This window comes from Neolamprologus multifasciatus, chromosome 23, assembly GCF_963576455.1.
Source record: "Neolamprologus multifasciatus chromosome 23, fNeoMul1.2, whole genome shotgun sequence".
In the NCBI taxonomy this organism is placed as follows: domain Eukaryota; kingdom Metazoa; phylum Chordata; class Actinopteri; order Cichliformes; family Cichlidae; genus Neolamprologus; species Neolamprologus multifasciatus.
In genome coordinates, this window is record NC_140460.1 from 40,420,497 (window position 1) to 40,563,099 (window position 142,603).

The 142,603-nt window shown below is 42.3% G+C and overlaps 7 protein-coding genes and 2 pseudogenes across 24 annotated transcripts in view; 1 reads left to right on the forward strand and 8 right to left on the reverse strand.

The window, feature by feature from the left end:
* LOC146492337 (NACHT, LRR and PYD domains-containing protein 3-like) overlaps positions 1–9,508 on the reverse strand; it is a 71,324-nt gene extending 61,816 nt beyond the window's left edge. For 3 of the 4 annotated variants that reach the window (XM_085150996.1, XM_085150997.1, XM_085150995.1), the window contains exons 1-2: positions 9,406–9,508; positions 4,976–5,060 (exon numbers count right to left, since the gene is read on the reverse strand). The gene's annotated coding sequence lies outside the window, so the exon portion shown is untranslated. Of the gene's footprint in view, positions 1–4,975; positions 5,061–8,260; positions 8,367–9,405 lie in introns of those variants that run through there. The other variant, XM_085150994.1, reaches the window with a different exon arrangement.
* An 11,946-nt stretch (positions 9,509–21,454) lies between these two features.
* Positions 21,455–28,622, reverse strand: LOC146492339 (dynein axonemal heavy chain 5-like). The gene is made up of 4 exons (XM_085151098.1): positions 28,438–28,622; positions 28,057–28,222; positions 27,234–27,339; positions 21,455–26,986 (listed from the first exon to the last, which is right to left on the reverse strand). The coding sequence occupies exons 1-4, from the start codon at positions 28,520–28,522 to the stop codon at positions 26,858–26,860; spliced, it is 486 nt and encodes a 161-aa protein (XP_085007224.1). The 5' UTR covers positions 28,523–28,622; the 3' UTR covers positions 21,455–26,857.
* Positions 28,623–29,053: 431 nt separating this feature from the next.
* Positions 29,054–34,945, reverse strand: LOC146492340 (dynein axonemal heavy chain 5-like). Of its 2 annotated transcripts, XM_085151100.1 has the most exons (5): positions 32,828–34,945; positions 32,686–32,760; positions 32,480–32,569; positions 29,558–29,629; positions 29,054–29,432 (listed from the first exon to the last, which is right to left on the reverse strand). In XM_085151100.1, exons 1-5 carry the CDS (start codon positions 32,897–32,899, stop codon positions 29,271–29,273), a joined length of 471 nt encoding a protein of 156 aa, XP_085007226.1. In that variant the 5' UTR covers positions 32,900–34,945; the 3' UTR covers positions 29,054–29,270. The 2 variants fall into 2 exon arrangements, with proteins under 2 accessions (XP_085007226.1, XP_085007227.1); XM_085151101.1 differs by lacking the exons at positions 29,054–29,432; positions 29,558–29,629 and adding an exon at positions 29,636–32,072.
* On the reverse strand, positions 32,907–36,028 carry LOC146492341 (uncharacterized). Its single transcript, XM_085151319.1, has 3 exons — positions 35,435–36,028; positions 34,968–35,068; positions 32,907–33,011 (listed from the first exon to the last, which is right to left on the reverse strand). Exons 1-3 carry the CDS (start codon positions 35,658–35,660, stop codon positions 32,907–32,909), a joined length of 432 nt encoding a protein of 143 aa, XP_085007445.1. The 5' UTR covers positions 35,661–36,028.
* Positions 36,029–38,472: 2,444 nt separating this feature from the next.
* Positions 38,473–96,779, reverse strand: LOC146492342 (ribonuclease inhibitor-like). Of its 5 annotated transcripts, none has more exons than XM_085150978.1 (13): positions 87,562–87,728; positions 83,756–83,929; positions 81,481–81,657; positions 77,313–77,492; positions 74,529–74,702; positions 65,486–65,662; positions 63,202–63,378; positions 60,899–61,096; positions 53,122–53,295; positions 50,838–51,014; positions 42,177–42,371; positions 39,621–39,801; positions 38,473–38,943 (listed from the first exon to the last, which is right to left on the reverse strand). In XM_085150978.1, exons 1-13 carry the CDS (start codon positions 87,699–87,701, stop codon positions 38,788–38,790), a joined length of 2,280 nt encoding a protein of 759 aa, XP_085007104.1. In that variant the 5' UTR covers positions 87,702–87,728; the 3' UTR covers positions 38,473–38,787. The 5 variants fall into 5 exon arrangements, with proteins under 5 accessions (XP_085007104.1, XP_085007105.1, XP_085007106.1 ...); XM_085150979.1 differs by having other exon boundaries at positions 38,776–38,949; positions 39,625–39,801; positions 87,562–87,731; XM_085150980.1 differs by lacking the exons at positions 38,473–38,943; positions 39,621–39,801; positions 42,177–42,371; ... (3 more) ...; positions 63,202–63,378; positions 74,529–74,702 and adding exons at positions 89,455–89,696; positions 92,742–92,843; positions 96,548–96,779 and having other exon boundaries at positions 64,527–65,662; positions 87,562–89,350.
* Positions 44,355–48,068, forward strand: LOC146492343 (zinc finger BED domain-containing protein 4-like; annotated as a pseudogene).
* A 1,001-nt stretch (positions 96,780–97,780) lies between the features above and the next one.
* Positions 97,781–101,817, reverse strand: LOC146492344 (dynein axonemal heavy chain 8-like; annotated as a pseudogene). Its single transcript, XR_014872357.1, has 4 exons — positions 101,687–101,817; positions 101,208–101,522; positions 100,918–101,132; positions 97,781–100,648 (listed from the first exon to the last, which is right to left on the reverse strand). The product of XR_014872357.1 is annotated as a dynein axonemal heavy chain 8-like (transcript).
* A 5,412-nt stretch (positions 101,818–107,229) lies between these two features.
* On the reverse strand, positions 107,230–112,414 carry LOC146492345 (dynein axonemal heavy chain 5-like). 2 transcript variants are annotated; one of them, XR_014872320.1, is made up of 5 exons: positions 112,344–112,414; positions 112,117–112,215; positions 111,234–111,420; positions 110,028–111,018; positions 107,230–109,780 (listed from the first exon to the last, which is right to left on the reverse strand). XR_014872320.1 is itself a non-coding variant. In XM_085151104.1 (4 exons), the coding sequence occupies exons 2-4, from the start codon at positions 112,141–112,143 to the stop codon at positions 110,849–110,851; spliced, it is 384 nt and encodes a 127-aa protein (XP_085007230.1). In that variant the 5' UTR covers positions 112,144–112,215; positions 112,344–112,414; the 3' UTR covers positions 107,230–110,848. The 2 variants fall into 2 exon arrangements, 1 of the variants encoding a protein (XP_085007230.1); XM_085151104.1 differs by having other exon boundaries at positions 107,230–111,018.
* A 6,457-nt stretch (positions 112,415–118,871) lies between these two features.
* Positions 118,872–142,603, reverse strand: part of LOC146492346 (NACHT, LRR and PYD domains-containing protein 12-like) — a 137,642-nt gene continuing 113,910 nt past the window's right edge. For 6 of the 8 annotated variants that reach the window (XM_085151034.1, XM_085151035.1, XM_085151039.1 and 3 more), the window contains one exon: positions 118,872–119,351. In XM_085151034.1, coding sequence (XP_085007160.1) covers positions 119,333–119,351 — 19 coding nt within the window. In that variant the 3' untranslated portion in view covers positions 118,872–119,332. Of the gene's footprint in view, positions 119,352–121,338; positions 121,344–122,547; positions 122,722–124,828; positions 125,006–131,440; positions 131,618–138,567; positions 141,762–142,603 lie in introns of those variants that run through there. The other 2 variants (XM_085151044.1, XM_085151045.1) reach the window with 2 other exon arrangements.

Consider the following 142,603-nt stretch of genomic DNA (forward strand, 5'->3'; position numbering starts at 1 on the left):
AGGACGACTGATCCGTGTTAAGGACAGAATGAATGGGGCCAAGTATCGTGAGATTTTGAGCCAAAACCTCCTTCCATCAGTGAGAACTTTGAAGATGAAACGAGGCTGGGTCTTCCAACATGACAATGATCCAAAACACACCGCCCGGGCAACAAAGCAGTGGCTCCGTAAGAAGCATTTGAAAGTCCTGGAGTGGCCTAGCCAGTCTCCAGACCTCAACCCCATAGAAAATCTGTGGCGGGAGTTGAAAGTCCGCGTTGCTCGGCGACAGCCCCAAAACATCACTGCTCTTGAGAAGATCTGCATGGAGGAATGGGCCAAAATACCAGCTACTGTGTGTGCAAACCTGGTAAAGACCTATAGTAAACGTTTGACCTCTGTTATTGCCAACAAAGGTTATGTTACAAAGTATTGAGTTGTATTTTTGTTATTGACCAAATACTTATTTTCCACCCTGATTTACGAATAAATTCTTTACAAATCCTACCATGTGAATTCATGGATTTTTTTTTTCACATTCTGTCTCTCACAGTTGAAGTGTACCTCTGGTGCAAATTACTGACCTCTGTCATGATTTTAAGTGGGGGAACTTGCACAATCGGTGGCTGACTAAATACTTTTTTGCCCCACTGTATATATATATATATAATACATCTATATATACACTGTCACAGATACTTGTCTTTGAGTGAAGATTTAAGGTGACAGGAAATATAAATAATGTGACGTATGACCCTGAAGGTAAGCGCGTCATGGACAAAAGTAAAACAGTATGTCGGATGTGCCACGCAATGTTCAATTACGTTGGTGGGAACTAGTGCGTTAGCGCAGTTTGCTCGTTAACGTGTTGCCGTCCAGCCCCACGCACGGAGGGATCCGCGGTAGCTCGTTAACGGAGATTTGCCGTGTAGTGGCGTTAACGTCATTTCAGATTAACGCTGACAGCACTAGTGGGAACACAATGAATATGACTGCACATTTACTCCGACATCATCCTAGTGCAAAGACAAGTGGAAGCAGACAAAAACAACAAGCACGCATGCTACAAACTTTACCCGAGTCATTTAGACAGCCGTTAGCACATGATTCTCCTTATGGGGACCTGATATGTTTAATATGCTGCTGAGAATATAGCCCAGAAGAAGCGTATAGTATAGCTTTTATTTTGGAAAGAGACATTTCTCTGTAATAAACTCTCTTTTCCAAAGAGGAGTGATTTCTCGATCAGATAGATTTATTTTTTTATTACTTTGTTGTTTCAGCAACATTAAATTTAAAAACTGTACTTTTGAGTTAAAATATATATTTATAATTTTAATAAATGACAAATTAAAAAAGCATGAACATTTTTTTCAACATTTTTTTTGTATCGAAAAAGTATAGAACCAAACCGAACTGTGAATTTTGTGTATCGTTGCACCCCGATATATATATATATATATACACACACACACACACACATATATTTCCAGTCCTGTGGTCTCAGCCTCAGATACTCAACTAATCAAAGTGATGTCATGACAAAAATGAATGGCCAACAAAACATTTTTTCTCCTTCATTTCTGTCACACAAAGCTGTATGTAATGTTTCTCGCGGTTAGTATCATGGTTGCTAGGCAACCTGAACAGCGCAACGCAGGCTAGACTGTCCCATTTCACAAGCCTCTCACTTCCGCACTTCTCGTACTTATAGTACGCACCGTACGTAGTACGCGTAGTGCGCGTACTTCAAGCGTGCAGACCCTGAATTGGGACACAGCCGTAGACTCCTCTGAATGCAGCCGACAAATGCGTCCTCCTTTCCCCCGAATTTGAAGGATGGGTCCGGTGTGTCCTTCGTGGCCTACCATATCCCAGAATTCATCGCGCGGCCCAGCCAAACTCCAGTTTCCAACAATGGTGGCCGCTACTAAGTTTTTTTTTGTTTGTTTGTTTTTAAAACTTTATTTACAAACAACAGTATAAAATACAAGGCACCATCATTAATCCGAATATGTAACATCCTCGGTTGAGCATTATAGCAAAAAAAAAACCAAAACAATAAACACAAAGCTAAAAGAGTTAGTACAAAAAGAAAGAACAGTCATTGAAGGATTTGAACCAAAGGCAAAAATAACGAGCAAAAAAGGGCAGTCATGATTATAAAATAGGGAGGTTTCTTTTTTTAAACATAGATTAAACTCGTTAAATAAAACAACAAGTTTATGAGCTTTCTTGTTATTCACAAGTTTCAGCGATTTAGCCCAGAGTTTAAAGTCATTCAGCCATCTGTTTATACATGGTTTAGCTTTAAAGTATCTGCATTTGTGAAGAATAAATTTTCCCATTAACAAAAACGTCATCAACAGGTCAAAATCTGCATTCTCAGCAAGTATTCCAAATTTTATTACTGTCAAATGTGGTAACTGAATTCTCCTGGACTGTAGCCAGCTCCACATGTCAGTCCAGAAGGAGTGCGCTGATTCACAGTAGAAAAACAAGTGATCCAGACTTTCAATATCATTTTCACAAAATGTGCAGGCGTTCACATCTAAGTTAAATTTCTGTCTTAAGAATTCATTGGTTGGATAAACCTCATTAATGATTTTAAAGTGAACCGCTTTTACTTTAGGGGAAAGAGGAAGTGAAATATACTTTTTTCTTATTGCCTTAACCTCCATGGTCTCAAATTCTTTAAGGATATCATTTCTTTTAACCGGATTAGGGCAAATTTCATTTATCAAAATATTCCTGATCACCTTGTTTGTAAACCTGCTGTCACCAAATTCAACTCCAGCTATGCAGAGCTGCCTCAGTCCAGGAGAAATTTTAGAGTGCACAATATCTTCTTTTATCATTGATCTCAAAGGGACTGGGATGGCTTTCACTAGGGATTTATATCTCTTAGCAGTACATCTTACATCAAATCTCTCACAACACGTCTGATGTTTTAATAAGACCCCATTATCATCATCAGCTACAGCCCAAATCCCTTTAGATCTCCATTCATCCATGTACACAGATTTCCTACACAAACGGATATACCTGTTGTTCCATATAGGGGTATTGTGAGGAGTAAAGTTATGTTTATAGATTAATTTCCAGTAGAGAAGGACCTGCTGATGGAAAGCTGAGAGTTTAACAGGTAATGAACTGCAATCAAAGTCACAACGTAACAAAAAGTCTATTCCACCCATTTTGCCAAAAATCCCTTTGGGAATAATCTTCCCAAAGGAATTTTTGTTACTAATGAAAGATCTTAACCATTTCAATTTTAGTACACCATTCATAACATCAAAGTCAATGGCATTAGCCCCACCCTCTTCATAATTCTTAATCATATCATTTTTCTTTATATAATGACATTTGTTCCTCCATATGAACCTAAAATTAAGATTATTTATAGATTGAATTAGTTTTGGAGATATGGGCAGAGAAAAGGCTGGATAGATTAGTCTGGACAGACTGTCCATTTTGGTTAGCAAGATTCTCCCAAACAGAGTTTTGTCCCTTTGCAGCCACCTGTTTAAAATTGACTTACACTTTTCTATATTGGCACAGATACTCTTATTTTCTGTTGATGTCTTATCCTTGCAAATTACAAAGCCCAGATACTTCACCTCTTTTTTCTATCTGTATATTATTTATTGCTTGCAGGGGACACTCATGCAGAGCTAGAATTTCGCATTTATTAATATTCAGCTGTAGGCCAGAAGCTTTGGAGAAGTGGTTGATCACCTGTAAGGCTAAAGGAATCTGGTCCTCATTTTTTAAAAACAGGGTGGTATCATCTGCGAGCTGACTGATTATTATCTGTTCACCCATCACAGTTAACCCCTCAGTGTGACTGTTTTTAATCAAAATAGACAACTCAGCAACCATGATGAACAGAAGTGGTGAGCTGCTACATCCCTGCCTTATCCCTCTATTAACCTCAAACCTTGAACATGTACCATGTTCTAGCAAAACAGAGCTGTTAATGTCATTATATAGCATCTCTATAACATTGATAAATTCCTGTCCAAAACCAAAAGACTGCAGAGTTTTTAATATGAACGTATGTTCAACTGAGTCAAATGCTTTGTAAAAATCCAAGAACAGGATGTATCCTCTCTCTTGGATTATTTCACTGTACTCAAGGAGGTCCAAAACCAGCCTAATATTGTTATGAATTAGTCTTCTTTTCATAAAACCTGATTGTGTTTCACTGATAATGTTTGAGATGCTTTTCTTTAGCCTCTCAGCTACAGCTCCAGACAGGATCTTATAGTCAGTGTTTAGTAAGGTGATGGGTCTTAAATTGTCTAAAATTCTTTTATCCTTACCCGATTTAGGGATCAGGGTTATCAGCCCTTGTTTCATGCTTGGCATCAGTTCTTTTTTCTCTATCGATTCCTTTAATGCATCAAACAATAAAGTTCTTAGGTCCTTCCAGAAGAATTGATAAAAACTAGTAGTGAGTCCATCTGTCCCTGGGGACTTGTTTAATGCCATTTTCATGACCACCAAATCCAGTTCCTCAATTTGGCGGCCGCTACTAAGTTTTAAAATTACTCTTACTAATCTTTCTGGGTCACAAAATAAACTTTTTTCAGGCGAGAAAGTAGCTGTGTAAACATCAAATATCTGCTCGGTTTATCAAGATACCGCATATTTGCAAAAGTGCTTCGACGTTTTCGGAGACGTCTGCTACCCACCAGCTCGATAGCCAGCCGGGAGCTCGAGGGTCACTGAAGCCGTCGAGAACGGCACAACTCCCGGCACATCATTTTCAGATCACCGCGGACTTTCGCTACTCAGGTTAAACTTGATATATAAGTCCAGGGCCGTGCAGAGACGTTTAAAGGGGCGGGTGCTCAAAGTTAAAAAGGGGCACATTGAACCAGGCTGAATAACAACAACACACATTCATCAAGAATCTAATATGGGATCGCATCATACTATATCACTATTGTGAGGTGGCGACAAGGCAAAGCAAACGTAGCCTATGTTTTACCTGATGGGTACAATGTTGCTGTTGAGGTGTGTCTGCTGCTCATGCTGCTGATGGTGCTGGAGGGCAGGGCTGTGCTGATCTGAGACTGTAGACATTAAAAAGTCCATAGGAGAGATGGTAGCTGATTAAACAAGTGTCATGAGATAATAACAAAATGCAAAGATTGGTGACAGCGCTTGGAACCATAAGACAACAAAAAACTGTGAGAAATAAACTCGGCTCTGCCTGTGAATCACTCTTTGCTTCTCTTCTTCTTTCCATCCCATCATTTCATATATCACTCTCCACTTGCTGTCTATCTGAGAACAAGGCACAACTTGCTATTGCAATAAACTATAATCTAATTATCAGCACCTAACAACTCTTGCACTTAATCTATAATAAAATGATGACAGAAAAATGTTATAGCCCTGCCTTTAGTAGCCTCACACAGCTCCTACTGTTTCCTCCTCATGTCCTTACCAGCCATGTCTGGACAATGTTATATCATGAGTAATAATTTAAAAAAATCCATATACATAAAACAAACACATGCACGCACACACAGTGACATTTTAGACCTTCTTCAGAATACTGTGTATACTATGGGCATCATGGTGCTGATCCAGAATCCTTACATTATTATTTATTACTAGAGCTACAATAATAAAGCAATGAGGAGGGGGAAGTAATAAATATGAAATAATGTATTTATGATGATTCCATTTGTTTCACTGTCCACTCTGTGCAGGAGCAAAGCTTATTACATTTTTAAACTGTAGAGATACAATAATTTTACTGCTGTAAAATCCAAATTTTGTCTTATTTAAAATATAAATCTAATATAATCTGCTTCTTAATGTATGTCCTTTAAAATACAGCGTGTGTTTTAAAATATTATAATAATGCATAATTATGTGGACATGCATATTAGATTGTTTTTTAGTGAAATATAATCCCCCCAGAAAGGCAGGAAATGCTCTGTAACTTACTTTAAAACTAAATATGTTCACTAAAACGGTGGACAGAGCTACAGACCCATTACAGCCTTACCCAGTAAGCTAGCAGCTATGACCAGCACTACATGTGCAGTTAATAAAAGGACAGGTAATGTTTGTCGCGCTGTTGCACACACAGCACGCTCATTTGTTTCAGTTCGTCAAATTGCCACAAGACAGCTTACCAACGTGTACGTAATAAGCCAATACTCCTGTGTGCTATACACTACAGTGTACGCTGTACACCGACTTACTGGTTTTGTCGCATCAGTCTGTATGGAAGGAATATAGTAAGTCTGTGTCTCTGAGTTAATTTGTGTTTCTCCTACAGCTCCGGACTGCAAAAAATGCGCTCTTTGTGAGCTCGTTCCCGGCTCGTAACCAGCGCGTTCTGCCGTGAAGGGCGATCATTGGTTAAATGTGATCATGTGACTGATGCAAGCCAGATCCTTTTATTTAGCAAAACTGTGATTAATAGTATAAATTATTGTTGAGGGGCACAGACAGGACTCCGCACGCCCACACACATAAAAATAAATAAATAAAAAAAATTTAAAAGTTGCCTCAACAAAAGGGCACTTTGGGCACCCATCAGGAAAGGGGCGGGTGCTCAAGCCCCCCCCCCCCCCCCCCCCCCGCACGTGCCTGTATAAGTCACTTCGACAACCTAAAAATTTTGTTTTTTGGCTTTTTTCAGTGTTTTGTTTGTTCGTGAGTAAATCGGTTTGGCTGAGATTAAAGTTATTAGATTAGATTAGATAAAATAAAACTTTATTAATCCCCTGGGTGGGTTCCTCCTTGGTTTTTACACAGCTGAATAAACATCAAACAGAAAACTGATTAAACAGAAGTATGAGACGGTCGAGAATTTACTCCAGTGTCCTGTTATATTGCAGATAGCAAGGAGCAGACGGCCGAGTTTATTAAACTCCACCGAGACAGCGGTGACGCTAATCAGAAGGCTAGACCGTTCAATTTCCCCAGCCGTTTACTTCCGGCATACCCGACCTTCTGAGGACCCTGCCCACGTAGACCGCGAAGGCCGGGTCCTCAGGAGAGGCAGCCGATGAATTTGGACACGACCAGAGTTTCTGTCGCCATTTTAGTTTTTCAAAATGTCGTCATAAGGGCGGGTCTTACAGTGAACCTGCGCGCTCATTGGCTAATAACTTGAGATTGACAAGCCGTTATCCAATGAGTGCACGGCTTCTCCCAACATAAAGTAGTTTCCTTTGAAAAACCAAAGTCTGATTATTTTTGCCTCCACTGACGGTAGTGATGGGATTTCCGGCTCTTTTTAGAGATCCGGCTCTTTCGGCTCTGAACCAGCTCTTCAGGTTGTTTTGTTGCTTTAATTATTTAATCATTAACAATAATATAAAATTATTCAGAAAAGGAATTACTAATGTAAAAAAAGTGGTTTTATTTATATATGTTTATATATGGCCCCTAGAGACAAAGCACGTACAAACTCTAAAGCATATACAAACTCCAAAAAGCACGTACAAACTCCAAAACACATTTCTAGCGTTTACTGAACTTCCAAAACAGAGCTACCCAGATCACTTAAATTACACAATTGAAAACATGTGTGTATTGTTTGTGTATTTATAGACAAGCACTCATATTTATTCAAATAATTTAAAAAAAAAAAAAGTTCATTTACCTGTTACTACCACACACCAAATCCGGTTGTTGATACTTCCTGGCTTGTGTAGCCACTAGGTAACAAAAGCTCAACACTGCGCCCTAGAAACCTGGAGCACTTCTGTTGTCATTTGTACGTGTTTTGGACTTTGTACGTGCTTCTGAGTTTTTACGTGTTTTGGACTTTGTACGTGCTTCTGAGTTTTTACTTGTTTTGGACTTTGTACGTGCTTCTGAGTTTTTACGTGTTTTGGAGTTTGTACACGCTTCTGAGTTTTTACGTGTTTTGGAGTTTTTACGCGTTTTGGAGTTTGTACATGCTTAGGAGTTTGTACGTGTTTTGGAGTTTGTACGTGCTTTGTCTCTAAGGTCCACCATAAATATACTTTATTTATTCACTCCACATAAAATGTAATAAATAAATCATATAATACAAAAAACAACTATTTACATTTTAAACTTTTAACTATTTAAATTTTCAGCTTTTTCCTTTTAGACAAATTTAACGTGAAACAACACAAAACACTGCAAACCACAACACAATTAAATATAAATTAAAATATTAAAACAAAAAGAAGATGCACATTCTCTGTCATATGGGCCTGCATGATTTCTGAATCCTTTATCATCTGCAACTGAAAATAGCGGATGATTACTGTACCTTTCTAATGTGACGTTGTTGTCCCTCGCTCTCTTTCTCTCTGGCTCTGTTCCTGTGCTACTGCTAGTGTAACTAACGCCCCTCCCCCCTCTGCCCAGCGCAAAGTACAGGCCGCGCATGCGGTGATAGGTTTGTAGCTTAAACCTATTCGCTGGAACGTTGAAGACAATATAATTACACAGCAAAGCAAGACCCAAAGTAGGCAAAGATCTTCATGTTACTCATGCATGAGGGAGACCTGCCTGGAGCCAAGTGTCGTTCCACCACTTGACCCCCGTCAGACTCTCAGCCAGGTTCCCCATAGCACTCCTTTTATTGTGGTTACATGAATATGCATAGGGTCATTAACATATAACATCTTACATAGGTATACATGTGAGCAAAGAATACTGTGTGTGTGTGTGTGTGTGTGTGTGTGTGTGTGTGTGTGTGTGTGGGGTCAGAGTGTGACCCCATAAACGACTTCCCTAAACCTACTGGTCTGGAAAGTCCAGCAGTTCATCTAAACAAAAGGCACTCAGACTAAAACAGATATAGCTACGTTTATCCTACCATAAAACAATAAAACAAGGTACAACCTTTTCCCATGCTCCCAGGATGTAGGTGTGGATTCCAGAACACTCTGGAATGCGCACCAAGCCTTTGCAGCCTGCTAAAGATCACACATCCTATCACTACACAATTAATTATACACCTCTAAGCATATATGGTTAAATATTTCTAAGCATAAATGACAATCAACATTACAAAACCTAACATGCGGAGTTTAGCGGAAAAAAGGGCGAGAGAGAGGGTGAGAGAAAGAAAAAAAAAAAAAAAAAACCTCAGGGCTCCCAATAAGGAGCCGGCTCGCGTCGTTCACTTCAAAGAGCTGGCTCTAAGAGCCATTTCGTTCGCGAACGACCCATCACTAACTGACGGAGCCTGTTGTTCCCGCCACAGAGACACAGTAATGTCAGAGCGGTGTTAACACTCACCTGCCTCAGCACAGCTCTCACTCTCCTCCTGCTCTCTCAGCTAAACTCACTTCCTCTCTACTTACAGGAAACCAGAGGAGCCGACCGGCCTCACGTTTCACCCACAGACACGAACAGCGTGGAATTATTTTATGTCATAAGAAGAAACATATTCATGTTAACACTCACCTGCCTCAGCTCCACCTTCCTCCTGCTGCTGCTCTGAACGGAGGATCAACACTTTCACTTTCACTGCTCCTCCCTAAACACAGAGGATGCTGGGACTTGTAGTTTTTACCTTGTGTGATATTTATGGCTGTGACACTAAATCACAGCATGAAAACTTCCTGCAAACACATCACAGGCGATAAAAGTTTCACATTAAAGGTGAAGTTATTTTTCTGTCTCATGTTCAATAAACAGTGAGCTGGGAAAACTGAAGAACAGACTTCAGACGTTCCCTGCAGAGTTTCTGCTGCTCGGTCGTCTGCATGTTGCTGAGACTGAGCTGATGATGAAGCTGTGATGGGTTTATGGCACGTTTGGTTCTGGAGAAGAGTTTTACTGTCGGTGCAGGTGAAATGATCAGAGGTTACAGCCTCTGGCACTGGTTAAAGTGGAGGCAGCGATCAGGACGGCTGAGCAGCAGAGGTCTCGAGGGTCCTAAAGTGTAAAAGCATCAGTGTTAGTAACACAAAGATCACAGAATGGGATCATCCACACAACACTAACATCTAAATCCACGGCAGGAACTCTTCCAGTGTCCTGAAAAATCTGTGTGCACGATGCTGAGATTAAAATCTGTCTGCTCATCTTAATGCAATATTTACTAAAGTCTGGTAGAAGTTTTACTGATTTCCAGTCCACTTAGAAGACGTGTGGATAGGTGGTGGGTTGTAGAGCAGACTGAAAGCTTTAAGTTCATCCTCTGATTAAAAACTCAGACCCACAGATACAGGAAGTATAACCCTGGTGTAAGACAGGAAACAGCAACACGGCAGCCATCTTTTTCCTCCCACGATGACCAGTGTCCCAGCAGAAGCTGGGGTTTGTTAGATCCTGTTCGATCCAGAGGAAACAGGCTAAAAGAGTCGATCAGGGTGGATCATGGTTTTATTATGTGCTCGTTATGATTGAAGCTCTGGTTGTGTGTTAGAGACAGAACCTGCAGATTCCTCCACTCTGCCTCCTCCTCTGCAGGAATCAGCCTCTTGGCTGGTTTTATTCACCAACGTGAATAAAATCATCAAACTAATCCAAGTTCATTGTGAAATGCCTGAAAATGGAGGAATAAATCTGTCAGTTACCGTATAAAGTTTGAGTTTGTCAGTGTTTTACACGGAGACGGTCGTCAGATGTTGAATGTTTAGCATGAATGTTCCACATCTGGAGAAACCTTCAAGATTAAAGCCAGTGAAAAGTGAAGAGTTTCTGCAGCAGCCGCACTTCCTGCAAATGTGTTCTTTCAAAATAAAGTGAAAAGTCTAAAATTATATTCACGACAGGTTTAAAGGTGAAGGTGGTCACATGGTTTTAGTGGAATGCCTACGTGGGCGCGTCTGAGTGATTTTGATTCAGATTCGTGCAGCGTGGAGCAGTAAACACTTGTTTTTGTTCATCTGGACTCATGAATGATTCCAGTTAGCACATTTCCAGCCAATGAAACGTAACTACAGATGAAGACAAACACATTTAAGCTGCCTGACTCTCGAGTGTGGGTGCATGTTCCCATTTTCAGTCTGTTTTAGTTTTCAGTTTAGAGGAACGCTGCAAACTCACAAAAACTTCTTTCTTGTGAGGTTTTGTTGGCAGACTGATAAAAGCAGCAGTCTTTGTTGTCTTTTAATGAGCGATGTCAGTGATGTGCAGGGCATATACTAACTGGCCACTTTCTTAGATTTTCCTTCAAAACGGTCTTAATTCTTCCTGGAATAGATTCAACACGGTCCTGAAACATTCAGAGTTAAGTTCATGCTTTAATAGTCACTGAAGGTTGATCCCTGACAGTGTAAGTGGTGACTGACAACAATAGAAGTCTAGTTCACTGAAGTACACAGATTTACAATACGAGGGTCAGTGAAGGCAAAGCCAGAAGTGAGAAAACTGTTCCTCTCTATGAAACCTTTAAGTTTTGATGTCTGGGTTTCAAAATGCTTTCTTAAGTTTTAAAACCCATTTTGTTAGCCATTCTTTCTACTTTGTTTTTAAGCACTCGGACCACTAGAGGACACTTTATTAGAAACATGCTGCTTTGAGATGTTAGTTGAGAGATTGGAGGTATTCTTACGGTATTGTTTTCCTTTACTTGAAAAAACTCAATATTTATTTGCATCTTTGCAGGCAAACATGACATTCACCAACACTTTAATCCATCCATCTAATTTCTTCTACTTATCGGCTGAGCAGAGAGGCCCAGACCTCCAGCCTTTTCCTCCAGTGCATTCAGAGTAATACTGAGGTGTTCCCAGGCCAGCTGAGAAACCAAAGAAATCTACATTCCAGTTTGTAATAAACTAAACACCAAAGAAGAAAATCAAAACCACTAAACTCAAATATTTTGTTAAATACAAAAGCTCTTTTAATTAAAGAAAATACACATTCTCCCCCTTCAGCAGGAAGTGGTGTGGTCCAGTCATCCCCTCTATGTATATAAGTGCTTTAGACCCTGACTAGTACCTACCATTGGTACGTAAGATACAGGCAGAACAAACAAAGATTAGTCAAAATCAAACCAAAAATAAAGAATTGGTATAAATACATAAGTACACTAAATGTGCAGCCTTACAAATAGAACAAATGTACTTAAACCAATCAAGAATCTGACTGCAAACTAAAGTGTGTTATTGTGTTCAAATGAAGAAATAAAAATACATAAGAGTGTGTGATATTCGCTCCCTGTTTACTGCCGTTTTTTCCGAAACAAGTCAACCAAATGGACGAATCAAGTGGCGATTTACATTTCTCGAGGTGTCCTGGGCATTTACGGAATATATCTGTAGATGCTGTTCATAGACCTGTCGATATTTCCCCCGCGCCTCAGAGCAAAACAGAGAAAGGATTCAAATTCTATGTTTCTCAGTATTTAAAGCCAGTATTATCTGACACTTTATTCCAGATGATCAGCATCCATCTTTTAAGAAGCGGGTGGATCTGCAGGACAGACAGATGAAGGATGGAGACGTGTCTTTGATTCTGAAGGATGTCACCAGTGCTGTGTCCCGATTCGCGATGTTGAGAACCAAAACAAAATACCAGAGGCCCAGGAGGATGCAATCAAACAGATGAGTTTATTGAACACACACGTGGGAAGATGCACACTGCAAAACATCAGATGTAGATCTTCGCCCAAAAATACACTTGATTGGTTTTAGAACGTCAGGGTTGGGTAACGCCCCTTCACGCGTTGTACAAGAATATAAATTGTATTTTAAGAACATCATTTGCACGTTTTATAGACAATGAGCAGTTTTAAGAGATAAATGCAGACACTGAAGTTCCCCTCTCTAGCATCTTCTCCAAATATGGCGATGGATTCAGGCTCTGACGTTTCCCATGGACTGGTCCTCCTTTTTGGCCCATCTTCTGTCACCTGTTACTAAGCAAACTCAGATGCAACAATAAGCCGGATACATTCAGGCCTTCACTCAAGCCTGTTTCTAGATTATATGGATTATATGTGTTTTGTAGGCGTGTATGCAGTTTTAACCTTCTATAGCTCCAAGTCACTTACACAATAGATCGCCCGGACATCGCGCTGAACAAAGCTTACAACCTCCAATTAATTGACCGAGCTCCAACTCTTTAATAAGCACAAAATGCAATGTGTATAAAATGGTCTTAGCTGTACCTGTAATAAAAAGGTTCATGTAATACCAACAGCTTCAATAAATGTATTAATGAAATGATAATTACTTTGATTAATGCAATGGTAATAATGATGAATATGAGTAGCAGTAAAATATTTCCTTATTCCACAGCTGACAGTGGAACATGTGAGTGTCGCGTCTTCAGAAGAATAAACCGCAGGAAGAGAGCTCATCTGGACACTAACCCCATCAGCATCATCAGCCTGAGAGTTGTTGAGCCTCCAGGTGAGTGAGTAGAGTTGAGTGTGTGTGAGATCAGAGGTGAAGCTGCTTCCTGGTTGTTGATGTTTGTTTCTAAAGATGTTGTTGATGAGACTTTGTAGAAAGCAGCTGGTCTGAGTGATGTGATCAGAGTGCAGTAGATAATGTCTGACAGCAGTTTGAAGAGGAAATGGATTCTGTTCTTCACTCATCACCTAGCTGACAGCTGACACCTCACACCTGTTTCTCAGCTGCAGGTCAGACAGGAGGACACACAGAGGATGGAGGGACGGAGGATGGAGTTGGCAGAAAACATCATGGTGGACTGGTAGCTTCTGTTTTGTTACTTGTTGTGGTCGCTGTTGTGTTCTTTAAAAAACAGAAGGATCCTCCTGATAAAGAAGCAAAAAATGAGATTATCTGAAATAAAGCACCATGACAGGAGAGAGAGAGCACATTAAAACCAGTATTCCTTTTGTACCAGTCTATATTACTTACAGACAGACAGGAGATTTAAGGGCTCCTCTGGATCCAAATTTGTTCCAGGAAAAACCTGGTTTTACAAAACTGGTTCAACACAAAGTCCACCTGAGGGATAATGCTCCACCCCGTAGAAAGTTCTATAGGATTCCTGAACGCCTGGTGCCACAGCTGAAGAAAGAAATCGACCTAATGTTGTCGCTTGGGATAATTGAAACATCAGCGAGTGAATGGTGCAGCCCAATTGTTCTGGTCCTGAAAAAGGATGGAACATTGAGGTTTTGCATTGACTTGAGATATCTCAACTCTGTCTCAAAGTTTGACCCCTATCCAATGCCTCGCATTGATGAGCTCTTGGAAAGGGTGGGGAGAAGTAAGTTCATTACCACTCTTGACCTAAGCGAGGGCTACTGGCAGGTGGCCCTAGCTCCAGAGGCAAAGGAACTGACGGCCTTCAAAACCCCATTTGGGCTGTTTCAGTTCAGGGTGATGCCATTTGGTCTCCAAGGGGCGCCAGCAACGCTTCAGCGGCTGATGGACCAGGTCTTGATGGATGTGTCAGACTTTGCTGCAGCATACCTAGATGATGTTGTGATATTTAGTCAGACCTGGGAGCAGCATGTGGCTCACCTGCGACACGTTCTGAAGCTGATCAAATCTGCTGGTCTTACTATCAATCCTCACAAGTGTAAGATCGCACAGACGCAGGTGGGGTACCTTGGGTATGTGGTTGGACATGGACAGGTGAAGCCTCAGGTGGGGAAAATGGAGGCAATCCATGCATATCCAGTTCCTACAACCAAGAAGAAGGTGCGGGCATTTATAGGCTTAGTGGGCTGGTACAGTAAATTCATCCCCCACTTTGCAGAGAGGGCAGCACCTCTCACGGATTTGACAAAAGCGTCGGCACCGAATAAGGTCAAGTGGACAAAAGACTGTGACAGAGCTTTCATTGACCTTAAGTCAGCCATCACGAGTGATTCTGTTCCACACAGCCCGGATTTCACTCAGCCTTTCACACTGCAGACAGATGCTTCTGGAGTAGCATAGGAGCCGTGCTGCTGCAGGAGGTGGAGGGAGTGAGGTATGAGGTGCCGTAAGGGACATTATTACTGAAACGCTCTCACACACACTACTGAAACGCTCTCACACACACTACTGAAACGCTCTCACACACACAACTGAAACGCTCTCACACACACTACTGAAATTTTAGCTCTCACACACACAACTGAAACGCTCTCACACACACTACTGAAACGCTCTCACACACACTACTGAAATTTTAGCTCTCACACACACTACTGAAACGCTCTCACACACACTACTGAAACGCTCTCACACACACAACTGAAACGCTCTCACACACACTACTGAAACGCTCTCACACACACTACTGAAATTTTAGCTCTCACACACACTACTGAAACGCTCTCACACACACTACTGAAACGCTCTCACACACACAACTGAAACGCTCTCACACACACTACTGAAATTTTAGCTCTCACACACACAACTGAAACGCTCTCACACACACTACTGAAACGCTCTCACACACACAACTGAAAAACCAAGGCATTTCAGTTGAACAGGAAGGCGTTTCAGTTGAACAGGAAGGCATTTCAGTTAAACAGGAAGGCGTTTCAGTTGAACAGGAAGGCATTTCAGTTAAACAGGAAGGCGTTTCAGTTGAACAGGAAGGCATTTCAGTTAAACAGGAAGGCGTTTCAGTTGAACAGGAAGGCATTTCAGTTAAACAGGAAGGCGTTTCAGTTGAACAGGAAGGCATTTCAGTTAAACAGGAAGGCATTTCAGTTAAACAGGAAGGCATTTCAGTTGAACAGGAAGGCATTTCAGTTAAACAGGAAGGCATTTCAGTTGAACAGGAAGTTAATTCTTGACAAAGAAACTGAAGGAAAAAGTGGTAGATTTCAAACAAACCACTACACAGATGTCTACTCAGCAACCTGCTAGTTAGGGGTGGGTTTTTATAATCGATTTATCAATTAAAATCGATTCTGGCTTGGATAACGTGAAATCGATTCATTAAAATCCTGAATCGATTTTTTAATATAAATTAATTTTGCCCGAAATGCCAGAATCTCAGGTGAAACCTCACAAAATTTCAAAAACCACCAAACAGCTAAAACAGTAAATGAGAGCAGGAACAAGGATTCTGCACAAAGACGTAAACACACAGCGCGGACCGCGGATCAGAATCATTGGGATGTCGCCTTTCTCACCCGATGGCAAGGACACCGTCGGGGCTGAAAGCCAACAGCTGGCTGATTCTGATCTGTCGGCGGTCCGCGCTTTGTTTTCACGCCGTTTTTGCCTGATTCTAAAGCTGTTAGTTTGATCTCTCTCCAAACAATATTGACTGAACCAGCAGCAAAAGAAGATCCAAACTGCGCTTCACATAAACATCGTCATGAATTCCCTCTGACGTTTAATGTTTTGCTTCCACCACGATAAAATCACACGTCATGCACAGCTCTCTCTCTCTCTTTCTCTCTCTCTCTGTACTTCAAGAACAGTTTCCCGTCTAAAAATCTGTTTTCTGCATTATTCACTTGCTTGTTACGCACAAGTCTACTGTTGTTTACAGCGCTGTCGGCCGCTGTTTTTTTTTTTCGTTTTACATACTTCCTAAAAGAAAATCTTATTTCTGCCGTTCAATACTGAACAAATTTAAACATTTAAAAATTATGCAAAATGCAAAACGCTTAGCCGTGTCTCTAATAAAACCGCTGGAACGTGAGAGGTAACGTTCATATGTTGATTAATGGTTTTCTTTCGTTTTTGATGTACTGCAGAATATTTTTTTATAAAATCCCAGGCCAGGAAAAATCACCTTCATGTTTTTCTGTGTTTTATCTTCAGCTACTTTTACACAAAGGTATCTGCTGTGACGCTTACACCTTTGATAAAGTCTTGCGTGTGTCAGCTTCCTTTTTTTAGATACAAAAATATGTAAATGTACTGATCTGAATTATAATATTGCTGACTGTCAAAATTTCCCAGAATCAAATTGAATTGAATTGAATCGAATCGAATTGAATCGAATCATGGAACGATAAGTTAGACAGCTTAGTCTTAGTGAGACAGCTGTATTACTTAAAAATATATTAGCCTCAGCATAAGTCAAAATTTAGAATAGCAGGAGACGGGCATTATCCTGGTTATTTTTTTTTTTTGGCATATGTGCTTTTTGTCTTTTTTAGCAAAGAAAAAAATATCTTAAAATCATCAATAAAACCAGGGAGAGAAGGCTTAGCGTTCCCCCATTTAACACAATGGATATGATATTTACTCAAACGTATGATGATGTTAATAATGTCTGAGACACCCAATGCTAGATGATCCATATAAAAAAACATTATGATGTAATTCAAATAGTGGCACATCATTAATATTTAGGGAAATCCAATTTTTTAAGTTGCACCAAATACATTGTGTGATAGGGCATAGAAAAAAAAAAGATGTTCTAGGGTTTCATTTTCATCAGTACAAAAAGAACACTGATCCACCTCAAAGCCAAATCTCTTTTTTTAGAAATTCTGCCACAGGATTAATTTTTTTTAAAGTGTGTTTCTTTAACTTTAGGTAGAATAGGCTATTTCATAAATTTTTAGTATGCTTTATCCAGTGTATATGAAATAACTAAATTAGAACCATGCAATGTAACCATTCTGTTGTAACTATGAAATATTTTTGTCTTTGAAGAAACTACTAACAAATTTCTTATTGCATTTTTATCAAACAGCTGACATTGCCCTAGCAATACATTTGGGAGCACTGATGAGAAATTATTGTATATCATAAAAATTTTAATCAAATGAAGCAGAGGCAGTGGGACCAGTTCACAAAATTTGTTATATTCTCTTTGAGAACAGTTTAGACAATATTTTTCTGAAAAGTCTGGGTAACTTAGAATTACACCGTTATCATCCAACAAATCTGTTATGAATATAATCTTTTTGTTCAAATCAGTCACTCTTGAAAATTGATTTTTGATTAAGTGTTATTACCCTATTATTCCATAAGGTTGAATTATGGGGAGAAGTTGTGGGTAAATCTCATTTTCCCAAAAATGCACAGTCTGTTTTGGAAAGTTTGATATCTTTATGGGGATTTTATTTACCGCAAAATCACATTTCAAAATAAAGTCTAATCCTGTATACTATTTTATTAAACAAGGATCATAGGATGTGGAGCTAAGTAGAGTCTGGCTGTGACAGACAAGATTTTAACCATTTAATTCTAAGGGTGCTATCCATAAATTCTAATTCTGGAGTTTTGATACCACCTTTATTGTATTCCTTCACAAGCTGATATCTTTATATGTAATGGGTTTTATTCGTCCACAAAAATTCGAAAATAACTGTGTTAGCCTTATTAATGCTTTTAGAGGAGATATATAGAGAGTGACAAGGATAAATCAATTTGGAGATGCCTTCAGCTTTAGATAGGATGTTTCTGCCAAAAAAAGCGAGGTCTCTGCTTAACCAGTGGCTAAGTGATTTCTTCATCTCGATGATACAGTTAGAAATATTGGTGTCTTTTCTGCTAATTGGGTTTTTTAGATATTATCAGCCCTATATATTTAACTTTAGATTCAACTCTAACCAAAGCTATTGAGGAGTCAGAGCTTGTATGAATCGGGAGAAGTTCACATTTTTTGATACTGAGAGATAAACGAGAAGCTTTAGTTTTCTCTACCATGTATTTATCTTTAAAAAACATAGATGTATCATCTGTGAATTGACTTATTTTGAAGTCTTTATTAAAAATTGATATTCCTTGTATGTCGTTAGAATTTTTGATTAATAGTGTTAACAACTGAGTTGCCAATATAAAAAGCTTAGGGGAAACAGGACATAATTGCCAAATTCCCTGTTGCACCTTGAATCCATTCCTTGATTCAAGGAAGCTAAAATATTGTTAAGTAATGCGGCTGCTTCACTTAGGCTACAAGCACAGCCGTCCCCAACCCCAAGGTCCTGGACCAGTACCGGTCTGTGAGTCGTTTGGTACCGGGTCGCAAGAGTTGAGGCTTGAGTTTGAAATTCATGGTTTTCATGGTATTTATCTTTTTTTTTTATTTTTATATTGTTTACGTGGCACAAAAAAGGTTGTGAACTGCTGTACTAGCAGGTTGCTGAGTAGACATCCTTGTAGTGTTTTGAAATATACCACTTTTTCCATCAGTTTCCTTGTCAGGAAACAACTTCCTGTTCAGCGGAAATGCCTCTGGTTTCAGTGGAGTGCGTGAGTGCATTTCAGTAGTGTGTGTGAGAGCGTTTCAGTAGTGTGTGTGAGAGCTAAAATTTCAGTAGTGTGTGTGAGAGCTAAAATTTCAGTAGTGTGTGTGAGAGCGTTTCAGTAGTGTGTGTGAGAGCGTTTCAGTTGTGTGTGTGAGAGCGTTTCAGTAGTGTGTGTGAGAGCATTTCAGTAGTGTGTGTGAGAGCGTTTCAGTTGTGTGTGTGAGAGCGTTTCAGTAGTGTGTGTGAGAGCGTTTCAGTAGTGTGTGTGAGAGCTAAAATTTCAGTAGTGTGTGTGAGAGCTAAAATTTCAGTAGTGTGTGTGAGAGCTAAAATTTCAGTAGTGTGTGTGAGAGCGTTTCAGTAGTGTGTGTGAGAGCGTTTCAGTAGTGTGTGTGAGAGCTAAAATTTCAGTAGTGTGTGTGAGAGCGTTTCAGTAGTGTGTGTGAGAGCGTTTCAGTAGTGTGTGTGAGAGCGTTTCAGTAGTGTGTGTGAGAGCTAAAATTTCAGTTGTGTGTGTGAGAGCGTTTCAGTAGTGTGTGTGAGAGCATTTCAGTAGTGTGTGTGAGAGCGTTTCAGTAGTGTGTGTGAGAGCTAAAATTTCAGTAGTGTGTGTGAGAGCTAAAATTTCAGTAGTGTGTGTGAGAGCGTTTCAGTAGTGTGTGTGAGAGCGTTTCAGTAGTGTGTGTGAGAGCTAAAATTTCAGTAGTGTGTGTGAGAGCGTTTCAGTAGTGTGTGTGAGAGCGTTTCAGTAGTGTGTGTGAGAGCGTTTCAGTAGTGTGTGTGAGAGCGTTTCAGTAGTGTGTGTGAGAGCTAAAATTTCAGTTGTGTGTGTGAGAGCGTTTCAGTAGTGTGTGTGAGAGCATTTCAGTAGTGTGTGTGAGAGCGTTTCAGTAGTGTGTGTGAGAGCTAAAATTTCAGTAGTGTGTGTGAGAGTGTTTCAGTAGTGTGTGTGAGAGCTAAAATTTCAGTTGTGTGTGTGAGAGCGTTTCAGTAGTGTGTGTGAGAGCTAAAATTTCAGTAGTGTGTGTGAGAGCTAAAATTTCAGTAGTGTGTGTGAGAGCGTTTCAGTAGTGTGTGTGAGAGCGTTTCAGTAGTGTGTGTGAGAGCGTTTCAGTAGTGTGTGTGAGAGCGTTTCAGTAGTGTGTGTGAGAGCTAAAATTTCAGTTGTGTGTGTGAGAGCGTTTCAGTAGTGTGTGTGAGAGCATTTCAGTAGTGTGTGTGAGAGCGTTTCAGTAGTGTGTGTGAGAGCTAAAATTTCAGTAGTGTGTGTGAGAGTGTTTCAGTAGTGTGTGTGAGAGCTAAAATTTCAGTTGTGTGTGTGAGAGCGTTTCAGTAGTGTGTGTGAGAGCGTTTCAGTAGTGTGTGTGAAAGCGTTTCAGTAATAATGTCCCTTACGGCACCTCATAGTGAGGCGCCCAGTTGTTCTCCTCAGCAGAAAGCTTCAGGACAGAGAGTCTAGATACTCCACCGTGGAAAAGGAGTGTCTGGCTATGAAGTGGGCAGTGGAGTCACTGTCACTTATTTTGTCATTTGTTGTGGAAGTTTTCCATTTAAATAAACACATTTAAACAAATAAAAGTAAACTGCAATAAATGACAGGTTGCAATAAAATAAACTACTACCTCTTTTAAATAACAGGAAAACAAACCATCTCTATGCTGTAATTATTTTACATGTAGTTATTTTGTTGTATTTTTTTACTCTGTAAGATTATTAAACACTACTATCAATAATAGGGCTGTGCGATATGACCAAAATCTCATATCATAAGACATCTATCGTCCGATAACGATATAAATCACAAAAATGCAGGGGTGATTTTAGCCTATTTTTGGGTGCTTCAGCAAAATGAATCAAAGCACCTCCTACACACACTACTAAAAATATAAAAAGCATACAGTACTTGGTTGAGACGTAACACTTTAACAACAAAAGTATAGATAACCTCCCCCCTCCCAAAATGGTTTGTTCCAGCTCTCCCCTGCTCTGGCTCTAGCGCGCTTTCTGCCAGAGCGATGGTGGCTGAGACGCAGCGGAGCGGAGGTGGAAGTGCCTGGCTTAAAACAGGAAGTGTTGGCTGCATTTAACCTTCAGTTACTCTTTATATAGTTAGGTAGGAGTCAGACCATGTTTCTTTTTAGCTGAAAAGCATTACACCAGGTAACCTGCAGTGTTGGAAACATGTTTTCCGACGATGTTTGCTACCCTACAATCCGTCCTGCTCTGTAGTAAAATCAGACATTTGACCGTCCTGTTGCTCCCATTGAAATGTATACAGCCTGTTTAAAATCTAAAACTTATAATTGTCCGTAGCCTGCTGTTGTTACCACTGTCCTGTTTGAAATGGATACTAACTAGCTAACTGACTGAATGCCCATTAACCTTATAACTCATGTTGTGTGTGTGTGTGTGTGTGTGTGTGTGTGTGTGTGTGTGTGTGTGTACAGAGAGACAGCCAGGTTCATAATGGATATGAGGAAGTTTTTTCAAAAAAAGGAGCCACATTCAGGTAAAAGTGTAAAATCAAATGATCCGTGAATCAAGAATAATGTTGGATCAGTGTTTCAATGTTTATCTTTTATTAGATGTTCGTGTGGTTTGGTTATTTGCCTTTTGGTTGAAAGTACACTGAGAGAGGACTTTTTGTTAGTGATCTTAATATTATTTTTTATATTAATTTAATTTTTCATCTAATTGAATCTATTTGTGTATGATTGTCAGTCCAAAGAGGGAGAGAGGAAAGAGGGAACGTGAGGAGAAAGTACAAGGTCAGGAAGAAGCAGGTAAGAAAACAGACAGGGAACAGTGACAGGCACAACAGAAACTGTTAAACTGACAAAGAGAAAAAACCTGATTTTACTCACAATCTGGAAGTTGTGTCCTCCCTATATTAAAGCTGCTAAACAGAATCTGCAAAACAAACTGGGTTGAAACATTTTGAGCCTCTTTAACAACATTCCAACATAACATTATCATTGATCGGGGAGATTAAAATTAATGAGATATTTTTATGTGGTTCAGCCACAACTCTACTAAAACCTCAGCCAGTAATAGGTCGGCCAACTTTTGGACCGTCCAGTTGTCTGTATGACTGCCGCAGTACGTACATCACATTTGCACACTATCAGAAAGAGCCAAACAGCCCTGGTGGAGTGAGGAGCTGTAAAGAGAAGCAGATGCTCTGTTTATATTCTAAACATGTTTTAAGCTTGTTTCAAAGATTCTGTACTGCAGCTTTAAATGTTTTCCAAAAGCACACATACACTTATCAGTGTTTCTCAAACTTTTTACAGTGTGGACCACCTGATAAAAATGTCAAGCTCTCCCAAGGACCACTATGAAAGCATGAAACTCATAAATCTAACAACACAAAATTAGTATCTGCAGTAAAGATGTTTTCATGCATTGTATACATTCTGCCACAGGCAAAGTTGCCTCCATTTTTATATTCTTTTTTTAATATTTTGTAATAATTTATTCTGTTTCAGGAGTGTTTTTTATGTATCTGTATTATATTATACAAACACATTAAAAGTGAATCTCTGTCCAAAAAATGCACTCAGTTTACTTCTTACTCACTATGAGCATCATTCATTATTCTCCTCCAGTAATTAAGGTTAGGATATGTATTTTTTTATTCCAATCCATTCTTCTTTTGCAGCATTTAAATAAACTTTATCAGATTTGATGGTTTTGTTACAGACTTTTCAAAAAAGTGTTTTGCTTTTCTTTCACAAATGTGGGATTAAATTGTTAAAATGTACAAAACAGTGATGTCATGTTTTGTGACGAGGACCCAGGCACAGAGAGACTTGATGAATTTAAGAATCTTATGATTTAATAAAGAAATTTGCAGACTTGCACAGAGATGGTAAAATTATGATGACTGATAAAGGAGACGAAGACGACAGACGATGAGGACAGGGAGGATGCAGGGACCGACAGAGACGGGGAAGAAGTCTCATTGTGACGAGTAAAGTGTATCTTGGCTGGCTGGGCAGCTCTCTGGGTGCTCAGCCCCCCCAAAGCTCTGATCCTAGAATCGCTCCTGCAAAAATGTAACATTTTCTGTAAATTCTGTGAATCTTGGGCAGCTCGACTTGCGTGAAGTGTTTCCAGCTGGGCGTCGTGTAGCTGGAGTCGAGTGTTTTAATTGAAACGATACATTTTTAGACATAAGTTGTAACGGCGCCGTTTTCTTTGTGAGTATTTATTCCACGGCGTGCTGCGGGGAAAAGCCTGTTCTAACGTTTGAGTCTAAGCTTTATTTTTTGCTTCTCATCCGTAAACACTCTGCATCTTTCATGTGATTCAGTTTATTTTGAAAAGTCTCAACAGGATCTTGAGCTTTATTGTGAAAGGTTTATGTGGAAAATAAACAAGCGGACACGCAAAGGTTTTACCGTCGTTGTTGCTAACGACAACGCATAAAAACAGGCGCTTGTCCGTCCGTAGTGTGGTTATATTAAATATAAGAGAAAGAGAACTTTAAGAAATGAATATAGCCGCTACAGTGACATCAAAACATGAACAAATGTTGCTGTAAACAGTTTATTCTGCGACACCACGAAACAAACGATAGCGTAAAATGAAACGATAGATGTTTTTATATCGTCATCCGATACATATCGTTATATCGAACAGTCCTAATCAATACAGTTTTCAAAAAATGCTTCTCTGTGCAGAATCGGTTTAAAAACATAAACAGCTGTTGATGCTGCTTGTCCGTGATTTGGACATCATATTTTCTTCTTTGGCTTGGAAGGAAGTTGGTTTGGAAACATATTTGGCGATGCTTCATCTTCTGCTTTGCAACTGTGTGGGATTTAAAAACCTGTCCATGATGCTGGCAGTGTCCAAGCATGTTGTTGTTTTTAAGTTCATATCCCCCCTGCAACGGCTCTGAAAACATGTGTTCTAACAGCAGCAGTACTGAGCTCAGTCTCAGAGAGATGCAGATGCAGTTTGCATGTAACTACACGCAGCCTTCCTCTTTCTCTCGCACCTCTCTCCCTCCTTCTTGTGGAGCAGCTCTCTCTCTCTCTCTCTGGTACACAACTGCACGCACACACGCGCACACACACAACAGAAGAAAGGAGAACTGGAAAGCCGAAGACTTGTTCGGACCGGACTGACTAGATTCCCAAGCGGTGACGTGGTGGATATTCATCATCATTTGCCCTCCTGTCCACCTTTGATAGTTTACACTCATTCTCTTGTGCCCTTATTTGCCTTTACACCACATAAAGGGGGGGGGGGGGGGGGATTAATTTGATGCTACAAGTGCCTAAAGCAGGTGCCCGAGAGGATCACATATGGAGAATGATGTATGGCCACATCTGCGCATCTCGTTTAGTAGCAGCCTTGGATGAATAGACTGTTGTGTTGCTTTAAGAGGCCCCATAGGCAGATTAGCTCTTCTAGTCCAAGACAAAGCTCAGATTATAGAGGCAGTGCCATTTCACCTCCTCTGAACACCCACAGTCCCGCACAACTCCTACAGATTAAGCTGTGATGAAGCTCCACGGTGATGATGATGATGCTCCTGTGCGCACACTCTCCAAAAGGTTTATCGACCCAAAGTGACCCACAGGAACATTTTATTACTAACAGTCATGGAGGTCATGCTGAGCAGGGAGGGGATGATACGGATCAATAGCACTGTAGTGTAACATGGGTAAAAAAAAGCCATGAGGGGAGATCAGGTAGAGAACATGAAGGTCCAGTCACACTAAATGGATTCATTTTTACCAACAAGTGCTTTAAAGAGAGCTCCTGCTCGGCACAAACACCTGTGTGCCTTCAGAGACTCAACTTCCATCAAATATTTGTTTTTTAATGAAGGCACAAGTGCATAGGCAGCAGTCTGTGTTCAGAAAAACCCAAAACATTTGATTCAAATTTAGAACAAAAACACCACAGTGGGAGGGAAACAGAGAAACTGGCTTCTTTTTTCCACTATAACTGTGTTTACAGGCCGTTCCAGTCTTTATCTGTCTCACACACTCGACCAAATAACAAACACAAAATAAAAAAAGAACATCTCACAGAAATAAATACAGAAATAATCCAAAAGTAGCTATATTAGTAGTGAAACAAACAAGAAAAGCATTTAAAAACCAAACGTGTAAAATCAGTCAGTGCGTGATTACATTGCTCCGCCCATCAAAAAGTGACCTGTGTGAATATCAGCATCTCATTTATAGGACTGATGAATGTTGGTTGGAACATTTGTAGTCCAATCATACTTCACAGACATCTTTAATCCTTCACTGAGTCAGGCTGTTGTTCTCACAAGCCTCAAACTCTCCACCATCATTCCTGTGCTGAAGTAGTCGTGTCCCTCCTGCATGAAGGACGACTGTCCGGTCCCACTCACCTCCATCATTATGAAGAGCTTTGAACAGTTCGTCATGCATCAAATCAAAACTTCCCTCCAACCTGGATCCATGTCAGTCACATACCGCTCAAACCGCTCGACCGATGATGCCATTTCAACTGCCCTCTTATTCAGCCCTCACACATCTGGACACTCATACGTTAGAATGATGTTCACAGACTTCAGCGTTCAACACCATCTTTCCCCAGCAACTCGTTCACAAACTGGATCTGCTGGGCATCAGCACCTCGCTGTGTAACTGGCTGCTGGATGTCCTGAGAGGAAGACGGCAGACAGGTCGGCAGCAACACCTCCAGCACAAGAACACTGAACACAGGCTCCCCAAGGATGTGTGTCGAGCCCCTTCTCTTCACTCTGCCTCTCATTTCTTATCATTTTCAGTGTTTTAAAAGGTGAAGTGTTCAAAAGAACAACAGCACCTGATCTCTGCTGAGCTGTTAAAGAGCTCTTCTTTTAGGATGTGATGATAAGACAGCACACAAACTTACAATTACATGATAATAACACATTTGTAATACACAACATTTGGCTTGTAATTGGTGACATCTGTAACACCACATTTGTGATTGAGACCTTTTGAGGTCAACATGGTGACTGAGGACAACGGGTCCTGCAGAGTCAGTAGTTTCTATTCAGCTGTTTTGTTTTTCATGTCTTCTCCTCCATCATCAGTTATCAGGAGAGCAGACAGTCAAAGTGCAAGAATTCAAAGAAACACAGAGATTCTCCTTACAGAGCAGACACAGCACAGATGTTTCCTTCATCGTCCTTCTCACTCATTTCAGCTTCTTTTCATTTCTGTCACTGACACCAAGTAAAGCCGCCCTCTTCCTCTGAGCACCAGCTTTTCTATTATTACAAAGAAGAAGAAACCATTAAAACACCAAAGCACAAACACACTGTGGAGCCTTTTTTGTTTTCTTAACACACTTTGACAGAAACTGAAAGCACAAAGCTGCTCCACAAACACAGGATTAAGAAAAGAAGAAGATTTCTGTCAGGAAGCATATCTGGAATAATATTCAGGCCCAATCTGACACACAGACCATAATAATAAAAGTGGAGAATGATCAGAATCATTTCAGAATTTACAAATAAATCAAGATTCAGTTTTGGCAGCAGAGCACAGGGATGCACATGAGACTGAAAATCAAGTCTTCTGTATCTTTGTAAGTCCTGTGACTGTCTGGCAGTCGGTGACCTTCACCTCTGATGAAAAACTGAAATGAGATCTTTTCTCAGCTGATTTTAAAAAAGAAATGTGAGTAATGATCCAATCAATCATTGTTATTGTTGGCCAATACTGTGAAGACCAAACTAGGATTCACGTAAACACTGAGATTCAAAGTATAATTCAATGATTATTGTCATACAGGCTAAATGACAGATAGTATTTTTCTATTTTGTATCGTATGTTATTCTGTTTATCTGATTCTATTGTTTCCCCTTGAAATCTCCTCCAGTTTGCGCTGATCCAGGACGTCACAGGTCTTGGATTCAGTTGTGGAGACGATGGTCTGGTAGCGAACACAGATCTTCTCCACGCCCTCCACCTGAAACACACCTGAGCTCAGTTTGAATCCGTCTCATTTCTGGAAAATAGACTTTTGACACGATTAATAAATAATAAAAGGAGGAAATACATTTATACAAAATCATTACAAATGTCCATTCATCACTGTAGCTTTGCATCGACTTTAATTTGACCGTTTTTATATTATAAATGTCTTATTCTAATTATTATTGTGCATTGATGAATATCTGATGGAGTCACTTGTTTCTAATCTGACAATCATCCACCTTCATGCTCTGCAGAGCAGCCAGGCTCTCCAGCGTGGACGCCATGTCGGCCATCTTCTCCAGACGGCGGCAGAAAGAGTCAAACTTCCCGAAGATGTAGTTCTCACTGAAAACACGCACACACGTGTGTAAAGGTTAGCGTGACGCTGCTGACACGCTCTGACTCAGAGTCAGTTACTGATCAGCTGAAGTCAAACTGTCTGTTCTCAGGGTTTTCTCTCAGTTTGTCTCTGATGCTGTGGAAGCTTCACTGATACACACACACACACACACACACACACACACACACACACACACACACACACACACACACACACACACACACACACACACAGTGTTGATGTTGTACTTGCACATAAACCTCTACATTGGACTCTGATGTGTCGCGCCATACCTGCCACCTACTGGTCAGCCAGTGTAAGTGCACAAAACATTTCTTCAAACCAAGATGGAAAAATACATGTTTAAAAAAATGAAGTTCAAAAATCTTTTTTCATCCCTAAAGATGAATAAAAATACTAAAGAATAAATCCTGATTGATGTCGTCATAATTCCTGCATGAAAGGGTTAAAAACTATTCTACAAACAAACAAACACGTGAATATTTTGGAACATTTCAACTTTAAAGAGCAGAAAGAGAAAGAACAGAAAGTTATATTGTGTAAAAGTGGTTTTGTCCTGAAGTCTCAGAGTGGAGACTAAACTGTTGCAGGTCTGAGGAGCTTCTGTCCACAGACGTCAGATCATGTTTGATAAACTGAGTTTAAAGTGAAACCTGTAAATGCTGACGCTACAGGAGATCCAGCTGAGAGGACGCGTCTACCTGTTGAAGGTCACCGTGCGGCTCTTCCAGAGCTCCGGCTCGGCCGACGGCCCGACGTCGTCGGCCTCTTTCCTCATCTGCTCGCTCTCCGTCAGCACCTGCTTGATTTGATTGGTCCACAGGGTCGACACCTCCTCCAGACGCTCCACCAGCTCACTGTTATTGGCTGAGAGCGAAACACACGAGTTCCTCTAAACACACGTGAACACGGACTCATTATTTCAAAGAAGCCATCGTCTCAGGTCAGATGCTTCCTTCAGCTTCCACAGATAAACTGGTTTGATTTAGCTGAGAGTTGATTTTTAAAGCTTTAAATGATGTTTCCTGTATTTCCAACAGTCTTATTGTTTGTGTGAGATGTGAACAGCTTGAGCTTCATACCTGCTGCTCTGTAGTCTGCAGGGCTGCTCAGCTGGCTGATGGCGTCAGGAAGCTCCACGTGCTGCAGCTGCAACTTTCTCTCCATGTTCAGTCGGGCTGAGCTCAGATTACTGACAAACTGATCCACCGAGGACAGGAAGGACCGGACGTGTGGACACGAGGCGCCGTCCTGCACAGAGCCCCACGACTGGGTACAGGGTCAAAGTTCAGCAATAACAACAAAGGTTCATGTGTTTCCTGTTTCACTTTTTACCTTATTCACAGCCAAAAGCATCAGGAGGAGCACTGCACACAAATCAGACTTTTCATGGATCATTATGTAACAGCTGCTCTACAGTCAAAGCCCACAAAGAGAAACCAGCAGGTACAGATAAGCCCAAGGTGTGGCCTCCAGTAACACTGTGAGGAACCTTGGAGTCATGTTTGACCAGGACATGTCCTTCAACGCACATATTAAACACATATGTAAGACTGCTTTCTTCCATTTGTGCAACATCTCTAAAGTTAGAAATATCCTGTCTCAGAGTGACGCTGAAAAACTAGTTCCTGCATTTATTACTTCCAGGCTGGACGACTGTAATTCATTATTATCAGGAAGTCCTAAAAACTCCCTGAAAAGCCTTCAGTTGATCCAAAATGCTGCAGCAAGAGTCCTGACAGGGACTAGAAACAGCAGATTTCTCCTACACTGGCTTCTCTTCACAGGATTGACCCCTCATGGCTGCCCCTCCCTGCCCCTTTCTTTGCTTTCAGTCTCTTCCTGTTTAAAGAGAGTTCTTCCTTCCCACCATCAACAAAGTCTTCATATATGGCGTCATGTGATCACTGGAAGCTTAAAACATCTCCCTTTTTGTGCTCAGTGAAAGCCTGAATGGATGGAGGTGTTTTACCTGCTGTGACCTGAGAGCAGGTAACATGATGTGAGTCAGCAGAGTTTCCAGACTGTACAGGACGCCGCCGCCGCCGCTGCAGTCCAACACGCCAAAGTTCACTTCCTGGAAACATCAGGTTGCACGAGAAGATCAGAATGATTGGCTGCATCCATGTCACAGTCAACCAATGAGGTCTGTGCAGTTTGTTAAATTTGCAGGTGAGGAGGTGACCCAGACCAGTTACTGACCTGCTGCACGTTAGCGGTGGTTATGGCCTTCTCAGTGGTTCTCAGGAAGAACAGACATTTCCCCAGTAAAGGCTGGAAATACAGAACGTGATGGAGTTCAGGTTCCTTTAACGTGACGCAGACAGAGCACTTCCTCTGCACTCTGTCACCAAAGTTCACCATGCAAAGGAAAACCTTTCATGGGCTTTAAAGACGGGGTGGTTGGAGAGCTCTGCAGGCTGCTCGTTACCAGTGATGGGAGTAACGCCGCTACTTTTTTCAGTAAAGAGTAATCTAATTACTATTCCTATCGTTACAACGCCGTTACAGTTACTAACAAGAAAATGTGGGGCGGTCCGTTACTATGTTTCAAACAGACGGTTGAAGCTGTGTTCAGCTTCCAGCAGCTTATATCAGCTGCAGGAAGTAGCTGTAAGTAATCTGGGCGCTGCAGCTTTAAGCAGCTGTGCTCCCGCAGACAGACCATCACTTTTTGGCACAACAGCTGGAGCTCAGGGGGCAAAACAATCGCATGAGTGCTGCTGTTTGACTGAGGAAGAATAAAGGAGTCGTGGTAAGACAATCACATGACCACTTACAGACAAAGCAACAAGGTGATATATACCAGTTTATAAACTGTGTTGATAGGCCAGTAAAACCAGAGTCATGATAAACAATATATACGCGTGTTTGTTCCTCAATAGTTTCATGTTTCCTGTCTAAGGACAGCAGCGAGCACTCTCTGCTTATGAGCTGCTGTCAGACCTGCAGGTATCAGGCTGTGATCTTCTCCTTTATACTGGACACTAATTATTATTTTGCAGTGGCTCAAATAATTTGTGTGGCGTCTTATTGAAGAACAGCTGATTGTTCTGGAAATAGTTTAATGTTATTAAAAAAAGGGTAAAAGGTAAATGGCTGCAAATAACTTTGTTGTTTGCAAAACTTGTGTGTATAATTTTCAAATTTATATTTACATTTAAAGTTATGAAAATGATTCATTAAACATGTTCGTGGTTGTTACAGTAAAAAATATAACTTTTTTGTTTTCTGTCTGATTTTAGATCAATTGTGTTAATACAGTTTGTCAAAATGAAAACATAACTGCAGATTCAGACACGTGAGGTTGTGCTGAAAAGAATGAGACCAAACAAGGCAAAGTAAATAATTTTTAAAGGTAAATGTAGAGGAAACATCAACAGTTGTCACGGCTGGGGCAGCAGTCGTGTGGTGGAATGAATGAGGACCCGAGATGCAGACGGCGGTGGAGATGCGAGTGGAGATTTATTTACAGTGAAAATAACAAAGGTGAGGGAAGAAGCGAACATCAAGCTAAACTGGGAAAAACTAACAGACAAAGCAGAAAACATGAGGGCAGCAGGGAAACACAGAGATGACACGAAGAAGGCAGAGAGACGTGGAGACACACCGATGGACACGGAGACACACAGAGTGATGCAGACGACGCCAACACAGGCAGACACACACTATAAATACACACGAGGTAATGAGGGGATGACACACAGGAGGGGAGCACAGCTGAACCACAAGACGAGACACAAACCTTCAAAGTAAAACAGGAAACACACAGACTGTTTTACAACACAAGGACACGAACAGAGCACAGAGGACAGACACAGGCAGGGCTGAGAAAACACGGAAGCACTAAACATAAGAACCAAACCCTAAGAACTAAAACAAAATCAGAATAAACACCAAACACAAGATGAAACCAAAAGGAAACACAAAACGCTGCGACCCAGGACCCTGACAAAAGGAGTTCACAATGGCCAATTATACCCTGGAGCCCAGAGGGTACTTTTAAAGTAACACAATAGTTACTTTTCCTAGTAATTAATTACATCTAGAACCTTGTCACTCAGTTACTAAGTTACTTTTTTGAAGAAGTAATTAGTAACTATAATTAGTTACTATTTGAAAGTAACTTGCCCAACACTGGATATGAGCGAGTTTCCCAGCTGATGCAAACTGGAAAGCTTCTCCTGTTTGAAGTGGATCTATTCAGCTTTTATTTCCTGATCATTTTAAGCATCAACAAAGTTTCTAAAAACAAGCAACAGTTTGTCATCATTCATAAACTCTGACGTCACAGGAGTGTTTTTATTCCTGTCCCATGTTTGAAAGTTTCTGCATATCAGAGCTGCCAACACGGCACCGACTCAGGCTGGAACTGACTTTAAATCCTTCATCATTCATGATCCTGTTAAAACCACATCCAGGGGAAATGTTATTAGCATGTAGCCTTTAGCTCATGTTCTGATTGCTGCTCCTCCATGTTTGTAGTCCTTTTTCTGTGAATAAGTGTTTGTGGAGCTTTGAGCTCCTCAGACTTCGGCCTCTCGACCTCCTGATGTTCAGCCTGCAGCTGTCAGTCATCCAGTGTTTGCTCAAAGACTTTAATCACCTCGTTAACCAAACAAAGCAGCACAGTTTGATCCATGGAAACACAAACACGCTCAGGCTCATCATCTCTGAACAGGACAATGATGAATCGTAGGCTCGGGATTGTTTGGAGCTTAAAGAGAAATCAGATACATCAGAACACAAAAACCCCGAGAGGTGGATCAATGTGACGTCACACACCTGAGCTCTGAGTCCTCGAGTCTGATCCAGGCTCGTGCTTTAAGACACGTTTCTGTGTAACCCTCAGCTCAGGTGTGTTCAGGACATTTGCTTGGAAGAAGCCGTCTGTGGATAAATCCTGCTCTCCACCTCAGCTGTCAGGTTTATCCAGAGAACGGCCGTCCTGACTTCCAGCAGCCCCACAGTCCTCGTTTCTAATAAACTGGCATCACTGAAATGAACTGTCTGCCTCGCTGTTCAATAATCTGCTCTTTGCCAATTTCCCAGCAGAACCTTCCACTCATATCAGCATTTTTCTGTGATTCTCACATTAACTAAACATAAAAAGCTGAAGCCAACCTCAGAGTTCCCCGTAGTGAGGAAGAGTTTCCTCTGAGCCACAGCTGAGTTTGATGCGTCCACAAAGGAAGACTGACGGGAGGACAGACTCTGGGAGAAAGGCAGATATTAAAAGATATGAATACAAAGTACGGTGCAACAAACCGCAGATTATGAAGAGCGGTTAGACCTTCATGTGTCAGTCATTGAAATGTGATCAAAGTTACCTGTTTGACATCCTGATAGAAGAAAATCAGCTTCTTGGATCCGTTTGCAGCAAAGAATTCATGGATCAGACTGAACTGGAAGAATCAGACATTAATGACTCAAAGGTTCAACTCTGAGGAAGGATCACGTCTCTGAACTTACTCTGTCATCAGAGACAATGGCGTCTTCCACCGCCGCCTCCTCCAGGCTGCCGGCGTCTGCCAGCCTGCTCATCAGGTATTTATGTCATGCATCCAGAGCTGCCCGCCGTTCCTCCTTCACGCCTCTCGCCTGTTTGGCTACTTCTCTCCTCATTGGACAGCAGCATCGTCCTTTTACCAGACACCTGGAGAAACATCAGCTCAGTCTACAGACGCAGAGACCAGTGAGAGCTTGGCCCAAACATCTGCAGGTTTCTGAGGACCACGTTTGACCCTGACTGGAGGCATCGATTCTGAGTGTGACTGCCTAAACTGAGCTACTGTCCCCCCTCCACTGAGACGTTCTCCTGTGATGTGTCATGGGGGGAAGTGTTCCTCACGGTTGGACTCGTGAGAAGTTCAGTCAGTTTATTCAAACTTTAAAAAGACGCATTTTCAGTCTCTGGATTTCAGCAGAAACAAATGTGAACACAGCACTTTTTGATTGAGTATAAAAGGATGAAAGAGTCAGTGATTAGTAACATTGTTGCTGACTGATGCTGTTGTAGAGCTGTCTTTGGATCCTCACGTTCCTGGAAGCCTTCCCTGGATTGCTCATATATCATTAACTTGTTTGTGTTCAGTAGAATCAGGTGTTGTGGATGCAGGTCGTAGCTGTGTGAGGCCTGTACAGTCAGCGCTGTGTGAGCGCTGTGTAACGTTAGCTTAGACTTCTTTCTGTTGTTATCATCCTTCAGGTTAATGTTGTTTTCATTATGCATCACAGGAAGTGTGGGTGGCTGTTAGCCTCACAGCTCATGGAGAGTTGCTGCTGCTCTGCCTCCTTTTTGATGTTTCTGCTCTTTGTGGCTTTGTGTTACTTTGTGTCGTGTCTGAAACAAAGTGAGTCCATGTTACTAACTGTAGTCGGCTCTCTGTCTCATGCACAGCTGACTGTTGTCTGAATGAAAGTATTTTTATACTTTGTGTAATCTGTTGGGTCTTTGAGCCCTTTTTAAACAGCATATGAGCCATATGTATGTGTGTATATGAAAGGTTGTTTGTAATACATCAAATTGTTGCTTATTCTAGAGCTGTTGCTGTGCCTGATTGGTCGACTCGCTCTAAACTGAAGGTTGACTTGATTATTTTGGTTTTTTACATTTTGTCAATAAACCAACTTCTTTATGATTTGAACGGCGTCTCTGACGTGTCACAGGCCTGTCAGCTTTCTTGGTGATTGGTATAGTTTTGAGCTTCATGCTCTGGCTGTTGTTGGGTTTTCCTCTTTCATATTAAAGCTTTTGTCCTACATTTGGCTCTAAAGTCTAATTCTAATCCCAGCACTGTGTCTGGGTGTGTGATGGTTGTTTTCCCTGCTCTTTCTCATGAAACAGTCACAACATTCTCAGTCCAACTTTCACTCTTTGCTGCGTTTGCTGCAGCTGCAGTGAACATGGTGCCGTTTGCCTTTAAGAAAGTTGTGCACAAAGGCTTTTTCTCTAGCAGACAGCTGTGTGGCTAAAAGTCAGATCACCTCCTCCCATCATTTTTTACCACCTCAGTCACACTGGACTGAAACAAGAGTGAAACTAGGAAGAATCAGAGTTTGTCCAGTGACTGCACTGATTTTCTTCATATTCACAAACTGATTCTAAGTAGTTGCATCAGCCAGCTAATCACCCGGACACTGAGCGTCCAACACGCTCCCTGAAGGGAAACGATTACATCCTCCAAACAATCACAATCTGTCTCTGAATGACTGGAATTATTCTCTGATTTGTGAATAACTGGAATTTATCAATGCAGACACGTTGCCAACATGATGAAGTCAGTCTGAGTCGCATCTCTTTGGCTAACTTAACTCAAGTGGTTGCCGACTATTCTGGTTATATTCCCATATAACAGCAGGGTTGCTGAGCACCTCTGTCACTCTGCACTTATGTTCCCAGTTCTCTTTTGTGGAGGAATTTTCCAGGAATTCCTGGGACCAGCTTTCCATGAGAGACCCGATCAGGAGCGACTGTCCTGGACACTCCCAGCATCACAGGGACTCACAAACCCGTCTACCACAGTGAGAAGACTGATGGTCACAGGCCCACATGGAGCTTTAGATCACACGTGTGCACTTCCTGTGGTCACTGCTGGAACTCTAGACTCACCGAGGGGCCAGTGGTTGGTGAGGCAGCAGCAGCTGAAGTCATGTGACTAATGGCTCTCAGGTTCTGTCCTCCTATTGGCCGGTGTCCTTCACCTGTCACACCTGGTCAAGAAAGAGTGAGAATGTTCAGAGCTTTAATGGAAAAGAATATTATTCCATATAAAAGGCCTCTAACAAGTATTGTAGTGTTCATCAGGATGAAGTCCATCATGAACACTTCAGAGTGGTTCAGACAGTCGGTGGTTTCATCCACAGAGCCTCCAGTCTGCATATCAAAGTATCCTGAGGAATGACAGTGAACCCCGAGTTCCCCTCATTACATTCATGTGTGTGACTGTGAGGAAAAGCTGATTGTATGAACGTGTGTGAGCGAGTGAATGAGGCTTGTATCAGAGTGGAGATAATGTCAGCGGCACAAGCTGGACGCTGCCAGGTGTCACATGTGAATCTGTGCATCAGTGTCTGCACCTTTGTGGAGGTGAAGCTCAGGAGGTTTGGATTTGTTCAAAGCTCTGTCTGCTCCATCTTTCTTTCCCTCAGGCCTCTCCAGATCAGGAAGGAGGTCCTGTTCTCCTTCTCCCTCCTGGATTTCTGGATCCAGGGAAGGATCAAAGTCTCTCAGCCCAGCATCAGAGCTTCTGGCTGGGGGAGGACTGGAAGTTTCAGCTGGAGGCTGAGAGCCTGGATCTGCCATCTGAGTCACAATTCAAATATTCTCAGTAATCTCAAAAAGCAACAGAAAGCTGCCATTTTCATGACCAGTGGCTTATCCAGCAGTTTGATTCATGTCAGCAGCATTTAGTTTGTAACTGCTGACTCACCTCTGGCTGTATCCTGCTCTCAGGGTCACAGTGGACACTGTACCTTTGACCGAAGCTGCAAAGACAGTCAGCAGGGGTCTGGATGCATTCAGCACCACGTCCTTGTTGGGCAGACACCTTCAGTGACAGGACAGTTTATTATGCTGCTAACGTTAATAAGTCTGTTCACCTGTAGAGCTCATTTAAACACATCAGCTGTAGAACATCATGTGTCATGGCGTGTCCAAATTCACAGGCTGCATCCTCCCTGAGGACCCGGCCTTCAAGGTCTACGTGGGCCGGGTCCTCCAAAGGTCGGGTAGGCGGGAAGTGAGCGGCTGTGACGGTCTGGCCTTCAGATCCGCGTCACCGCTGTCTCGGTGGAGTTTAATAAACTCAGCCGTCTGCTCCTTGCTATCTCAAATATAACAGGACACTGGAGTAAACTCTCGACCGTCTCACACTTCTGTTTAATCAGTTTTCTGTTTGACGTTTATTCAGCTGTGTGAAAACTGTAACTTCAGCCAAACCAAACACACAACACTGAAAAAGCCAAACGATAACATTTTCACGTTATCTAAGTGACTTATATATCATGTTTAAACCTGAATAGCCAAAGGCCGTGGGGGTCCGAAAACGATGTGCCGGGAGTCCGCTGTTCTCGCCGGCTCTAATGACCCTCGACCTCCCGGTTAGCCATCAAGATGGTGGGTAACAGACGTCTCCAAAAACGTCAGAGCACTTTTGCAAATATGTGATATCTTGACAAACCGAGCAGATATTTGAAGTTTACACTCCTACATTCTCAAACAGGAGCCCCAGCAGAGATGGATGGCTGGCGCGGCTCTCCGGAGCCCCCAGTCAGAGCAGATGCAGGGCCAGCAGGTGTGGAGACCCCTGGCTGAGGCAGCTGAAGCTGTGGGTGGCAGTCAGTCAGCTCAGGATGCCTTTTGGGCTGCAGCAGCATAAAATCCTCAGCAGGCTGGGTAAGCTTGCGTGAGCTCTCTGTGGAGGCTGTTGCAGCTGAGATGACTCACCCGAGCGGTGCAAACTTAGTTACCTTCAAGGCTCCAGAGTCAGCTGAGGTCAGCAGCTCAGCCTCTGGGGAGGCCCTGGGGAGGTTACAATCCCTGGAACAGCCAGGTCTCTACAACCAGAAACAGTCTTTGCATGTGCAGCTTCAGAACCAGACTTGAAGTTCCAGTTAGTGTCCGATGTCCCAGAAACACTCAGGTGCTCACTGAGCAATCTCTTGAGGCCAACACTCAGAAAATCAAACAGTCTTTGGCTGAGCCTTTGTGGGAACATTTATCGTCTGTGCTGGAAAGGTGGAAACATCTGGGAGATGCAGCCTTAACACACTGGGTTTCACAAGTCCTTGGAGGCAGCTCACTAAACTCAGGGATGCAGACAAAATCAGCACTTGCAGGAACACAATGTGCCCTCTCACAATGAGCTTGGAAGCAGAAACTGAGTTTTCCTCACTGACTGTTTTAGACAGTATTGTGGGAGCAACACAAAAAGCAGCTTCAGCTGGAAACACACAGTTTAGTGTCTTTGCTGCTCGCTTTAAGTCACAATAAACAGAAAACTCATTGTGTCTCATGTCAGAATCAAATCACTCATATACAGGAAAGGAAGAGGCGGAGCTTATTTCCTGCAGGGAGAGGTTAGCAGTCTGTGTCTTTCTCATTTCTGACTCCTAAAGAGCTGAAAAACACAGGCTGTTATTGGCTGGCTGACACTGGGATTAATGTCCTTGAAGCCAGCAGTCTTTAATGTCCAGGTTCAGAACGGGCAGGTGAAAAACAGTCCTTTATGTTCTCTGATGTTCAATAAACTGTCCTGATTACTGAGGGAGCAGAGAAAGTGTCTCCATCACTCACCACAGCTGGATGCTCTGAAATCCTGGAATCCAGCTGTGGAGAGGAGCGCCGGCGGCGTGGACGCAGTTTAGTAATCAGGGAACGGGAGACAGGAGGGAAACACAGCTGGGACCAATTACACACACGAGACAGGAAACAGTAACACAGGACTGTCAAAGTAAAACAGGAAATATAACACAGAGTCCAAAGTAAGGAGACGTGGGACACAGTGAAGACACAGAAACAGAAACCAGAACTATAATCACAAAACAAACTCAGAAACATAAAGAGTGAATCAGCTGATTCAGTGTTTGTGACAAAAACATTGGATCCTGGTTAATAAGTTTTGTTTGTTTCTGTATTATTTTGTGTATCGTTCTTATGAGCTGTTGTTTTTTCAGTGAAATATTATTTAATTGTTTTAAGCTTTTTGTTGACTTTGAAGTGCTTAAGTTGATATTTTTGAACATTTAATTTGTTCGATTATTGTCGAGTCGATAAAACTGTCAAACGCACAGCTGCTTCCAGCATGGCCGGAGGAGAGGTGGCCGAGCAGATGCACAACACACACAGCTCACAGGTTTGCATTTCTATATATTGCAGATGTTGCAGAAATTGACAGTAAAGAAGTCAGAGATCCAGCGCTGTCTCCTGCCCCTTATTTATACACCACAACACAACGACAGGCGTAACTCACACAAACGGGTAACATGAGGCTCAGATGCTTTGGACATGTTCACATATACTGGACACAGAATGATGAAGATGGAGCTGCAGGAAGGAGGAAAAGAGGAAAAACACAGAAAAGATTCACAGATGTGGTGAAAAAGGACACGACAGGTTCTGTTTGTTAGTTTGGTTTTTCTTTATTTGGTAAAGATTCAGAAATAAAGAGAAGATCACATGTTTGAATATTATATTAATGTTCTGTAATTACAACAAGTTGTAAAGTCTTTCCAGAGTGAGACAGAGACTGTGCAGAGACTGTAGAAGGACAGAGCAGCAGCAGAGCAGTCCAGATACACTGATGATCCTCTGTCAGATCCAGAGGGACACACAGGGGTGATGCTGGACTCTACATTGTGTCTGACAGTGGAGCTGTTCTCAGAGCAGTTCACTCTGCAGCACTGACAGTCATCTGCACTTCATTCCTCTGTCAGTCACTGCTGGATGAAGCTCTCCTCTCCACCTCCCAGTAACATGGCCCAGTCAGAGCGTCTCTACACACAAGCTGCTGCTGCTTCAACCTCTCTGGATCATCAGGACACAGCTGCTCCTCTCTCAGCACACACACCGTCATGTTTACAGCCACCTCCACCTGCAGAGAGAAGGAGGAAGAGCAGAGGAGATAAACGAGTGTTTCCAGAGACTCTTCATCAGCTGTCAGTCAGTGATGCAGCACATCCAGTATAAAGAGCAGCAGGGACTTCAGTGCTGGGACTGTACTAGGACTCATTGTTGCTTCACTTTTTCTAATCTTTGGATTTTTATTGAAGTTGCTGAAAATGTTTTTCCCTCCTAGTTTGAGTTTGGACTTTCATTCATTAGAAGAACCTTGGTGTGTCCACTCTGAGCTCTGTAGGAACCCCAACAACAAGCCCAACAATCCAGATGGACGGTTCCAGCTGTTAACTGGAGGAATTCCATCCAAACATCTGCTCTCACTAAATTCTTCCTCACCTACAGACTGTGTTCTTCACTGCTTTAAACTTGGAAATCAATGCAGTCATTGGTCTGCGTGCTGCTTTGTTCAGAGAGCTGATTGGCTGTTGACAGTGTTTGATCAGAGCGTGCCAGCTGTTACTATGGTGACCATAAAGGTGAGAAACAGGAAGTGTTTGTGTCCAATCCTGAAGCCTGTCACCGTTCTCCTCTCACAGCTTCACTGAGAAGCTGCAGCTTTACAGGAAACACTGGATCTTTGTTTCATACTGACTGTGTTTAGTACAATACTGCTGACAGCACCACCCACTCACTACATCACTCTACTGACCTCAGAGTCTCCAGTCTGTAGTCTGGACTCTGCTGAAGATCAGGCAGATGCTTCACTCCTGGAACCTGCAGGTTGAAGTTCCTGCTCAGGTCCAGCTCTCTCAGATGGGAGGGGTTGGACTTCAGTGCTGCTGCCAGATAATCACAGCTGATCTTTGACAAACCACAGTACTTCAATCTGTATAAAGAATGAAAGATGTAAGTTTATTAGACAAAGTGCTTGAAATCATTCAGTGTTTCATCATCTGTTCAAAGCTGAAGAAGGTTCAGAATGTAGAAGTTTAGAAAATGGAAACTCCAAACAGCTGAAGCCAACGGGAAGCAGCTTCAAACAGGAAACTGTGCAGAGTTTCAGACTATATGTCCTGATGCAGCCAGTTGGATTTTGGATATTTGAATCTCTGTTCTGTGACTAAGTCCTTGAATCATTTCTTCCAGTTGGTCCAACAAGACAGACTAAGTATTGGACATGTGTTGTGGCTCCATTAGGGGAGCTTCTAAATGTGATGTGATGGCCCCTCTGGGTCTGTCAGGTCACAGCACTGAAGAGAGCTCAAACTGGGCACACAGTTGTTCCAGTCTGGACCAAAGACTCTATACTGGGACTGAGGGACTGCTTTGGCTGCACCCACTGGGACTTTTTAAAGGCTCATGTTCTCACTTAGATCATCGATTTCTACTGACATTTCTTTCTGGGAAAAATGGGGATTACTTTGGAAACAGGAAGTATTTTCCCCAATAAGCAGCCCTGGATTAGTAAATCACTCCAACATGTTCTCAGGCAGAAGAAGCTGTCTTGTTATGAGGGAGAGAAGAAAAAGATTGAGGCACAGAAACTTGTTGAAAGAGAGATAAAGCAGCTAAAATCAGGTGTAAAAGTAAAGCAGAGGATGAGCTGAATAAAGGACACTCAAGGCTGGCTTGGAAAGGAATGAAGTCCATGGTGGGGATGCAGAACAAGGAGCAAAGATGAATGTGATGCTGAATCAGCAGAAGACTTGGACTCATTTGATTCCAGCTTTGATATCATTGATTTCAATGAAGAGCTTTGTGATTGTAGCAAAGGGCTGGTAGCTCTGAGAGTCCCACTGATGAGGTGTTTGTGTGGAAATCTCTTAGTGGGACCAAAGAGAGAAAAAGCCCTGGTCCTGATGCTGTGGGAGGGAAATGATTGAAGTGTGCTGTGAGGAACTGACTGGGAGATTTTCACACATTTTCCAGTCCTCCTTGGAACAACAGGAAGTTCCCAGCATATGGAAACAAAGGTTAAGTGTCCTATGGCACTCAGTGATGATGGTGCTGTGGCCCCACCACCTCCACCTCTTTGTAAAGGAACTAACTGTAATCTGAAGCTTCAAATGGAACTAAGACTTCCTCCACTAGGTGGCAGTGTCTGATGAGAAAGTGTTAGTGGAGCTGGCCTGGAGTCAGAAACAGGAAGATGCAGGATTTGGGCTGAAATGGGGAAAAGTGGTTAGCACTAGTGCCTTAAAGCAAGAAGGTTGTAGGTTGAAGCTTGTTGGTCAGCTGGGCCTTTCTGTGGAGGTTGGATGTTCTCCCACAGTCCAATGAAATGCTGCTTAGGTTCATTGGTGCTTCTAAATTGGCTGTAGGTGTGGATGTGAGAGAGTGCTTCTCTGTCTCTCTCTGTTGGCCCTGTGATGGACTGCTCACCTGTGCAGGTGGACCACGCCTCTTGCCCTATGACAGCTAGGGCACAGGCTGCAGCCCTGTGAGCCTAAGCTGAATAAACAGTTAGCAAAAATGATCCATAGATGGCCTGAAATTCCCCAGTTAGCAGTTTGGTAGATAGCTATGACATGCTAATCCCATCCAGCAGCTGTATTCTACCTGTAAGCTGATCCCTGCTGAGCCAAAGCACTTTTTCATATACAAATTACAACCTTTAATAGAAACCTATTGGTCAGCATCTTATTAGCCTGCTGTTAGCTTCATTCCACAGAAAACTGAGAGAAACTAACAGAGTTGATAAAGAATAAAGAGAAATGTGCTGATTTAAAGCCTTTGAAGTGCTTCAGATGATCTCTGTCCACTTCTGTCCACTCATTCATTCATGTAAGCTTTCTAATGCAGCTTTGATCTTCACAGTCTGCTTTATGAAACTCATTCTAACCCTGAATGTCAGAGTGTTCCTCCTTCTCTTTCCCATCATTCATGCTGGCAGTGGAGGAGATTTGGATGTTGGACTGTGTTTTGGATGATGTGTGTATGTTTGTGTTGGACTGCTGTCTGTAAAGCAAACGCACATTTTGCTTTGGATTTCAGTGTCAGACAGACTTTAAGGTGGAATGAAGAGTTTGAGAGTTTCACAGTGAATTTTCCAGTGGAGGATTTTTCTTCTTCTTTGAAGGTTTGAAATGTGAACATTGTTCTGCTGCAGTCAATGGACTAAACCAGAGAAGAAGAAAACAGACTTTACCATGAAGATCCTCAGTGTGGATCAGTATAATATCAGCCTGATGTCTGCAGTTTAGTGTCAGCACAACTTTCACATCATATTCATCTCAGCAAGACTAAAACATGCTGACTGACCTCAGAGTTTCAAGTTTACATCCTGGACTCTCCAGGAAACCACACAGATGCTTCACTCCTGCATCCTGCAGGTTGTTCTTAGTCGACAACAAGTAGTCATTACTCAGGTCCAGCTCTCTCAGATGGGAGGGGTTGGACTTCAGTGCTGCTACCAGATAATCACAGCTGATCTTTGACAAACCACAGTCCTTCAATCTGTATAAAGAATGAAATATGTAAGTTTATTAGACAAAGTGCTTGAAATCATTCAGTGTTTCATCATCTGTTCAGAGCTGAAGAAGGTTCAGAAAGTAGAAGTTTAGAAAATGGAAACTCCAAACAGCTGAAGCCAACAGGAAGCAGCTTCAAACAAACACAACAAGAGAAAAAACTCTGAATGTTTCACATTAAAGTCGTACATTTCTCATAAAAACAGGAAAAAGACTTGAAAAAGTCGTGTTTTTCCTTCCAGGAACCACATGGCTTCACTTTTAAAGGTGAAGTGTGAAAGAAATGGACATATTTGAAGTCCAACACCTTTTTCCAGTCACATTATTAAAGCAGACAAACTACAAGCTCATTTTCATTCCAACAAGTCATCTTCTGACCTGGACTAACAACACTGGTCTCTATGTGCAGCTGGCTGTGAGACCAGTGCTCAGGGAGCGTCTACAAAGTGCAACACTGAAAGAACATCACACACTCATTTGCTTCCAGCACTTTCACACAAACATCTACTGTCATTATTGTCACCAAACTCTGTGGATCCTTTATTGCAAATTCAAATGGGATCAAATGGTCAGACAAAAGAGGGTTATGAGGAAATATGATGAAATGTTGTGTATTAGCAGCAAGTTATTGAATCATTTTCCTCAGAAACCAAACAAAATGATTGACAAACATGTTTTTACAAACTCAGTGTTGGACTTGGATCAGCAGGATAAGCTGATGTTTAAAGGCATTTGAGTCTCGCTGTATGAGAGTCCAGTTATTACTCAATATTTATGGATGATGTTCTTTCAGTGTTGCACTTTGTAGACGCTCCCTGAGCCTCACAGCCAGCTGCACATGGACCAGCTGACATTAACCAGCATTAGAGGCGGCTGTAAAAAAATAATGTTCCCATTTAAATGGTTTTAATTTGAATAAAACGATGTTGATTCATTCAATCCTGAATCGATGTTTAATATAAATGTGTTTTGCCAGAATCTCAGGTTAAAGCTCACAAACTATTTCAACAAGCAGCAAACAGCTAAAACAGTAAATGAGAGCAGCTAAACACACAAAGATGGAAACACAGAGCGTGGATCGTTCACTCGACGGCACGTACACGGACACGCCGTCGGGGCTGAAAGTGGACAGCTCACAGATCCTGAAGCTGCAGGTTTCATCTGTCTCCAACCAAAACTGAGTGAACCAGCAGCAAAAGAAGATCCAAACTCTGCTTCACGTTTGATAAATATGCTCATGAATTCTCTCTGACTTTGGCTGTTCCTGCCTGCACAGCTCTCTCTCTCTCAGTGTACTCCAAGAACAGCTTCAAACATCTGTTTCTGCATCATTCACTGTTTATTAGCCACCAGTCTGCTGTTGTGTTCAGTGCTGTCGGCCTCGGACAGTAAAGCCTCATTTCTGCTGTTCCATGGAAACTTTTTCAAATGATGACAGATTACAAACTCTCAGCTGTGTCTGTAATCAAACCTCTGTAACTTTGCTTCACTTCAGCAGCATCAGCTCATCTTCACATGTTGATTCATGGTTTGCTTCAGTTTTTGATCGACTGCAGAATATTTTGAAGGTTATCTGCTATAAAAAGCCAGAAGAGGAAAATCTGCTTCATGTGTTTCTGTTTGATCATCAGTGACTTTGACACAAAGGCCTCTGCTGTGATGATCACACCTCTGATCAAGTCTCACAGTGTCACAACTGATAAATGATCAGAGTTAGAATATTTCTGACTGTCTGCTGTGTGCCGTGACCTTTGACCTGCTAAAGACAGTCTGTGGATTATTCATTGTTGTGTCTGATACTTAGAACTGTGAGGAAGAAGCTACACAGTTAATCAGGGTCCCCTCTCTCTGAATTAGGAAAGGTGGGCAGGCCGCGTGTGGGCCGCGGGCCATACGTTGAGTATCACTGTTTGAAATGTGAACATTGTTCTGCTGCAGTCAATGGACTAAACCAGAGAAGAAGAGTCCCTCATTGAGCAAAAGCGAGTGCTGGGCGTGTCCGAGCACGAACTCCCTGACTCTCTCACCGCTCACCAATGGGCTCTTATGGAGACGACTGTTGCCATCCTCGCCCCCTTTGAGGAACTAACTAAAAAAGTGAGCAGCTACGATGCACTAGCCTCTGATGTCATCCCAGCTGTGACTGTGCTAGTGAGACTTCTAAACAGAGAAACAGACGAGGACCACGGCGTCAAGACAATGAAAGCAACCTTACTGGCAGCTGTCAAGAAGCGCTTCAGTGACGTCGAGACCAACCCACTGTACTTCATCTCCACCATACTCAACCCAAGGTAAAGTCTGTGTGCTATAGGTATTCAATGAGTATAGCTACAGTACTAAATGTAAGATTATTTTACATCTGAAATATTATATATTTGTAATTAAAATACACAAATACAAATGTATTGTATACAAAATGCAATATATATAATATGAAATACATTTCCCTTATTATTACCAGAAAGTCAAATGGCTGGCATTTGTCACAGTGGTTTAGGGGAAACTAAAATCAGTCCTATTTTTCCACATATTAATACGTTTATGAATTCTTTGCAGGTATAAAGATCGCTTCTTCTCCAACAACACTGCTCCAGAGGCCAAGCTGCACCTGAAGCAGGAGCTGCAGATGATGTCCAGAGCTGAGGCAGAGGGGAGTCGGGCAGAAGCTGCAGAACCTCCTGCTAAACCGTTCCTCAAGGCCCAGGCCAGCACTAGCAGCAGTCTGGACACTGTATTTGAAGAAATCGCTAAGGAGCAGCCCCAGGCAGCACAGCCGCTGGCAGCAGGTGCTGCCATTGAGCTCGACACATACCTCGGAGAGGCCCCAAGCCCTCGTGAAGACAGTCCTCTGAAGTACTGGGGTGTCAACAAAATCAGGTTCCCCACTTTAGCTAAAATAGCCCGTAAATACCTCTCAGCCCCAGGTAGCAGTGTGGAAAGTGAAAGGCTTTTTAGCTCAATGTCACACATTATAGATGAAAACAGAAACAGTCTGACTGCTGATAATGCAGAAAAGCTACTTTTCTTAAAAAAAACAACCCTGCCACTCACTTTTTCTCTCCATTAAGTGAGTCATCTTAGACTTGATGTTAATACCTACCTCAGTTGCACTGACTGCCACAGTTCTATGTTGGTGGATGTTGTTAGTTTATTCAAATATTGTGCACTAAATAGCAAAGATGTTTATTAATGCCCCTTGTGTTGTCCAAAGCGGCAGAGTTTACAACAAACTGAAAACAATACTTGAGTTGCACTGACACTGTTTAAATATTTTTTTCATAATTATTTATTCTGTAATATGTTGCATACAACATGCTTTTAATTTTAAATAAATGTTCTTTATTCCAAACCAGTCCCTTGTTTTTTTTTTTTTTTTGTTAAATTATAGGACTAAAGCTGTTACCTGTAAATTTAAATCATGTTTTTATTAAGTACTCGGTATCGGTATCGGCGAGTACTGAAATGCAAGTACTCGTACTCGTACTCGTTTCCAAAAAAGTGGTATCGGTGCATCCCTAGCAGTTACGTATTTAAAATAAAATATGAGTAACTGTATTCCGTTACAGTTACCGTTTAAAAAGGTGGTATTTAGAATACAGTTACTTTGTTGAAATAACTGGAATACACGGCGGTACTTTCCTGTTTCATATTGTGGCGGGTCAGGACTGTTTGGGTTTTGTTTGACAGCTACGTTCTGTTGTTCCAGGCGGCAGCGTTGCGGTTGCCATGGTTACAGGGTGACGCTCTCGCTCTGCGTGTTTCCTGGGTGAGAGAGGCCTTTTTGTTGTTATTGTTGTGCTAAGCTAATAGGCAGAATGCTACAGGTATAGCTCTAAAGAATGTAGCATCATGGGCAGTGTAGTCCGTGCTGCAGGGAGAATGGACTGCCATACACGTTATGTGTCTGTGAGCGCCAGGTGTGAGAAAAAGGAGAGTCGAAAAGTACGAGTTGTCATCGAGCAGAAGGCAAGGCAAGGCAAGGCAAGTTTATTTGTATAGCACAATTCAACAACAAGGTGATTCAAAGTGCTTTACAGAGACATTAGAAACAAAAACAAATAAAAAGCATGATTTAAAATTGATTAAAACAAGCAAACAAACTAACTAATTAACAAACAAACAAACAAAAAAAAAACAAACAGTATATAAAATCAAAACAGATAAAATCAGAACAGTAGATAAAATCAGTAGTTAAAATGTAAGTTTTGAAATTTAAGCTTAAGTGCGGACTTGGTGTTTTATTCAAATGCAGCTGAGAACAGGTGAGTCTTCAACCTGGATTTAAATAAAATGAGTGTTTCAGCTGATCGGAGGCTTTCTGGGAGTTTGTTCCAGATATAAGGAGCATAAAAGCTGAATGCAGCTTCTCCGTGTCTGGTTCTGACTCTGGGAACTGATAAAAGACCGGATCCAGATGACCTGAGGGATCTGGAAGGTTCATACTGGGTCAGGAGGTCACTGATGTATTTTGGTCCTAAACCATTCAGAGCTTTATAGACCAGCATCAGAACTTTAAAGTCTATCCTCTGACGGAAAGGCAGCCAGTGTAAAGACCTCAGAGCTGGACTGATGTGGTCCACTTTTTTGGTCTTAGTGAGGACTCGAGCAGCAGAGTTCTGAATGAGCTGTAGTTGTCTGACTGATTTTTTAGGTAGACCTGTAAAGATGCTGTTACAGTAATCAAGCCTACTAAAGATGAATGCATGGACTAGTTTTTCCAGGTCCTGTTGAGACATCAGATCTTTTATCCTTGATATATTCTTGAGGTGATAGTAAGCTGATTTTGTTATTGTCTTGATGTGTTTTTCTAAGTTTAGGTCTGCATCCATCACTACACCCAAATTCCTCGCCTGGTTGGTGGTTTTTAGGTGTATAGACTGAAGTTCTCTGGTGACCTGTAATCGTTTTTCTTTGGCGCCAAAGACTATTACCTCAGTTTTGTTTTTGTTTAGCTGGAGAAAATTGTGGCACAACCAGTCATTAATTTCCTCAGTGCATTTACCAAGAGCCTGTACAGGGCCTCGGTCTCCTGGTGACATTGTGATATATATTTGTGTGTCATCTGCATAGCTATGGTAGTTTATTTTGTTGTTCTTTATAATCTGTGCCAGTGGGAGCATGTAAATGTTAAACAGAAGGGGTCCCAAGATGGAACCTTGGGGAACTCCACATGTGATACTTGTCTGCTCAGATGTGAAGTTACCTATTGATACAAAGTATTTCCTGTTTTCTAAGTATGTTTTGAACCAGTTTAGTACAGTTCCTGAAAGACCTGTCAAGTTCTCCAGTCGTTTGAGTAATATGTTGTGGTCAACTGTATCAAATGCTGCACTGAGATCCAGTAAAACTAAGACTGACATTTTTCCACTGTCTGTATTCAGACATATGTCATTGAACACTTTGGTCAGAGCGGCTTCAGTGCTGTGGTTCTGTCTAAAACCTGACTGGAAGGCATCATAGCAGTTATTCTGTTTTAAGAAGTAATTGAGCTGTTGAGAAACTGCTTTTTCAATGATCTTACTTAAAAATGGAAGATTTGAGATCGGCCTGTAGTTGTTCATTTGTGTCTTGTCAAGATTGTCCTTTTTTAGTATAGGTTTTATTACAGCAGTTTTTAGTGATTCTGGAAACACACCTGATAATAAAGAAAAATTGACAATCTGTAACAGGTCTGACTCTAAAGTCTTTAGGGTTGCAAAATTCCCGGAATTTTCAAAGATGGAAACTTTCCATGGGAATAAACGGGAATTAACGGGAATTTATGGGAATAAACTGGGAATTTTCAAAATTGAAGGTTGGCTCTTCTTAGGGAACTTAAATATAGCTGAGCAAAATATATTTTAGCATAATATTGACAAAAACAAACAAATACAATTCAAATATAAAGTGCAAAAGAATTCCTGAAGACCCAACACATGCAGCAGCCAGGAGTTCCACTCAACGGGAAAATGAATCTGTTTCAGCTGTATCAGAGTCAGATACCCACTCATCAGCTCCTGGTCCCTCTGGCATCAGAGGATTCTTTGATTTTATGGATGACACTAGCCAGAAAAACGCAGATGAGTGTTTCGCTCGTGCATCCAATGTGTACTGGAAGAGATTTTTGAATGTTCTCTGACCAGCATACATTCCCCCAACCAGACATGCATTGTCTAGTCATCTACTGGATGAAGAGTTCAGTCGAGTTCAAGCAAAGGTGAAACAGACCATTGACCAAGCTGACTGTATTTCAGTCATCTCTGATGGATGGTCCAATATCAGGGGACAAGGAATTATTAACCACATAATCACCACTCCTCAGCCTGTGTTCTACAAGAGTGTAGACACAAAGGAAAACAGACACACAGGCCAATACATTGCAGATGAGCTAAAAGTGATCATCAATGACCTTGGACCAGATAAGGTTTTTGCACTGGTCACTGACAACGCAGCCAACATGAAGGTTGCCTGGGCACATGTGGAGGAGACCTACCCTGATATAACTACTATTGGCTGTGCTGCCCATACACTAAATCTTCTCCTAAAAGACATAATGGCACTAAAAACAATGGACACTCTGAATAAGAGAGCGAAGCAAGTTCTGAAATATGTTAAAGGCAAACAAGTAACTTCCGCTACATTTCTGTCAAAGCAAAAGGAAAAGAACAAGAGTACTACACTGAAGCTTCCCAGCATAACGTGATGGGGTGATGTTGTTATCATGTTTGACAGCCTTCTGGAGGGAAAGGAGTCTCTGCAAGAAATGGCCATATCCCAGTCTGTAGGAATCGACAGTGACATCAAGAAGGTCTGCTTTGGCAGGACATCTAAACAGCAAGAGGAGGAGTTCAGTTGACCTAAGATGTCCTCCAGGTCTTTGCTGTTAATCGGGGGAAACTGTTTCATGGTGTTTAAACAGTTTTTCGGTGGACACAGTACATATTCTGGATCTGCTGTTGATGTACCAATTACTTGTCTAATCTTTTGGATTTTTTCTGTGAAGAATTTGGCAAAGTCATTGCAGGCCATGGTCGAATGAAGTTCAGCTGCCACTGACACAGGAGGGTTTGTTAGCCTGTCAACTGTAGAAAATAAGACCCGAGCATTATGACTGTTTTTGGTGATGATGTCAGAGAAGTAGGACCTCCTTGCACTCCTCAGTTGTAAATTATAATTGTGAAGTTTCTCTTTATAGATGTCATAATGAACCTGGAGGTCTGTTTTTCTCCATCTGCGCTCAGCTTTCCTACACTCTCTTTTTTCCATTTTTCACTAGTGTGGAGTTTCTCCATGGAGACTTTTTCCTTCCAGAGATAACCTTCACCTTAATGGGAGCAATTGTATCCATTACATTTAACATTTTAGCATTGAAGCTATTGACGAGCTCATTGACTGAACCTCTGGACAGGTCAGGTGTTAATGGGAAGACCTGGTTAAATATCTCACTACTGTATTCAGTTATACACCGTTTTGTGATCACTGCTGTTGATATATTTGTGTGGGCTGAGATTTTACTTTCAAAGAAAACACAGTAATGATCAGACAGGCCCACATCAGACACAGTAACCTTTGAAATGCTCAGGCCCTTGGAGATCAGTAGGTCAAGAGTGTGTCCTCTATTATGTGTGGGCTCTGTTACATGCTGAGTCAGCCCAAAGTTGCCCAGAGTGTTACTCAGGTCTTTAGTCCCTTTGTCCTGAGGGTTGTCCACATGGATGTTAAAATCCCCAACAATAATTACACAGTCAAAATCAACACAGATCACAGACAGCAGTTCACTGAGATCATTAAAAAAGTCTGTGCAGTATTTGGGAGGCCTGTAAACATTAAGAAACAAAACTTTGGATGGGGCCTTCAGCTCTAAAGCCACATATTCAAAAGACTGAAACGGGAGCTGGAAGCATGTAAATATAATAATAACCACTGCAGCCAAGAAGAGAGCCTGACGAGCCCAGTTGTAAGTAAGCGATTAAGACTCGACTGTACACCGTGTTCGTGTTTTCCTCCAAAAACAATAAGTTCTGTTGGAGCAGCCTTTCAACGCCTCTCTCTGTCTCTCGCTAGCAAAGTTGACCCAGACAACAAAGTAAAGCTAGTTTTCGGCTACGAGCCCGACAGGGAACCGACCGTATTAGCCAGAGGTCTCTTTACTACGGTTCTGAGCCGCGGACCTTCAGTAACAGTAATAAATCACAGCAATAGTACATTCACGTAGTTGTAAAATACATGGTAATATGTTAAGTAATCCAAAGTATTCAGAATACGTTACTCTCATTGAGTAACGTAACGGACATACGTTACAGAATATATTTTAGGGCATGTATTCTGTATTCTGTAATGGAATACATTTTAAAAGTAACTTTTCCAACACTGAGTGTGGATCAGTATAATATCAGCCTGATGTCTGCAGTTTAGTGTCAGCACAACTTTCACATCATATTCATCTCAGCACAACTAAAACATGCTGACTGACCTCAGAGTTTCAAGTTTACATCCTGGACTCTCCAGGAAACCACACAGATGCTTCACTCCTGGATCCTGCAGTTTTTTGTTGGAGCTCAGGTCCAGCTCTCTCAGATGGGAGGGGTTGGACTTCAGTGCTGCTGCCAGATAATCACAGCTGATCTCTGACAAACCACAGCAATTCAATCTGTATAAAGAATGAAAGATGTAAGTTTATTAGACAAAGTGCTTGAAATCATTCAGTGTTTCATCATCTGTTCAGAGCTGAAGAAGGTTCAGAAAGTAGAAGTTTAGAAAATGGAAACTCCAAACAGCTGAAGCCAACAGGAAGCAGCTTCAAACAAACACAACAAGAGAAAAAACTCTGAATGTTTCACATTAAAGTCGTACATTTCTCATAAAAACAGGAAAAAGACTTGAAAAAGTCGTGTTTTTCCTTCCAGGAACCACATGGCTTCACTTTTAAAGGTGAAGTGAGAAAGAAATGGACATATTTGAAGTCCAACACCTTTTTCCAGTCACATTATTAAAGCAGACAAACTACAAGCTCATTTTCATTCCAACAAGTCATCTTCTGACCTGGACTAACAACACTGGTCTCTATGTGCAGCTGGCTGTGAGACCAGTGTTCAGGGAGCGTCTACAAAGTGCAAAACTGAAAGAACATCACAAACTCATTTGTTTCCAGCACTTTCACACAAACATCTACTGTCATTATTGTCACCAAACTCTGTGGATCCTTTATTGCAAATTCAAATGGGATCAAATGGTCAGACAAAAGAGGGTTATGAGGAAATATGATGAAATGTTGTGTATTAGCAGCAAGTTATTGAATCTTTTTCCTCAGAAACCAAAAAAAATGATTGACAAACATGTTTTTACAAACTCAGTGTTGCACTTGGATCAGCAGGATAAGCTGATGTTTAAAGGCATTTGAGTCTCGCTGTATGAGAGTCCAGTTATTACTCAATATTTATGGATGATGTTCTTTCAGTGTTGCACTTTGTAGACGCTCCCTGAGCCTCACAGCCAGCTGCACATGGACCAGCTGACATTACCCAGCATTAGAGGCGGCTGTAAAAAAATAATGTTCCCATTTAAATGGTTTTAATTTGAATAAAACGATGTTGATTCATTCAATCCTGAATCGATGTTTAATATAAATGTGTTTTGCCAGAATCTCAGGTTAAAGCTCACAAACTATTTCAACAAGCAGCAAACAACTAAAACAGTAAATGAGAGCAGCTAAACACACAAATATGGAAACACAGAGCGTGGATCGTTCACTCGACGGCACGTACACGGACACGCCGTCGGGGCTGAAAGTGGACAGCTCACAGATCCTGAAGCTGCAGGTTTCATCTGTCTCCAACCAAAACTGAGTGAAGCAGCAGCAAAAGAAGATCCAAACTCTGCTTCACGTTTGATAAATATGCTCATGAATTCTCTCTGACTTTGGCTGTTCCTGCCTGCACAGCTTTCTCTCTCTCAGTGTACTCCAAGAACAGCTTCAAACATCTGTTTCTGCATCATTCACTGTTTATTAGCCACCAGTCTGCTGTTGTGTTCAGTGCTGTCGGCCTCTGACAGTAAAGCCTCATTTCTGCTGTTCCATGGAAACTTTTTTAAATGATGACAGATTACAAACTCTCAGCTGTGTCTGTAATCAAACCTCTGTAACTTTGCTTCACTTCAGCAGCATCAGCTCATGTTCACATGTTGATTCATGGTTTGCTTCAGTTTTTGATCGACTGCAGAATATTTTGAAGGTTATCTGCTATAAAAAGCCAGAAGAGGAAAATCTGCTTCATGTGTTTCTGTTTGATCCTCAGTGACTTTGACACAAAGGCCTCTGCTGTGATGATCATACCTCTGATCAAGTCTCACAGTGTCACAACTGATAAATGATCAGAGTTAGAATATTTCTGACTGTCTGCTGTGTGCCGTGACCTTTGACCTGCTAAAGACAGTCAGCTGTGGATTATTCATTGTTGTGTCTGATACTTAGAACTGTGAGGAAGAAGCTACACAGTTAATCAGGGTCCCCTCTCTCTGAATCAGGAAAGGTGGGCAGGCCGCGTGTGGGCCGCGGGCCATACGTTGAGTATCACTGTTTGAAATGTGAACATTGTTCTGCTGCAGTCAATGGACTAAACCAGAGAAGAAGAAAACAGACTTTACCATGAAGATCCTCAGTGTGGATCAGTATAATATCAGCCTGATGTCTGCAGTTTAGTGTCAGCACAACTTTCACATCATATTCATCTCAGCACAACTAAAACATGCTGACTGACCTCAGAGTTTCAAGTTTACATCCTGGACTCTCCAGGAAACCACACAGCTGCTTCACATCTGGATCCCTCAGGTTGTTACGTTGTAGGTCCAGCTGTCTCAGATGGGAGGGGTTGGACTTCAGTGCTGCTGCCAGATAATCACAGCTGATCTCTGACAAACCACAGCTCTCCAATCTGTATAAAGAATGAAAGATGTAAGTTTATTAGACAGTGTGCTTGAAATCATTCAGTGTTTCATCATCTGTTCAGAGCTGAAGAAGGTTCAGAATGTAGAAGTTTAGAAAATGGAAACTCCAAACAGCTGAAGCCAACAGGAAGCAGCTTCAAACAAACACAACAAGAGAAAAAACTGAATATTTCACATTAAAGTCGTACATTTCTCATAAAAACAGGAAAAAGACTTGAAAAAGTCCAGAAAAATCCAGAAATTCTCCCAAATTCCTTAAGTATGCATTAAGGTGACCTTGAGGCTCTTAAAGGTGCCTATAAATAAAATGTATTATTATTATTATTGTAAGTCTATCCAAAAGTTTGTGGAGGCTGTTCGATGGGTTGGAAATAAATAAAATCATGTCGTCGGCATAAAGAGAGACTTCATGTTCGATACCCCCTCGATGTTTTCCCTCAACACCAACACATTGTCTCAGAGCAACAGCTAGCGGTTCAATGGCAAAAAGGAGACAGAGGGCATCCCTGTCCTGGGGGGCAGATTATTGTTAGTCCGGACGGCTGTTAGAGGGGAGCAATACAATACTTTTATCCAAGACACAAAATTAAAGCCACATTTTTTAAGCGTATAAAAAAAATCCCATCTCACCCGATCCAACGCCTTTTCTGCGTCAAGCCAAATTACAGCTTCCAATGTATCACCTTTAACATGGGTATAAATTATATTTAATAGAGCTCTAATGTTAAAAAAGAGTGCCTAATAAAGCCCGTCTGGTCTGGTGAAATAATGGAGGACAAATACTTGTGTAAGCGACGGGCCAACACTTGAGCCAGGATCTTGGTGTCTGTGTTGAACAAAGATATTAAACGACATGAACGACAATCTAAATGGTCTTTTTCCTGTTTTACAATTAAACACATCACTGCTTGATGCATTGTTGGAGGCAACGACTGTGAGAGGAAGGATTCTTCAAAAGTGGATTTTAACAGTGAATTCAGTCGGTCAGAAAACTTTATGAAAAAATCAGATGGATACCCGTCGGGGCAGCAAATTTTCCAGACTGCATGCTCCGTACGGCCGTTTCAATTTCAACATTAGAGACAGGTTCCTCCAGACTAGCGATCACATCTTCTCCCAAGGAGGGAATATCAAAAAACTTATTTAAATCATTGTGGATCTCGAGGATAGTTTGGTTGTCTGTAGACCTTATTCCCTGGTTATTGTAGAGCTCAAGGATAGTTGGTTAGCTGTTCTTAGTCGTAGCAGGTGAGCTGATAACTCGCCTGCTTTTTCTCCATGTTCATAAGCGTAGCTGCAACTTTGACTCAGCCTGTTTTGTAGATATGAGATTGTATTCAGTTTGTCATTGTAACCGCTGTGTATATAATACAGGCTCAGGAGAGTGGCTGGACACAGCATGTAGTTTAGTCATTTCATCAGCTAACTGAGAGAGGCGCTCGGTCGCTATTTTATTCTGTTTGGCACAAAATGAAATTATTTGGCCTCTCAGATGCTTTTAGAGATTCACAAATGACTGATGATGACATCTCTGGGGTCTGATTGATAGAAAAAAAATCTCTTCGAGACCTTTTGTAACTGACAAACTCTTCATCTGCTAACAACACTGAGTTGAATCTCCATGGCTGATAGTTGGAGCAGGCATCAGGAATACACATTGAAAAAACAAGAGGAGAAATCACCAGAGTCTTATAATCACATTCTGTAACTAAAGGGAGACGTTTTTCTATACAAATATATGTTTTATGGACATTAGAAAAAAAGAGTATTGACGTGAAGCAGGATTATGAAATCTCCGTACATCAGCTAGCCCATAATTATCAAGAAAGCTCTGAATGACACATGGTGACATTGGACTAAGTGTACTTTTGTGTGAACTGTGGTCCATAGCAGATAATGAGCAGTTTAGGTCTCCCTCAAAGATGATATTGTGTGATGACATATTGGGGAGCCGCACAAAGACATTAGTGAAAAATCTGTGATCGTCCAAATTAGAGGCGTAGATATTTGCTAAGATCAAAGGAAAACCATAAACTATATTTTCTGCACTATAAGTTGCACTTAAAATCCTGTAATTTTCTCATAAATCGACAGTGCGCCTTATGGATGAATTCTGGTTGTGCTTACTGACCTCGAACCGATTTTATGTGCTACATGGCGCTCAGAAACCTTTCAAAAAATGTTTTGGTACGACTTTGCTAAGCTACGAGGCCGCACCGCTTGATGGATTGTTGGAGCATTACAGCTACGAGGAGCCTCGCGGAGTGATACGTACTCTGCTTCAAAGTAATATTACTGTATTGAGTGTGTATGAGGACCATAAATGGCACCTGTAAGAGACACGGTTACAAAGAGGATTTCAAACTCCAGGCTGTCAGTCACGCAGTAGAACCTGGGAACAGAGCAGCTGCTTGTTATTATGCTCAGCGTCTGTTAGTTTACATTTTGACTGCACGATTGTGAGCTTTTTGTTATGCACAAAAACAACATTGTTTCCTTTTATTTATGGACCATTATTATTTAATAAATGCTGATCATTTATTTCTGAGTAATTGTTTCATGTACATCTACGCTGTATGTTAATAAATGTGCCTGTGTGAGATTTGGGACACAGCTTTGACTAAGAACTCTCTTTTTGTTCGTACTTTCTGGCTTTAAAAATATCGAGATATATATCGTATATCGCCATCCAGCTAAAGAATATCGAGATGTGAACTTTGGGTCATATCGCCCAGTCGTAATATTGCAATAGGTTGTCCGTTAAACTCAAGCGGGGCTTGGGCCCTGGCACGGCGTAGCCACACAATCCTGGTAGTAGTGACGCTCGGCTCTGACGGCGTGCGGGTTACCAGCTGGCTTTCTCAGGATAGGGCTCCTGTGTGAGCGGTCGACAATAACGTCTTTATCCATACCCAGCACTTCACGTAGTAGCACGGATACGGCCGTGGAGGAGCTCGAGTCCAGGCCCTCTGGGATCCTTATGATGTGGATGTTAGCTCTCCACTTCCTGCCTTCATCACATTTATCCTTCAGGTCAGACAGCTCCTCCTTCATACTCTCTACTGTAGACTGCAGGGTGGTCACCTCATCGCTCCACATTGACAGCCCATCCTCAGCTTCTTTCACTGTAACCTTTACTCCATCAACTTCGCCGCACGTCGCCGCCATGCTGTTAGCGATCTCATTTCTCAGTCCTTGCACGTCAGCCCTTATATTGTCAAAATCTTCTTTCAATGCATTTCTGAGTTCTTCTTTTAACTGCGTACTAATGTCCTCTTTAATGGATTGAAGAAGCTCCAGTTTTAGAGCAGTAGGATCCACATCACGCGCGTCTGTTGAGTCTGCTCTTCAGCAGGCGTAGAGCTGGACGCTGCCCTTTGGCCATCATCGATACTCTCGCCCGAGATCGCACCGGGGCTAAAATATTCACCTGCTCAGCTGTTTTTGATCAGTTTGAGCCTGTGTGGTTTGATCAGGTGGAGGAATGATGTGATGCTATAAAGACATCATCTTGTCCAAATGATGTTGTTCCAACACGTGTTTAAAAAGTTTTTAAAGGTTGTTGGTTCCGACATCTTAGCGATTTTTAACAGCAGTCTTAGTTCAGGTGTTGTACAGCCTGTTTTAAACATGCTGTTGTACAGCCTGTACTAAAAACCTGATCTGGATCCTCTGTCCGCTCAAACTTCAGGCCTATTTCAAAGCTTCCCTTCCTGTCGAAGATTTTCTAAAAGATTATATTTGTTCAGCTGCAATCTGTTGTAAAGGTTTCAGTCTGGTTTTAAAGCTCTTCACAGCACTGAAACTGCACTTTGAAAAGTTCTTAATGATCTTTTATCAGCCACTGATCAGGAGACTCAGCTGTGCTTTTGGATCTGACCGCTGCCTTTGACACTGTTGACCACAGCATCTTGATGTCACCATTGGAGCATGGCGGCATTAAGGGCGCTCTATTAGACTGGTTCAGCTCTTTTATTAAATCGCATTATTACATTTGGGGCTTATATTTGACGGCAATGTGACCTTTGAAAAACAGCTGAGCTCAGTTGTACAGCGGTCTTTCTTCAAACTGAGGCTTTTATCTAAGGTGAGATCATTTATATCTTTTAAAAACCTTGAACGGGCAATCCACGTTTTCATGACATCCCAGCTGGATTATTGTAACTCCTTATATGTTGGAGTTAGTGGGACCTGCCTGGCAAGACTGCAGCTGGTCCAGAAAGCTGCAGCTCGTCTTCTGACACAAGCTCAAAGACATTTATCGTCCCAACAACCATATATACGCTGGTCCCTCGCTGTAACACAGTTCACCTTTGGCGGCCTCGCTGTTTCGCTGATCTTTTTTGTGCAATTTTGCATGCTTTTGTTTTTTACAGTGCGTTGTGTTCTGCGTCCTGATTGGCTGTAGACCATTGTCAGCCAATCTCGTGCCGTGTCTCCTGTACAGTACAGAATGTGTTCAAATTTACAGCAGTGTGACTCTGCAGTGCTGCACTGTATGTTTGTACGTTTTGTCCCCAACAAACAACAATGATGACGAGACGTTTTGCACCTGTGGTAGCAGCCAAAGGCAGAGGAAGATGCTGACCATCATAGTTTCAACAAGGAGGCAAACAGGTTGTAACTGTCCACAACAAGAACATCGTAAGGATGGAGTCAGCTTTGGCTTTGTGGATCAGTGACCGCAGGAAAAAGAACATCGTGCTGGACACCAACATTATCTGCATAAAAACTCAAAAGCTTTATGAAACTTTACCTGACAGCGAGGAGCCCAGGCCATGGACGAGTGCTCCTCACACAGAACCAAGCTCATTTAATGCCAGCAAAGGCTGATTTGACACATTTCAGAAACACTTTGCTTTCATTCTTTAATAATGAACTTATTTTTCTATGAAGGTTTGAACTTTGTTTAAACAAGAGAGAAAAGCGTGAAAATGTTCACGCCTGTCTGAGAAAAGTGTAGAAAGTGTGCAGTGAGGGTTTAACTGCCTTAAAACTTCTATAATAATTGTAAAACATAAAGCTGCTACTTCATTCTGAGACTTATTTTTAGAACGTAACTCGATAAACGAGCGACCGCAGTAATGTATTGTGTTTATTTTGAAAACTCTCAACAGGATCTTCAGATTTATTTTGAAAGGTTTATCTGGAAAACACACAAACACATAACCAGGAAACAAAGAGCGTGATATGAAACGATAGACGTTTTCATATGGTCATCATATATACATCGTTCTATCGAACAGCCCCAGCTCCTGCTGTCAGTCTCTGTAAATCTGCTCTTAAAACACATTTGTATTCACTGGCTTTTAATACAGCATGAGAGTTATTTGATATTTGATGTGTGATATTAATGTTATGAGTTATTTTAATAGTTATTTTGGATTCTTGTACAGCACTGTGGTCAACGCTGCTGTTGTAATTAATGTGCTATAAACACATAAACAATCTGCAGTTAAACATCCAAAACTAAAGATGTGATCGCTGCCTTTAGAAAATGTGCTGATGCACAAGATATCAGCTCCATTAAGGTGGAATGTGGCCGTGTTAGAAACATGTTGCAAGAAGTTTGAAGCTGAAACTGTGAAGCTGAGAGTGAAAGAGCTCCAGCGTCTGTCACAGGAAACTTTTTTATTTCCACACTGATGAAAGCATCAAGCTTTGATTTCCTGCTGCTTTTATTGAGTCACACTGTGAAACTGAGCCACAGCTGAACCAGCATCCCTGCACAGCAGACACTTACAGCGCTTGGCTGCTTCCATTGAACCCTCTGCACAGAGCTTCAGTTTCCTCTTCTGGTCCCAAAGTGCAGAACAACAAGGTTTCAAACAGCTTTGTTCCAGCAGCATCAGCCACAGACATGCAGAGAGAATCCTTTGGTTGTGTTGTGTGTTTGCATATCTGCTGTCTGTGTTGCTTTGTGAGGATGGATCATCTACTGCAGCTCCAGATAAACAAGCTGGACCTGAACCTGGTAGCTTCACTTAGAAGACACTTGTGACGGGAACGTGTGAGAAGTTTTGTGCAGACAAGTGTGGATTTAGAGTGTGGGACGAGCTCTCCACAGTCTTTGTGGAGATCCACATTCTGCATACTGCCTGTGAGAAGCTGCAGACATTTGTCCTCCAAATCCACTGAGCAGCTGCTCGTGGTGGTATTAGCTTCATGTGTGCGTGTTAGCATGAAGCCTCGGTCACACTCTGCTGTGGACACGGTCACGGACAGCTGGACGCCTGATGGACGAGTCGTCCTTCCTGTTAAACTTCTTTGAGCATGAGAATAGCATGAGAAGCTCAGTGGACACTGTTCAGTGTTTTAACTCTCGCTTTCACTTCAGCTTCACTAACAACAGCACAAGCAGAGCAGCCCACTGCCTGCATGGCTGGGACAGCGCCCCCTGGTGACTGTAAACCACTACAACATGTAGACGGCCGTCTGCAGGCTGGATGTAGCACCACCGCAGAGACGTGCTGCAGCTCTGTTTAGTTACCCAGCTGACAGCAGAGGCTGATCCTCTTCTGCCCAGTAAAACTTTGGTTTTCCTCATGTGAGTGTTAATGATGCACAAAGACTGTGAGTGCAAAGAGGGAGCGAGGAGGATGACAGAGAGATGGTACAGGAGCATCAAGAACCCGGCGAGGAAATGAGCAGAAGGACTTGAAGCTTTCACAGAGACGTGTTTGACTGGACACCACCAGGACAGACTTTTAATCCCAGGATTTGGATGAGCTTTCTGTCTTCATGGTCACAAATGATGCTGTAACTCTGTGACTGTCCTGGAACTGTCAGCAGTGTGGTTACGTCCTTTTGACCTGAGTTTCCACAGCTCTTATAACAGCAGTGTACATTCAGACTGAGACACGCTTCAGTCTGTATGGACCTGTTTCTGTAGCTGCCACCATCATCCTACATGTTTGTACATCAGCTTATCAAATCCTGTCTGCTGTCTTCATTTATTACTCTTCACCTGCTTCACTGTCACTGTGTGGGCGGAGCGCCTGAGCCCCGCCCACAAAGTGACAGCTCCTCTCTGGAGCTAAACTTCTGCTTCATCTCCGCCTCTTTTCTTCATCCTCCACCTCACTTTTCTCTTCTTCAGTGTTCTGCAGCCACGGAGCCTCACAGTCGTTAGCACGCCCATACCTGAGCAGCTAGCATTACCCAGCATGCCGTGCAGCAGTGTCAGTTTGTAAATGTGCAAGAATTCCTGCTCCAAACTGTTTCACAGAGTGCTGTGTGCTGTGACCTTTGACCTGCTAAAGACAGTCAGCTGTGGATTATTCATTGTTGTGTCTGATACTTAGAACTGTGAGGAAGAAGCTACACAGTTAATCAGGGTCCCCTCTCTCTGAATCAGGAAAGGTGGGCAGGCCGCGAGTGGGCCGCGGGCCATACGTTGAGTATCACTGTTTGAAATGTGAACATTGTTCTGCTGCAGTCAATGGACTAAACCAGAGAAGAAGAAAACAGACTTTACCATGAAGATCCTCAGTGTGGATCAGTATAATATCAGCCTGATGTCTGCAGTTTAGTGTCAGCACAACTTTCACATCATATTCATCTCAGCACAACTAAAACATGCTGACTGACCTCAGAGTTTCAAGTTTACATCCTGGACTCTCCAGGAAACCACACAGATGCTTCACTCCTGCATCCTGCAGCTTGTTCTTAGTCGAAAGGTGGGAGTAGTCAGTACTCAGGTCCAGCTGTCTCAGATGGGAGGGGTTGGACTTCAGTGCTGCTGCCAGATAATCACAGCTGATCTCTGACAAACCACAGTCCTTCAATCTGTATAAAGAATGAAAGATGTAAGTTTATTAGACAAAGTGCTTGAAATCATTCAGTGTTTCATCATCTGTTCAGAGCTGAAGAAGGTTCAGAAAGTAGAAGTTTAGAAAATGGAAACTCCAAACAGCTGAAGCCAACAGGAAGCAGCTTCAAACAAACACAACAAGAGAAAAAACTGAATGTTTCACATTAAAGTCGTACATTTCTCATAAAAACAGGAAAAAGACTTGAAAAAGTCGTGTTTTTCCTTCCAGGAACCACATGGCTTCACTTTTAAATGTGAAGTGTGAAAGAAATGGACATATTTGAAGTCCAACACCTTTTTCCAGTCACATTATTAAAGCAGACAAACTACAAGCTCATTTTCATTCCAACAAGTCATCTTCTGACCTGGACTAACAACACTGGTCTCTATGTGCAGCTGGCTGTGAGACCAGTGTTCAGGGAGCGTCTACAAAGTGCAAAACTGAAAGAACATCACAAACTCATTTGCTTCCAGCACTTTCACACAAACATCTACTGTCATTATTGTCACCAAACTCTGTGGATCCTTTATTGCAAATTCAAATGGGATCAAATGGTCAGACAAAAGAGGGTTATGAGGAAATATGATGAAATGTTGTGTATTAGCAGCAAGTTATTGAATCTTTTTCCTCAGAAACCAAAAAAAATGATTGACAAACATGTTTTTACAAACTCAGTGTTGCACTTGGATCAGCAGGATAAGCTGATGTTTAAAGGCATTTGAGTCTCGCTGTATGAGAGTCCAGTTATTAATCAATATTTATGGATGATGTTCTTTCAGTGTTGCACTTTGTAGACGCTCCCTGAGCCTCACAGCCAGCTGCACATGGACCTGCTGACATTACCCAGCATTAGAGGCGGCTGTAAAAAAATAATGTTCCCATTTAAATGGTTTTAATTTGAATAAAACGATGTTGATTCATTCAATCCTGAATCAATGTTTAATATAAATGTATTTTGCCAGAATCTCAGGTTAAAGCTCACAAACTATTTCAACAAGCAGCAAACAGCTAAAACAGTAAATGAGAGCAGCTAAACACACAAAGATGGAAACACAGAGCGTGGATCGTTCACTCGACGGCACGTACACGGACACGCCGTCGGGGCTGAAAGTGGACAGCTCACAGATCCTGAAGCTGCAGGTTTCATCTGTCTCCAACCAAAACTGAGTGAAGCAGCAGCAAAAGAAGATCCAAACTCTGCTTCACGTTTGATAAATATGCTCATGAATTCTCTCTGACTTTGGCTGTTCCTGCCTGCACAGCTCTCTCTCTCTCAGTGTACTCCAAGAACAGCTTCAAACATCTGTTTCTGCATCATTCACTGTTTATTAGCCACCAGTCTGCTGTTGTGTTCAGTGCTGTCGGCCTCTGACAGTAAAGCCTCATTTCTGCTGTTCCATGGAAACTTTTTAAAATGATGACAGATTACAAACTCTCAGCTGTGTCTGTAATCAAACCTCTGTAACTTTGCTTCACTTCAGCAGCATCAGCTCATGTTCACATGTTGATTCATGGTTTGCTTCAGTTTTTGATCGACTGCAGAATATTTTGAAGGTTATCTGCTATAAAAAGCCAGAGGAGGAAAATCTGCTTCATGTGTTTCTGTTTGATCCTCAGTGACTTTGACACAAAGGCCTCTGCTGTGATGATCACACCTCTGATCAAGTCTCACAGTGTCACAACTGATAAATGATCAGAGTTCGAATATTTCTGACTGTCTGCTGTGTGCCGTGACCTTTGACCTGCTAAAGACAGTCAGCTGTGGATTATTCATTGTTGTGTCTGATACTTAGAACTGTGAGGAAGAAGCTACACAGTTAATCAGGGTCCCCTCTCTCTGAATCAGGAAAGGTGGGCAGGCCGCGTGTGGGCCGCGGGCCATACGTTGAGTATCACTGTTTGAAATGTGAACATTGTTCTGCTGCAGTCAATGGACTAAACCAGAGAAGAAGAAAACAGACTTTACCATGAAGATCCTCAGTGTGGATCAGTATAATATCAGCCTGATGTCTGCAGTTTAGTGTCAGCACAACTTTCACATCATATTCATCTCAGCACAACTAAAACATGCTGACTGACCTCAGAGTTTCAAGTTTACATCCTGGACTCTCCAGGAAACCACACAGATGCTTCACTCCTGGATCCTGCAGTTTTTTGTTGGAGCTCAGGTCCAGCTGTTTCAGATGGGAGGGGTTGGACTTCAGTGCTGCTGCCAGATAATCACAGCTGATCTCTGACAAACCACAGTCCTTCAATCTGTATAAAGAATGAAAGATGTAAGTTTATTAGACAAAGTGCTTGAAATCATTCAGTGTTTCATCATCTGTTCAGAGCTGAAGAAGGTTCAGAATGTAGAAGTTTAGAAAATGGAAACTCCAAACAGCTGAAGCCAACAGGAAGCAGCTTCAAACAAACACAACAAGAGAAAAAACTCTGAATGTTTCACATTAAAGTCGTACATTTCTCATAAAAACAGGAAAAAGACTTGAAAAAGTCGTGTTTTTCCTTCCAGGAACCACATGGCTTCACTTTTAAAGGTGAAGTGAGAAAGAAATGGACATATTTGAAGTCCAACACCTTTTTCCAGTCACATTATTAAAGCAGACAAACTACAAGCTCATTTTCATTCCAACAAGTCATCTTCTAACCTGGACTAACAACACTGGTCTCTATGTGCAGCTGGCTGTGAGACCAGTGTTCAGGGAGCGTCTACAAAGTGCAAAACTGAAAGAACATCACACACTCATTTGCTTCCAGCACTTTCACACAAACATCTACTGTCATTATTGTCACCAAACTCTGTGGATCCTTTATTGCAAATTCAAATGGGATCAAATGGTCAGACAAAAGAGGGTTATGAGGAAATATGATGAAATGTTGTGTATTAGCAGCAAGTTATTGAATCTTTTTCCTCAGAAACCAAAAAAAATGATTGACAAACATGTTTTTACAAACTCAGTGTTGCACTTGGATCAGCAGGATAAGCTGATGTTTAAAGGCATTTGAGTCTCGCTGTATGAGAGTCCAGTTATTACTCAATATTTATGGATGATGTTCTTTCAGTGTTGCACTTTGTAGACGCTCCCTGAGCCTCACAGCCAGCTGCACATGGACCAGCTGACATTACCCAGCATTAGAGGCGGCTGTAAAAAAATAATGTTCCCATTTAAATGGTTTTAATTTGAATAAAACGATGTTGATTCATTCAATCCTGAATCGATGTTTAATATAAATGTGTTTTGCCAGAATCTCAGGTTAAAGCTCACAAACTATTTCAACAAGCAGCAAACAGCTAAAACAGTAAATGAGAGCAGCTAAACACACAAATATGGAAACACAGAGCGTGGATCGTTCACTCGACGGCACGTACACGGACACGCCGTCGGGGCTGAAAGTGGACAGCTCACAGATCCTGAAGCTGCAGGTTTCATCTGTCTCCAACCAAAACTGAGTGAACCAGCAGCAAAAGAAGATCCAAACTCTGCTTCACGTTTGATAAATATGCTCATGAATTCTCTCTGACTTTGGCTGTTCCTGCCTGCACAGCTCTCTCTCTCTCAGTGTACTCCAAGAACAGCTTCAAACATCTGTTTCTGCATCATTCACTGTTTATTAGCCACCAGTCTGCTGTTGTGTTCAGTGCTGTCGGCCTCTGACAGTAAAGCCTCATTTCTGCTGTTCCATGGAAACTTTTTAAAATGATGACAGATTACAAACTCTCAGCTGTGTCTGTAATCAAACCTCTGTAACTTTGCTTCACTTCAGCAGCATCAGCTCATGTTCACATGTTGATTCATGGTTTGCTTCAGTTTTTGATCGACTGCAGAATATTTTGAAGGTTATCTGCTATAAAAAGCCAGAAGAGGAAAATCTGCTTCATGTGTTTCTGTTTGATCATCAGTGACTTTGACACAAAGGCCTCTGCTGTGATGATCACACCTCTGATCAAGTCTCACAGTGTCACAACTGATAAATGATCAGAGTTAGAATATTTCTGACTGTCTGCTGTGTGCCGTGACCTTTGACCTGCTAAAGACAGTCAGCTGTGGATTATTCATTGTTGTGTCTGATACTTAGAACTGTGAGGAAGAAGCTACACAGTTAATCAAGGTCCCCTCTCTCTGAATTAGGAAAGGTGGGCAGGCCGCGTGTGGGCCGCGGGCCATACGTTGAGTATCACTGTTTGAAATGTGAACATTGTTCTGCTGCAGTCAATGGACTAAACCAGAGAAGAAGAAAACAGACTTTACCATGAAGATCCTCAGTGTGGATCAGTATAATATCAGCCTGATGTCTGCAGTTTAGTGTCAGCACAACTTTCACATCATATTCATCTCAGCACAACTAAAACATGCTGACTGACCTCAGAGTTTCAAGTTTACATCCTGGACTCTCCAGGAAACCACACAGATGCTTCACTCCTGGATCCTGCAGCTTGTAGTTGCTGTACAGGTGCAGCTGTCTCAGATGGGAGGGGTTGGACTTCAGTGCTGCTGCCAGATAATCACAGCTGATCTCTGACAAACCACAGTCCTTCAATCTGTATAAAGAATGAAAGATGTAAGTTTATTAGACAAAGTGCTTGAAATCATTCAGTGTTTCATCATCTGTTCAGAGCTGAAGAAGGTTCAGAATGTAGAAGTTTAGAAAATGGAAACTCCAAACAGCTGAAGCCAACAGGAAGCAGCTTCAAACAAACACAACAAGAGAAAAAACTCTGAATGTTTCACATTAAAGTCGTACATTTCTCATAAAAACAGGACAAAGACTTGAAAAAGTCGTGTTTTTCCTTCCAGGAAACACATGGCTTCACTTTTAAAGGTGAAGTGTGAAAGAAATGGACATATTGAAATCAATGATATCAAAGCTGGAATCAAATGAGTCCAAGTCTTCTCCTGATTCAGCATCACATTCATCTTTGCTCCTTGTTCTGCATCCCCACCATAAATATAAAGAGGCAAAACTCACATTTTCCAAAATCCTCTTTAAGCTTCGACAATAAAGGAAGATAGTTTTATACAAGTCTTTGTGGTTTTCTTGTCACCCAGATGCCCAAGTACTTAAACTTATTATAGCTGGGTTTAAAAGGGGCTAAAATACACAAAACTCCCCAGTTGTCGTGCAGATAGACTTTTCCTCGCTCTTCCCAAAATTCACTTTATATCCAGAAATTCTCCCAAATTCCTTTAGTATGCATTAAGGTGACCTTGAGGCTCTTAAAGGCGCCTATAAATAAAATGTATTATTATTATTATTGTAAGTCTATCCAAAAGTTTGTGGAGGCTGTTCGATGGGTTGGAAATAAAGAAAATCATGTCGTCGGCATAAAGAGAGACTTCATGTTCGATACCCCCTCGATGTTTTCCCTCAACACCAACACATTGTCTCAGAGCAACAGCTAGCGGTTCAATGGCAAAAAGGAGACAGAGGGCATCCCTGTCCTGGGGGGCAGATTATTGTTAGTCCGGACGGCTGTTAGAGGGGAGCAATACAATACTTTTATCCAAGACACAAAATTAAAGCCACATTTTTTAAGCGTATAAAAAAAATCCCATCTCACCCGATCCAACGCCTTTTCTGCGTCAAGCCAAATTACAGTTTCCAATGTATCACCTTTAACATGGGTATAAATTATATTTAATAGAGCTCTAATGTTAAAAAAAGAGTGCCTAATAAAGCCCGTCTGGTCTGGTGAAATAATGGAGGACAAATACTTGTGTAAGCGACGGGCCAACACTTGAGCCAGGATCTTGGTGTCTGTGTTGAACAAAGATATTAAACGACATGACCGACAATCTAAATGGTCTTTTTCCTGTTTTACAATTAAACACATCACTGCTTGATGCATTGTTGGAGGCAACGACTGTGAGAGGAAGGATTCTTCAAAAGTGGATTTTAAAAGTGAATTCAGTCGGTCAGAAAACTTTATGAAAAAATCAGATGGATACCCGTCGGGGCAGCAGATTTTCCAGACTGCATGCTCCGTACGGCCGTTTCAATTTCAACATTAGAGACAGGTTCCTCCAGACTAGCGATCGCATCTTCTCCCAAGGAGGGAATATCAAAAACCTTATTGAAATCATTGTAGATCTCAAGGATAGTTGGTTAGCTGTTCTTAGTCGTAGCTGGTGAGCTGATAACTCGCCTGTTTTTTCTCCATGTTCATAAGCGTAGCTGCAACTTTGACTCAGCCCGTTTTGTAGATATGAGATTGTATTCAGTTTGTCATTGTAACCGCTGTGTATATAATACATGCTCAGGAGAGTGGCTGTACACAGCATGTAGTTTAGTCATTTCATCAGCTAACTGAGAGAGGCGCTCGGTCGCTATTTTATTCTGTTTGGCACAAAATGAAATTATTTGGCCTCTCAGATGCTTTTAGAGATTCCCAAATGACTGATGATGACATCTCTGGGGTCTGATTGATAGAAAAAAAATCTCTTTGAGACCTTTTGTAACTGACAAACTCTTCATCTGCTAACAACACTGAGTTGAATCTCCATGGCTGATAGTTGGAGCAGGCATCAGGAATACACACTTAAAAAAAAAGAGGAGAAATCAGGAGTCTTATAATCACATTCTGTAACTAAAGGGAGACGTTTTTCTATACAAATATATGTTTTATGGACATTAGAAAAAAAGAGTATTGACGTGAAGCAGGATTATGAAATCTCCATACATCAGCCAGCCCATAATTATCAAGAAAGCTCTGAATGACGCATGGTGACTTTGGACTAAGTGTACTTTTGTGTGAACTGTGGTCCATAGCAGATAATGAGCAGTTTAGGTCTCCCTCAAAGATGATATTGTGTGATGACATATTGGGGAGCCGCGCAAAGACATTAGTGAAAAATCTGTGATCGTCCCAATTAGAGGCGTAGATATTTGCTAAGATCAAAGGAAAACCATAAACTATATTTTCTGCACTTAAAATCCTGTAATTTTCTCATAAATCGACAGTGCGCCTTATGGATGAATTCTGGTTGTGCTTACTGACCTCGAACCGATTTTATGTGCTACACGGCGCTCAGAAACCTTTCAAAAAATGTTTTGGTACGACTTTGCTCAGCTACGAGGCCGCACCGCTTGATGGATTGTTGGAGCATTACAGCTACGAGGAGCCTCGCGGAGTGATACGTACTCTGCTTCAACGTAATATTACTGTATTGAGTGTGTATAAGGACCATAAATGGCACCTGTAAGAGACACGGTTACAAAGAGGATTTCAAACTCCAGGCTGTCAGTCACGCAGGAGAACCTGGGAACAGAGCAGCTGCTTGTTATTATGCTCAGCGTCTGTTAGTTTACATTTTGACTGCACAATTGTGAGCTTTTTGTTATGCACAAAAACAACATTGTTTTCTATTATTTATGGAGCATTATTATTTAATAAATGCTGATCATTTATTTCTGAGTAATTGTTTCATGTACATCTACGCTGTATGTTAATAAATGTGCCTGTGTGAGATTTGGGACACAGCTTTGACTAAGAACTCTCCTTTTGTTCGTACTTTCTGGCTTTAAAAATATCGAGATATATATCGTATATCGCCATCCAGCTAAAGAATATCGAGATATGAACTTTGGGTCATATCGCCCAGTCGTAATATTGCAATAGGTTGTCCGTTAAACTCAAGCGGGGCTTGGGCCCTGGCACGGCGTAGCCACACAATCCTGGTAGTAGTGACGCTCGGCTATGACAGCGTGCGGGTTACCAGCTGGCTTTCTCAGGATAGGGCTCCTGTGTGAGCGGTCGACAATAACGTCTTTATCCATACCCAGCACTTCACGTAGTAGCACGGATACGGCCGTGGAGGAGCTCGAGTCCAGGCCCTCTGGGATCCCTATGATGTGGATGTTAGCTCTCCGCTTCCTGCCTTCATCACATTTATCCTTCAGGTCAGACAGCTCCTCCTTCATACTCTCTACTGTAGACTGCAGGGTGGTCACCTCATCGCTCCACATTGACAGCCCATCCTCAGCTTCTTTCACTGTAACCTTTACTCCATCAACTTCGCCGCACGTCGCCGCCATGCTGTTAGCGATCTCATTTCTCAGTCCTTGCACGTCAGCCCTTATATTGTCAAAATCTTCTGTCAATGCATTTCTGAGTTCTTCTTTTAACTGCGTACTAATGTCCTCTTTAATGGATTGAAGAAGCTCCAGTTTTAGAGCAGTAGGATCCACATCACGTGCGTCTGTTGAGTCTGCTCTTCAGCGGCCGTAGAGCTGGACGCTGCCCTTTGGCCATCATCGATACTCTCGCCCGAGATCGCACCGGGGCTAAAATATTCACCTGCTCAGCTGTTTTTGATCAGTTTGAGCCTGTGTGGTTTGATCAGGTGGAGGAACGATGTGATGCTATAAAGACATCATCTTGTCCAAATGATGTTGTTCCAACACGTGTTTAAAAAGATTTTAAAGGTTGTTGGTTCCGACATCTTAGCGATTTTTAACAGCAGTCTTAGTTCAGGTGTTGTACAGCCTGTTTTAAACATGCTGTTGTACAGCCTGTACTAAAAACCTGATCTGGATCCTCTGTCCGCTCAAACTTCAGGCCTATTTCAAAGCTTCCCTTCCTGTCGAAGATTTTGTAAAAGATTATATTTGTTCAGCTGCAATCTGTTGTAAAGGTTTCAGTCTGGTTTTAAAGCTCTTCACAGCACTGAAACTGCACTTTGAAAAGTTCTTAATGATCTTTAATCAGCCACTGATCAGGAGACTCAGCTGTGCTTTTGGATCTGACCGCTGCCTTTGACACTGTTGACCACAGCATCTTGATCTCACCATTGGAGCATGGCGGCATCAAGGGCGCTCTATTAGACTGGTTCAGCTCTTTTATTAAATCGCATTATTACATTTGGGGCTTATATTTGACAGCAATGTGACCTTTGAAAAACAGCTGAGCTCAGTTGTACAGCGGTCTTTCTTCAAACTGAGGCTTTTATCTAAGGTGAGATCATTTATATCTTTTAAAAACCTTGAACGGGCGATCCACGTTTTCATGACATCCCAGCTGGATTATTGTAACTCCTTATATGTTGGAGTTAGTGGGACCTGCCTGGCAAGACTGCAGCTGGTCCAGAAAGCTGCAGCTCGTCTTCTGACACAAGCTCAAAGACATTTATCGTCCCAACAACCATATATACGCTGGTCCCTCGCTGTAACACAGTTCACCTTTGGCGGCCTCGCTGTTTCGCTGATCTTTTTTGTGCAATTTTGCATGCTTTTGTTTTTTACAGTGCGTTGTGTTCTGCGTCCTGATTGGCTGTAGACCATTGTCAGCCAATCTCGTGCCGTGTCTCCTGTACAGTACAGAATGTGTTCAAATTAACAGCAGTGTGACTCTGCAGTGCTGCACTGTATGTTTGTACGTTTTGTCCCAACAAACAACAATGATGACGAGACGTTTTGCACCTGTGGTAGCAGCCAAAGGCAGAGGAAGATGCTGACCATCATAGTTTCAACAAGGAGGCAAACAGGTTGTAACTGTCCACAACAAGAACATCGTAAGGATGGAGTCAGCTTTGGCTTTGTGGATCAGTGACCGCAGGAAAAAGAACATCGTGCTGGACACCAACATTATCTGCATAAAAACTCAAAAGCTTTATGAAACTTTACCTGACAGCGAGGAGCCCAGGCCATGGACGAGTGCTCCTCACACAGAACCAAGCTCATTTAATGCCAGCAAAGGCTGATTTGACACATTTCAGAAACACTTTGCTTTCATTCTTTAATAATGAACTTATTTTTCTATGAAGGTTTGAACTTTGTTTAAACAAGAGAGAAAAGTGTGAAAATGTTCACGCCTGTCTGAGAAAAGTGTAGAAAGTGTGCAGTGAGGGTTTAACTGCCTTAAAACTTCTATAATAATTGTAAAACATAAAGCTGCTACTTCATTCTGAGACTTATTTTTAGAACGTAACTCGATAAACGAGCGACCGCAGTAATGTATTGTGTTTATTTTGAAAACTCTCAACAGGATCTTCAGATTTATTTTGAAAGGTTTATCTGGAAAACACACAAACACATAACCAGGAAACAAAGAGCGTGATATGAAACGATAGACGTTTTCATATGGTCATCATATATACATCGTTCTATCGAACAGCCCCAGCTCCTGCTGTCAGTCTCTGTAAATCTGCTCTTAAAACACATTTGTATTCACTGGCTTTTAATACAGCATGAGAGTTATTTGATATTTGATGTGTGATATTAATATTATGAGTTATTTTAATAGTTATTTTGGATTCTTGTACAGCACTGTGGTCAACGCTGCTGTTGTAATTAATGTGCTATAAACACAAACAATCTGCAGTTAAACATCCAAAACTAAAGATGTGATCGCTGCCTTTAGAAAATGTGCTGATGCACAAGATATCAGCTCCATTAAGGTGGAATGTGGCCGTGTTAGAAACATGTTGGAAGAAGTTTGAAGCTGAAACTGTGAAGCTGAGAGTGAAAGAGCTCCAGCGTCTGTCACAGGAAACTTTCTTATTTCCACACTGATGAAAGCATCAAGCTTTGATTTCCTGCTGCTTTTATTGAGTCACACTGTGAAACTGAGCCACAGCTGAACCAGCATCCCTGTACAGCAGACACTTACAGCGCTTGGCTGCTTCCATTGAACCCTCTGCACAGAGCTTCAGTTTCCTCTTCTGGTCCCAAAGTGCAGAACAACAAGGTTTCAAACAGCTTCGTTCCAGCAGCATCAGCCACAGACATGCAGAGAGAATCCTTTGGTTGTGTTGTGTGTTTGCATATCTGCTGTCTGTGTTGCTTTGTGAGGATGGATCATCTACTGCAGCTCCAGATAAACAAGCTAGACCTGAACCTGGTAGCTTCACTTAGAAGACACTTGTGACGGGAACGTGTGAGAAGTTTTGTGCAGACAAGTGTGGATTTAGAGTGTGGGACGAGCTCTCCACAGTCTTTGTGGAGATCCACATTCTGCATACTGCCTGTGAGAAGCTGCAGACATTTGTCCTCCGAATCCACTGAGCAGCTGCTCGTGGTGGTATTAGCTTCATGTGTGCGTGTTAGCATGAAGCCTCGGTCACACTCTGCTGTGGACACGGTCACGGACAGCTGGACGCCTGATGGACGAGTCGTCCTTCCTGTTAAACTTCTTTGAGCATGAGAATAGCATGAGAAGCTCAGTGGACACTGTTCAGTGTTTTAACTCTCGCTTTCACATCAGCTTCACCAACAACAGCACAAGCAGAGCAGCCCACTGCCTGCATGGCTGGGACAGCGCCCCCTGGTGACTGTAAACCACTACAACATGTAGACGGCCGTCTGCAGGCTGGATGTAGCACCACCGCAGAGACGTGCTGCAGCTCTGTTTAGTTACCCAGCTGACAGCAGAGGCTGTAGTTTACTGTTACCAACATGGAAAACTGAAGCTTCATCAGCTGGAGCTACAGAGCTGGAGAACAAAGGAGACTGAGAGGCCAGAATGATGTGGGAGGAAACATCAAGAGCCTGTTTGAAAGGAGACACATGTGGATGCTGTGCCAGTCTGTGGTCTGTCAGAAGTCAGCTGAGTCACACTGCAAGAAGCTGCAGAATCTCAGAGGAGGAGATTTGGAAGTGTTTGTGGGACAAACTGGACTCAAAGAAAGAAGATGTTTGTGAAGTCTTTGGTGGAGGTGAGCAGTGTGAAGCAGAACACATGTAGATGAATCAGGAGGTCAGCATCAGTGTCTCCTTGTGGTGGACGGTAAAAGAATCAGAGCCAACGCTCCCGTCCACCCTCGGCATGAAGCAGTGCTGTTTCTGAAACAGGAGGACAAGTCCAGAGAAGACAGAGGAAGCAAAGATGAGGGTGGGACAGGACAGCAGGACTTCCTTCAGACCTGCAGCTCCATCACACTGCTGTAGGTCCTCTTCATCACACATGTACCTGCAGCCTGTCTTCAAGTCCAGGAGTCACCTCCACACAGTGTAGAAGCCTCCTGTGCAGACCATGGAGTCCAGCCTCTGTCAGGGAAGTCGGCACTAAAGCCTGAAAGACTTCAATCTGTCTCTGCTCCACCCGAGAAAGACCAGCACCGTACTTGTTGTGCATTCAAGGAGGGAGCATCAGCACTGCATCGTGGGAACAACACCGCAGGAACAAAGACACAGCACGGCCAATGAAGGACGAGGACAAAGGAAAGGTGAGTGAGAAGACCCCGGTGGTGTGGACGGACCTGCAGGGGCTCCAAGACTGAGGAGCAGAGACGTCCATGTACCAGCTGAGGATGCTGCAGTGATCCAGGGAGCTCGGTCCAATCTGAGGCCGTGTGAACTACGTGGACCACAGTTTCTTCACAGACTTCAGCCACGTGAACATCTGGAGATCCAACAGTGCACGAGCTGTGAGCCATCAGCTGTTTCTCTCATCAGCTGCTGTAATGAGAGCTGCTGGAATCATCTCGAGCAGCAGGAAATCACTGATGTTGTTTCTAACCAAAGATATGGGACTGAGCTCCGCTGAGCTCCTTCTACTTTCATCCAGATAGAAACTGCTACAGTCTGCTGATTATTGCTTTGCCTCCATCACACGAGCTCTTTATCCTGTTCTTCACTCTCATTGGTTCTTTGTCTGCTTGTTTTTACAACAGTCTTCTGATTGGTCAAAGAAGACAATCAGCTGTGACTAAATGTAGCTCCTACAGCAGTGATGGGAATAACTACTGAAGCTAATCCAGTATCAAAGCTCAGGAATCAGCAGCTCCCACCTCGTTTTCTTTCAACAACTATTTTTAGCTGCTGTGTTTCTGTGTTTCTGCAGACCTCAGACATCCTGCTGCTCTGGACAACTTTTTCATTCTTTTTTTATCATTATTTTGCTTTTCTTTTATTATTATGTTATATGTATTAATATGTGAAACACTTATTCTTTGTGCTTTTGCTTTGCTCCTGTCAAACTGCTTTAATAAAATCTGCTGCAGTCTAAACTGTGGACGTTCCCTTTTTAACCCTTTGTGAAACAATAAAGGTTTAAATCAAAGTATTCATCTATGTTAGTGTTTAATGCGTCTAATAGGTTGCTTTGGCCTTTCCCAGTAATATCTTCCCTTGGAGTCTGTGGTCCAGGCTTCTAAAACCATCCCAGGTTAACAAGAACTACAATCTAGAGGAGAGCTGCCATAACAGGTGTGACTGATGAGATCTGACCTGCAAGGTTACTCAGGTTTGTTTGTATCAGGACAAGCAGGGAAGACACCTGGACGTCAAAGTAGTTAGAGCTGGGCGAGTGTCCTCACCCACATCGGCTTCACAACTCTGCATCATCTACTGAGTAAGACTCAGAGGATCAGAGATTAGAAGGTCTACAAAGAGCTGAACCAGACTTCCTGTATAAAGGTTTTAGTTCCACAGATCGACAGTGTCAGCACAACTAAAACGTGGAGACTGACCTCAGAGTTTCAATTTGATGTTGTGGATTCTCCAGAAGAACACACAGCTGCTTCACTCCTGAATCCTTCAGCTCGTTGGAGCTCAGGTCCACCTCTCTGGGATACGAAGGGTTGAGCTTCAGCACTGCTTCCAGATAATCACAGCTGATCTCTGACAAATCACAGCGCTCCAATCTGTATAAAGAATGAAAGATGTAAGTTTATTAGACAAAGTGCTTGAAATCATTCAGTGTTTCATCATCTGTTCAGAGCTGAAGAAGGTTCAGAATGTAGAAGTTTAGAAAATGGAAACTCCAAACAGCTGAAGCCAACAGGAAGCAGCTTCAAACAAACACAACAAGAGAAAAAACTCTGAATGTTTCACATTAAAGTCGTACATTTCTAACAAGAGTATTTTAAAGACAGCGTCACTGATGATCATCTTCTGCCCAGTAAAACTTTGGTTTTCCACATGTGAGTGTTAATGATGCACAAAGACTGTGAGTGCAAAGAGGGAGCGAGGAGGATGACAGAGAGATGGTACAGGAGCATCAAGAACCCGGCGAGGAAATGAGCAGAAGGACTTTGGAGCCTGTTGGATTGAAGCTTTCACAGAGACGTGTTTGACTGGACACCACCAGGACAGACTTTTAATCCCAGGATTTGAATGAGCTTTCTGTCTTTATGGTCACAAATGATGCTGTAACTCTGTGACTGTCCTGGAACTGTCAGCAGTGTGGTTACGTCCTTTTGACCTGAGTTTCCACAGCTCTTATAACAGCAGTGTACATTCAGACTGAGACACTCTTCAGTCTGTATGGACCTGTTTCTGTAGCTGCCACCATCATCCTACATGTTTGTACATCAGCTTATCAAATCCTGTCTGCTGTCTTCATTTATTACTCTTCAGTTTCAGTTTTCAGTTTTATTTGTCATATGCAAGTTAGCACAGGGTCAACATAGCAATGAAATGTGTTTGATGAGCAGCAGTCACTCAGCACTCGGGGGGGGGGGGGGGGGGGGGGGGGGGGGCAGATGGGATATTGCACAGAAACAGAAATGAGCAGCAGAAAATTACAGTATTGCACTTTTTAAATATAAATATCAATAACAATAAAGTGAAGTCACAAGTGCAGATTAAACAGAGTACTTGTGAAGCTGCAAGGTAGCTTCTGAGTGCGTCCTGTGCAGTGTGTGTGTATTTAAGTGTTGTGGTTGAGGTGTCGTATGGCTTGATGGTAGAAACTGTTTTTAAGTCTTGTAGTCGGAGCAGACAGACTCCTGTAACGTCTGCCAGATGGTAACAAGGAGAACAGCCGATGGGCTGCTGTGGTCCTTGATGATGCTGTGTGCTTTACAGAGGCATCGCTGGAGATAAATATCCTGAATGGCAGGAAGCCTCGTGCCAGTGATGTGCTCTGCTGCCTTCACCACCCTCTGTAGTGATTTACGGCTGCTGGCAGAGCAGCTTCCGTACCAAACTGTGATGCAGCTTGTCAGCAAGCTCTCAATTTCAGACCTGTAAAAATTTGAGGTGATGTTGGCGTTCATGCTAAACTTCCTCAGCCTCCTCAGGAAGTAAAGCCGCTGGCGAGCCTTCCTGATAGCAGTGTCTGTGTGAAGTGTCCAGGAGAAGTCCTCTGTGATGTTGACTCCAAGGAATTTGAAGCTGCTGACCCTTTCGACCTTGACACCGTTGATGTGGATGGGCTGGTGTTCCCTGACTGGTCGTTTCCGGCAGTCCACTATCATTTCTCTAGTTTTGCTGATGTTGAGAGTCAGGTTATTTTCCAGACACCACTCGTACAGCGCCATCACCTCCTCTCTATAGGTCGTCTCATCATTGCCTGTGATGAGGCCTATGATGGTTGTGTCATCAGCAAACTTGATGATGTTGCACTCGTGTTTAGCAACACAGTCGTGTGTGAACAGGGAATATAGGAGGGGGCTAAGCACACAACCCTGTGGCGTACCTGTGTTTAGGATGAGTGGTGAGGAGGTGTGCTTACCAACTTTCACCACCTGGGGCCTGTTTGTGAGGAAGTTTAGAATCCATCTGCAGATTGGTGTTTCCAGCCCAAGGTCGACGAGCTTCGTGGCAAGTTTTGAGGGGATGATGGTGTTAAATGCCGAGCTGTAGTCGATGAAGAGCATCCTTGCATATGTATATATATATATCACCTGCTTCACTGTCACTGTGTGGGCGGAGCTGCCTGAGCCCCACCCACACAGTGACAGCTCCTCTCTGGAGCTAAACTTCTGCTTCATCTCCGCCTCTTTTCTTCATCCTCCACCTCTCTTTTCTCTTCTTCAGTGTTCTGCAGCCACGGAGCCTCACAGCCGTTAGCACACCCATACCTGAGCAGCTAGCATTACCCAGCATACCGTGAAGCAGTGTCAGTTTGTAAATGTGCAAGAATTCCTGCTCCAAACTGTTTCACAGAGTGCTGTGTGCCGTGACCTTTGACCTGCTAAAGACAGTCAGCTGTGGATTATTCATTGTTGTGTCTGATACTTAGAACTGTGAGGAAGAAGCTACACAGTTAATCAGGGTCCCCTCTCTCTAAATTAGGAAAGGTGGGCAGGCCGCGTGTGGGCCGCGGGCCATACGTTGAGTATCACTGTTTGAAATGTGAACATTGTTCTGCTGCAGTCAATGGACTAAACCAGAGAAGAAGAAAACAGACTTTACCATGAAGATCCTCAGTGTGGATCAGTATAATATCAGCCTGATGTCTGCAGTTTAGTGTCAGCACAACTTTCACATCATATTCATCTCAGCACAACTAAAACATGCTGACTGACCTCAGAGTTTCAAATCGACATCGTGGATTCTCCCGAAAATCACACAGATGCTTCACTCCTGAATCCTGCAGGTTGCTGTAGGTTCCACTCAGGTCCACCTCTGTGGGATACGAGGGGTTGGACTTCAGTGCTGCTGCCAGATAATCAAGGCCAATATCTGACAAACCACAGTCCTTCAATCTGTATAAAGAATGAAAGATGTAAGTTTATTAGACAAAGTGCTTGAAATCATTCAGTGTTTCATCATCTGTTCAAAGCTGAAGAAGGTTCAGAATGTAGAAGTTTAGAAAATGGAAACTCCAAACAGCTGAAGCCAACAGGAAGCAGCTTCAAACAAACACAACAAGAGAAAAAACTCTGAATGTTTCACATTAAAGTCGTACATTTCTAACAAGAGTATTTTAAAGACAGCGTCACTGATGATCATCTTCTGCCCAGTAAAACTTTGGTTTTCCTCATGTGACTGTTAATGATGCACAAAGACTGTAAGTGCAAAGAGGGAGCGAGGAGGATGACAGAGAGATGGTACAGGAGCATCAAGAACATTAAAGTCTGGCGATTAAAGGCCTCACTCCTAAATGACAGCCAGTTTTGTGAGTTCATACATATTGAACTAAATACTTACTTGGAGTTGAACACAACTCCGGAGATATCGCCTTTAACTCTCTGGGATTGCGCCAAGGCATACATTAGAGGTCGCATAATATCATTTGCAAGTGCCAGGAAAAAAAGAAAAGAGGCTAGGCGGTGTGAATTGGAGGCCAAAATAAAACACCTAGAGCAACAACACAAAAAAGCACAGACAGCCAATTTGCTTTCCGATCTTAAAATGTTACGTAGTGAGCTTAATAGTTTAATAAACGAGAAAATTGAGGGCAATTTAAGATTCATTAAACAAAAGTACTATGAACAGGGTAGTAGGGCTAGTAGATTGCTGGCAATAAGACTCAGGAAACAGCAAACTTGTAATATGGTCCAAAAGTTGAAGTCAGATCAAACCCTAATTACTAAACCAAATCAAATTGCAAGTTGTTTTGCCAATTTTTTCGAGTCATTATATAAAAATTCAGATACTTGTAAAGATAACAATACACTATCTGATTTCTTAGAAAAGATCAATTTAAAAACACTGCCAGAATCTGTAGCAAAGGAGTTAGATGAACCAATTCGAGAACAAGAAATTTTACAGGTGATTTCAAACCTTAAAACTAAAAACAGTCCTGGCCCTGATGGTTTTATTAACTAATTCTATAAAAAACTTAAGGACAAAGTCGCACCCTTATTACTGAAAGCTTACCACTGCGCTCTGGAGACTGGGACTATGGCGCCGTCCTGGAACGATGCTACAATTGTCGTAATCCATAAAGAGGGCAAGGACCCCACAAACTGTCAATCATACAGGCCAATCTCATTACTTAATACTGATTTGTGCATTCTCACCACAATTTTAGCCAAAAGAGTTAGTAAAATTATTACACAGGTTATAAATCCGGATCAAACGGGGTTCATAGCAGGAAGGCACTATGGGGACAATGTTCGTAGATTGTTGAACTTAATGTCCTTGTACAAGACCAAACAAGAAGAAACAATGATTCTGTCTCTTGATTCAAATTTGGGCCAAACTTAATTAAGTGGATACAGATTCTTTATTCCAACCCAATGGCGGCTGTACGGGTAAATGGAACAATATCAGCCAGATTTCCACTGGAACATGGGTGTAGACAAGGATGCCCACTGTCGCCCCTGCTGTTCGATATAAGTATTGAGCCTCTGGCGCAGTTGATTAGAGATGAACATGAAATTCAGGGCCTTTCAATTAATGGAGAACAGCATAAATTGTCCATCTATGCAGACGATGTACTTTTATACATTTCAAATCCTGCAGTCAGTTTACCTCATTTAAAATAAATTATTAGTACATACGGTTACCTCTCTCTTTACAAAGTTAATATTGACAAAACACTGGCAATGGATATCCGGTCGTTAAGTCTGACATCACTAGCCGTGTCTGGGCCTAAACTCCGCTGCAGGTCCATATATCAAACGATCACTATGGCATTACTGGGAGTTGAAAAACTGTCTAAAGTCTTTCATCTGTAATAAAATGATCAGCGTTCTGCTCTACCAGGTGTAACAATTGAGTTTAACATCCAGGCATCCATGAAAACGGAATTTATGACATTTAACGGAGTTAGAAGTTAGCAGGAAGTTAGCTCGCTAGCTTCTATCTAAATACAATATAGCATGTCCTGACTGCGGGGTTTTGGAAACAAATTAAAACGTACAGCTCTGTTATCACTTCCAACATAAATGAAGACAGAAAACTAAACAGCAGTGATGTTTGTAGGGTTACTGAAGTTTGGCTAGCTGGAATATAATGATGTGCTACGTGACCGCTAGTGACACAGCTATGTTAGCATAATATAAACAAGCTAACTTTTTTCCCACTCGATAAAAGTTAACGTGAGTGTTCTCGGTGGTCAGGAACAAATGTAATCGCATGGCAGGATGCTGTAAAAGAACCAAACTTCAGCCAGGAGAACAACTGAGATAATCCATCCACAATACGAGGTTAGTCATTCATATACTGCTGCATGGGCTGGGCTGTAGTTACATCCTAAGGTTTTAAAAACTGAGCTTAAATAAATGATTAGCGGTAATAAAAGCCGAGGGAGGTCAACAGTGATCACTGACTGTTTTATGAGCTTTTTGAGATTAAATAGAAGAAAATACAAAATATTAAACATAGGGGTGGGCGATATATAAACAATATACGACAGAAACGATATAAATTTGGCCAACGATAGAGATTTTGACTATATCGCTCTATCGCGATAGTGCATGTTGATGATGTCATCAACATGACAGTGACAGTGGCAGGACACTAAAAAAACTGCTGAGCATTATGGATAATGCTGGGCATCCTCTGCACACGGCCATAAACAACCAGAAGAGTCTGTTCAGTGACAGGTTGCTTCTCCCAAAGACAAGAAACAACAGACTTAAAAACTCCTGTGTCCCACACGCCATCAGACTGTTTAACGCCTCTCTGGAAGGGAGAGGGAGGGGAAACAGGAGGACAAAGGAGGGGGGAACAAATAAGCTGTAGTGCCTCTTCACTGTGCAATTACCTTTTTTGCAATACTTTTGTTAATAGTCAACGGTGCAATAGACCTCAATACTTTAAATGTGCAATTCACTTGTATTTTTATTTTTATTTTTATTCCTATTTATTCTATTTATCCCCTTCGTATATTTTATTTATATATGTCTCTGTATTTATATATGTGTGTGTGTATATATATATAATATTCTGTTCACGCTCTGTAACTTCTGTCGGTGCTGTGCTTTTGGAAACCGAATTTCCAAGAGGAACTCACCCGAGGGATTAATAAAGTTTTATCTTATCTTATCTTATTAGCCGCCAGTCTGCTGTTGTGTTCAGTGCTGTCGGCCTCTGACAGTAAAGCCTCATTTCTGCTGTTCCATGGAAACTTTTTCAAATGATGACAGATTACAAACTCTCAGCTGTGTCTGTAATCAAACCTCTGTAACTTTGCTTCACTTCAGCAGCATCAGCTCATGTTCACATGTTGATTCATGGTTTGCTTCAGTTTTTGATCGACTGCAGAATATTTTGAAGGTTATCTGCTATAAAAAGCCAGAAGAGGAAAATCTGCTTCATGTGTTTCTGTTTGATCCTCAGTGACTTTGACACAAAGGCCTCTGCTGTGATGATCACACCTCTGATCAAGTCTCACAGTGTCACAACTGATAAATGATCAGAGTTAGAATATTTCTGACTGTCTGTTGTGTGCCGTGACCTTTGACCTGCTAAAGACAGTCAGCTGTGGATTATTCATTGTTGTGTCTGATACTTAGAACTGTGAGGAAGAAGCTACACAGTTAATCAGGGTCCCCTCTCTCTGAATCAGGAAAGGTGGGCAGGCCGCGTGTGGGCCACGGGCCATATGTTCAGTATCACTGTTTGAAATGTGAACATTGTTCTGCTGCAGTCAATGGACTAAACCAGAGAAGAAGAAAACAGACTTTACCATGAAGATCCTCAGTGTGGATCAGTATAATATCAGCCTGATGTCTGCAGTTTAGTGTCAGCACAACTTTCACATCATATTCATCTCAGCACAACTAAAACATGCTGACTGACCTCAGAGTTTCAAGTTTACATCCTGGACTCTCCAGGAAACCACACAGATGCTTCACTCCTGGATCCTTCAGGTTGTCGTTGGAGCTCAGGTCCAGCTCTCTCAGATGGGAGGGGTTGGACTTCAGTGCTGCTGCCAGATAATCACAGCTGATCTCTGACAAACCACAGTCCTTCAATCTGTATAAAGAATGAAAGATGTAAGTTTATTAGACAAAGTGCTTGAAATCATTCAGTGTTTCATCATCTGTTCAGAGCTGAAGAAGGTTCAGAATGTAGAAGTTTAGAAAATGGAAACTCCAAACAGCTGAAGCCAACAGGAAGCAGCTTCAAACAAACACAACAAGAGAAAAAACTCTGAATGTTTCACATTAAAGTCGCACATTTCTCATAAAAACAGGACAAAGACTTGAAAAAGTCGTCTTTTTCCTTCCAGGAACCACATGGCTTCACTTTTAAAGGTGAAGTGTGAAAGAAATGGACATATTTGAAGTCCAACACCTTTTTCCAGTCACATTATTAAAGCAGACAAACTACAAGCTCATTTTCATTCCAACAAGTCATCTTCTGACCTGGACTAACAACACTGGTCTCTATGTGCAGCTGGCTGTGAGACCAGTGCTCAGGGAGCGTCTACAAAGTGCAACACTGAAAGAACATCACACACTCATTTGCTTCCAGCACTTTCACACAAACATCTACTGTCATCATTCATGTTCCTGCTCCTCTGGATTCACACAGAGCCTCTGCTCATGCCGTTGCCATGGTGAATCGTAGTAGTGGCTCCATAACTCAGACTGAGCATGCTCAGAGCTGATTGGCCTGACTCTGATCAGCTGATCTAGAAGAGGAAACTCTGCTATATGTACATTATTACATCTACACCTGAATCACAACACTCACACAAATATATCAACTGTGTTTAATATTTTGGCACCTAGATCATATATGAGCTTCAGCTCTTCTTACATTTTACCACCAACATGTTTTAAACGGAGCAGCTTTTACTTTGAAGGCCAGCTGTCTCTGCTTCCTGTTTTCATTGTTGGATAATGAAACAAGTCGATGCTTTAGTGCGTTGAATTGTGTTACACAAAAATAAGCAAAGTTTTCACGTTGTTCAGGCAGAATCGAGCGTTGAAGAATGAATTCACACGTCAATAAACATTTTCATCAGCACAAGCAGGACAATGAAAGCAGGAAATACCCCAAACTGCCATTTCTCATTCTACAACTTCAACAACTGCACATGAATTATACTTCATACACAGACCCACAGTCTCTGATTGCTCTGAAATCTCACTGACAGCCAATAGAAATAAAGAAAAGTCCAGACTGACAGTCTCTGTGGGGTTAGGCAGTGAACTGCTCACGCTGCGTTCAAATGCATCACAAACTATTGGAATTGGATCCAACTTTGTGAAGCAGATTTCTTCTCAGCTGCTGTTTTGAACATTTCCTCATGAACTGTATTAAACTCTGTAAATGAACTGAGAACTATTTCTACATTTGAAACTATGGATTCATTTTCCCGTTCACTTCTGTACGTTAGTGTATAAATGAATGTTAGACTGGGCTCCATGGAAACACTTGGACTGGTCTCAGCTGCTTTCTTTCTGTAGTCATTCCAACAGAGTCCTTTCTCTTCTCCAGCTTCTGTTTGAAATCCTCTCACAGAGCCTGAATCCTGCTTTGCTGTCATGTTTGGGCCTGTGTTCATCTGCTCTGTGTTCCTCTGCTTTAACACACACCTCACCAAAGCAGCTGTGTGGGTCGTCTCTGTAGCAGTCAGATCAGCTTCTGATACATGAACATCATCACAGCTCCTAACTTCACCTTTATTAGCTTTGACATTCATGTCTTTCTTTTCTCTCTCTCTGTTTCCACACAAGCTCAAAGTCTCTGCAGCCTGTTTTTATCTGCTATCATCAGATCTCCAAACGCCTCATCAGTACTGACTTCATCTTCACTGACTGATCGAGCACAACATGAACCTGTGGAGGATGAAACGCTGTCCTGTCAAACATCTCCCCGTCACCACTCCACTTCTGTCACCCTTTGAATGAACCCTGCTCAAGTCTGTCACTTCTATTTGGAGCCAAGAGGAAAAACTGTTGTTCAGTCGTTTGGAAAGACACAACATTTCTGAAAGCACTCAAACTTCTTCACATTTGTCTTCAGACACATCCTGAACATTTAGGAACTAAAGAACGTTTCAAACATCAATCAAAGATCAGAAATATAGAAAAACAACAACAGCTGCAGTCAGTGAATTCACCTCAGAGTCTCCAGTCGACAGTTTGGACTCTCCAGTCCAGCACACAGAAGCTTCACTGCTGAATCCTGCAGCTTGTTCTCACTCATGTCCAGCTCTGTCAGATGGGAGGGGATGGACTTTAGAGCTGAGGCCACAACTTCACAGTGAGTCCCTGAGAGTCCACACCGAGTCAGTCTGTGATCATAGAAAATATAAAATGTGTTATTATAAAAGCAGAAAATCTGCATTATAAACACAGACTGAATGTATATGAAGACAAAACAGAGTGAGGTCATAATCTGATGAACATCTGCTCTTCACATCTGTGCTTCAGCTCCTCTTACTGTGTTTGACATGACACAATGATTCAGTCTCTCTCAGACCTGCAGACTTTTAATGAGAATCTTTGTTTGGCTTTAATCTGCAGATGAAGGAGGAAGATGGCGTCACATTTAGGCTTCCATAATGTCCACAGTCTGTCACTGAGATCTGATCCAGAGTCAGAGTGAAGACACACATTTGGACTGTTTCCTGTCTTGAATCCAGGACATTTTGAATGAGTTCAGCTCAGTGAAGAGTTCCAGCTGGAAAGATGATCTCTGTTTGCTACCTGCAGAAATCTCATCACTGGACAATAATGATGAATGAACTCACAGCTGCTGATATCACATCTGATTTCAGGGGAACTAAACTAAAATGGAACAAATAAAAACAACCATCATGACTCTGTTTGACCTTTAGATCAGAAACTATGGTTCAGAACAGCAGCAGGATTTCAGGCACTGTCACATCCTCAACATCCATATTCCAAATGCTCTTCCTGACAGGATACTCTTTGTTCCCACTCAGGGAGTTTCCATGTGTAGAAATCATTTCTGAATCTGTAGACTGGGAGGTTTTTCCATCTCATGAATCTCTTTCCTAACATCAAACTAGATAAATCAAACAAAGGAACTGGAGTCTGTCTAATTTCTGACCCCAGTAAAGCTTGTTCTGGGATACCCCGACATACTCTCTCTCCATCTGCTCCCACAGCCTCATATTCACAGCTGGCCCTTCTCTCAGCATCCACAAACTTCTTAAATCCTCTGTTTCTGTGTCACCAGCTACACTTTTAATATTTTCTTTAGGCGAGAATGTAGTAGCATACACACCTTGTGATGAGCCACATGATCAATAGTTGGTCAACGACCCTCTTAAGGGACACTCCCACTAGGATTAAAATCTGGGACTCTCCACTTTTTGGTTTTAGAAGTGAAGAAGCTGAATGTTCGGATTAAACATCTTCTAGAAACCTAAAGCAGAGCACTCGCTTTTCTTTCTAAGCGGCCTTTCTTAGATCCCCTGATATGACCTGAGTAAATTATGTCGAGTGTCAGCGGGGTTTGAAAACTCTGCGGCATGACCTGGGTGTTGCTGGTGGCATCATGAGCTTAGACCCCTCAGTCAGCTCGGTCTAAAGTCATCGCAGCACTAACAGGCACAAATAGGCTCTAACGTGACAAACTGACCCGACATTTAAAGAGTGCCCACTACAGTCTCAGCTAAAACATATTAAAATGTGCAACGCCAAGGACTGTACACTGGACTCCATTTAAGTGCAAAAGAATAAAACAAAGTAAATCCATCCACCCATCCAATCTCCTCTGCCTGTCCTTATTATCAATAAAAACAATTAATAAAACAGAAAATCATAGAAACAGTAATCTTTGTTATTGCATCATCACACATCAGTTCCCAGTAACTAGTCAGAATGAGACGTTGTTTTCATCTTTCTCACACTCATCTCACTCCCCGGTCACAACAGGTGGTGACTTTAACAGGTGTTACAACCTGGCTCAAAGCTGCAAAAGAGGGTGGAGACTGAAAACAGAGACTGCTTTCATTTTGAAGTACTTAATAACCTCGACTAAAGATGACATCAGACAGCGTGACAGGATCTGACAATGGGTGGTGTCGTCGTCCTAGCCGACCTCGGCAGTTATTCACACGCCATGACCAAAAACTCCTGCAGTGTCACAGCAGATACAGGAGGAGTCACAGAGGAGCGTAACAGCTGTGACAGATTCAACAGGAGGACGAGCTCCAACAGTAAACACACTGTGAAGACAGGAAAGCAGTCACGAGTGATGTTGGTCCTGTTTTTATCTCCACTAAAACCTCTCTAACGTCACATGAACACAGACACATCTGATTATCAGGGACCACGACCCACATCTTTGCCTCACTATGTTTATAAGAAGAGACTGAAAATAATGATTCTCCCAACACATCACCAAGACTTTTATGGCAAACAGATAATAGTGAGTGACAAGAGGTGAACTGTTTCATATGCAGTTCACAGGGGTAAATACATTTAAACCAAAGACACTGGAAGACAAAATGAAAGGAACTGAAGGTGACAATTCAAGAAGCTCAGCAGAACTCAAATGTAACATGATCAAGATTCCCTGTTAAAAACAGATATGTATAGTATAATAGTAGGGGTGCAACGATACACAAAATTCACGGTTCAATATTTTTTCGATACAAAAAAAAATGTTCATGCTTTTTTAATTTGTGATTTATTAAAATTATAAATATATATTTTAACTCAAACGTACAGTTTTTAAATTTAATGTTGCTGAAACAACAAAGTAATAAAAAAATAAATCTATCTGATGGAGAAATCCCTCATCTTTGGAAAAGAGAGTTTATTACAGAGAAATGTCTCTTTCAAAATAAAAGCTCTTCTTCTGGGCTATATTCTCAGCAGCATATTAAACATATCAGGTCCCCATAAGGAGAATCATGTGCTAACGGCTGTCTAAATGACTCGGGTAAAGTTTGTAGCATGCGTGCTTGTTGTTTTTGTCTGCTTCCACTTGTCTTTGCACTAGGATGATGTCGGAATAAATGTGCAGTCATATCCATTGTGTTCCCACTAGTGCTGTCAGCGTTAATCTGAAATGATGTTAACGCCACAACACGGCAAATCTCCGTTAACGAGCTACCGCGGATTGCCCCGTGCGTGGGGCTGGACGGGGTCAACACGTTAACAAGCTAACTGCGCTAACGCACTAGTTCCCACAAATTGAGCATTGTGTGGCACATCCGACATACTGTTTTAGTTTTGTCCATGACACGCTTACCTTCAGGGTCATACGTCACATGAAAACCAAAATAGTTCCAAAGGCCAGATCTGAATGAGGGTGGGGGAGGTTCAATTTGCCATGTTACAACGAGCTTAGCTTCTGTCTCGCTAGCTTGCGCTGCGCTCAGTGGATCTGCGCTCGACAGTGCAGCCTAGGCGGAGTAGTCGAATGCAGATCCACTGAGCATCGTCAGAAGAAAGTTGATAAAATAAATTAAAAATTTTGTATTGTTCGAGCTGTGGGCAGTGACTGGAAGAACCAGATCGTGGTTACAAGTGGGGCAAATAAATTTTCTCTGAAGGGTAGCTGGTGTCTCCCTTGGAGACGGGGTGAGGAGAATCCCCTTCACAAAAACTAATCAAGTGAACAAGACTCTCCAGGAGGTAAAAGTTTAAATATCCAAGTCTACCATAAAGTGAAAACTGCATGAAGGTAAACACAGATGGTGCATTATAATTAATTGCATGTGTTTTACATTAAGAATGGAGGATATACCGTCCACTTTCACTCTGTCTTTAGCAGCAAGTGGCTCTTTGTTGTTTGGCTAGCTGCACTGAAACAGGAGAATCCAGCTGTTAGCCGTAATGTTGGTGTTTGTAAAGCACTTTATAACCAAGGACTGTGTTTTTAATTTAAAGATTAAACTATTAACCGACACTGATCAATGATGTTAATGATCACATCTGGACTCACCGAGCCTTTCTGCAGTTCCTCACAGCTGGAATCAGTCTCAGTCGTCCCTTCTTTGAAGCTTTGTACTTCTGCAGGTCAAACTCATCCAGAACCTCCTCTGACATCTGCAGCATGAAGGCCAGAGCTGAGCAGTGGATCATAGAGAGGTCCTTTGACCTTTTCTTTGACTTCAGGAACTCTTGGATCTCCTGATGTACTGAGAGGTCGTTCATCTCCATCAGACAGTGGAAGATGTTGATGTTTCTGTCAGGACAGGATTTAAACTTCTTGTTATTCTTCAGGTTCTTGATGACTCTCTGGATGGTTTCTGGACTGTTCTCTGTCTGACCCAGCAGACCTCCTAAGAGTCTCTGGTTGGACTCTAGACAGAGGCCATGAAGGAAGCGGACAAACAGGTCCAGGTGGCCATTTTTACTCTGGAGGGATTTCTCCATGGCTCGTTTAAGGAAATCATCCAGAGATGACTCGTTGTATTTTTTTCCCAGGAAGTTCTTCAGCACCTCTGACTTCCTGTTGGTGAAACAGTGGAACATGTAGACTGCAGCCAGAAACTCCTGGATGCTCAGATGAACAAAGCAGTAGACTGGTTTCTGGAAGATCACACACTCTCTTTTGAAGATCTCAGTACAAACTCCTGAGTACACCGAGGCCTCTGTCACATCCAGACCACATTGCTCCAGGTCTTCTTGGTAGAACATGATGTTTCCTTTCTCCAGATGTTCAAACGCCAGCCTCCCCAGCTTCAGAAGAACTTCCCTGTCAGCCTCCGTCAGCTCCTGTGGACTCGTCTCATGTCCCTCGTGGTACTTGTTCTTCTTCCTCTTTGTCTGAACCAGCAGGAAGTGTGAGTACATGTCAGTCAGGGTCTTGGGCAGCTCTCCTCTCTGCTCTGTAGTCAACATGTGCTCCAGAACTGTAGCAGTGATCCAGCAGAAGACTGGGATACTACACATGATGTGGAGGCTCCGGGATGTCTTCATGTGGGAGATGATTCTGCTGGACAGCTCTTCATCACTGAATCTCCTCCTGAAGTACTCCTCCTTCTGGGCGTCAGTGAAGCCTCGTACTTCTGTTAGCCTGTCAACGCATGTAGGAGGGATCTGATTGGCTGCTGCAGGTCGGGAAGTTATCCAGACGAGAGCCGAGGGAAGCAGATTCCCCTGGATGAGGTTTGTCAGCAGCTGGCTGACTGATGACTTCTGTGTGACATCAGACAGCAGCTTCCTGTTGGTGAAATCCAATGAAAGTCTGCTTTCATCCAGGCCGTCAAAGATGAACAAAAGCTGAGAGACAGCCAGCTTCTCTGCTGTGACCTTCTGTAATGTTGGATGGAAAACATGGAGCAGCTCCAGAAGACTGTACTGCTCATCTCTGATCAGGTTCAGCTCCCTGAACGAAAGCAGAACCACCACACTGACATGTTGGTTCTCCAAGCCCTCTGCCCAGTCCAGAGTGAACTTCTGCACTGAGAAGGTTTTTCCAACACCAGCCACGCCGTTGGTCAGAACCACTCTGATGGGTCTCTGTTGGTCAGGTAAGGCTTTAAAGATGTCCTGGCACCTGATTGGAGTGTCATGGAGGGCGTCCATCTTGGAAGCTGTCTCCAGCTGCCTCACCTCATGTTGGCTATGAACCTCTTCACTCTGTCCCTCTATGATGTAGAGCTCAGTGTAGATCCTGTTGAGGGGGGTTCTACTTCCTGTTTCATCACTTCCTTCAGTCACACGTTCACATCTCCTCCTCAGACTGATCTTATGTTCATCTAAAACCTCCTGCAGACCAACATCTGCTGAAAGAAAGAAAAACAGAAAGAAAACTCTTCAATGTCTGAACAACAACAAGAAGTCCAGTTTTCAGAAATGAGTCCATCAGCAGACAGATGTTCAGTCTTACTTTGTACACAGCTGCTCTGACTGGCTGTCTGCAGTCCAGCTCTGCTTCTGGATCTTTCTCCACACTGGGGACAGGACCAGTCTCCTGATGAAGCAGACTGGTCCCAGTATGAGGAGATGCACTGTCTGCAGAACCAGTGTCCACAGCTGGTAGAGACTGGATCCTTCAGGACGTCCTGACACAAAGCACAGCAGGACAGCTGCTCCTCCTCACAGACACCACTCCTCTTCCTCTTCCTCCCTCTGTGAACACATTTCTTTATCACTAAAATCATTGACTGTCAGTGACAAACATCCAGATTTGATGACACTGTGCAGAAGCTCTGATGGTCACAGAGAAAAGTCAAAGTGGAGAAACTTGTGTTTGAGTTCAGAATCCAAGTTTCCTTTGCTGTTCCTGCCTGTCTTATTAAACACAGAGTGATCAGCCTACAAACTCCACAGTAAAAGCCTTCATCACAGAGCTGATTATGTCCTTCACTGGATGTACTGGAAGTTTGGGATCCATCACTTTCAACTGACCTTTGACCTCCTCTATAAACTGTGGTGGAGCAGCGGTGTCACATTCAGAGCTTTCAGCTTTATTTTGAAAGAGTTCAGTCATCAGGAAGTGAACTTCTGGGTTCTAATTTCCTTTCTATTATTTTACAGAAGTGAAGAAGAAGAACTAAAAGCTTTGAAATGATCTGAGTGATATTTTTGAACATTGCCACCAAATTGAGTTCAGCCTCCAGCAGTAACTTTGTTTCATGATGCCTCCCTGATGATGTGATGCTTGATTACAAACCTGTTTATGTGTTAGACATTAATCACATGAACACAGGCAGAAAAAAGAAGCCAATGAAACAAATGACAGAAACGTGTTCATTCACTGCCATAATCCATATTTGATATGTACAGATGTTTGTAAAGAACACGTGTGCAGCGCTTTGTTCTGAGTATCTGCTGTCAGCACACAGTGCAGCAATAACTACAACCACACGTTTCTGTAGATCCTGAACATCAGCCTGGAGGAATCTGACCTCAGGTCTGCACACAGAGGAGCTTCACCTCTGGGATGATGCTGGCTTCAGCTCCTTCTACAATCAGGCAGAAGCTTCTGCAGCATCAGGACACAAACAGAGAGGAGCTTCTATCCTCAGACCATCCAAGTCCTAAATCAGAACATGCTCCCCTCATAGCATCACCATCAGGGTTTAAACAGGACCTTACATCATGTTCTTGTCTCACTGTCATATTTCAGATCATGTCTGATTCATTATGACGTCACACGCTGCTACACTGATCCTGCTGCTTCATTACTGCTGATATTACTCTGCTCACTCTGTTCAGTTACTCTGTTTACATCACTTTGCTCATTTGCTTTGTTCTGCTTGCACTGCTCTGTCAGTACATGCTGTGCTAATGTGGCACAAAGCACTTTAACATTACATCTGCACAATGTTTCATTATTTCATTTAATGATTGTTTCTAATGTTTTGTCCAGTCACAGGAGCAGCTCAGCACATTTCACTGTGTTGTACGTGTATGACGATGCCTGTGACAAATAAACAGCCTCGGACTCTTCAATCTTCTGCATTTCTTTGGAGATCAGCTCAGTGGCCTGTTGAGACCATCTTTCTATTTCTGATGACTCAGTTCAGATTATTATCCTGATACTTTCTTTTAAAATGTGATGAAATCATTTATCTGATGTTCTGACACAAATACACCAAAACAATCCCAAACAGCATAAACCACCACGTTACACACAGTGTCATAAAAATACAGGCAACTACAAATAAAAACACTTTTAAAATATAAACTAAAATTACAAAGTGGTCACAGAATTTCAAACACCTGTAAATGAGTCAGCAGCTCTCTTACATGGTCCCAAAATACCTTCAGCCCATAGCCACATTAGCAGTCTGCTAAGCTAGAATTAAGGTAGCTGTTAGCTGCTATGGCTAATAACAAAACAGTGAGGCAACAAACGTTATGGTTGTCCTGTTAGTCTGTAATGTTATCATAGATGGTGTTAATTTAACAGGAAAACAGTTTATGTCCAAAACCCGCCATGTTTCTCTCACAGTTGCTGATTGAACAGCATCAACGACACAGAAAGAGTATCTGCCTATATCACCAACTGGATTTGACCAGTTATTGCACGTCAGGCTCCTTCACTCACTGCTTTTAAACCTCCTTTAAAACACACTTTTACTCCCTGACCTTTGACCCAGTGTGACATGTTAACTTACTATCTCACACAGCTTAAAAATAGTATTTTTGTTCTTTGGTGCTGCCCAAAATAACCTTAAAATATCTGTCCTATCTACAGTTATCTTCATATATTTTTGTACTACATCAGGAAACTTAAAAATATAGTTTGTAATATTCTAATCCTTATTTTTAAAGTGTTTTTTTTATAATTGTTCTTCTCCCATTGCATCAAAAATAGAATCAAGGATTTTCCTGAAATTCTACTATGGTGAGCCTTCACTGAACACTTTAGCTGTTTATCATTGGTTCTGGCTCTTTGTGAACTCAGACTATTGCACACCTCACAGTGACCTTTGGTGGTCGACCTGTTCTGAGGATGGGGTTAATAGTCTTGAATTTTCTCCTCTTATCTATGATCCATCCATGGAAACTATTCAGTGAGGCTCCGCCCTCAGAGGTTAGAACATGTTCCAGTCTGATGAACATCAGACACTGTTTCTCTCAGATCCTCACAAACCTCCTTTGATCACACACAGACACACTTCCAAAAACATGTTCTCAGAAAATGAAAGCAACTCAAATATAAATAAACAATCTTTTTAAATGGATAAGTAGTTTTTATACTGGATTATTTATTTAAAAAACAAACAAACTCATGACCAGGTCCAATATTCTTCTCTCTCATTTGATGCATTGGGGGTTTTTTTATCCACTTTTAGGACTTTTGTGAAGTTTTAGATCATATTTATGCAGAAAGATGGAAAATTGTAAAATGATCACAAACCTAAAAACACAACCATAAATGAGTCAGCAGCTCTCTTACATTGTTGGTTCACTTTGGGCAAATTTTCTGTTTTTTAAATGTGCTATATAAATAAAGTGGATTTGGATTCACTTAAAGTCAAAAGCAAAGTGAAAAAGGTGTGAATGCTGTCAAAGTTCTTAGAAAGAAAATGAGCAGTGAATCAAATCAAAATAAAACTATTTTGACCAATCAGGAATGAAAAAAAATGATGATGATGAGAAAGGAAAAGGAATGATGATGTCACTGATATTTTTACTTATTAAATGAGTCGGCAGCTCTCTTACATTGTTGGTGCAGGTCCATCACTGAATTCTGGAGGTAAGCCTTTGGAACAGTCACTCCTCACAGACACACAGCTGGATGCTGCAGACTGTGACCTCTGACCTCTACAAACACAAACGTTATTGTTCACATCAGTGTTTCAAGCTGCTGCAAACACACAAACAGGTCATGTGATGTTTCCTGTCAGTAACAGTCCTCTTATATTAGATCACAGATTTTCTCCTTCAGCTGCAGAGACGTTCAAAGGAAATCAGGACTTTAGAATTTACAATTAGATGTAAATTTTTATGAACGCTCAAGTCAAAAAATGGCCTGGCGACTTGATCCTTTACTCCTAACTAAAGACTCATTTTAAAAAAAAGGTCTCTGAGCAAATACAGTTTTTCTTAGAGACAAATCAAACCCAAGGGATGAAAATGACCGTTGTATGGGAGGCATTAAAGGCCTATCTTAGAGGCCAGATAATTTCATATGTTTCATTTCAAAAAAAGAAAAACTTACAACAAATGAACAACCTAGCCAACAGTATAAAAGAGATTGATGGCTTATATGCAGAAAATCCAACACCAGACCTCTATAAGAGAAAATTATTACTAAATTCAGAATACAAAATTCTGTCCATTCAGCAAACAGAACGTTTATTTTTCAAATCAAGGCAAAAGTTCTATGAACATGGGGAAAGAGCCGGAAAACTTTTGGCACATCAAATTAAGCAATCCATATCAGCTAACACGATTTCTGAAATCTGTAAAACCTCTGGAGAAAAGACGTCCGATCCGAAAACCGTTAATGACCAGTTTAAAATGTTCTACTCCAATCTTTATACTTCAGATCTGGTTGATGAAAAAAAGGTTGCTGAAATGCTTGATAGATTACCAATTCCACAAATATCTGTAAATGACAGAACAGAAATTGATAGAGAGATAACCATTAGTGAAATTGTCGAAGTAATTAAATCAATGCAAAGTAACAAGGCACCGGGACCTGATGGTTTCCCTATTGAACTATATAAAATGTTTATAGACAAACTAGCACCAATACTCAAAGATGTATACCAGGAAATATTCTTTCAAGAGAAATTACCAGATACTATGAAACAAGCCATAATTTCTGTGTTGTACAAAAAGGGTAAGGATCCCTCACAATGCAGCTCCTACAGACCGGTGAGCCTTTTAAATTGCGATTACAAAATTCTCACAAAAATCTTAGCTAATAGAATTGATCTTATACTGCCAAAAATTATTAATCCTGATCAAACCGGCTTTATACCAGGGCGACAGTCATTTTATAATATGCGTCGCCTATTTAATATTTTATATGTATCAGAACCAAAAGAAAAATCAGAAATAATAATTTCTCTTGATGCAGAAAAGGCCTTCGACCGTATAGAATGGCCATATCTTCATGCGGTCCTAAATAAATTTGAATTTGGCCCATTGTTTCGAAAATGGATTAAAATACTGTATTCCTCTCCAGTTGCAGCAGTGAGGACAAATAATGTAACCTCTGACATTTTTCAGCTTGGCAGAGGCTGCAGGCAAGGCTGTAGTTTATCCCCCTATCTCTTCAACTTAGTAATCGAACCCTTAGCTATCGCTCTTAGGGAGGACAGTCAGGTTGCCGGAATCTCTAGGGACGGGACAGTGCACAAAGTATCATTGTATGCAGATGATTTATTGCTTTATATATCTAATCCAACGGCATCAATCCCTAAATTGTTTAAGATATTAGACCACTTCGGATGCATATCTGGATACAAATTGAACTATTCAAAAAGCCTACTGTTCCCTATTAATAACATAGAGCAAGATTTCTCTGCCTTCCCTTTTAAATTAGAAAAAGAAACGTTTAAATATTTGGGAATAAATATAACCCGCACAATGAACGAGTTGCGGATTTATAATTTTGACACTTTGTTAGAACAAACATTGCAAGATTTTAAAAAATGGGCAACACTTCCAATCTCATTGGCAGGCAGAATAAATATAGTTAAAATGGCAGTCTTACCAAAATTTCTCTATGTTTTCCAAATGGTTCCTGTTTTTATAACCAAATCAAGTTTCAAAGATTTAGACAGATTAATAGCAACATTTATTTGGAAAAATTCAAATCCCAGAATAGAAAAAACATATTTGGAAGTACCAAAAGAGGCTGGTGGGCTAGGGTTGCCAAATTTTATCTTTTACTACTGGGCGGCTAATATCTCCAAATTATTGCACTGGAAATATGTTTATGAGAACAACGAGGGTGAGGCTTGGGTAAAAATGGAACTGATGTCTAATCCACTTCCCCTCCTAACCTCATCCCTAGCTCTAAATCAAAAGCAGAAAATAACAAATCCAGTTGTAGGAACATCTATTAAAATATGGCTTCAATTCAGAAGGCACTTCTGTTTGCAACAAGTTAGTAATTTTTTCCCTGTTGCTTATAACCCTTTTTTTCTGCCATCCATTTCAGATAAAGCATTCCAAATTTGGCATAATAATGGTTTGAAGTTTTTTTACAATTTATTTTCAGGAGAAACTTTTAACACCTTTGACGCTCTGATGAGAGATTACAATATACCAACCTCACATAAGTTTAGATACTTGCAAATACGAAGTTTTGCAAAAACATTGTTTCCTTCTTTCCCGTACCTACCTCCTAAAAATCAAGTGGATACCATTTTGGAAATAGATCCTTTTGGCAAAAGGAGAATCTCCGTCATATACAAACTGACACAGAGCTTAAGGCCTATTACTTGGGAAAAAACTAAAAATAATTGGGAAAAAGACATTGGGGTGGATCTATCTGATGATGAGTGGAGATCTTGTTTAAATCGTATACATACTTCCTCCTTTTGCATTCGCCATGGTTTAATTCAGTTTAAAATTCTTCATCGTCTTCATTATACAAAAGAGAGGCTTTCAAAATTTTTCCCAGAAGTCGATCCTGCCTGTCCCAGGTGTGGACATAATCCAGCAAATGAGGGTCATATGATGTGGTCTTGTCCGAACCTGGATAATTACTGGGGAAATATATTTAAAGCATTATCTCATATCAGTGCGCAGAACTTAGTGCTTGATTTCCGCATTGGCATTTTTGGAGTTATGCCATCTCAATACAAAACGAGTAAATCTTAGGAAAATGCCATAGCATTTGCTACATTGCTTGCCCGTAGACTTATTCTATTCCACTGGAAGTCTGATAAGGCTCCTTCATACATACAATGGTTAAAGGAGGTGCTTTTCTTTTTACCGCTGGAAAAACTTAGATACAGAGTTCTCCCATCACAACAAAAATTCTCTGCGACTTGGAACCCATTTATTGACTATATAAAAACGTATTTTCCAGATGTGTGACATACATTTTTTGTTTGTTTTGTTTTGTTTCTCTTTATATGAGCCTCGGGTGGGGAGGGAGGGGGGGTTTCTTTTTTGTTTGTTTTTTGTTTTGTTTTGTTTTGTTTTGTTTCCTTTTTTTGTGTATAACGGCAATGTTCCCATTATGTATTGTGACCATGATTTGTGAAAAAAATAAATTTAAATAGAAATATAAAAAAAAAAAAAAAGAGTAGAGTTATCTACTGTGAAAAGCAACTCCTTACCTTGCATTATCAAAAATAAACATGTCTTTGCATTTAAAAAAAAAGGAAAAAAAAAAAAAAAAAAAAAGGAAATCAGGACAAATCAGTTTCATTTGTTTCATAAAAACTTTCACTGTCAGGAGCAGTTTAGCCAAAAATCTGAAACATTTTGATTTTCATAAATTAAAAAGTGATCAGGATCATTATTTACAATCTGAATAAATGAGTCGGCAGCTCTCTTACATCGTTGCTGCAGGTTCATCACTGAATTCTGGAGGTAAGCCTTTGGAACAGTCACTCCTCACAGACACACAGCTGGATGCTGCAGATGCTGCTCCGTCCTCTTCCTCCATCTTCTTGATGTCAGGGTGGAGTTAGTCTGAGAGGTAAACACACACACTCAGAGGTGCTGTTGTACTGGAAGCATCACACTGACGGCTTTCTAATGTTGGAGCTTTGGCCCTAAAGTCCAAACCAGTTATTTTAGAGGCTCAAAGTCTTTAAAAAACACCAAAACCATCACATTATTTAATAAGTACATGATCAGGTAGATGAAGGAACTCAGTGTGTTTGGGATCATCATCATGGTGAGGAGCCCACATGTTACAGCTCCTTTGGAGAGAAGCTGAGGATCACTGCAGGAAGTGAGCTCATGAAACCAAACTGCTGTTTGTGAGCAGGATGACTCTGTTATTGGACCTGCTCTGTGTTCTACATATGATCAATACTTCAAATATCTGTAAACATGTCATCTTATATTTGTTGCACTTGGTCACATCTGTCTTTAAAAGTAGATTTTTAATGTCACTGAGAGTTCTTTTCTACCTTTATTGATTTATTTTGGAATAAATTAAATATAAAGGTGCCAAAAACTGCCTGCAGCTTCTGCTCTGTGACAGGAAACTACTGTCAGGCTCAAAATGACTTCAGATTATTCATCACAGAGTGTTTATAGATCACAGGACACGTTACAGTTTTACTGTCGATGTTTTAGTTTAAAAGAATGACGTGATAAGGGCTTACTGTGAATCTGCGCGCTCATTGGCTAATACCCTGAGACTGACAGGTGGTTATCCAATCAGCGTGCGGCCTCACACGGACATAAAACTCTTAAAGTTTGTTTCTGAAGGGATTTTCAGATCAGACCTGATGTTTCTGACTACAGCCTGTTTACCGATATAATCAATATCAGATATCAGAGCAACAGAAACCTCGGTGATCAGGACGCCGGGACTGAGAACAGGAAGTGGCTCAAACGTCGCACTTTCATAAAGTCAGCCTGAACTCCACTAACGAAGTTTCTATCGCCATTTTAGTTTTTTAAAAGGCCGTGATAAGGGCGGGTCTTACTGTGAACCTGCGCGCTCATTGGCTAATAACTTGAGATGGACACGTCGTTATCCAATGAGCGCGCGGCTTCTCCCAACATAAAGTAGTTTCCTTTGAAAAACCAAAGTCTGATTATTTTTGCCTCCACTGACGGAGCCTGTTGTTCCCGCCACAGAGACACAGTAATGTCAGAGCGGTGTTAACACTCACCTGCCTCAGCACAGCTCTCACTCTCCTCCTGCTCTCTCAGCTAAACTCACTTCCTCTCTACTTACAGGAAACCAGAGGAGCCGACCGGCCTCACGTTTCACCCACAGACACGAACAGCGTGGAATTATTTTATGTCATAAGAAGAAACATATTCATGTTAACACTCACCTGCCTCAGCTCCACCTTCCTCCTGCTGCTGCTCTGAACGGAGGATCAACACTTTCACTTTCACTGCTCCTCCCTAAACACAGAGGATGCTGGGACTTGTAGTTTTTACCTTGTGTGATATTTATGGCTGTGACACTAAATCACAGCATGAAAACTTCCTGCAAATATGTCACAGGCGATAAAAGTTTCATGATTGAAGCTCTGGTTGTGTGTTAGAGACAGAACCTGCAGATTCCTCCACTCTGCCTCCTCCTCTGCAGGAATCAGCCTCTTGGCTGGTTTTATTCACCAACATGAATAAAATCATCAAACTAATCCAAGTTCATTGTGAAATGCCTGAAAATGGAGGAATAAATCTGTCAGTTACCGTATAAAGTTTGAGTTTGTCAGTGTTTTACACGGAGACGGTCGTCAGATGTTGAATGTTTAGCATGAATGTTCCACATCTGGAGAAACCTTCAAGATTAAAGCCAGTGAAAAGTGAAGAGTTTCTGCAGCAGCCGCACTTCCTGCAAATGTGTTCTTTCAAAATAAAGTGAAGAGTGTAAAATTATATTCACGACAGGTTTAAAGGTGAAGGTGGTCACATGGTTTTAGTGGAATGCCTACGTGGGCGCGTCTGAGTGATTCTGATTCAGATTCGTGCAGCGTGGAGCAGTAAACACTTGTTTTTGTTCATCTGGACTCATGAATGATTCCAGTTAGCACATTTCCAGCCAATGAAACGTAACTACAGATGAAGACAAACACATTTAAGCTGCCTGACTCTCGAGTGTGGCTGCATGTTCCCATTTTCAGTCTGTTTTAGTTTTCAGTTTAGAGGAACGCTGCAAACTCACAAAACTTCTTTCTTGTGAGGTTTTGTTGGCAGACTGATAAAAGCAGCAGCAGCTGGTGTTTGATGAGCAGACGTGTGTTTCCTGTTCTGTAATAATCAGCTTGTTACCATCACAGAATGAACTCAGCCGTGACCAATGAGGCCGTCCTTGTGCGGTTCTCTGGCGCTGATTCTGACTGTGACCTTCACCTCTGCAGGGTCGCCTCTGCTCGTGGCTGAGCTCGTGTTTGTCAGGCTGACAAAATAAAAGCTTCTTCATTTCTGTGGCTGAAGAGGAGTCTGCTCTTCTTCACCAACAGGAAGTGAAACATTTCTCACTGATTCTGAAATCTTCACTTGTCTCACAAATTCACAGTAACACACACACGGTTGTGTTTTCATATCCTTGTGGGGACATCTACTTGACATCATGCTCTCCTCAGCCTTTTACTCTAACCATTAAGACTGAATGCCTAACCCTGACCTGACTGTCCCTGACACTAAAACCACATTCTGAGTCTCAAAAATGTCTTCAAACTTGTGGGGACGGGCATTTTGGTCCCCACAAAGACATGTAAACATGCACACACACAGGTATTAATGACCTCACAGGTTCATGTTTGGGGCTTTTAGCATCTTTGTGTGTCGGTCAGATTTAGTTCACTCTTGTTTTGAGGTTTTGTGCCTTTTTGTTTCATTCTTTGTGCGTTTATTTTCTCTTTAAGCCTTTCAGGACTCGTGCTGTCGGCTTTTTCCTGGTGTGTTATTAGTATTTTTAATTTCTAAACTTATTCTAAAAGAAGGACCGATGGAACATTGATGTGAAAATAAAAATGATCATTTAATGTTTTTGTCAATCATTAAAAAATAAATCCTGGTCTTTCATTTTGGTGCTGCATTGTTCACAGAAACACATATTTTCCTGTTTCTTTCTGTTTGTGTGTTTCTGCTTTTGCCTGTTTAGCGCTGCTGAGCAGGAAAACCCAGACGAACAAAAACCTCTTTTAAGTAAATGTTTGAGTCACTTTGGGTCTGAACTGTAAAAAACTGCAGACTGAAACAGATTTGAAGGCATCACAGGAACAGCCTCACATTCAAAACATGAAAGAGAGGACTTTTATTTTGAAACACTCAGGATATGACAGAGGGAAAGTTTTTTAATTAAAACAAATTATTATTTTATGCATTCTAAGTTCATACAACCACCAAAACTGTGATGATCCTCACATCAGCTTTACTGTGTGAGTTCACATACACGATCATTAATGTTACTATTATTATTATTATTAATAATAATATTATTATTATTATTACTATTATTATTATTATTATTATTATTATTATTATTATTATTATTATTATTATTATTATTATTATTAGAGACTTGCAGAGAGAAGAGGTGGAAACATTTTGATTTTCATAAATTTAACAGACTAAAAACCTACAAACATGTTTGGTGCTGAAGAAAAATGGAAAATATCAGAACATCAGAATAAAAAAGCTCAAACTGAAACCTGTGGGGAGGTCTGAGTGAGACACAGCAGAGCCCCACGGTGAGTGTCTGTCCGTGTCTGTGGAACAACAACGTTTGGATCACTTGCAGTCGCAGAGCAGCGCGGCGCCTCGCAGCGTCCAGTGCTCGGGCGGCTGCACGCTCCTCAGCTGCAGGGAGAAGATGAAGTTCAGGTCGGTGCGTCGAGGCTTCTTGTAGACGGGACACGAGTACTGGCTGACCGCCCCCCCGTCGCCAGGGAGATGTCGGCCATGTTGGCTGAGCTGACGGCGAAGACGTGGACCACAGGGAGGGGGGTGAAGAGGACCTGAGGGGCCGAGACAAACTTATTATTACTGAGCAAAAACAAAAATACTTTGATTTCATTTAGTTCCTAAATTGCTGACAAATTAATTATTATTTCATCATTTTTCATTAAATTAATCTTTAAGATGTTTTTTAAAAATGTTTTTATGTTAATTTACAAAAAAATACAGAAACAGTAAAACGTTGGACTTTTGAACACTGAAGTTTTTTTTAAAGCTTCAGTTTATTATTTTAATCTAAGTTAAAAACACTGATTTTAAAAAGACAAACTTTGGGCGGAGCCTCAGCGAGTTTGGCACCACGTCTGTCCCATCCCGCTCCATCCAGAAAGAGGCCATAGATATAGACTCCACCCACATCTTCAGGGGGCGGAGCTCAGACGACCTCCCTCATCATCTTGGTGACATCGTTGCTAAGGGTGACCGTGTCCAAGGCCTGGACAGGTTGGAGCGTGTCGTCTCCTGGCGCATGGCGGTCAGGAAACCCTAAAGAAACAAAAAACATTCCGAAAGAAAACTGAAGAATTCCAAAACTCCAGATTTCCGGAACAATGAACCAACCTGCGGGTTGAAGAAGCCGGTGAGCCAGAACTGGTTGGGCCGGCCGGCGCTGATCCACGCGCTGAGCTGCTGAACCAGAAGCCGAGCGTGGCCGACGGCCAGCTGAGCCTCAGCCACAGGCGCGGGATCCGAGCATCGAACATGCTGTCGAGGGCGTCGCGCAGGTCTTCAGACAGGATGATGGTCCCTGCAACGGAGGAAACACGAGTCAGATCGAGCGTCAGTGAACGTGTGTGTGTGTGTGTGTGTGTGTGTGTGTGTCTGTGTGTGTGTGACCTTGCTGAAGTTGAGCAGGGTACTGAGGAAGGCCGAGTTCTGCTTCAGCTTCATCGCCTCGGCCCACGACGGTCTGGAACAAGGTCGTTCGGGGTCAGAGGTCACAGCGTCGACCTGAGAAAGATGAAAGAGATTTATAAAAGCATGTCGTGAACACTCAGAGGGAACGTTTCAGCCTCCCGACTGTGACCTTTCTCTGGAACAGCAGCAGCACGGCGTCCATGATCCTCATGATGAGATGAGGAGGCTTCTGCAGCTTCCTCACCGTGGAGATGTCTGCTGGTTTGATGGTCTGCACACAGAGACAAACTCTAAGGCTGAACATGTGACACATCAACGTAGATGACGAGCAAACACAAAACAGTGACAACATGTGAGTCTGAGCTTCACTCAGATCACAGGAGGACAGCGTGTCGTAGAAACATTCCCCTCCTGTCTTTCATTCCTTGATTACTGCTGTGTGTATTTAAGCCCTGTGTGTTCTCTTCTCTGTGTGTCTGTGTTAATCCCCTCCATCATCCTGAGTGGTTTCCTGCACCTGTCTGCGTCTCTCTGTCCTTCACCCCGTTTGGTCATTTCAGGTTTGTTTTCCCACTTTAGGTTTACTCAGTTCTGGTTTTCGCCGCCCTCGCCTTGTGTATTTACCACCTCCATTAATAAAGCTTCCTCACATCAGAAATGCCTGTTTTGGCTCCTTTAATAATTCCACATGGCTCATCCTACGAGCCGTGACACACATATCATGATCGGTTTGTGGTTTGACGGTCTCACATATTGACTGGAATCATGTGTTCTACCCAGGACCAAAAACGTCGTATTTGTTAAGAAAGCACTGAATCATTTGTACTCCGAGAGTTTAGGGCCTGTCCCTGTCAGACAAATCTAGTTCATAGATTTATTGTGGTTTCTTGCCAAACTAGAAATCAGGAAGCTGCTTTCTGCCCAGAACCACAAACCTCGTCTTTGTTAAGAAAACACAAAATGATTTGAATCAGACTGACGGAGCTCCAAGAGTTACACCAACATATTTTGAACTATTTGGCCACAATCTCTTTTCTCAGTTAAATTCATGCATAACTTCCTTTTGTCCTGTTCTGTGGTGTCATCTCCAACCAATGCAGCATCAAACTATCTACGAGACACGCCCACTCTGTGCTTAGAAGACACGCCCACTCTGTGCTTAGAAGCACATTATGACAGCCTGACGTCAACAACATGGTAGACCTGTGTGCTGGAATATAATAGAGTCTAATAGCTTTTTTCAAAGTTTTGATAACAACAGCACAGAGTTTATACAGGTTGAATAAAGGGAGTAAATAAAGTCAGAGTGCTACTGGAGTTTTGTTCACCCAGTTAAGATGAATCTGGAACAAACTTTCTGACCAGAGACCCTATCTGTCATGGTCCCTGTGCCTGCTCAGCTGACTCGGTATGGCCACAAGTGTTTTCTTTATGTTTTGCTCCTCTCGCTCTCCTCCCGCGCTCTACCGGGGCGGAGTCTCGGTGACTCCTGCCCGTGACTCCGCCCCGCGCTCTACCGGGGCGGAGTCACGTGACTCCTGCCCGTGGCTCCGCCCCGCGCTCTACCGGGGCGGAGTCACGGTGACTCCTGCCCGTGGCTCCGGCACCTGCGAACGATCATGTAATCAACGCTCTCGCTACTTAAGGCGGCTGCTGGGAATGTTTCGTGGCTGGATTATCGTGTAAACACTCGTCAGTGTCGTCACTAGTCTCACGCTTCTTCCTGAGTTTCCTTTGTGCCGTGACTTAACCTGCTCTCTTCTCCCTGTGCCAGACTCGACCTGCCAGCTTGAGGATCGCCGCTACTGTGAGCGTAAGGCCAGTGTGAAAGAGCGAAGCCAGAGCGTTTGGAGGAGGATCGCTGTAAATAGCCCGCTTGTGTTTCCCTCCCCGCGCCTGTGATTCCCCGGAGACCCCTACCTGCGACCTTCACTATATAGCTGCACTTGGTGTTTGTGTATTAATGAATTGTGAACTTTCTGAGCCAGTCTGCCTACGAGTCCCTCCTGAGTCGTGACACTATCCTTGAAGGAGCTCTCAAACCAGCATCTCCTCTCTGAGAACAAAGGTTAAATGAACATTTTCAGAACAGTTAAATGTTTTTTATATACTTATAAATGTCTCACAGTGTCGACCTGTTTGCAACAACAACATGGGGCCTTTACACTGGGTAACAGTTGGGCTTAATATACACATGCTTGAATGACTTCTTCACATCAGCCTCTGTGTCTCAGTTAGACAGACAGTACTTGGTTGTAGCTGAAGAACCAAATCTGTGGATGGAGACTAAATATTTCTCTGGGAATCTTAAACTGATTTTAACAAAGTTTATTTTTATTTCTACATTTTTTATTAGATTTCTATCAAACAAAATGAAGTCTGTGTTGTGGACAAACAGTTGTGTCCACATTAACTCTCACCTCTGTCTCAGAATGACTCACAGTAAAATGAGTCAAATCTCCGTCTGAGGTTATATATATATTCTGAATGAATGAAAATGAATAAAAGATCAAGGTTATGGCTCTGAATATGACAAGTATTTCTCAAAAGGCTTCATGCTATTGATTTTTTCCACCCTTCTCCTCGTGTCCCACCACATATGAGAGCAGACGAGGTGAGGAAGAGACACGAAGAGACAGGAGTCAAAATGAGACGTCCTTCTTTCAAATCTCATGTTAAAGTGATGTCAGTGAAATGATGTTTGACTCAACTGCATCACAAACAGTTTTGTTAAAGCTCCACTAAACCTACATGTTCATGATCTCAGATATATCAGTGTTCATGATCTTTTTAAAAGAAATTAGATGATATTAGATTGACGGCAGTGATTTTGGAGTTTGTTTTCACTTCTAACATCGTATCTACAGTTTTTGTCCTCCTGTGACATTTAAGGTCAGATGAAAACCATCTGTGTTGGGCAAACTGACGCTCCTCTGCTGCCCCCTACTGGCTGTTGTCTTTTAATGAGCGATGTCAGTGATGTGCAGGGCATATACTAACTGGCCACTTTCTTAGATTTTCCTTCAAAACGGTCTTAATTCTTCCTGGAATAGATTCAACACGGTCCTGAAACATTCAGAGTTAAGTTCATGCTTTAATAGTCACTGAAGGTTGATCCCTGACAGTGTAAGTGGTGACTGACAACAATAGAAGTCTAGTTCACTGAAGTACACAGATTTACAACACGAGGGTCAGTGAAGGCAAAGCCAGAAGTGAGAAAACTGTTCCTCTCTATGAAACCTTTAAGTTTTGATGTCTGGGTTTCAAAATGCTTTCTTAAGTTTTAAAACCCATTTTGTTAGCCATTCTTTCTCCTTTGTTTTTAAGCACTCGGACCACTAGAGGACACTTTATTAGAAACATGCTGCTTTGAGATGTTAGTTGAGAGATTGGAGGTATTCTTACGGTATTGTTTTCCTTTACTTGAAAAAACTCAATATTTATTTGCATCTTTGCAGGCAAACATGACATTCACCAACACTTTAATCCATCCATCTAATTTCTTCTACTTATCGGCTGAGCAGAGAGGCCCAGACCTCCAGCCTTTTCCTCCAGTGCATTCAGAGTAATACTGAGGTGTTCCCAGGCCAGCTGAGAAACCAAAGAAATCTACATTCCAGTTTGTAATAAACTAAACACCAAAGAAGAAAATCAAAACCACTAAACTCAAATATTTTGTTAAATACAAAAGCTCTTTTAATTAAAGAAAATACACATTCTCCCCCTTCAGCAGGAAGTGGTGTGGTCCAGTCATCCCCTCTATGTATATAAGTGCTTTAGACCCTGACTAGTACCTACCATTGGTACGTAAGATACAGGCAGAACAAACAAAGATTAGTCAAAATCAAACCAAAAATAAGAAAAGAATTGGTATAAATACATAAGTACACTAAATGTGCAGCCTTACAACTAGAACAAATCCCCAGGTCCCCAGGAAAGAAAATTGTAAATGTAAAATAATAAAATAAATATTCTTCTGTTGCAATAACAAAGTATAACATAAATTATTATGTAGCAATTACAAAAGAATATCCAGTAATGTCCCTGCCTACAATTAAACACATTCACTTACTGAAAATCGGGGGCATCTGCTGTGGCAAATGGGTGCAAGCCTTTGACCACAAACTTAGTCACTGCTCGCTGACATTCGTCTATCCTGCCTGAAAGGAGACGCTACCGGTAGACTGCAGCAAGAACTGCCAGCATCTGAGCCAGACTCTGTCTGTCTCATCATGGTCATCTAAACGCACAGTAATGGCAGGTTTTGTAATAAGGCAGATCGCGCTAACATAATATGCACTGTTAGTTGATTATTTACCTGCCGCATTAACGGGAGAGGACGTGCAAACGTTACCGCTGCTGCTGGGTTGAGATTCACGAGTCCGGAGCGGAATTAAAAACACGACATTCATTTAAGGTCATCGCGTGTTTTGTGAGCAAATGCTTTTGCAGATTCGTAGTGTTTCCTCCCTTAAATGAAATATCTACTTTGCAAGTATTGCAAGTTGCCCTGTTGTCATCCATTCTCGTAAAGTAAAACCAAACTTCTGAGAGTTTGAGCCGCTTAGGCGCCGTGTTTCCTGCCAGGTAAGTTGAAACAGTGGGAACCGGTTCTCAACAAGAACCGGTTTTCGATACCCATTCCTACTCTGCATCTTTCACGTGATTCAGTTTATTGTGAAAGGTTTACGTGGAAAATAAACAAGCGGACACGCGATGGTTTTACCGTCGTTGTTGCTAACGACAACGCATAAAAACAGGCGCTTGTCCGTCCGTAGTGTGGTTATATTAAATATAAGAGAAAGAGAACTTTAAGAAATGAATATAGCCGCTACAGTGACATCAAAACATGAACAAATATTGTAAACAGTTTATTTTGCGACACCACGAAACAAACGATAGCGTAAAATGAAACGATAGATGTTTTTATATCATCATCCGATACATATCGTTATATCGAACAGCCCTAATCAATACAGTTTTCAAAAAATGCTTCTCTGTGCAGAATCGGTTTAAAAACATAAACAGCTGTTGATGCTGCTTGTCTGTGATTTGGACATCATATCTTCTTCTTTGGCTTGGAAGGAAGTTGGTTTGGAAACATATTTGGCGATGCTTCATCTTCTGCTTTGCAACTGTGTGGGATTTAAAAACCTGTCCATGATGCTGGCAGTGTCCAAGCATGTTGTTGTTTTTAAGTTCATATCCCCCCTGCAACGGCTCTGAAAACATGTGTTCTAACAGCAGCAGTACTGAGCTCAGTCTCAGAGAGATGCAGATGCAGTTTGCATGTAACTACACGCAGCCTTCCTCTTTCTCTCGCACCTCTCTCCCTCCTTCTTGTGGAGCAGCTCTCTCTCTCTCTCTCTCTGCTACACAACTGCACGCACACACGCGCACACACACAACAGAAGAAAGGAGAACTGGAAAGCCGAAGACTTGTTCGGACCGGACTGACTAGATTCCCAAGCGGTGACGTGGTGGATATTCATCATCATTTGCCCTCCTGTCCACCTTTGATAGTTTACACTCATTCTCTTGTGCCCTTATTTGCCTTTACACCACATAAAGGGGGGGGGGGGGGGGGGGGGATTAATTTGATGCTACAAGTGCCTAAAGCAGGTGCCCGAGAGGATCACATATGGAGAATGATGTATGGCCACATCTGCGCATCTCGTTTAGTAGCAGCCTTGGATGAATAGACTGTTGTGTTGCTTTAAGAGGCCCCATAGGCAGATTAGCTCTTCTAGTCCAAGACAAAGCTCAGATTATAGAGGCAGTGCCATTTCACATCCTCTGAACACCCACAGTCCCGCACAACTCCTACAGATTAAGCTGTGATGAAGCTCCACGGTGATGATGATGATGCTCCCGTGCGCACACTCTCCAAAAGGTTTATCGACCCAAAGTGACCCACAGGAACATTTTATTACTAACAGTCATGGAGGTCATGCTGAGCAGGGAGGGGATGATACGGATCAATAGCACTGTAGTGTAACATGGGTAAAAAAAAGCCATGAGGGGAGATCAGGTAGAGAACATGAAGGTCCAGTCACACTAAATGATTCATTTTTACCAACAAGTGCTTTAAAGAGAGCTCCTGCTTGGCACAAACACCTGTGTGCCTTCAGAGACTCAACTTCCATCAAATATTTGTTTTTAATGAAGGCACAAGTGCATAGGCAGCAGTCTGTGTTCAGAAAAACCCAAAACATTTGATTCAAATTTAGAACAAAAACACCACAGTGGGAGGGAAACAGAGAAACTGGCTTCTTTTTTCCACTATAACTGTGTTTACAGGCCGTTCCAGTCTTTATCTGTCTCACACACTCGACCAAATAACAAACACAAAATAAAAAAGAACATCTCACATAAATAAATACAGAAATAATCCAAAAGTAGCTATATTAGTAGTGAAACAAACAAGAAAAGCATTTAAAAACCAAACGTGTAAAATCAGTCAGTGCGTGATTACATTGCTCCGCCCATCAAAAAGTGACCTGTGTGAATATCAGCATCTCATTTATAGGACTGATGAATGTTGGTTGGAACATTTGTAGTCCAATCATACTTCACAGACATCTTTAATCCTTCACTGAGTCAGGCTGTTGTTCTCACAAGCCTCAAACTCTCCACCATCATTCCTGTGCTGAAGTAGTCGTGTCCCTCCTGCATGAAGGACGACTGTCCGGTCCCACTCACCTCCATCATTATGAAGAGCTTTGAACAGTTCGTCATGCATCAAATCAAAACTTCCCTCCAACCTGGATCCATGTCAGTCACATACCGCTCAAACCGCTCGACCGATGATGCCATTTCAACTGCCCTCTTATTCAGCCCTCACACATCTGGACACTCATACGTTAGAATGATGTTCACAGACTTCAGCGTTCAACACCATCTTTCCCCAGCAACTCGTTCACAAACTGGATCTGCTGGGCATCAGCACCTCGCTGTGTAACTGGCTGCTGGATGTCCTGAGAGGAAGACGGCAGACAGGTCGGCAGCAACACCTCCAGCACAAGAACACTGAACACAGGCTCCCCAAGGATGTGTGTCGAGCCCCTTCTCTTCACTCTGCCTCTCATTTCTTATCATTTTCAGTGTTTTAAAAGGTGAAGTGTTCAAAAGAACAACAGCACCTGATCTCTGCTGAGCTGTTAAAGAGCTCTTCTTTTAGGATGTGATGATAAGACAGCACACAAACTTACAATTACATGATAATAACACATTTGTAATACACAACATTTGGCTTGTAATTGGTGACATCTGTAACACCACATTTGTGATTGAGACCTTTTGAGGTCAACATGGTGACTGAGGACAACGGGTCCTGCAGAGTCAGTAGTTTCTATTCAGCTGTTTTGTTTTTCATGTCTTCTCCTCCATCATCAGTTATCAGGAGAGCAGACAGTCAAAGTGCAAGAATTCAAAGAAACACAGAGATTCTCCTTACAGAGCAGACACAGCACAGATGTTTCCTTCATCGTCCTTCTCACTCATTTCAGCTTCTTTTCATTTCTGTCACTGACACCAAGTAAAGCCGCCCTCTTCCTCTGAGCACCAGCTTTTCTATTATTACAAAGAAGAAGAAACCATTAAAACACCAAAGCACAAACACACTGTGGAGCCTTTTTTGTTTTCTTAACACACTTTGACAGAAACTGAAAGCACAAAGCTGCTCCACAAACACAGGATTAAGAAAAGAAGAAGATTTCTGTCAGGAAGCATATCTGGAATAATATTCAGGCCCAATCTGACACACAGACCATAATAATAAAAGTGGAGAATGATCAGAATCATTTCAGAATTTTCAAATAAATCAAGATTCAGTTTTGGCAGCAGAGCACAGGGATGCACATGAGACTGAAAATCAAGTCTTCTGTATCTTTGTAAGTCCTGTGACTGTCTGGCAGTCGGTGACCTTCACCTCTGATGAAAAACTGAAATGAGATCTTTTCTCAGCTGATTTTAAAAAAGAAATGTGAGTAATGATCCAATCAATCATTGTTATTGTTGGCCAATACTGTGAAGACCAAACTAGGATTCACGTAAACACTGAGATTCAAAGTATAATTCAATGATTATTGTCATACAGGCTAAATGACAGATAGTATTTTTCTATTTTGTATCGTATGTTATTCTGTTTATCGGATTCTATTGTTTCCCCTTGAAATCTCCTCCAGTTTGCGCTGATCCAGGACGTCACAGGTCTTGGATTCAGTTGTGGAGACGATGGTCTGGTAGCGAACACAGATCTTCTCCACGCCCTCCACCTGAAACACACCTGAGCTCAGTTTGAATCCGTCTCATTTCTGGAAAATAGACTTTTGACACGATTAATAAATAATAAAAGGAGGAAATACATTTATACAAAATCATTACAAATGTCCATTCATCACTGTAGCTTTGCATCGACTTTAATTCCACCATTTTTATATTATAAATGTCTTATTCTAATTATTATTGTGCATTGATGAATATCTGATGGAGTCACTTGTTTCTAATCTGACAATCATCCACCTTCATGCTCTGCAGAGCAGCCAGGCTCTCCAGCGTGGACGCCATGTCGGCCATCTTCTCCAGACGGCGGCAGAAAGAGTCAAACTTCCCAAAGATGTAGTTCTCACTGAAAACACGCACACACGTGTGTAAAGGTTAGCGTGACGCTGCTGACACGCTCTGACTCAGAGTCAGTTACTGATCAGCTGAAGTCAAACTGTCTGTTCTCAGGGTTTTCTCTCAGTTTGTCTCTGACGCTGTGGAAGCTTCACTGATACACACACACACACACACACACACACACACACACACACACACACACACACACACACACACACACACACACACACACACGCACAGTGTTGATGTTGTACTTGCACATAAACCTCTACATTGGACTCTGATGTGTCGCGCCATACCTGCCACCTACTGGTCAGCCAGTGTAAGTGCACAAAACATTTCTTCAAACCAAGATGGAAAAATACATGTTTAAAAAAATGAAGTTCAAAAATCTTTGTTCATCCCTAAAGATGAATAAAAATACTAAAGAATAAATCCTGATTGATGTCGTCATAATTCCTGCATGAAAGGGTTAAAAACTATTCTACAAACAAACAAACATGAATATTTTGGAACATTTCAACTTTAAAGAGCAGAAAGAGAAAGAACAGAAAGTTATATTGTGTAAAAGTGGTTTTGTCCTGAAGTCTCAGAGTGGAGACTAAACTGTTGCAGGTCTGAGGAGCTTCTGTCCACAGACGTCAGATCATGTTTGATAAACTGAGTTTAAAGTGAAACCTGTAAATGCTGACGCTACAGGAGATCCAGCTGAGAGGACGCGTCTACCTGTTGAAGGTCACCGTGCGGCTCTTCCAGAGCTCCAGCTCTGCCGACGGCCCGACGTCGTCGGCCTCTTTCCTCATCTGCTCGCTCTCCGTCAGCACCTGCTTGATTTGATTGGTCCACAGGGTCGACACCTCCTCCAGACGCTCCACCAGCTCACTGTTATTGGCTGAGAGCGAAACACACGAGTTCCTCTAAACACACGTGAACACGGACTCATTATTTCAAAGAAGCCATCGTCTCAGGTCAGATGCTTCCTTCAGCTTCCACAGATAAACTGGTTTGATTTAGCTGAGAGTTGATTTTTAAAGCTTTAAATGATGTTTCCTGTATTTCCAACAGTCTTATTGTTTGTGTGAGATGTGAACAGCTTGAGCTTCATACCTGCTGCTCTGTAGTCTGCAGGGCTGCTCAGCTGGCTGATGGCGTCAGGAAGCTCCACGTGCTGCAGCTGCAACTTTCTCTCCATGTTCAGTCGGGCTGAGCTCAGATTACTGACAAACTGATCCACCGAGGACAGGAAGGACCGGACGTGTGGACACGAGGCGCCGTCCTGCACAGAGCCCCACGACTGGGTCAAAGGTCAGCAATAACAACAAAGGTTAATGTGTTTCCTGTTTCACTTTTTACCTTATTCACAGCCAAAAGCATCAGGAGGAGCACTGCACACAAATCAGACTTTTCATGGATCATTATGTAACAGCTGCTCTACAGTCAAAGCCCACAAAGAGAAACCAGCAGGTACAGATAAGCCCAAGGTGTGGCCTCCAGTAACACTGTGAGGAACCTTGGAGTCATGTTTGACCAGGACATGTCCTTCAACGCACATATTAAACACATATGTAAGACTGCTTTCTTCCATTTGTGCAACATCTCTAAAGTTAGAAATATCCTGTCTCAGAGTGACGCTGAAAAACTAGTTCCTGCATTTATTACTTCCAGGCTGGACGACTGTAATTCATTATTATCAGGAAGTCCTAAAAACTCCCTGAAAAGCCTTCAGTTGATCCAAAATGCTGCAGCAAGAGTCCTGACAGGGACTAGAAACAGCAGATTTCTCCTACACTGGCTTCTCTTCACAGGATTGACCCCTCATGGCTGCCCCTCCCTGCCCCTTTCTTTGCTTTCAGTCTCTTCCTGTTTAAAGAGAGTTCTTCCTTCCCACCATCAACAAAGTCTTCATATATGGTGTCATGTGATCACTGGAAGCTTGAAACATCTCCCTTCTTGTGCTCAGTGAAAGCCTGAATGGATGGAGGTGTTTTACCTGCTGCGACCTGAGAGCAGGTAACATGATGTGAGTCAGCAGAGTTTCCAGACTGTTCAGGACGCCGCCGCTGCAGTCCAACACGCCAAAGTTCACTTCCTGGAAACATCAGGTTGCACCGAGAAGATCAGAATGATTGGCTGCATCCATGTCACAGGTCAACCAATGACGGTCTGTGCAGTTTGTTACAGTTGCAGGTGAGGAGGTGACCCAGACCAGTTACTGACCTGCTGCACGTTAGCGGTGGTTATGGCCTTCTCAGTGGTTCTCAGGAAGAACAGACATTTCCCCAGTAAAGGCTGGAAACTACAGAACGTGATGGAGTTCAGATTCCTTTAACGTGACGCAGACAGAGCACTTCCTCTGCACTCTGTCACCAAAGTTCACCATGCAAAGGAAAACCTTTCATGGGCTTTAAAGACGGGGTGGTTGGAGAGCTCTGCAGGCTGCTCGTTACCAGTGATGGGAGTAACGGCACTACTTTTTTCAGTAAAGAGTAATCTAATTACTATTCCTATCGTTACAACGCCGTTACAGTTACTAACAAGAAAATGTGGGTGTCGTTACTATGTTTCAACAAACAGACGGTTGAAGCTGTGTTCAGCTTCCAGCAGCTTATATCAGCTGCAGGAAGTAGCTGTAAGTAATCTGGGCGCTGCAGCTTTAAGCAGCTGTGCTCCCGCAGACAGACCATCACTTTTTGGCACAACAGCTGGAGCTCAGGGGGCAAAACAATCGCATGAGTGCTGCTGTTTGACTGAGGAAGAATAAAGGAGTCGTGGTCAATCACATGACCACTTACAGACAAAGCAACAAGGCTGATATATACCAGTTTATAAACTGTGTTGATAGGCCAGTAAAACCAGAGTCATGATGAACAATATATACGCGTGTTTGTTCCTCAATAGTTTCATGTTTCCTGTCTGAGGACAGCAGCGAGCACCTCTCTGCTTATGAGCTGCTGTCAGACCTGCAGGTATCAGGCTGTGATCTTCTCCTTTATACTGGACACTAATGATTATTTTGCAGTGGCTCAAATAATTTGTGTGGCGTCTTATTGAAGAACAGCTGATTGTTCTGGAAATCAGTTTAATGTTATTTAAAAAAAGGGTAAAAGGTAAATGGCTGCAAATAACTTTGTTGTTTGCAAAACTTGTGTGCATAATTTTCAAATTTATATTACATTTAAAGTTATGAAAATGATTCGTTAAACATGTTCGTGGTTGTTACAGTAAAAATATAACTTTTATGTTTTCTGTCTGATTTTAGATCAGTTGTGTTAATACAGTTTGTCAAAATGAAAACATACGTGTAGATTCAGACACGTGAGGTTGTGCTGAAAAGAATGAGACCAAACAAGGCAAAGTAAATAATTTTTAAAGGTAAATGTAGAGGAAACATCAACAGTTGTCACGGCTGGGGCAGCAGTCGTGTGGTGGAATGAATGAGGACCCGAGATGCAGACGGCGGTGGAGATGCGAGTGGAGATTTATTTACAGTGACAATAACAAAGGTGAGGGAAGAAGCGAACATCAAGCTAAACTGGGAAAAACTAACAGACAAAGCAGAAAACATGAGGGCAGCAGGGAAACACAGAGATGACACGAAGAAGGCAGAGAGACGTGGAGACACACCGATGGACACGGAGACACACAGAGTCATGCAGACGACGCCATCACAGGCAGACACACACTATAAATACACACGAGGTAATGAGGGGATGACACACAGGAGGGGAGCACAGCTGAACGACAAGACGAGACACAAACCTTCAAAGTAAAACAGGAAACACACAGACTGTTTTACAACACAAGGACACGAACAGAGCACAGAGGACAGACACAGGCAGGGCTGAGAAAACACGGAAGCACTAAACATAAGAACCAAACCCTAAGAACTAAAACAAAATCAGAATAAACACCAAACACAAGATGAAACCAAAAGGAAACACAAAACGCTGCGACCCAGGACCCTGACAAAAGGAGTTCACAATGGCCGATTATACCCTGGAGCCCAGAGGGTATTTTTAAAGTAACACAATAGTTACTTTTCCTAGTAATTAATTACATCTAGAACCTTGTCACTCAGTTACTAAGTTACTTTTTTGAAGAAGTAATTAGTAACTATAATTAGTTACTATTTGAAAGTAACTTGCCCAACACTGGATATGAGCGAGTTTCCCAGCTGATGCAAACTGGAAAGCTTCTCCTGTTTGAAGTGGATCTATTCAGCTTTTATTTCCTGATCATTTTAAGCATCAACAAAGTTTCTAAAAACAAGCAACAGTTTGTCATCATTCATAAACTCTGACGTCACAGGAGTGTTTTTATTCCTGTCCCATGTTTGAAAGTTTCTGCATATCAGAGCTGCCAACACGGCACCGACTCAGGCTGGAACTGACTTTAAATCCTTCATCATTCATGATCCTGTTAAAACCACATCCAGGGGAAATCTTATTAGCATGTAGCCTTTAGCTCATGTTCTGATTGCTGCTCCTCCATGTTTCTAGTCCTTTTTTCTGTGAATAAGTGTTTGTGGAGCTTTGAGCTCCTCAGACTTCGGCCTCTCGACCTCCTGATGTTCAGCCTGCAGCTGTCAGTCATCCAGTGTTTGCTCAAAGACTTTAATCACCTCGTTAACCAAACAAAGCAGCACAGTTTGATCCATGGAAACACAAACACGCTCAGGCTCATCAGTCTCTGAACAGGACAATGATGAATCGTAGGCTCAGGGATTGTTTGGAGCTTAAAGAGAAATCAGATACATCAGAACACAAAAACCCCGAGAGGTGGATCAATGTGACGTCACACACCTGAGCTCTGAGTCCTCGAGTCTGATCCAGGCTCGTGCTTTAAGACACGTTTCTGTGTAACACTCAGCTCAGGTGTGTTCAGGACATTTGCTTGGAAGAAGCCGTCTGTGGATAAATCCTGCTCTCCACCTCAGCTGTCAGGTTTATCCAGAGAACGGCCGTCCTGACTTCCAGCAGCCCCACAGTCCTCGTTTCTAATAAACTGGCATCACTGAAATGAACTGTCTGCCTCGCTGTTCAATAATCTGCTCTTTGCCAATTTCCCAGCAGAACCTTCCACTCATATCAGCATTTTTCTGTGATTCTCACATTAACTAAACATAAAAAGCTGAAGCCAACCTCAGAGTTCCCCGTATTGAGGAAGAGTTTCCTCTGAGCCACAGCTGAGTTTGATGCGTCCACAAAGGAAGACTGACGGGAGGACAGACTCTGGGAGAAAGGCAGATATTAAAAGATATGAATACAAAGTACAGTGCAACAAACAGCAGATTATGAAGAGCGGTTAGACCTTCATGTGTCAGTCATTGAAATGTGATCAAAGTTACCTGTTTGACATCCTGATAGAAGAAAATCAGCTTCTTGGATCCGTTTGCAGCAAAGAATTCATGGATCAGACTGAACTGGAAGAATCAGACATTAATGACTCAAAGGTTCAACTCTGAGGAAGGATCACGTCTCTGAACTTACTCTGTCATCAGAGACCGATGGCGTCTTCCACCGCCGCCTCCTCCAGGCTGCCGGCGTCTGCCAGCCTGCTCATCAGGTATTTATGTCGGGCATCCAGAGCTGCCCGCCGTTCCTCCTTCACGGCTCTCGCCTGTTTGGCTACTTCTCTCCTCGCCTCATTGGACAGCAGCAGTCGTCCTTTTACCAGACACCTGGAGAAACATCAGCTCAGTCTACAGACGCAGAGACCAGTGAGAGCTGCCCAAACATCTGCAGGTTTCTGAGGACCACGTTTGACCCTGACTGGAGGCATCGATTCTGAGTGTGACTGCCTAAACTGAGCTACTGTCCCCCCCTCCACTGAGACGTTCTCCTGTGATGTGTCATGGGGGGAAGTGTTCCTCACGGTTGGACTCGTGAGAAGTTCAGTCAGTTTATTCAAACTTTAAAAGACGCATTTTCAGTCTCTGGATTTCAGCAGAAACAAATGTGAACACAGCACTTTTTGATTGAGTATAAAAGGATGAAAGAGTCAGTGATTAGTAACATTGTTGCTGACTGATGCTGTTGTAGAGCTGTCTTTGGATCCTCACGTTCCTGGAAGCCTTCCCTGGATTGCTCATATATCATTAACTTGTTTGTGTTCAGTAGAATCAGGTGTTGTGGATGCAGGTCGTAGCTGTGTGAGGCCTGTACAGTCAGCGCTGTGTGAGCGCTGTGTAACGTTAGCTTAGACTTCTTTCTGTTGTTATCATCCTTCAGGTTAATGTTGTTTTCATTATGCATCACAGGAAGTGTGGGTGGCTGTTAGCCTCACAGCTCATGGAGAGTTGCTGCTGCTCTGCCTCCTTTTTGATGTTTCTGCTCTTTGTGGCTTTGTGTTACTTTGTGTCGTGTCTGAAACAAAGTGAGTCCATGTTACTAACTGTAGTCGGCTCTCTGTCTCATGCACAGCTGACTGTTGTCTGAATGAAAGTATTTTTATACTTTGTGTAATCTGTTGGGTCTTTGAGCCCTTTTTAAACAGCATATGAGCCATATGTATGTGTGTATATGAAAGGTTGTTTGTAAGACATAAAATTGTTGCTTATTCTTGAGCTGTTGCTGTGCCTGATTGGTCGACTCGCTCTAAACTGAAGGTTGACTTGATTATTTTGGATTTTTACATTTTGTCAATAAACCAACTTCTTTATGATTTGAACGGCGTCTCTGACGTGTCACAGGCCTGTCAGCTTTCTTGGTGATTGGTATAGTTTTGAGCTTCATGCTTTGGCTGTTGTTGGGTTTTCCTCTTTCATATTAAAGCTTTTGTCCTACATTTGGCTCTAAAGTCTAATTCTAATCCCAGCACTGTGTCTGGGTGTGTGATGGTTGTTGTGATGGAGCCCCAGCAGAGATGGATGGCTGGCGCGGCTCTCCGGAGCCCCCAGTCAGAGCAGATGCAGGGCCAGCAGGTGTGGAGACCCCTGGCTGAGGCAGCTGAAGCTGTGGGTGGCAGTCAGCCAGCTCAGGATGCCTTTTGGGCTGCAGCAGCATAAAATCCTCAGCAGGCTGGGTAAGCTTGCGTGAGCTCTCTGTGGAGGCTGTTGCAGCTGAGATGGCTCACCCGAGCGGTGCAAACTTAGTTACCTTCAAGGCTCCAGAGTCAGCTGAGGTCAGCAGCTCAGCCTCTGGGGAGGCCCTGGGGAGGTTACAATCCCTGGAACAGCTAGGTCTCTACAACCAGAAACAGTCTTTGCATGTGCAGCTTCAGAACCAGACTTGAAGTTCCAGTTAGTGTCCGATGTCCCAGAAACACTCAGGTGCTCACTGAGCAATCTCTTGAGGCCAACACTCAGAAAATCAAACAGTCTTTGGCTGAGCCTTTGTGGGAACATTTATCGTCTGTGCTGGAAAGGTGGAAACATCTGGGAGATGCAGCCTTAACACACTGGGTTTCACAAGTCCTTGGAGGCAGCTCACTAAACTCAGGGATGCAGACAAAATCAGCACTTGCAGGAACACAATGTGCCCTCTCACAATGAGCTTGGAAGCAGAAACTGAGTTTTCCTCACTGACTGTTTTAGACAGTATTGTGGGAGCAACACAAAAAGCAGCTTCAGCTGGAAACACACAGTTTAGTGTCTTTGCTGCTCGCTTTAAGTCACAATAAACAGAAAACTCATTGTGTCTCATGTCAGAATCAAATCACTCATATACAGGAAAGGAAGAGGCGGAGCTTATTTCCTGCAGGGAGAGGTTAGCAGTCTGTGTCTTTCTCATTTCTGACTCCTAAAGAGCTGAAAAACACAGGCTGTTATTGGCTGGCTGACACTGGGATTAATGTCCTTGAAGCCAGCAGTCTTTAATGTCCAGGTTCAGAACGGGCAGGTGAAAAACAGTCCTTTATGTTCTCTGATGTTCAATAAACTGTCCTGATTACTGAGGGAGCAGAGAAAGTGTCTCCATCACTCACCACAGCTGGATGCTCTGAAATCCTGGAATCCAGCTGTGGAGAGGAGCGCCGGCGGCGTGGACGCAGTTTAGTAATCAGGGAACGGGAGACAGGAGGGAAACACAGCTGGGACCAATTACACACACTGAGACAGGAAACAGTAACACAGGACTGTCAAAGTAAAACAGGAAATATACACAGAGTCCAAAGTAAGGAGACGTGGGACACAGTGAAGACACAGAAACAGAAACCAGAACTATAATCACAAACAACTCAGAAACATAAAGAGTGAATCAGCTGATTCAGTGTTTGTGACAAAAACATTGGATCCTGGTTAATAAGTTTGATTTGTTTGTTTCTGTATTATTTTGTGTATCGTTCTTATAAGCTGTTGTTTTTTCAGTGAAATATTATTTAATTGTTTTAAGCTTTTTGTTGACTTTGAAGTGCTTAAGTTGATATTTTTGAACATTTAAATTGTTCGATTATTGTAGAGTCGATAAAACTGTCAAACGCACAGCTGCTTCCAGCATGGCCGGAGGAGAGGTGGCCGAGCAGATGCACAACACACACAGCTCACAGGTTTGCATTTCTATATATTGCAGATGTTGCAGAAATTGACAGTAAAGAACTCAGAGATCCAGCGCTGTCTCCTGCCCCTTATTTATACACCACAACACAACGACAGGCGTAACTCACACAAACGGGTAACATGAGGCTCAGATGCTTTGGACATGTTCACATATACTGGACACAGAATGATGAAGATGGAGCTGCAGGAAGGAGGAAAAGAGGAAAAACACAGAAAAGATTCACAGATGTGGTGAAAAAGGACACGACAGGTTCTGTTTGTTAGTTTGGTTTTTCTTTATTTGGTAAAGATTCAGAAATAAAGAGAAGATCACATGTTTGAATATTATATTAATGTTCTGTAATTACAACAAGTTGTAAAATCTTTCCAGAGTGAGACAGAGACTGTGCAGAGACTGTAGAAGGACAGAGCAGCAGCAGAGCAGTCCAGATACACTGATGATCCTCTGTCAGATCCAGAGGGACACACAGGGGTGATGCTGGACTCTACATTGTGTCTGACAGTGGAGCTGTTCTCAGAGCAGTTCACTCTGCAGCACTGACAGTCATCTGCACTTCATTCCTCTGTCAGTCACTGCTGGATGAAGCTCTCCTCTCCACCTCCCAGTAACATGGCCCAGTCAGAGCGTCTCTACACACAAGCTGCTGCTGCTTCAACCTCTCTGGATCATCAGGACACAGCTGCTCCTCTCTCAGCACACACACCGTCCTGTTTACCATCGAAACCTCCACCTGCAGAGAGAAGGAGGAAGAGCAGAGGAGATAAACGAGTGTTTCCAGAGACTCTTCATCAGCTGTCAGTCAGTGATGCAGCACATCCAGTATAAAGAGCAGCAGGGACTTCAGTGCTGGGACTGTACTAGGACTCATTGTTGCTTCACTTTTTCTGATCTTTGGATTTTTATTGAAGTTGCTGAAAATGTTTTTCCCTCCTAGTTTGAGTTTGGACTTTCATTCATTAGAAGAACCTTGGTGTGTCCACTCTGAGCTCTGTAGGAACCCCAACAACAAGCCCAACAATCCAGATGGACGTTCCAGCTGTTAACTGGAGGAATTCCATCCAAACATCTGCTCTCACTAAATTCTTCCTCACCTACAGACTGTGTTCTTCACTGCTTTAAACTTGGAAATGAATGCAGTCATTGGTCTGCGTGCTGCTTTGTTCAGAGAGCTGATTGGCTGTTGACAGTGTTTGATCAGAGCGTGTCAGCCGTTACTATGGTGACCATAAAGGTGAGAAACAGGAAGTGTTTGTTTCCAATCCTGAAGCCTGTCACCGTTCTCCTCTCACAGCTTCACTGAGAAGCTGCAGCTTTACAGGAAACACTGGATCTTTGTTTCATACTGACTGTGTTTAGTACAATACTGCTGACAGCACCACCCACTCACTCCATCACTCTACTTACACCAGAGTCTCCAGTCTGTAGTCTGGACTCTGCTGAAGATCAGACAGCTGCTTCACATCTGGATCCTTCAGGTCGTTCCAGCTCAGGTACAGCTGTCTCAGATGGGAAGGGGTTGGACTTCAGTGCTGCTGCCAGATAATCACAGCTGATCTTTGACAAACCACAGAACCACAATCTGTATAAAGAATGAAAGATGTAAGTTTATTAGACAAAGTGCTTGAAATCATTCAGTGTTTCATCATCTGTTCAGAGCTGAAGAAGGTTCAGAATGTAGAAGTTTAGAAAATGGAAACTCCAAACAGCTGAAGCCAACAGGAAGCAGCTTCAAACAGGAAACTGTGCAGAGTTTCAGATTATATGTCCTGATGCAGCCAGTTGGATTTTGGAGATTTGAATCTCTGTTCTGTGACTAAGTCCTTGAATCATTTCTTCCAGTTGGTCCAACAAGACAGACTAAGTATTGGACATGTGTTGTGGCTCCATTAGGGGAGCTTCTAAATGTGATGTGATGGCCCCTCTGGGTCTGTCAGGTCACAGCACTGAAGAGAGCTCAAACTGGGCACACAGTTGTTCCAGTCTGGACCAAAGACTCTATACTGGGACTGAGGGACTGCTTTGACTGCACCCACTGGGACTTTTTAAAGGCTCATGTTCTCACTTAGATCATCGATTTCTACTGACATTTCTTTCTGGGAAAAATGGGGATTACTTTGGAAACAGGAAGTATTTTCCCCAATGAAGCAGCCCTGGATTAGTAAATCACTCCAACATGTTCTCAGGCAGAAGAAGCTGTCTTGTTATGAGGGAGAGAAGAAAAAGATTGAGGCACAGAAACTTGTTGAAAGAGAGATAAAGCAGCTAAAATCAGGTGTAAAAGTAAAGCAGAGGATGAGCTGAATAAAGGACACTCAAGGCTGGCTTGGAAAGGAATGAAGTCCATGGTGGGGATGCAGAACAAGGAGCAAAGATGAATGTGATGCTGAATCAGCAGAAGACTTGGACTCATTTGATTCCAGCTTTGATATCATTGATTTCAATGAAGAGCTTTGTGATTGTAGCAAAGGGCTGGTAGCTCTGAGAGTCCCACTGATGAGGTGTTTGTGTGGAAATCTCTTAGTGGGACCAAAGAGAGAAAAAGCCCTGGTCCTGATGCTGTGGGAGGGAAATGATTGAAGTGTGCTGTGAGGAACTGACTGGGAGATTTTCACACATTTTCCAGTCCTCCTTGGAACAACAGGAAGTTCCCAGCATATGGAAACAAAGGTTAAGTGTCCTATGGCACTCAGTGATGATGGTGCTGTGGCCCCACCAGCTCCACCTCTTTGTAAAGGAACTAACTGTAATCTGAAGCTTCAAATGGAACTAAGACTTCCTCCACTAGGTGGCAGTGTCTGATGAGAAAGTGTTAGTGGAGCTGGCCTGGAGTCAGAAACAGGAAGATGCAGGATTTGGGCTGAAATGGGGAAAAGTGGTTAGCACTAGTGCCTTAAAGCAAGAAGGTTGTAGGTTGAAGCTTGTTGGTCAGCTGGCCTTTCTGTGGAGGTTGGATGTTCTCCCACAGTCCAATGAAATGCTGCTTAGGTTCATTGGTGCTTCTAAATTGGCTGTAGGTGTGGATGTGAGAGAGTGCTTCTCTGTCTGTCTCTGTTGGCCCTGTGATGGACTGCTCACCTGTGCAGGTGAACCACGCCTCTTGCCCTATGACAGCTAGGGCACAGGCTGCAGCCCTGTGAGCCTAAGCTGAATAAACAGTTAGCAAAAATGATCCATAGATGGCCTGAAATTCCCCAGTTAGCAGTTTGGTAGATAGCTATGACATGCTAATCCCATCCAGCAGCTGTATTCTACCTGTAAGCTGATCCCTGCTGAGCCAAAGCACTTTTTCATATACAAATTACAACCTTTAATAGAAACCTATTGGTCAGCATCTTATTAGCCTGCTGTTAGCTTCATTCCACAGAAAACTGAGAGAAACTAACAGAGTTGATAAAGAATAAAGAGAAATGTGCTGATTTAAAGCCTTTGAAGTGCTTCAGATGATCTCTGTCCACTTCTGTCCACTCATTCATTCATGTAAGCTTTCTAATGCAGCTTTGATCTTCACAGTCTGCTTTATGAAACTCATTCTAACCCTGAATGTCAGAGTGTTCCTCCTTCTCTTTCCCATCATTCATGCTGGCAGTGGAGGAGATTTGGATGTTGGACTGTGTTTTGGATGATGTGTGTATGTTTGTGTTGGACTGCTGTCTGTAAAGGAAACGCACATTTTGCTTTGGATTTCAGTGTCAGACAGACTTTAAGCTGGAATGAAGAGTTTGAGAGTTTCACAGTGAATTTTCCAGTGGAGGATTTTTCTTTTTCTTTGAAGGTTTGAAATGTGAACATTGTTCTGCTACAGTCAATGGACTAAACCAGAGAAGAAGAAAACAGACTTTACCATGAAGATCCTCAGTGTGGATCAGTATAATATCAGCCTGATGTCTGCAGTTTAGTGTCAGCACAACTAAAACATGCTGACTGACCTCAGAGTTTCAAGTTTACATCCTGGACTCTCCAGGAAACCACACAGATGCTTCACTCCTGGATCCTGCAGGTTGTTTCCATACAGCTCCAGCTCTCTCAGATGGGAGGGGTTGGACTTCAGTGCTGCTGCCAGATAATCACAGCTGATCTCTGACAAACCACAGCTCTCCAATCTGTATAAAGAATGAAAGATGTAAGTTTATTAGACAAAGTGCTTGAAATCATTCAGTGTTTCATCATCTGTTCAGAGCTGAAGAAGGTTCAGAATGTAGAAGTTTAGAAAATGGAAACTCCAAACAGCTGAAGCCAACAGGAAGCAGCTTCAAACAAACACAACAAGAGAAAAAACTCTGAATGTTTCACATTAAAGTCGTACATTTCTCATAAAAACAGGAAAAAGACTTGAAAAAGTCGTGATTTTCCTTCCAGGAACCACATGGCTTCACTTTTAAAGGTGAAGTGTGACAGAAATGGACATATTTGAAGTCCAACACCTTTTTCCAGTCACATTATTAAAGCAGACAAACTACAAGCTCATTTTCATTCCAACAAGTCATCTTCTGACCTGGACTAACAACACTGGTCTCTATGTGCAGCTGGCTGTGAGACCAGTGCTCAGGGAGCGTCTACAAAGTGCAACACTGAAAGAACATCACACACTCATTTGCTTCCAGCACTTTCACACAAACATCTACTGTCATTATTGTCACCAAACTCTGTGGATCCTTTATTGCAAATTCAAATGGGATCAAATGGTCAGACAAAAGAGGGTTATGAGGAAATATGATGAAATGTTGTGTATTAGCAGCAAGTTATTGAATCATTTTCCTCAGAAACCAAACAAAATGATTGACAAACATGTTTTTACAAACTCAGTGTTGGACTTGGATCAGCAGGATAAGCTGATGTTTAAAGGCATTTGAGTCTCGCTGTATGAGAGTCCAGTTATTACTCAATATTTATGGATGATGTTCTTTCAGTGTTGCACTCTGTAGACGCTCCCTGAGCCTCACAGCCAGCTGCACATGGACCAGCTGACATTACCCAGCATTAGAGGCGGCTGTAAAAAATTAATGTTCCCATTTAAATGGTTTTAATTTGAATAAAACGATGTTGATTCATTCAATCCTGAATCGATGTTTAATATAAATGTATTTTGCCAGAATCTCAGGTTAAAGCTCACAAACTATTTCAACAAGCAGCAAACAGCTAAAACAGTAAATGAGAGCAGCTAAACACACAAAGATGGAAACACAGAGCGTGGATCGTTCACTCGACGGCACGTACACAGACACGCCGTCGGGGCTGAAAGTGGACAGCTCACAGATCCTGAAGCTGCAGGTTTCATCTGTCTCCAACCAAAACTGAGTGAAGCAGCAGCAAAAGAAGATCCAAACTCTGCTTCACGTTTGATAAATATGCTCATGAATTCTCTCTGACTTTGGCTGTTCCTGCCTGCACAGCTCTCTCTCTCTCAGTGTACTCCAAGAACAGCTTCAAACATCTGTTTCTGCATCATTCACTGTTTATTAGCCACCAGTCTGCTGTTGTGTTCAGTGCTGTCGGCCTCTGACAGTAAAGCCTCATTTCTGCTGTTCCATGGAAACTTTTTAAAATGATGACAGATTACAAACTCTCAGCTGTGTCTGTAATCAAACCTCTGTAACTTTGCTTCACTTCAGCAGCATCAGCTCATGTTCACATGTTGATTCATGGTTTGCTTCAGTTTCTGATCGACTGCAGAATATTTTGAAGGTTATCTGCTATAAAAAGCCAGAAGAGGAAAATCTGCTTCATGTGTTTCTGTTTGATCCTGAGTGACTTTGACACAAAGGCCTCTGCTGTGATGATCACACCTCTGATCAAGTCTCACAGTGTCACAACTGATAAATGATCAGAGTTAGAATATTTCTGACTGTCTGCTGTGTGCCGTGACCTTTGACCTGCTAAAGACAGTCAGCTGTGGATTATTCATTGTTGTGTCTGATACTTAGAACTGTGAGGAAGAAGCTACACAGTTAATCAGGGTCCCCTCTCTCTGAATCAGGAAAGGTGGGCAGGCCGCGTGTGGGCCGCGGGCCATACGTTGAGTATCACTGTTTGAAATGTGAACATTGTTCTGCTGCAGTCAATGGACTAAACCAGAGAAGAAGAAAACAGACTTTACCATGAAGATCCTCAGTGTGGATCAGTATAATATCAGCCTGATGTCTGCAGTTTAGTGTCAGCACAACTTTCACATCATATTCATCTGAGCACAACTAAAACATGCTGACTGACCTCAGAGTTTCAAGTTTACATCCTGGACTCTCCAGGAAACCACACAGATGCTTCACTCCTGGATCCGGAAGCTTGTAGTTGAAGCTCAGGTCCAGCTGTCTCAGATGGGAGGGGTTGGACTTCAGTGCTGCTGCCAGATAATCACAGTTGATCTCTGACAAACCACAGCTCCACAATCTGTATAAAGAATGAAAGATGTAAGTTTATTAGACAAAGTGCTTGAAATCATTCAGTGTTTCATCATCTGTTCAGAGCTGAAGAAGGTTCAGAATGTAGAAGTTTAGAAAATGGAAACTCCAAACAGCTGAAGCCAACAGGAAGCAGCTTCAAACAAACACAACAAGAGAAAAAACTCTGAATCTTTCACATTAAAGTCGTACATTTCTCATAAAAACAGGAAAAAGACTTGAAAAAGTCGTGTTTTTCCTTCCAGGAACCACATGGCTTCACTTTTAAAGGTGAAGTGTGAAAGAAATGGACATATTGAAATCAATGATATGAAAGCTGGAATCAAATGAGTCCAAGTCTTCTGCTGATTCAGCATCACATTCATCTTTGCTCCTTGTTCTGCATCCCCACCATAAATATAAAGAGGCAAAACTCACATTTTCCAAAATCCTCTTTAAGCTTCGACAATAAAGGAAGATAGTTTTATACAAGTCTTTGTGGTTTTCTTGTCACCCAGATGCCCGAGTACTTAAACTTGTTATAGCTGGGTTTAAAAGGCGCTAAAATACACAAAACTCCCCAGTTGTCGTACAGATAGACTTTGCCTCGCTCTTCCCAAAATTCACTTTATATGCAGAAATTGTCCCAAATTCCTTAAGTATGCATTAAGGTGACCTTGAGGCTCTTAAAGGCGCCTATAAATAAAATGTATTATTATTATTATTGTAAGTCTATCCAAAAGTTTATGGAGGCTATTCGATGGGTTGGAAATAAATAAAATCATGTCGTCGGCATAAAGAGAGACTTCATGTTCGATACCCCCTCGATGTTTTCCCTCAACACCAACACATTGTCTCAGAGCAACAGCTAGCGGTTCAATGGCAAAAAGGAGACAGAGGGCATCCCTGTCCTGGGGGGCAGATTATTGTTAGTCCGGACGGCTGTTAGAGGGGAGCAATACAATACTTTTATCCAAGATACAAAATTAAAGACACATTTTTTAAGCATATAAAAAAAAATCCCATCTCACCCGATCCAACGCTTTTTCTGCGTCAAGCCAAATTACGGTTTCCAATGTATCACCTTTAACATGGGTATAAATTATATTTAATAGAGCTCTAATGTTAAAAAAAGAGTGCCTAATAAAGCCCGTCTGGTCTGGTGAAATAATGGAGGACAAATACTTGTGTAAGCGACGGGCCAACACTTGAGCCAGGATCTTGGTGTCTGTGTTGAACAAAGATATTAAACGACATGAACGACAATCTAAATGGTCTTTTTCCTGTTTTACAATTAAACACATCACTGCTTGATGCATTGTTGGAGGCAACGACTGTGAGAGGAAGGATTCTTCAAAAGTGGATTTTAACAGTGAATTCAGTCGGTCAGAAAACTTTATGAAAAAATCAGATGGATACCCGTCGGGGCAGCAGATTTTCCAGACTGCATGCTCCATACGGCCGTTTCAATTTCAACATTAGAGACAGGTTCCTCCAGACTAGCGATCGCATCTTCTCCCAAGGAGGGAATATCAAAAACCTTATTGAAATCATTGTGGATGTCAAGGATAATTTGGTTGTCTGTAGACCTTATTCCCTGGTTATTGTAGATCTCAAGGATAGTTGGTTAGCTGTTCTTAGTTGTAGCTGGTGATCTGATAACTCGCCTGTTTTTTCTCCATGTTCATAAGCGGAGCTGCAACTTTGACTCAGCCTGTTTTGTAGATATGAGATTGTATTCAGTTTGTCATTGTAACCGCTGTGTATATAACACAGGCTCAGGAGAGTGGCTGTACACAGCATGTAGTTTGATACGTACTCTGCTTCAACGTAATATTACTGTACTGAGTGTGTATAAGGACCATAAATGGCACCTGTAAGAGACACGGTTACAAAGAGGATTTCAAACTCCAGGCTGTCAGTCACGCAGTAGAACCTGGGAACAGAGCAGCTGCTTGTTATTATGCTCAGCGTCTGTTAGTTTACATTTTGACTGCACGATTGTGAGCTTTTTGTCATGCACAAAAACAACATTGTTTTCTTTTATTTATGGAGCATTATTATTTAATAAATGCTGATCATTTATTTCTGAGTAACTGTTTCATGTACATCTATGCTGTATGTTAATAAATGTGCCTGTGTGAGATTTGGGACACAGCTTTGACTAAGAACTCTCTTTTTGTTCGTACTTTCTGGCTTTAAAAATATCGAGATATATATCGTATATCGCCATCCAGCTAAAGAATATCGAGATATGATTTTGGGTCATATCGCCCAGTCGTAATATTGCAATAGGTTGTCCGTTAAACTCAAGCGGGGCTTGGGCCCTGGCACTGCGTAGCCACACAATCCTGGTAGTAGTGACACTCGGCTATGACGGCGTGCGGGTTACCAGCTGGCTTTCTCAGGATAGGGCTCCTGTGTGAGCGGTCGACAATAACGTCTTTATCCATACCCAGCACTTCACGTAGTAGCACGGATACGGCCGTGGAGGAGCTCGAGTCCAGGCCCTCTGGGATCCCTATGATGTGGATGTTAGCTCTCCGCTTCCTGCCTTCATCACATTTATCCTTCAGGTCAGACAGCTCCTCCTTCATACTCTCTACTGTAGACTGCAGGGTGGTCACCTCATCGCTCTACATTGACAGCCCATCCTCAGCTTCTTTCACTGTAACCTTTACTCCATCAACTTCGCCGCACGTCGCCGCCATGCTGTTAGCGATCTCATTTCTCAGTCCTTGCACGTCAGCCCTTATATTGTCAAAATCTTCTTTCAATGCATTTCTGAGTTCTTCTTTTAACAGCGTACTAATGTCCTCTGTAATGGATTGAAGAAGCTCCAATTTTAGAGCAGTAGGATCCACATTACGCGCGTCTGTTGAGTCTGCTCTTCAGCGGCCGCAGAGCTGGACGCTGCCCTTTGGCCATCATCGATACTCTCGCCCGAGATCGCACCGGGGCTAAAATATTCACCTGCTCAGCTGTTTTTGATCAGTTTGAGCCTGTGTGGTTTGATCAGGTGGAGGAACGATGTGATGCTATAAAGACATCATCTTGTCCAAATGATGTTGTTCCAACACGTGTTTAAAAAGATTTTAAAGGTTGTTGGTTCCGACATCTTAGCGATTTTTAACAGCAGTCTTAGTTCAGGTGTTGTACAGCCTGTTTTAAACATGCTGTTGTACAGTCTGTACAAAAAACCTGATCTGGATCCTCTGTCCGCTCAAACTTCAGGCCTATTTCAAAGCTTCCCTTCCTGTCGAAGATTTTGTAAAAGATTATATTTGTTCAGCTGCAATCTGTTGTAAAGGTTTCAGTCTGGTTTTAAAGCTCTTCACAGCACTGAAACTGCACTTTGAAAAGTTCTTAATGATCTTTTATCAGCCACTGATCAGGAGACTCAGCTGTGCTTTTGGATCTGACCGCTGCCTTTGACACTGTTGACCACAGCATCTTGATGTCACCATTGGAGCATGGCGGCATCAAGGGCGCTCTATTAGACTGGTTCAGCTCTTTTATTAAATCGCATTATTACATTTGGGGCTTATATTTGACGGCAATGTGACCTTTGAAAAACAGCTGAGCTCAGTTGTACAGCGGTCTTTCTTCAAACTGAGGCTTTTATCTAAGGTGAGATCATTTATATCTTTTAAAAACCTTGAACGGGCGATCCACGTTTTCATGACATCCCAGCTGGATTATTGTAACTCCTTATATGTTGGAGTTAGTGGGACCTGCCTGGCAACACTGCAGCTGGTCCAGAAAGCTGCAGCTCGTCTTCTGACACAAGCTCAAAGACATTTATCGTCCCAACAACCATATATACGCTGGTCCCTCGCTGTAACACAGTTCACCTTTGGCGGCCTCGCTGTTTCGCTGATCTTTTTTGTGCAATTTTGCATGCTTTTGTTATTTACAGCGCATTGTGTTCTGCATCCTGATTGGCTGTAGACCATTGTCAACCAATCTCGTGCCGTGTCTCCTGTACAGTACAGAATGTGTTCAAATCTACAGCAGTGTGACTCTGCAGTGCTGCACTGTATGTTTGTACGTTTTGTCCCCAACAAACAACAATGATGACGAGACGTTTTGCACCTGTGGTAGCAGCCAAAGGCAGAGGAAGATGCTGACCATCATAGTTTCAACAAGGAGGCAAAAAGGTTGTAACTGTCCACAACAAGAACATCGTAAGGATGGAGTCAGCTTTGGCTTTGTGGATCAGTGACCGCAGGAAAAAGAACATCGTGCTGGACACCAACATTATCTGCATAAAAACTCAAAAGCTTTATGAAACTTTACCTGACAGCGAGGAGCCCAGGCCATGGACGAGTGCTCCTCACACAGAACCAAGCTCATTTAATGCCAGCAAAGGCTGATTTGACACATTTCAGAAACACTTTGCTTTCATTCTTTAATAATGAACTTATTTTTCTATGAAGGTTTGAACTTTGTTTAAACAAGAGAGAAAAGTGTGAAAATGTTCATGCCTGTCTGAGAAAAGTGTAGAAAGTGTACAGTGAGGGTTTAACTGCCTTAAAACTTCTATAATAATTGTAAAACATAAAGCTGCTACTTCATTCTGAGACTTATTTTTAGAACGTAACTCGATAAACGAGCGACGGCAGTAATGTATTGTGTTTATTTTGAAAACTCTCAACAGGATCTTCAGATTTATTTTGAAAGGTTTATCTGGAAAACACACAAACACATAAGCAGGAAACAAAGAGCGTGATATGAAACGATAGACGTTTTCATATGGTCATCATATATACATCGTTCTATCGAACAGTCCCAGCTCCTGCTGTCAGTCTCTGTAAATCTGCTTCTAGCTTCACTGAGAAGACACTTGTGACGGGAACGTGTGAGAAGTTTTGTGCAGACAAGTGTGGATTTAGAGTGTGGGACGAGCTCTCCACAGTCTTTGTGGAGATCCACATTCTGCATACTGCCTGTGAGAAGCTGCAGACATTTGTCCTCCAAATCCACTGAGCAGCTGCTCGTGGTGGTATTAGCTTCATGTGTGCGTGTTAGCATGAAGCCTCGGTCACACTCTGCTGTGGACACGGTCACGGACAGCTGGACGCCTGATGGACGAGTCGTCCTTCCTGTTAAACTTCTTTGAGCATGAGAATAGCATGAGAAGCTCAGTGGACACTGTTCAGTGTTTTAACTCTCGCTTTCACTTCAGCTTCACCAACAACAGCACAAGCAGAGCAGCCCACTGCCTGCATGGCTGGGACAGCGCCCCCTGGTGACTGTAAACCACTACAACATGTAGACGGCCGTCTGCAGGCTGGATGTAGCACCACCGCAGAAATGTGCTGCAGCTCTGTTTAGTTACCCAGCTGACAGCAGAGGCTGATCATCTTCTGCCCAGTAAAACTTTTCCACATGTGAGTGTTAATGATGTACAAAGACTGTGAGTGCAAAGAGGGAGCGAGGAGGATGACAGAGAGATGGTACAGGAGCATCAAGAACCCGGCGAGGAAATGAGCAGAAGGACTTTGGAGCCTGTTGGATAGAAGCTTTCACAGAGACGTGTTTGACTGGACACCACCAGGACAGACTTTTAATCCCAGGATTTGGATGAGCTTTCTGTCTTTATGTTCACAAATGATGCTGTAACTCTGTGACTGTCCTGGAACTGTCAGCAGTGTGGTTACGTCCTTTTGACCTGAGTTTCCACAGCTCTTATAACAGCAGTGTACATTCAGACTGAGACACGCTTCAGTCTGTATGGACCTGTTTCTGTAGCTGCCACCATCATTCTACATGTTTGTACATCAGCTTATCAAATCCTGTCTGCTGTCTTCATTTATTACTCTTCACCTGCTTCACTGTCACTGTGTGGGCGGAGCTGCCTGAGCCCCGCCCACACAGTGACATCTCCTCTCTGGAGCTAAACTTCTGCTTCATCTCCGCCTCTCTTCTTCATCCTCCACCTCTCTTTTCTCTTCTTCAGTGTTCTGCAACCACGGAGCCTCACAGCCATTAGCACGCCCATACCTGAGCAGCTAGCATTACCCAGCATGCCGTGCAGCAGTGTCAGTTTGTAAATGTGCAAGAATTCCTGATCCAAACTGAGTGCTGTGTGCCGTGACCTTTGACCTGCTAAAGACAGTCAGCTGTGGATTATTCATTGTTGTGTCTGATACTTAGAACTGTGAGGAAGAAGCTACACAGTTAATCAGGGTCCCCTCTCTCTGAATCAGGAAAGGTGGGCAGGCCGCGTGTGGGCCGCGGGCCATACGTTGAGTATCACTGTTTGAAATGTGAACATTGTTCTGCTGCAGTCAATGGACTAAACCAGAGAAGAAGAAAACAGACTTTACCATGAAGATCCTCAGTGTGGATCAGTATAATATCAGCCTGATGTCTGCAGTTTAGTGTCAGCACAACTTTCACATCATATTCATCTCAGCACAACTAAAACATGCTGACTGACCTCAGACTTTCAAGTTTACATCCTGGACTCTCCAGGAAACCACACAGATGCTTCACTCCTGAATCCTTCAGGTTGTCGTTGTAGCTCAGGTCCAGCTCTCTCAGATGGGAGGGGTTGGACTTCAGTGCTGCTGCCAGATAATCAAGGCCAATATCTGACAAACCACAGTCCTTCAATCTGTAGAAAGAATGAAAGATGTAAGTTTATTAGACAAAGTGCTTGAAATCATTCAGTGTTTCATCATCTGTTCAGAGCTGAAGAAGGTTCAGAATGTAGAAGTTTAGAAAATGGAAACTCCAAACAGCTGAAGCCAACAGGAAGCAGCTTCAAACAAACACAACAAGAGAAAAAACTCTGAATGTTTCACATTAAAGTCGTACATTTCTCATAAAAACAGGACAAAGACTTGAAAAAGTCGTGTTTTTCCTTCCAGGAACCACATGGCTTCACTTTTAAAGGTGAAGTGTGAAAGAAATGGACATATTGAAATCAATGATATCAAAGCTGGAATCAAATGAGTCCAAGTCTTCTGCTGATTCAGCATCACATTCATCTTTGCTCCTTGTTCTGCATCCCCACCATAAATATAAAGAGGCAAAACTCACATTTTCCAAAATCCTCTTTAAGCTTCGACAATAAAGGAAGATAGTTTTATACAAGTCTTTGTGGTTTTCTTGTCACCCAGATGCCCGAGTACTTAAACTTGTTATAGCTGGGTTTAAAAGTGGCTAAAATACACAAACCTCCCCAGTTGTCGTACAGATAGACTTTGCCTCGCTCTTCCCAAAATTCACTTTATATCCAGAAATTCTCCCAAATTCCTTAAGTATGCGTTAAGGTGACCTTGAGGCTCTTAAAGGTGCATATAAATAAAATGTATTATTATTATTATTATTGTAAGTCTATCCAAAAGTTTGTGGAGGCTGTTGGATGGGTTGGAAATAAATAAAATCACGTCGTCGGCATAAAGAGAGACTTCATGTTCGATACCCCCTCGATGTTTTCCCTCAACACCAACACATTGTCTCAGAGCAACAGCTAGCGGTTCAATGGCAAAAATGAGACAGAGGGCATCCCTGTCCTGGGGGGCAGATTATTGTTAGTCCGGACGGCTGTTAGAGGGGAGCAATACAATACTTTTATCCAAGATACAAAATTAAAGACACATTTTTAAGCGTATAAAAAAAAAATCCCATCTCACCCGATCCAACGCCTTTTCTGCATCAACCCAAATTACAGTTTCCAATGTATCACCTTTAACATGGGTATAAATGATATTTAATAGAGCTCTAATGTTAAAAAAGAGTGCCTAATAAAGCCCGTCTGGTCTGGGGAAATAATGGAGGACAAATACTTGTGTAAGCGACGGGCCAACACTTGAGCCAGGATCTTGGTGTCTGTGTTGAACAAAGATATTAAACGACATGAACGACAATCTAAATGGTCTTTTTCCTGTTTTACAATTAAACACATCACTGCTTGATGCATTGTTGGAGGCAACGACTGTGAGAGGAAGGATTCTTCAAAAGTTGATTTTAACAGTGAATTCAGTCGGTCAGAAAACTTTATGAAAAAATCAGATGGATACCCGTCGGGGCAGCAGATTTTCCAGACTGCATGCTCCGTACGGCCGTTTCAATTTCAACATTAGAGACAGGTTCCTCCAGACTAGCGATCGCATCTGCTCCCAAGGAGGGAATATCAAAAAACTTATTGAAATCATTGTGGATCTCAAGGATAGTTTGGTTGTCTGTAGACCTTATTCCCTGGTCATTGTAGAGCTCAAGGATAGTTGGTTAGCTGTTCTTAGTCGTAGCTGGTGAGCTGATAACTCGCCTGTTTTTTCTCCATGTTCATAAGCGTAGCTGCAACTTTGACTCAGCCTGTTTTGCAGATATGAGATTGTATTCAGTTTGTCATTGTAACCGCTGTGTATATAATACAGGCTCAGGAGAGTGGCTGTACACAGCATGTAGTTTAGTCATTTCATCAGCTAACTGAGAGAGGCGCTCGGTCCCTATTTTATTCTGTTTGGCACAAAATGAAATTATTTGGCCTCTCAGATGCTTTTAGAGATTCCCAAATGACTGATGATGACATCTCTGGGGTCTGATTGATAGAAAAAAAATCTCTTTGAGACCTTTTGTAACTGACAAACTCTTCATCTGCTAACAACACTGAGTTGAATCTCCATGGCTGATAGTTGGAGCAGGCATCAGGAATACACATTGAAAAAACAAGAGGAGAAATCACCAGAGTCTTATAATCACATTCTGAAACTAAAGGGAGACGTTTTTCTATACAAATATATGTTTTATGGACATTAGAAAAAAAAGAGTATTGACGTGAAGCAGGATTATGAAATCTCCATACATCAGCTAGCCCATAATTATCAAGAAAGCTCTGAATGACGCATGGTGACATTGGACTAAGTGTACTTTTGTGTGAACTGTGGTCCATAGCAGATAATGAGCAGTTTAGGTCTCCCTCAAAGATGATATTGTGTGATGACATATTGGGGAGCCGCGCAAAGACATTAGTGAAAAATCTGTGATCGTCCCAATTAGAGGCGTAGATATTTGCTAAGATCAAAGGAAAACCATAAACTATATTTTCTGCACTTAAAATCCTGTAATTTTCTCAAAAAGTCGACAGTGCGCCTTATGGATGAATTCTGGTTGTGCTTACTGACCTCAAACCGATTTTATGTGCTACACGGCGCTCAGAAACCTTTCAAAAAATGTTTTGGTACGACTTTGCTAAGCTACGAGGCCGCACCGCTTGATGGATTGTTGGAGCATTACAGCTACGAGGAGCCTCGCGGAGTGATACGTACTCTGCTTCAACGTAATATTACTGTATTGAGTGTGTATAAGGACCATAAATGGCACCTGTAAGAGACACGGTTACAAAGAGGATTTCAAACTGCAGGCTGTCAGTCACGCAGTAGAACCTGGGAACAGAGCAGCTGCTTGTTATTATGCTCAGCGTCTGTTAGTTTACATTTTGACTGCACGATTGTGAGCTTTTTGTTATGCACAAAAACAACATTGTTTTCTTTTATTTATGGAGCATTATTATTTAATAAATGCTGATCATTTATTTCTGAGTAATTGTTTCATGTACATCTACGCTGTATGTTAATAAATGTGCCTGTGTGAGATTTGGGACACAGCTTTGACTAAGAACTCTCTTTTTGTTCGTACTTTCTGGCTTTAAAAATATCCAGATATATATCGTATATCGCCATCCAGCTAAAGAATATCGAGATATGAACTTTGGGTCATATCGCCCAGTCGTAATATTGTAATAGGTTGTCCGTTAAATTCAAGCGGGGCTTGGGCCCTGGCACGGCATAGCCACACAATCCTGGTAGTAGTGACGCTCGGCTATGACGGCGTGCGGGTTACCAGCTGGCTTTCTCAGGATAGGGCTCCTGTGTGAGCGGTCGACAATAACGTCTTTATCCATACCCAGCACTTCACGTAGTAGCACGGATACGGCCGTGGAGGAGCTCGAGTCCAGGCCCTCTGGGATCCCTATGATGTGGATGTTAGCTCTCTGCTTCCTGCCTTCATCACATTTATCCTTCAGGTCAGACAGCTCCTCCTTCATACTCTCTACTGTAGACTGCAGGGTGGTCACCTCATCGCTCCACATTGACAGCCCATCCTCAGCTTCTTTCACTGGAACCTTTACTCCATCAACTTCGCCGCACGTCGCCGCCATGCTGTTAGCGATCTCATTTCTCAGTCCTTGCACGTCAACCTTTATATTGTCAAAATCTTCTTTCAATGCATTTCTGAGTTCTTCTTTTAACAGCGTACTAATGTCCTCTTTAATGGATTGAAGAAGCTCCAATTTTAGAGCAGTAGGATCCACATCACGCGCGTCTGTTGAGTCTGCTCTTCAGCGGCTGTAGAGCTGGACGCTGCCCTTTGGCCATCATCGATACTCTCGCCCGAGATCGCACCGGGGCTAAAATATTCACCTGCTCAGCTGTTTTTGATCAGTTTGAGCCTGTGTGGTTTGATCAGGTGGAGGAACGATGTGATGCTATAAAGACATCATCTTGTCCAAATGATGTTGTTCCAACACGTGTTTAAAAAGATTTTAAAGGTTGTTGGTTCCGACATCTTAGCGATTTTTAACAGCAGTCTTAGTTCAGGTGTTGTACAGCCTGTTTTAAACATGCTGTTGTACAGCCTGTACTAAAAACCTGATCTGGATCCTCTGTCCGCTCAAACTTCAGGCCTATTTCAAAGCTTCCCTTCCTGTCGAAGATTTTGTAAAAGATTATATTTGTTCAGCTGCAATCTGTTGTAAAGGTTTCAGTCTGGTTTTAAAGCTCTTCACAGCACTGAAACTGCACTTTGAAAAGTTCTTAATGATCTTTTATCAGCCACTGATCAGGAGACTCAGCTGTGCTTTTGGATCTGACCGCTGCCTTTGACACTGTTGACCACAGCATCTTGATGTCACCATTGGAGCATGGCGGCATCAAGGGCGCTCTATTAGACTGGTTCAGCTCTTTTATTAAATTGCATTATTACATTTGGGGCTTATATTTGACGGCAATGTGACCTTTGAAAAACAGCTGAGCTCAGTTGTACAGCGGTCTTTCTTCAAACTGAGGCTTTTATCTAAGGTGAGATCATTTATATCTTTTAAAAACCTTGAACGGGCGATCCACGTTTTCATGACGTCCCAGCTGGATTATTGTAACTCCTTATATGTTGGAGTTAGTGGGACCTGCCTGGCAAGACTGCAGCTGGTCCAGAAAGCTGCAGCTCGTCTTCTGACACAAGCTCAAAGACATTTATCGTCCCAACAACCATATATACGCTGGTCCCTCGCTGTAACACAGTTCACCTTTGGCGGCCTCGCTGTTTCGCTGATCTTTTTTGTGCAATTTTGCATGCTTTTGTTTTTTACAGCGCGTTGTGTTCTGCCTCCTGATTGGCTGTAGACCATTGTCAGCCAATCTCGTGCCGTGTCTCCTGTACAGTACAGAATGTGTTCAAATTTACAGCAGTGTGACTCTGCAGTGCTGCACTGTATGTTTGTACGTTTTGTCCCCAACAAACAACAATGATGACGAGACGTTTTGCACCTGTGGTAGCAGCCAAAGGCAGAGGAAGATGCTGACCATCATAGTTTCAACAAGGAGGCAAAAAGGTTGTAAGTGTCCACAACAAGAACATCGTAAGGATGGAGTCAGCTTTGGCTTTGTGGATCAGTGACCGCAGGAAAAAGAACATCGTGCTGGACACCAACATTATCTGCATAAAAACTCAAAAGCTTTATGAAACTTTACCTGACAGCGAGGAGCCCAGGCCATGGACGAGTGCTCCTCACACAGAACCAAGCTCATTTAATGCCAGCAAAGGCTGATTTGACACATTTCAGAAACACTTTGCTTTCATTCTTTAATAATGAACTTATTTTTCTATGAAGGTTTGAACTTTGTTTAAACAAGAGAGAAAAGAGTGAAAATGTTCATGCCTGTCTGAGAAAAGTGTATAAAGTGTGCAGTGAGGGTTTAACTGCCTTAAAACTTCTATAATAATTGTAAAACATAAAGCTGCTACTTCATTCTGAGACTTATTTTTAGAACGTAACTCGATAAACGAGCGACCGCAGTAATTATTGTGTTTATTTTGAAAACTCTCAACAGGATCTTCAGATTTATTTTGAAAGGTTTATCTGGAAAACACACAAACACATAACCAGGAAACAAAGAGCGTGATATGAAACGATAGACGTTTTCATATGGTCATCATATATACATCGTTCTATCGAACAGCCCCAGCTCCTGCTGTCAGTCTCTGTAAATCTGCTCTTAAAACACATTTGTATTCACTGGCTTTTAATACAGCATAAGAGTTATTTGATATTAGATGTGTGATATTAATGTTATGAGTTATTTTAATAGTTATTTTGGATTCTTGTACAGCACTGTGGTCAACGCTGCTGTTGTAATTAATGTGCTATAAACACATAAACAATCTGCAGTTAAACATCCAAAACTAAAGATGTGATCGCTGCCTTTAGAAAATGTGCTGATGCACAAGATATCAGCTCCATTAAGGTGGAATGTGGCCGTGTTAGAAACATGTTGCAAGAAGTTTGAAGCTGAAACTGTGAAGCTGAGAGTGAAAGAGCTCCAGCGTCTGTCACAGGAAACTTTCTTATTTCCACACTGATGAAAGCATCAAGCTTTGATTTCCTGCTGCTTTTATTGAGTCACACTGTGAAACTGAGCCACAGCTGAACCTGCATCCCTGTACAGCAGACACTTACAGCGCTTGGCTGCTTCCATTGAACCCTCTGCACAGAGCTTCAGTTTCCTCTTCTGGTCCCAAAGTGCAGAACAACGAGGTTTCAAACAGCTTCGTTCCAGCAGCATCAGCCACAGACATGCAGAGAGAATCCTTTGGTTGTGTTGTGTGTTTGCATATCTGCTGTCTGTGTTGCTTTGTGAGGATGGATCATCTACTGCAGCTCCAGATAAACAAGCTGGACCTGAACCTGGTAGCTTCACTTAGAAGTAGGGATGGGTATTGATAAGATTTTCACGATTCCGATTCCATTTTCGATTCTGTTTAACGATTCGATTCTTAATCGATTCTCTTATCGATTCTTTTTAAAAAAGGAGAACACTAAGGTCAAATAGCTTAGAACTTTGTTTTATATCTTCTCTTTGAACAAGATAGAAATTTAGGAGTAACATGGCCTTACAAACCCAACAGTGAGATTTTAAGAGATCCACAGCCTACAGCTCTTCAATGGGGCGTCACAGGGTCCCCAGGAAAGAAATTGTAAATGTAAAATAATAAAATAAATATTCTTCTGTAGCAATAACAAAGTATAACATAAATTATATCCAGTAATGTTCCTGCCTACAATTAAACACATTCACTTACCTAAAATCGGGGCATCTGCTGTGGCAAATGGGTGCAAGCCTTTGACCACAAACTTAGTCACTGCTCGGTGACATTCGTCTATCCTGGCCTGAAAGGAGACGCTACCGGTAGACTGCAGTGAGAACTGCCAGCGTTTGAGCCAGACTCTGTCTCTCTCATCATGGTCACCTAAATGCACAGTAACGGCAGGTTTTGTAATAAGGCAGATCGCGCTAACATAATCTGCACTGTTAGTTGATTATTTACCTGCCGCATTAACGGGAGAGGACGTGCAAACGTTACCGCTGCTGCTGGGTTGAGATTCACGAGTCCGGAGCGGAATTAAAAACACGACATTCATTTAAGATCATCGCGTGTTTTGTGAGCAAATGCTTTTGTATATTTGTAGTGTTTCCTCCCTTAAATAAAATATCTACTTTGCAAGTATTGCAAGTTGCCCTGTTGTCATCCGTTCTCGTAAAGTATAACCAAACTTTTGAGTGTTTGAGCCGCTTAGGCGCCATGTTTCCTGCCAGGTAAATGACGCTCCGCAACGTGGTGACGTCATTCGGGGTGACTGGAATCGATAAGGGAATCGTTTGCAAAAATGGCAAACAATTCCAAGGAATTGAAACAGTGGGAACCGGTTCTCAACAAGAACCGGTTTTCGATACCCATCCCTACTTAGAAGACACTTGTGACGGGAACGTGTGAGAAGTTTTGTGCAGACAAGTGTGGATTTAGAGTGTGGGACGAGCTCTCCACAGTCTTTGTGGAGATCCACATTCTGCATACTGCCTGTGAGAAGCTGCAGACATTTGTCCTCCAAATCCACTAAGCAGCTGCTCGTGGTGGTATTAGCTTCATGTGTGCGTGTTAGCATGAAGCCTCGGTCACACTCTGCTGTGGACACGGTCACGGACAGCTGGACGCCTGATGGACGAGTCGTCCTTCCTGTTAAACTTCTTTGAGCACGAGAATAGCATGAGAAGCTCAGTGGACACTGTTCAGTGTTTTAACTCTCGCTTTCACTTCAGCTTCACCAACAACAGCACAAGCAGAGCAGCCCACTGCCTGCATGGCTGGGACAGCGCCCCCTGGTGACTGTAAACCACTACAACATGTAGACGGCCGTCTGCAGGCTGGATGTAGCACCACCGCAGAGACGTGCTGCAGCTCTGTTTAGTTACCCAGCTGACAGCAGAGGCTGTAGTTTACTGTTACCAACATGGAAAACTGAAGCTTCATCAGCTGGAGCTACAGAGCTGGAGAACAAAGGAGACTGAGAGGCCAGAATGATGTGGGAGGAAACATCAAGAGCCTGTTTGAAAGGAGACACATGTGGATGCTGTGCCAGTCTGTGGTCTGTCAGAAGTCAGCTGAGTCACACTGCAAGAAGCTGCAGAATCTCAGAGGAGGAGATTTGGAAGTGTTTGTGGGACAAACTGGACTCAAAGAAAGAAGATGTTTGTGAAGTCTTTGGTGGAGGTGAGCAGTGTGAAGCAGAACACTTGCAGATGAATCAGGAGGTCAGCATCAGTGTCTCCTTGTGGTGGACGGTAAAAGAAAAGCCAACGCTCCCGTCCACCCTCGGCATGAAGCAGTGCTGTTTCTGAAACAGGAGGACAAGTCCAGAGAAGACAGAGGAAGTAAAGATGAGGGTGGGACAAGACAGCAGGACTTCCTTCAGACCTGCAGCTCCATCACACTGCTGTAGGTCCTCTTCATCACACATGTACCTGCAGCCTGTCTTCAAGTCCAGGAGTCACCTCCACACAGTGTAGAAGCCTCCTGTGCAGACCATGGAGTCCAGCCTCTGTCAGGGAAGTCGGCACTAAAGCCTGAAAGACTTCAATCTGTCTCTGCTCCACCCGAGAAAGACCAGCACCGTACTTGTTGTGCATTCAAGGAGGGAACATCAGCACTGCATCGTGGGAACAACACCGCAGGAACAAAGACACAGCACGGCCGATGAAGGACGAGGACAAAGGAAAGGTGAGTGAGAAGACCCTGGTGGTGTGGACGGACCTGCAGGGGCTCCAAGACTGAGGAGCAGAGACGTCCATGTACCAGCTGAGGATGCTGCAGTGATCCAGGGAGCTCGGTCCAATCTGAGGCCGTGTGAACTACGTGGACCACAGTTTCTTCACAGACTTCAGCCACGTGAACATCTGGAGATCCAACAGTGCACGAGCTGTGAGCCATCAGCTGTTTCTCTCATCAGCTGCTGTAATGAGAGCTGCTGGAATCATCTCGAGCAGCAGGAAATCACTGATGTTGTTTCTAACCAAAGATATGGGACTGAGCTCCGCTGAGCTCCTTCTGCTTTCATCCAGATAGAAACTGCTACAGTCTGCTGATTATTGCTTTGCCTCCATCACACGAGCTCTTTATCCTGTTCTTCACTCTCATTGGTTCTTTGTCTGCTTGTTTTTACAACAGTAGTCTTCTGATTGGTCAAAGAAGACAATCAGCTGTGACTAAATGTAGCTCCTACAGCAGTGATGGGAATAACTACTGAAGATAATCCAGTATCAAAGCTCAGGAATCAGCAGCTCCCACCTCGTTTTCTTTCAACAACTATTTTTAGCTGCTGTGTTTTTGTGTTTCTGCAGACCTCAGACATCCTGCTGCTCTGAACAACTTTTTCATTCTTTTTTATCATTATTTTGCTTTTCTTTTATTATTATGTTATATGTATTAATATGTGAAACACTTATTCTTTGTGTTTTTGCTTTGCTCCTGTCAAACTGCTTTAATAAAATCTGCTGCAGTCTAAACTGTGGACGTTCCCTTTTTACCCCTTTGTGAAACAATAAAGGTTTAAATCTGAGTATTCATCTATGTTAGTGTTTAATGGGTCTAATAGGTTGCTTTGGCCTTTCCCAGTAATATCTTCCCTTGGAGTCTGTGGTCCAGGCTTCTAAAACCATCCCAGGTTAACAAGAACTACAATCTAGAGGAGAGCTGCCATAACAGGTGTGACTGATGAGATCTGACCTGCAAGGTTACTCAGGTTTGTTTGTATCAGGACAAGCAGGGAAGACACGTGGACGTCAAAGTAGTTAGAGCTGGGCGAGTGTCCTCACCCACATCGGCTTCACAACTCTGCATCATCTAGTGAGTAAGACTCAGAGGATCAGAGATTAGAAGGTCTACAAAGAGCTGAACCAGACTTCCTGTATAAAGGTTTTAGTTCCACAGATCGACAGTGTCAGCACAACTAAAATGTGGAGACTGACCCCAGAGTTTCAATTTGATGTTGTGGATTCTCCAGAAGAACACACAGCTGCTTCACTCCTGGATCCTTCAGCTTGTTGGAGCTCAGGTCCACCTCTCTGGGATACGAAGGGTTGAGCTTCAGCACTGCTTCCAGATAATCACAGCTGATCTCTGACAAATCACAGCGCTCCAATCTGTATAAAGAATGAAAGATGTAAGTTTATTAGACAAAGTGCTTGAAATCATTCAGTGTTTCATCATCTGTTCAGAGCTGAAGAAGGTTCAGAATGTAGAAGTTTAGAAAATGGAAACTCCAAACAGCTGAAGCCAACAGGAAGCAGCTTCAAACAAACACAACAAGAGAAAAAACTCTGAATGTTTCACATTAAAGTCGTACATTTCTAACAAGAGTATTTTAAAGACAGCGTCACTGATGATCATCTTCTGCCCAGTAAAACTTTGGTTTACCTCATGTGAGTGTTAATGATGCACAAAGACTGTGAGTGCAAAGAGGGAGCGAGGAGGATGACAGAGAGATGGTACAGGAGCATCAAGAACCCGGCGAGGAAATGAGCAGAAGGACTTTGGAGCCTGTTGGATTGAAGCTTTCACAGAGACGTGTTTGACTGGACACCACCAGGACAGACTTTTAATCCCAGGATTTGGATGAGCTTTCTGTCTTTATGGTCACAAATGATGCTGTAACTCTGTGACTGTCCTGGAACTGCCAGCAGTATGGTTACGTCCTTTTGACCTGAGTTTCCACAGCTCTTATAACAGCAGTGTACATTCACCTGCAGGCACACGCTGCCTCTGCTTCAGCTCTGTTTATGAAGCACAAACTGCAGGAACCAAACTCAGACTGGCTCATTTCAATCATGTCTGCTTGCAAAGACACTTTGAAACTCTTATCAGTATGTTTCCTGTCCTACTAGGAGGGATCAAACTCTGGACCTTTGTTGTGGATCAGTGAAGGATGCTTAGAAATCCCTCCTGCTGCCTGAGCTTGAACATCATCAGCACTTTAACACTGAGC

Excerpts from the sequence above, each read along its gene's own strand:
- LOC146492339 (XM_085151098.1), bottom strand. The coding sequence starts at position 28,522 with ATGGAGAGAAAGTTGCAGCTGCAGCACGTGGAGCTTCCTGACGCCATC. Across the intron at positions 28,223-28,437 it reads TGCAGACTACAGAGCAGCAG|CCAATAACAGTGAGCTGGTG; the intron begins GTATGAAGCTCA and ends TTTCGCTCTCAG. Across the intron at positions 27,340-28,056 it reads CGCACGGTGACCTTCAACAG|TGAGAACTACATCTTCGGGA; the intron begins GTAGACGCGTCC and ends GCGTGTTTTCAG.
- LOC146492340 (XM_085151100.1), bottom strand. The coding sequence starts at position 32,899 with ATGAGCAGGCTGGCAGACGCCGGCAGCCTGGAGGAGGCGGCGGTGGAA. Across the intron at positions 32,570-32,685 it reads TCTATCAGGATGTCAAACAG|AGTCTGTCCTCCCGTCAGTC; the intron begins GTAACTTTGATC and ends CCTTTCTCCCAG. Across the intron at positions 29,630-32,479 it reads TCACTACGGGGAACTCTGAG|CCTTTACTGGGGAAATGTCT; the intron begins GTTGGCTTCAGC and ends CTGTATTTCCAG.
- LOC146492341 (XM_085151319.1), bottom strand. The coding sequence starts at position 35,660 with ATGGCAGATCCAGGCTCTCAGCCTCCAGCTGAAACTTCCAGTCCTCCC. Across the intron at positions 35,069-35,434 it reads TGAGCTTCACCTCCACAAAG|GTGTGACAGGTGAAGGACAC; the intron begins GTGCAGACACTG and ends TTTCTTGACCAG. Across the intron at positions 33,012-34,967 it reads CACCAACCACTGGCCCCTCG|GTGTCTGGTAAAAGGACGAT; the intron begins GTGAGTCTAGAG and ends ATGTTTCTCCAG.
- LOC146492342 (XM_085150980.1), bottom strand. The coding sequence starts at position 96,657 with ATGGAGGAAGAGGACGGAGCAGCATCTGCAGCATCCAGCTGTGTGTCT. Across the intron at positions 92,844-96,547 it reads GATGAACCTGCAGCAACGAT|AGGTCAGAGGTCACAGTCTG; the intron begins GTAAGAGAGCTG and ends TTGTGTTTGTAG. Across the intron at positions 65,663-77,312 it reads TGTCGATTTGAAACTCTGAG|ATTGAAGGACTGTGGTTTGT; the intron begins GTCAGTCAGCAT and ends TTCTTTATACAG.
- LOC146492345 (XM_085151104.1), bottom strand. The coding sequence starts at position 112,143 with ATGTTACCTGCTCTCAGGTCGCAGCAG. Across the intron at positions 111,421-112,116 it reads CTGCTCTCAGGTCGCAGCAG|TCGTGGGGCTCTGTGCAGGA; the intron begins GTAAAACACCTC and ends CCTTTGACCCAG. Across the intron at positions 111,019-111,233 it reads TGCAGACTACAGAGCAGCAG|CCAATAACAGTGAGCTGGTG; the intron begins GTATGAAGCTCA and ends TTTCGCTCTCAG.